The 142,988-nt window shown below is 43.8% G+C and overlaps 6 protein-coding genes across 10 annotated transcripts in view; 5 read left to right on the forward strand and 1 right to left on the reverse strand.

The window, feature by feature from the left end:
• Positions 1-16,421: 16,421 nt before the first annotated feature.
• wwp1 (WW domain containing E3 ubiquitin protein ligase 1) lies at positions 16,422-66,464 on the forward strand. Its single transcript, XM_080020339.1, has 25 exons — positions 16,422-16,533; positions 31,115-31,171; positions 31,547-31,637; positions 32,261-32,396; positions 32,969-33,093; positions 35,586-35,738; positions 36,287-36,362; positions 42,894-43,072; positions 49,671-50,055; positions 50,348-50,443; positions 53,917-54,091; positions 55,550-55,604; positions 55,798-55,882; positions 56,339-56,467; positions 56,957-57,029; positions 57,131-57,202; positions 57,591-57,679; positions 57,769-57,928; positions 59,243-59,376; positions 62,269-62,409; positions 62,866-62,986; positions 63,511-63,615; positions 64,991-65,087; positions 65,221-65,293; positions 65,478-66,464. The coding sequence occupies exons 3-25, from the start codon at positions 31,568-31,570 to the stop codon at positions 65,575-65,577; spliced, it is 2,829 nt and encodes a 942-aa protein (XP_079876465.1). The 5' UTR covers positions 16,422-16,533; positions 31,115-31,171; positions 31,547-31,567; the 3' UTR covers positions 65,578-66,464.
• Positions 66,465-66,654: 190 nt separating this feature from the next.
• On the reverse strand, positions 66,655-73,803 carry rmdn1 (regulator of microtubule dynamics 1). Its single transcript, XM_080020340.1, has 10 exons — positions 73,155-73,803; positions 72,967-73,072; positions 71,948-72,035; positions 71,548-71,707; positions 71,325-71,414; positions 71,153-71,208; positions 70,474-70,561; positions 70,313-70,343; positions 69,514-69,647; positions 66,655-69,087 (listed from the first exon to the last, which is right to left on the reverse strand). Exons 1-10 carry the CDS (start codon positions 73,278-73,280, stop codon positions 69,043-69,045), a joined length of 924 nt encoding a protein of 307 aa, XP_079876466.1. The 5' UTR covers positions 73,281-73,803; the 3' UTR covers positions 66,655-69,042.
• A 944-nt stretch (positions 73,804-74,747) lies between these two features.
• LOC307245225 (copine-3-like) lies at positions 74,748-81,959 on the forward strand. Of its 2 annotated transcripts, none has more exons than XM_080020684.1 (15): positions 74,748-75,106; positions 76,021-76,200; positions 76,808-76,882; positions 77,172-77,243; positions 77,484-77,561; positions 78,293-78,382; positions 79,295-79,393; positions 79,741-79,830; positions 79,917-79,976; positions 80,072-80,205; positions 80,374-80,428; positions 80,926-80,977; positions 81,082-81,215; positions 81,366-81,599; positions 81,836-81,959. In XM_080020684.1, the coding sequence occupies exons 1-15, from the start codon at positions 74,951-74,953 to the stop codon at positions 81,953-81,955; spliced, it is 1,629 nt and encodes a 542-aa protein (XP_079876810.1). In that variant the 5' UTR covers positions 74,748-74,950; the 3' UTR covers positions 81,956-81,959. The 2 variants fall into 2 exon arrangements, with proteins under 2 accessions (XP_079876810.1, XP_079876811.1); XM_080020685.1 differs by having other exon boundaries at positions 74,979-75,099.
• Positions 81,960-83,247: 1,288 nt separating this feature from the next.
• Positions 83,248-100,194, forward strand: LOC307245224 (copine-3-like). 2 transcript variants are annotated; one of them, XM_080020683.1, is made up of 17 exons: positions 83,248-83,303; positions 87,597-87,763; positions 87,915-88,094; positions 88,544-88,618; positions 88,706-88,777; positions 88,865-88,945; positions 91,688-91,777; positions 93,177-93,275; positions 93,485-93,571; positions 93,780-93,839; positions 96,487-96,620; positions 96,712-96,766; positions 96,887-96,938; positions 97,202-97,335; positions 97,443-97,679; positions 97,884-97,998; positions 99,022-99,163. In XM_080020683.1, exons 2-16 carry the CDS (start codon positions 87,599-87,601, stop codon positions 97,992-97,994), a joined length of 1,632 nt encoding a protein of 543 aa, XP_079876809.1. In that variant the 5' UTR covers positions 83,248-83,303; positions 87,597-87,598; the 3' UTR covers positions 97,995-97,998; positions 99,022-99,163. The 2 variants fall into 2 exon arrangements, with proteins under 2 accessions (XP_079876809.1, XP_079876808.1); XM_080020682.1 differs by lacking the exon at positions 97,884-97,998 and having other exon boundaries at positions 99,022-100,194.
• Positions 100,195-100,857: 663 nt separating this feature from the next.
• On the forward strand, positions 100,858-118,434 carry LOC307245226 (copine-3-like). 2 transcript variants are annotated; one of them, XM_080020687.1, is made up of 17 exons: positions 100,858-100,988; positions 101,919-102,130; positions 104,825-105,004; positions 105,842-105,916; positions 106,048-106,119; positions 106,239-106,319; positions 107,194-107,283; positions 108,070-108,168; positions 108,277-108,363; positions 108,498-108,557; positions 108,668-108,801; positions 110,180-110,234; positions 110,373-110,424; positions 111,408-111,541; positions 113,456-113,692; positions 115,664-115,777; positions 117,162-117,302. In XM_080020687.1, the coding sequence occupies exons 2-16, from the start codon at positions 101,999-102,001 to the stop codon at positions 115,772-115,774; spliced, it is 1,599 nt and encodes a 532-aa protein (XP_079876813.1). In that variant the 5' UTR covers positions 100,858-100,988; positions 101,919-101,998; the 3' UTR covers positions 115,775-115,777; positions 117,162-117,302. The 2 variants fall into 2 exon arrangements, with proteins under 2 accessions (XP_079876813.1, XP_079876812.1); XM_080020686.1 differs by lacking the exon at positions 115,664-115,777 and having other exon boundaries at positions 117,162-118,434.
• A 15,494-nt stretch (positions 118,435-133,928) lies between these two features.
• The window catches only part of LOC307244864 (leukocyte elastase inhibitor-like), an 11,156-nt gene continuing 2,096 nt past the window's right edge, over positions 133,929-142,988 (forward strand). Inside the window, exons 1-6 of one of the 2 annotated variants that reach the window (XM_080020225.1) lie at positions 133,929-134,099; positions 135,756-135,937; positions 137,997-138,146; positions 139,399-139,539; positions 139,823-139,940; positions 140,141-140,283. In XM_080020225.1, coding sequence (XP_079876351.1) covers positions 135,761-135,937; positions 137,997-138,146; positions 139,399-139,539; positions 139,823-139,940; positions 140,141-140,283 — 729 coding nt within the window. In that variant the 5' untranslated portion in view covers positions 133,929-134,099; positions 135,756-135,760. The remainder of the gene's footprint in view (positions 134,100-135,755; positions 135,938-137,996; positions 138,147-139,398; positions 139,540-139,822; positions 139,941-140,140; positions 140,284-142,988) is intronic. The other variant, XM_080020226.1, reaches the window with a different exon arrangement.

Raw genomic sequence — 142,988 nt, forward strand, 5'->3', positions numbered from 1 at the left:
GCGAAGGGAAAGAAGGATGCTGCTGTTGCTGCAGCCAGGTGGAACAACAAAGCCGAGGAAAGGTTCGTCAGAGCCAGGCAGGAGTGTGGGGACTCCCCCCGCTCCGGGTGCTTCCGGGGACGGGGGCTGTGTCCCCCCTCGGGGCGGGTCCGGGGGGCTGTGTCCCTCCTCCTTAGAGTGTGCTTACTCCCAAATGGAAAGAGGAAGCTCGTAACATCAAAAGCCCAAAAGATAATAAAGACCCTCTTTCCAGAGAGACTTCTCTACCACTGCATGATTCTCATCTAAGTCTCCTCTCGCCATGTATACTTAGTGTAAGCAATCCGTGTGTTGGTGTCCTTCATGCGGTGGAGCCACTGCAGCGGGGTGTGGTCCAAACAGATGGTGAAAGGGCGTCCCAGGACATAATTGCGGAAGGAGCTGATGACCCACTCCATCACAAAACTCCTCCTTCTTGACAGTGCCGTACCTCCCACTTGGACAGGCTGCGGCTGGGGTAGAGCTGCTCCGCACCCTCCACCTCCAGGGACAAGGGCAAACCCTCGGACAGAAAGGGAGAGAGAAGTTAGGGTTAAAAAGCACCGGCTTCCCACAGAGAACTGATTTCATTTTCACAAACGCCCGCTGGCACTTCCCCGACCACTGGACCGGATCTGGAGCACCCTTTCGAGTTAAATCAGATAAAGGGGCTTGTTAGCTCTGAAAGGTTCGGTACAAACCTCCTATAGAAGCCCCAAGAACTGCTTAACCTCCTTGGCTTTTCTAAATAATACAACTACTTTACCCGTGAGACGATTGCATAACAAAAATGCTTTTTCTTATTTTCTGTCATATATATATTTATAATGTCACAATGTCGGGTGTTCATATTAGACGTAGCCAGAGTGTCAAATTATTGAGGTAAACTAATGTCAAAGTAATCACCGTGGGCAAAACGTTCAGGCTTCTCAACGCTCTGAACGTTCGGTTTTCAGAGGTTGCTGACGTCAGCTCGTCGTCCCTTCGTATGGTCATCTGCGCCATCGGATCCACTGTGCGTTTCCCCAAACCAGAACTATGGAGCATAAGAAAAACCATCACATCATAGAGAAGAAGTACTACGATGGTTGATGGGTACACAGGCGCGCAAATGGTGATATTTATATCCAGTTAAATTGTACCGATGAATGAAATTCATACTGAAGGGCTGACCCTATGTCTCTATTCTCGCCCAACCTTCAACTTCATGGACCATTCAATAGAGAAAAAGCAAAACCAGTATCCCTCATTTATTTTGCGCAAGTCAGAACAAAATTTAAACCCATGCATTTAAAATTGCAATACATCCATGCTCCCCTCCTTCCCCGTGCCACCCACCCCCGCCCCCAATCTCCCCATTCGGATAAATTGGTTTGAATTTTGTTATGTGTCGTGTGAAAAAAAAGTGGGACAAACATGCAAACAAAGATTCATTTTCTTGACTATGAGCTCGAAAAAGTGTGAGACAGGGTTGCTTGCAAAGAGCGGGCAAATGCAGCATCAACTGGGCCATATCTACTGGTTTGCCACTGGATTGAGTGCTCTTGTCAGTATTAAGCCCCTTTCCCACTACGGCACCCACTACAACTGTGAATGGAAGTGTGTGGGAATGGAAGCGTTAACATAGTAGGGGTGGAGCCAAATCCAAATAAGCACAGATAGTGGGTTTTTACAAATATTTTTTTTATTATTATTTTTTTTTTTACGGTAGAAAAAAAAGAACATTCCAAAAAATATATTCCTAAATGTTATTCTTTTGATTTTTAAAGCCACTCAGACCCCAGACGTGTCTCTTACTGTTGGGGTGCGGTGCAACCGTGCGCTGACATCAGGCACAAGCAATTCGCTTGCCCGGTGGCTGCACCACAGCACGGAGCTGGAGGGAGCGAGCGGACAGGGAGAGGGAGAACGGGTGGAGAACGTTCCTTCTCCGGAGGCAGAGGGCGTAGGACAGGTTGAAAATGAGCACACTGATTTAATAACATTGGGTTAGGGTTATTGCGTGTCAGCGGAGGGAACTGAGTCCATCGGGAGGGACGGGGAGACGGGGAGCGAAGCGCTGGTGTGAAAACAAAACCGATTCTGTTGCCTGGTGTCACGTGATATTAGACACATCTTGCACGAGCGTTACGTAATGCACCAGAACAGTCGTCATGTGGGGAACAGACTCCATACAGAACTTCTCCATAAAGGAGGCCAGTGTGGGAATGACTACCTACTACCTTTGCTGGATTATTTTTATCCAGCAATGCTACAAATTCCATGTGGCGAAGGGGCTTTACTCACACTCCTCGCAGATTACTTCTGTAGGAGTTGTCCTTAAAGCAATTCTACATTTTAATACCAGATCACAAGACACCAGGTTTGTTTGGGATCTGAGATCACTGATCTCACGTTAAGACTACCTCAACAACATAGAGAGGATAAAGCTGGGGAGGGTGTAAGGTCATTGGAAAACATCAGGTAGCTTAATGATATAAGAGGTCTAAGAGGTCGCAAAAAGGCTTTGTGCTCTTCAGCGAGCGGGTTGCTGATTAGAACAGGTGGGGTACTGCACCTGAAGTTCCTGTCAAGAATTATTATTTTTTTAATTATTATTGTTATTTTTTTATTTTCTACTCTACTCTAATAATAATAATACAAGGGAGCTAGGTTCTTCTGAGCTGCTCTGCAGCTGCATTGTACACCAGTTACAGGTAATCAGAAGGACTATCAGACAATCAAAAAAATGAAAAAGTTGAACATGTAGATCATTTGAGGGTAGATTTTTTATTTGGGCACAATGAAGGTAAACTCATAATGGTAATGCATTCCGTAACATAACATCCAATCATTTAGCAGACACTTTTGCCGTAATGCGACTTACAATATGTACATACATGTACAGTTATAGTCACACCCAGCTATACATTCTCTAGAAACAAGCAGTACTAGTAGAGTAAAAGAGTTTTATAAAAAAAATTGTATTATCTGAAAGTATGTTAGACCGTAAAGGGTAAAGATGCTCATGGGGTAGACAGGTCGGTGCAAGTGGGGCCCAGTGGTGTCTGAAGGGATGGGTCTTTAGTCTGCGATGGAAGACGGGGAGCGATTAAGCTGTTCTGATACACGGGGGATGGAAATATAAACGTATGAGGTCTGTAAGAGATTTTTCTGTATGATAAAATGGTCTGGCGAGCACATTTACTATTATTTGGGTTGTGGCATCACGAGAATAATCTTTTGAATTCTTGAATGCACACTCTCATTATGAACGTTTGTTTGTTTTTTTTCCATAAAATGCAAAACTGAATAATTATTTAACAATTTTATGAATCTTAAAATAAAAAAATTAAAAACATGAGATCTATGATGGCTGTTGCTGCATAAGGTCTGGTCTGGAGAGCACATTGACATTTATTTATGGTTATAACAGAACTATAGAGACAGTGATTCATTGGTTAAACTGGGGCGATTCTTATGCCCCAAGACTCAACTCAACTCTTCTGACATATTTCCCCAACCCTCTAGTAAATAATTCAGTATTTCTTATAGAGCTCCATGGGCTAGTGTCAGATGCCCTTCACGCCAGTGAAATCTATTGATCCCTGAGTGCAGACTGGCCAGATGTGACCTTACTCTCTACCACCTTAGTGTTTGGCTTCAGCTGTCAGAGACCTTGTTATTCTTTTTTTTGCTATCGCCTGCCAAGGACTTGTTTGTGAATTTGTCTTCAAAATCAATTTTTTTTTATTTTTTTTATTTTTAGCCGGTGAGTTGCTTCACGGATGAGGAATTCTGGTAAAAAAGCGATTCACGAATAACTCTTTATGATTAACCTCGAATTGGTTCATTCACAGATCTGAAAACTATCAGCCCGTAAATACGAGCATGTAACAGGTCCCCGGTGCACATTAAATCAGAGTGCGCTTTGCGATGCGGGGAAAAACATTGCATTATGGGTGCGGCATCTGCAGCTGCTTCATACCTAGGATTGACACTGAGAGAGAGAGAGAGAGAGAGAGAGAGAGAGAGAGAAATCCATAGGAGGCATCATCACCTTATCCTTCATCCATTTGTAGTGATGATGAAGCTGCGATCACTCTGAGGTGAATTAAGCTCCCCGACCTTCTCTCATGAGACGAATAATCTTGATCTCAAGACGGCGCCACGAATGGCAACCACGGCGTGTTGGTGTGCACTTCTTTGTTTGTTTTGAGTCTTTAATTCCGTGGAATTGTGATTCTGCTCAGATTCTTTTTTTTACAACGGACAAGATGCTAAACGTCGATGACTCAACACCATCTGATTAATGTCCCAATTTTATCGCCTCACCCGTGGATTTTAATGGACATTTTGGTCAAAGGTGCCCTGGCCCTTGGCCAAGCAGTGAGGAGGTGACAGAGAGGCAAGTGCGCAGGGGCCCTGGTGTGCTTCAGGGAGGGGGGATTACGCACGCCTCTACCGGCAATACTCCTCCCAAATGTCTAACACGGACCAGGGTAAGTTATAATAATGACAAACCCTGTTTTACAGCAAGAGTCAGACAGCTTTGTTTGTAGAAGGAGAGGGTCTTCAAGAGTGGCAACAGGGATAGGTTTAGACTGGATAAGTACACGTTTGGCGAGGCCATTAGTGCCATGGGCACACCACGCGGCTTTCAAAGTCGTCAGATCGCTGTACTGTTCACACCACACAACTTTCTGTGTTGTGATGGGGAATCTTGCAGTCTTTGTGGTTTGCACACTACATGACTGCTCGGTGACAGTGGATCACGCATTACAAGATCTTTCACCAGGAGGAATGTTTGATGAGTCTGTCGGGTCTCCAAACGCCGGAAATGAAGCAATACCATGCCGGGAAATTATCTATTTTTTGATTATATTCTTGATCACTGTAAAAAACCGAGTAAAAGCAAAATTTAAATAACAAATATGCTGCTACTCTGTGCACTGCTGTGTCTCTGTCTCTCCTCCTCCCACTCCCCATCGCTCCGTGCCTGCTCTCATTGGCTGTAGCTCGTTGCGTCGAGTACGACATTACTCTGAGACGCTGGAACATCAGTTGGCGGCCAATGACTCCTAGTCAGTCTGGAAGGGACAGAGGGAGATCACAAATTATAAAACCAAATCCCCCCCAGCCTCGCAATGACCTCAGAATGGCAAACAAACCTAAATGAGTTCTACTGCAGATTTGACAGCCAATGCAACAGCGCTGACTCGGACCAACACACTCCCTTCCACAACAATCACACCTATTCTTTTCACACATCTTCTTTCCAGCCTGGATGGAAACACTACCCACCTCCACACAATGGTCTCGGAGACCCCGGACCATCAGCACTGGAGCCCCACAAGTCTGTGTGCTCTCTCCTCCACTGTTCTCCCTGGACACCAACCGCTGCACCTCGAGCCACCCTTCTGTCAAACTCCTGAAGCTTGTGGACAACACAACCCTCATTGGATTCATCTCCAATGGGGATGAGTTTGAGCCCACAGAAAGGAAGTTGACCACCTGGCTTCCTGGTGCAGCCAGAACAACATGGAGCTGAACTCTCTGAAAACTGTAGAGATGGTAGCAGACTTTAGGGAGGAGCCCAGCCCCAACTGTCGCCCTGATCATGTACTGTGGAGTCATTCAGATTCCTGGGGACAAAAATCTCGCAGGACCTCAGGTGGGTGGAGAACATCACCTCCACCATCAAGAAGGCCCAGCGGAGGATCCTTCCTGTGGCAGCTGAAGGAATTCAATCTGCCAAGGACAAAGGCGGAGCGCAGCGGCTCGTTCGGTCGGCCGAGAAGGTCATCGGATGGAATCTCTGCCGTCTCTCCTGGACCTGTAGCACTCCAGCACCAAGAAGAGAGCGGCAAAGATCAATGCTGATCCTTCCCATCAACACCTCTTCCAAGACTTCCATCCGGCAAAAGGTTCTGGTCTATAAGGACCAATACCTCACGCCACCTGAACACTTTCTTCCCTGTGGCAGTGGGGCTCACAAACAAGCCCCCTGCCTCTCACTGGATCTGGGACTTCCACCGCCACCCCTCCCCCACCCCTCCCTGTAACACACATACATACACACACACACACACACACACACACACACACACACACACAAGCTCATGCGCACGCACACGCAAACTCACACTCACACACCTACACACACACACACACACACACACACACACACACACACACAGATGTTCCTGCACCAATAACTCCTACCCCCTGTGTAAAATAAACATGTGTACACACACACACACGTAAATCTCTATTAAATTTATTCCAATTATAGTGTACATGCCTCATACCCATTTCACAGCCTACATGTATATCATTTACAGTTCCTAATAACTTAGTGTGTAAATATTTGTTAATTCATATTTTGTTTAATTCTTTGCTCAATATTTTGTTAATTATTTTGTTCATATTGTGTTGCTTTTTTGTCTTTAATGCACTGAACTCACCAAGTCACTTTCCTTGTATGTTGGCGTAATTAGAATCAAAATAATAATTCTGATTCTGATTCGGATAACGCCACTGAATAACGCCATTGAATGCCACGACCTTTGGACATACGTCACTTAATATGAGATGGACACTCGCACTAAACGCACACAAAATGACACTGCGGCAGCTATAAAGCAGGCTTTAATGGGCTTCAATGCTGTCCAAGGGGGCAAAGGTTTATAAGCCTTAAAAAAAAAGAAAAAAGGGGGATACTAACTCACGGCAGGTAGTCCTCAAATAGACGACCATTTTTTGTCGGCACTGGCCTGGTAGTATATGGTCTCTGTGGAAAGGAGGAAATGAAATAAGGAAAATTATGTACGTGAAAGCGCTTTGAAACTATACTATAACATTGCATACCACTGACTAATGACAACCACATTCTCTCTGCAGTGCAATAAGGGGACTAACTGAGTGCAGATGTATGACATGGCAGCAGTCGAGGTTTAGGTACCTCAGACGATGTTCGTGTTTTCTTTATTAAGCTCCACATCGAAAGAAATCTCAACTGTTTTGTGAAAGCCGATATTTAAATTCCAATGGCTCGCAAACCAGTCGAGCTAAATCTGTGAAAGCAAAAATAGTTCGGAAAGTTTAATCTCGGTCGTAATCTTTTCAACTTTGGCCAATATTTATTTTGTACGATTTTATAACAATAACTTTGCCACTGTACTTCAAATGACTGATGCCGATTTATTTGGCTTGGTTGACACCCATGCTGCCATCAACGACCTTTACTTTTATTTAAAATAGAACAAAAATTGGCAATATACAAAAATAATAATAATAAAAATAATTGCTCTATACAATAAAAACAAAACAAAAAATTAACAACAAACAAAGAAAAACAGTAAATATAGACACAGAATCAACATAGTAATATTCTATTTTGTTCTTTTTTCATATTCTGAAAACATTTAGTAAACTTGTGTGCATTAATTAAGCATTGTGATTTTACAATCAATATTTAACAGTATCTTACAATGGTAGAGAAAGGAAAACTACACGGACATACACACACACACACACACAGACACACACACACACACACACACTACCATGGAGACTGCCATTGCTATGGATACATGATGATGTCACAGCAGTGTAGATGAAGTTGGGACGGTCGCTTATCACATTCCATTAACAGCGTATGCACCTTTCATGCACGGTTTGTTCAGAGTGGCGTGGATACGCCTCTCGCGCCATTCCCACGTAGAAAAGTGACTTCTTAATGCTTGACATGTTTTGGCGGCCTTGCACTCGTCAACAGGTATGCTTCATCAAATCTGTGCAAAACAGATTCAAAGAAATTCCAGATCGCCATTGTGAGCTTGCAACTTTGAGAGTCAGTTCATCAGTGAATCTGAGGCATTCAGGGCCTTCAGTTTGAATGGTTAATTTAAGATTTTCACTGAGAAATGCTTCAGTTTAGGTTCTAGGTCGGCCCCGATCCCCAGCACAAGTGATCTGGGCACACACTTGAACACATAATTAAAATAATACATCCTATCAGTCCCCATACAGCAACTGGCTTACACATAACTTATTATGGACACAAAGAGGAAGAAAATTGTTTTTTATCAAGGCCGCTGGCCAGATTGTCTTCTCCTAGGAGGGGGGCACTTCCGTGTTTTTACGATACAATATAGTCAATTAAAATATTTGGTGCTTGCTGGGCACCTGGGAGTGCTTCTGTTCAGAAAGATGAGCCATATTGGCTTCAAGAGAGGTTGGCGGTGAGACGGCCTTGAGAGGTGCTTCAGTCATATAGTGGACCATATAGTGGACAATAATCTCTCACATAGACATGTGCTTCCAAACAGACACATCCTTTTTTTAAACAGTTTGGACAGTTCTGGGTAGGAGTGGGGTAGCTCTCTTAGGAACTGTCCAATCCTCTCCTCTGTTTTTTCCTTCTGCCTCTATAAATTATCTTTGAGGAGAGAGCTGCACTGCATGTCCATGGGCTCTAATTGTAACAATTGCAAATTGAGTCAGCAAACATCCGGACAAATTTCTGTTCTAGCCTTTTTAATGGCAGAAAAATACTCATCCCCATTATATAGTTCCCTTCTCCATGAGGGTCTCACATTTTTGGAAATTACATGTTGGGATTTCCATAATCAAAGTCTGGAGAATGCTTCCTCATTATCAAAAGCCACAGCAACAAGTTGGTTTATGCCCTGCAGTTTCAGAATCAGTGTGTTCAGCTTGTCATATGGGCTGTTTGTTGCTTTTCAGGGGCCCTATGCAAAATGTTGTTTGGGGGCCTATTTTTTAAACTGTAGTGGGGGGATTCCAAACCCTTGAAGGTGGTGGACATGCATTTAACATTTAAATACATCAATCTGGTGCGCTTTAAGAGGAAAAGAGGCTAGATCTGTGAGAAACATTTTATTCTGTCAAATTCAAATCAAACATCTCAAGTTGACACAGGCAATTTAATAGAATAGAATCATAGAAAATGATAATAAATGGGAAACACTGGCAAGAAACTCCTGAAAACTTACAGGACTTACACAATCTGCATTATAACATCTCCCAAGTGTGCATAAAATGTTGCATTTTCATAAAATGTTTATTTTAAATGTGAGGAACACATTTGTGAAGGAATTAATTAAGGCACACATTGCAACTGATAAATACGATATAAAATAAATAAGGCCATTAAGTCATTGCACACATAAATAATGACACCAGCATTCATATAAAAGTGCAAATGATAAAAACACATAATACCAAACCAATAATATATATGTTGTGGTTAAGGTGTAACTATATACATGTAACACTAGACCTTCATGCCTTCAGGCACGTAACATGTAACACAAGGCCTTCAGCCCTTTCATGACCATTTGGGGTCTGTTTCTTATGAGTCTGCAGGCGGAGGCTGGTATACCCGCTGGTGTCTTATGTCTGCATCATCGTCTTCAGAACTTCTGCTTGCTGGCTTTTTTAGAAGCAAAGTCGTCGATGATGTTGTCGTATGACGGCTGCTTGCCAATCTCCTGATTGATGCTGATTATAGCAAGTCTACTGAGACAAGAGACAATTTTGAAAAGCTCCTCTCTGCTGAGGCCACGGTCACAGGGAGAGTGCAGGCAATTTGCAGGTCAATCCACAGATTGGGGTACAGGGTACAGTTCTTTCAGCTGCTTTTTGTGGATGAAGGACAGAAGCTCCAGTGCAGTCATGTCATCCAAAGGCAGGCTTGGCAAGTTGCTGATTTCAAGGCCCAGTTCCTTTCCATCAATGTCTTCTTCATCTCCAGTGCTTAATGTGCTGCAGAGCTCGTCACACTGGTTGGACAATGCCTCACCATTCAATTTTTTTTATGTTAAGCAGCACTCCACATCTGGCTCTCACTTCACCCAGTATTTCAAACCTTTCCTTTAATGGCTCGATGGTGGTGTCCATAACCACATTAAAGAATGAGAGGAAAAGGCAAAGTGTTTCCTTGTGCTAAGCCTCTTCTCTTTAAGCACAGCCTCCACATTCAAATGTGGAAATGGTATGACCCAACCTCCTCTGCAAAAACCTGTGCTTCAACCTTTGTTAGGGCATCTGTGGCTTTGTCCCTGACCTCCAATAGTGCCTCCCTTACTGTATGTTAGGGTCCTGGTACTGCACAGACTCTATGCTGTTGACAAGGACTGACTCCAGGATTTCAGTGTAAGATTCACATGGTCCTTCAGGATTACCCATTTTTGTGGTGCTCCTGAGAACAGGCACATTGCAAAAGTAGCTGATGGCATCTGTGGACCCTTTTGCCACATCAGATGCCGCCAAGTTCAATGTATGTGCCCCACATGGAAGGAAGCTTGTACACCTTTGTTCCTCCCCTTCATATTGGCCCCATTGCCATGAATGTCCTCTGTAATCATCAAAAGGAATATTCAGCTCCTCAAGCCTGTTCAGAGTCAAAGATGATGAACCAAGAGCTGTTGTTTGGGAAGCCACAAGAAATCCTAGAAAGTGTTCCTTGATTCCCGGTGCTTCATCCATTTTGACAGTCCTTATGATGACTGAATACAATCAACAGGTCAGGAGAACAATCCAAAATGACTGTCGGTCAGTAGGTTGTGAAGATGGACCTGGTGCTTTTCGGTCAGTAGGTGGTGAAGATGGACCTGGTGCTTGTCAGTCAGCAGGTGGAGAAGATGGACCTGGTGCTTGTCGGTCAGCGGGCGGTGAAGATGGACCTGGTGCTTGTCAGTCAGCAGGTGGTGAAGATGGACCTGGTGCTTGCCGGTCAGTAGGTGGAGATGATGGCCCTGGTATCTCTTACTAGCAGAGATGTCTGGCTCTGCTTGGGCTGGCACTCCAAAGTATTTCAGAAGTGCCCTGCAGAGAAAAAGTTCCTTCAGTTAATAAACACAATTTATCAAAAGTAAGTACTATTCATATCGTAATACCACTGAAATTCAAAATCTGTCACTTAATAATATCGTCTTATTTACATAATTATACATTACAATATACACTGTGAAGTATACAGCCAATTTCAAAATTTCTAAATTGTCACTTGCCTTTATATCCGCTACACACAGTTAACACAGGGCTAGACTTCTAGCCTAAGGCACACCACTCGAACAGAGCCCACTATCACCCTCTAATGGAGACACTGCAATTCAACCCTTATATGTCAACCCACACAGCACAACACAACACTGCACTCCAGACGCCACCAACTTAAAGAGAGACCTACAGTATTTGACTATCCTGCTAAGCATCGTTGTCCAATCTCCCTGGTGCCGTGCCATTGCCCCGAAGGCCCATTATTCCGAAACCACAACTGTCCAAAAAATTTATTGGACATGGACAACACCCAAACCCTAACCTTAACAATCTCTTACCTTGTCCCTAAACTTAACTATCTCTACCCTTATCCCGAAACTTAACGGTCTCTTACGTTAAACCTAAACGTAACCATCTCTGACCTTAAACCTAAACACAATCATCTCTAACTTTATATCTAAACTTAACCATCTCTAACATTATACCTAAACCTAACCATCTCCAACCTTATACCTAAACGTAACCGTCTCTGACGTTTTACCTAAACACAACCATCACTAACCGTTAAACCTAAACTTAACCATCTCCAACCTTATACCTAAACTTAACCATCTCCAACCTTACACCTACACTTAACCATCTCCAACCTTACACCTACACATAACCATCTCCAACCTTATACCTAAACTTAACCATCTCCAACCTTACACCTACACTTAACCATCTCCAACCTTACACCTACACTTAACCATCTCTAACCTGACATTTTTCAGACTGATGGGGTTTCCGAATAATGGGCTGTCGGAACAATGGGCGGTCCCCACAGGACACCTTCAGAAGTCTTGTGGAGTCCGTGCCTTGACGGGTCAAAGCTGTTTTGGCAGCACGAGGGGGGGTTATACGATATAAGTGGTTATTAGTGGTGATTTTAATGTTGTGGCTGATCGTTGTATACTATACTACGCGAGTGGACAGGGAGAGGGAGAACGAGTGGAGAAAGTTCCTTCTCCGGAGGCAGAGAGTGTAGGACAGGTTGAAAATGATCACACTGATTTAATAACATACGGTTAGGGTTATTGCGTTCGGGGATGGGGGCTCCGTCAGCGGAGAGGAAACCGAGACCGCCCGGGAGGGGCGGGGAGACTGAGAGCGAAACGCCGGTCTAAAAATGAAACCACTTCTGTTGCCTAGTCTCTCGCGCGAGCATTACAAAATGTACCGTAATAGTTGTCATGTGGGAACAGACTCTATTTGGAACTTTTCCGTAAAGGAGGCCAATTTGGGAATGACTCCCTACTGCCTTTGCTGGATATTTTTTATCCAGCAATGTTACAGATTCCATGTGGGAAAAGGACTTTTACTAACTGCCCCACCCTACGGTTAAATCCTGTATTACAGTTAGTAACTGGAACTTCTTCCTCCGTGGCGTGTTTTCCTGTCTGCTTTGCTGCGCTGCATAAATGAATACACGAGCATTGTGAGACACACATTCTGGCTAGCGTCTTTGTTCACCAATATGCAACATGGTGGCTCTGCTGAGTGAATCGCTTATATACTGTACATTTCAGGGCCTGGCTTGTATACCACTGTGAGGCAGTAATTTTGGAGTGTGAGGAGCATGCTCTGGAGGCGCTTTGGCGCACTGAGGAGGACCTTGCTGAAGATGGAAACCAGTAGCTGGTGATCTGTCTCTGCTGTTACATCTCCCCTCCCGTACAAGTAGTAGTGAAATCACTGACAGGCAAAAACGATGCTCAGGCATTCCTTTTCAATTTGTGCATAACTTTGCTCCGTCTGGGATAATGCACGGGAGATGAATGCAACTGGCAGCCCTTCCAGTACCATGCAGAAGCCCAGGTCTGTCTGACTGGAGTTGTTCTGAATGGTGACCGGCTTGGTGACGTCATAGTACCTTGAGACGGGCACCACAGTCACCACGATCTTGGTCTCATGGCTGTGTCATGCTTGGGCAGCCAATGCAGCAGCACATCTTTATCCAGCAGTCTCTTTAGTCGCCCACAGCTTTGAGGCCTTCCGCCGACAGGACTTGGCCAAGGAAGTGGACCTCTCCGTCTCGGAACTGTAGCTTTTCAGGCTAAGCCTCAGTCTCACTTCTCTGCATCTGTCCATCAAAGCGGTGAGGTTTGCATCATGCTCACGGATGGCCTCCTTCTCCGTGTCCCCACAGCCCACCTCTTCAAGTCAGCCTGGAGCTTGTGCTGTTTAATATGATACAGCTACAGCACATCCGATACGCAGAAGGAGTTTCAGCCAGCGCTTTCTGCCCCACGGCATCCAAAATGTTATCATCAGGCTGCTCTCGTCATCGAGGCAGCACTGTAGAAAATTGTCCTGTGCATCCACCAGTGTGAAGATACCTGCCTTTGGTAGCTTGTACGGCACATCATCTAAGATGGGCAGGCTTTGGAGTCAATGCAAAGCCTCAATTTATCTGGCTTCTTTACTATGACCAGATTGCTTATTCAGTCTGTGGGTTATGTGACTGTGATAAAATGTCCATCTTTCTCGTACCTATCCAACTGCGCTTGAACAGCTGCCTTAAGGTCAACCGGGACGTTTCTGGGAGCGCACTGCACTGAGGCCACAGTGCTGGCAAGCTCAAAGTGAACATCGCCTGGCAGAGAGTCCATAGGGCTACTGCACGCACCAGAGTAGAGTTTCAGTTTTGTGAGGCTCGGCTGAAGAGCCGTCCTGGCTGCTAGCCTCATTTTATTGTTGATGCGTATAATTTCCCAGGTTGCTCCAGAGTCTAGGCTGGCATCTCTGGCACCCCTTGTGCAGCGGCAGGTCGACAAACCACTTTTCCCCCTAAGTGTTCACTGCTCCTATGCTCATTTCCATGTAGATCTGGCCCTGATTGCAGTCATCATCTTCTTGGTTCTCCAGAGATGGAGCGTCCATGGCATTTAGCTACCATACATTTTGGCCTCTTTTCATGCACATTTTGGCAAAGTGATTAGTGGTGCCGCATAAGCGGCACAATTTTCCTAAAGCAGGGCACTGGTCTCGTCCATGTGTGTGTTGAGTGCCACAGTATTTGAATTGTCACAGGTTTGCTATTTGACTCAAATGGCCTGCTGGTAGGTCGCCGTATTTGCTGCTGTCCATCCGCCACAATAATGCTTTCACCAGGCCCAGAGCTGTCCAGCGCCATAGCTTTTAGTTTATTGTTAATAGTCTTGGCAGCATGGCAAATCTCAATTGCAGATGTTAATGCGAGCCTAAGCAGGCAGCGTCTCACACCTTCATCTGTTATGCCAAGAAACAGCCTGTTTCTTATGAGTCTGTTAAAGCCTGTATTCATGAGGCTTTAACCTCATGAATACAGGTATACCTCTAGTATAGCCGCTATGTCTTCCTGCTGGGCTTGAGTTTGGCCTAGGTTGTGCGGTTAAATGTGGGGATCTCATTGCCCAGCAGCCTCCTGAGCGTCGCTGCTTGCACATCATCTGCTTTCTCACAGTCTGGTCGCCAGCAGGTAATCCTAAAGCTCTGTGCGAAAACTTGCCCAGTTGCTGCACAAGTCGCCCGTCATCTTCATAGGCTCCAGAGGCGGAATAGTAGACGCCCACTTCTAGCCGCAATGCTCGGGCTAGCTGGCTACCTGCGTGTGGACGGTAAACATAAGACTCGTTCTATCGATACAAATAGACGTGGCCCGCGTTAATGACGGGCTACACTTAGCTCACTTTGGGATCCTAGTCTATCTGATACCATGTTGCATCCCATCAGGATGAAACCACTCCCTGGGGACAGGACAGGCCGATGGAGGAAAGGTGTTTGCCTGCAGCAGACGGCACTGTGGAGGGGACCACGTACCGTCGCAACAGGGCTGATCTCAGACCAGCGGCGACGGCCCCTCCACAGCCGTCAGGCCACCCAGAACGGCCGGGGGATGCAAGTGCGGCAGAGGGGAGGCCTGCGAGCAAGGACAGCACCGAGGAGGTAGACACCAGTCAGTCACCCTCCCACACAGGAGCAGGGCCATGCGGAGTGGGGGGGCTGATTAAGCCCCGGGACAGACTAAAGCTAAACTAAAAAAAGAGAAACGATTGAAAAAGACGGGGCGAAGAGAATTCTTATGACAGTTTTGACGGTCAGGATTTGTGTTGCAGCAGTCGCTGTGTCCTTTAAGGAATAACATTTGAGATCTACCTGTAGGCGGTGGTTCAAAGTAGTGCTCAGGTAAGGCGGTGCATAATTGACACGGAGTTCATCAGAATCACTTCACGTGATGTCTAGGCATTCTCCCTCCAGAGATTTTGACAGGCCCGAGTTCTACTGAGGTGCTCATTTACAACGCCCTTCAATGTTTGATATCTCACCACAGGGAGGGGGGCGCTACAGGCTGCCCTGTTGTAACTGTTGGCTAACTGCCCCACCCTGCGGGTGAATCCTATACTACAGTTAGTAACCGGGAGAGCCGCGGCACTCCTTCTCCCGCGACAGGTTTTCGTGTCGGCTTTGCTGCGCCGCCACGAATGACACGCGATGTGGCGCGTCCGCGTTCACCGGCACGCAACAACTGGTGCGGCGTTCGAGGCCCGTGGGATAAAAGGGGCAGCTACCGCCCTCCGACCTGGAAACCCGGTTGGTGTCAGCTTTCCAAGCAATGGTCGTGGTCAAAATATTCAATTGAAATAAAATCTTCAGTTGTATATTCTAAGAAGTGCTTGCGATGTGGGAGTTGTGTTTTGTGTTCCAACTCCTGTCCTTCTAGCCTGGATTAAAGTCGGATAAACGGTAACCCATGTGACGAAGTCTGTGAAAGAATGAAAGTGTACTTATTATTATTAGTTTATTTATTTATTTATTATTATTATATTATTCATTAATTAACTAATGTATATTGCCGTATGTAAACTTCCTTCCGTATGACGCCCGATTAATTAATTAATGTATTATTATTATTATTATTATTTATTATTATTTATTTTATTATATTAATTTATTTAATTTATTAATTATTCATCATTTTTATGACTTTATTATTTACTTGAAGGATTTCAAGATGACTTGCTTCACTGCTGTTCTTTGATGCATTTTAGAATAATTATAAATAAATATATATACAGAGAGATAGATGGCAATAATAACAATAAAGTTATTTAAGAGAACGGGAAATGTGTGCACTACACGATGAACCGATAAGTTAACTACAACACAGAAAAATATGGCAATATACAATAAAAACCTAGAGATCCGCAAACAACTAACCTCTTCACCAAGAATTCACACAATGTTCTTTTGTCAACCGTCAACAACGGTTGACAAAACCGTTCAAACCGCATTGTCGTGGAACGGCTGTTCAAACAGCGGGAGCAACCGCAAGGCGTTCGAAGCGAGGGGAGGACGCTCCGGCGCAATTTCCCACACGACGTCGAACGCAGCAGGCGAGAGATGGCGGAGCGGCTGTAGCGCAGCGTCCGGCCTCCAGCGAGTTAGCAGGAGTACTGGGAGTCAGCGGAAAGTGGAGCAGCTGGCACGGTAAAATACATGTGTACATACGCCGGGCTACTTTACTTCCCTCCCCTCCCCCCCAGAAACACAAGCTACTTTCATCATTTTTCAGTTGCCTGTAGTTTTCTACAACGGGCTGTCTTAATCATAGCGGACGTGGCTAACTAGCATGCTACACCGTAAGCCCACGGGCCCGTCTGGCGGCGGCATACGTTGCGCGATAAACGCGAGGGAATTTGAGCAGAGGCCAAAAAAGAGCGTTTTGCTGGAACCCAAAGGCCTGCGATACATGTTGCGCAAACAACGCGCAACGGGGTGTCATTAGTTTTCGGTCGAACTTGTGCTAACCCTAACGGCTGGCTAGGCTAGGCTAGACCACGGACTGGGTTGTTTATGTCTGTGCAGTTCCGCACATCCAAGACCCCACCACACCGACAGTGAACAACCGGCTGATGTTTCACTCCATCACGTAGCGTTAGATTGCTTTGGACTTCTAATGCGAATGAACTGACTGGTTGTTGTTGAGCGAATGTGTTTACAGATTTCTATCCTTTAATGTATGTCATTTATATATTTTATATACATTCTACATCCTATTTTCGGGTGTGAGTTGTTGTTAATTGTGTTTATTGTATATTGCCATTTATATATATATATATATATATATATATATATATATAAATATTCTGTAGTCAAGGTTAAGGTTCATTATGATATCGCCAAGTTTTCATTTTTTTTATTTGTTTGCCTGTTTTTTTTTAATGAGCTGCTTTATACACCACAATTTCCCTCTCAGGATGAATTATCTATCTATCTATCTATCTATCTATCTATCTATCTATACTCTAGCCAGACCAAGCTTTTCAGAATATTAACTTATACCCCTTTCCCACAAAGGGAAAAACCCGGGTGTCAGTCCCGGGTCAATTGACCCTGCAATTAGACACAGGCTTTAATGGGCTGGGTCTGGGTCTACCTGCTAATCTTGGCCCCCTTTACCTACGCTGCCGGTGGAAGTTCCAGACACTGGCGTGTAAATAGATTAAAGATTAAAGATTCAAGAGGTTTATTTGTCACATATATATACATACGTTCATACATATATGCAGTGAAATGTCTTTGCAACGCACCCAGAGGTTATGCACAATAGTTACTCAACCGAACATAATTGCCTTATTCCTACCTAGCTAACTAACTGAAACGAACTGATTCCTAAAACGTAATGCAGTTAGTGAATAGAATAATATAAATAAAAATTAAATAATACAAAAAGATAATACAAAGTGGGGGTACAAAATAGAAGGGAATAGAGTTATGTATATGGGACAGGCTATTTGTATATACAGATATCTGCAGTAAAGTGAATGTGAATAAAGTGTGTATGGAGATATACAGTCCAGTAGACAACAGTACGACACAGCAATACAGTAACACCGAACAGCATAGCAATACAGCATAGTGTGCAATAACCCAGAACAGTGATACAGTATGCAGTACTGTATGCTACATACAGTGCAGTGGGGTCTGTGTGAGTGTCTCAGTGCCTTTTGTTAGGACCCCTGGTGAGTTCAGCTTTGACAGTCCTTATGGCTTACGGGAAGAAACTCTGTCTCAGTTTCTCTGTCCTCGCAGTGTGGCTGCAGAGGCGCTTGCCCGACCATAGCAGCTGGAATAAACAATAGAATAGAACAGACAGGAATATCCGTGTAGCATTCGATCATTTCATATCCCATTTAGAGTCCAAGATCAAAATCAGAAGACTTCGAATGACTTTTTTTTCCGCATTGGGGACCATGCAATGTTTTGAGTGTGGGGATCGAACCGTGGGGAGCACAGCGGAGAACCACCACCCTCCCCACCGGGCTCCAGTCACTCTAGCATCGTTACAAGCCGGTTCCCGCTCCCAGCCGCCGAAGGACTGGTATGCGTATCGGCCGGTGTGCACCCGCATGGATACTCCATGTTGTTTCTACTTTAGTGTTGGGTCGTTCATTAACTGATCCGATTCTTTTGGACGGCTCAAAATACTTTTTTTTTGCCAAGTTTTACAGTTTTATGACATTGTTTGTTCTTTATTGGTCACATGACACACCGCACTACAACACATGCATATATATACACACACACGCTTTTTTGGGTGGTGGCCAGTGAAATGTGGCCTTTGCATTTCTCCCAGGTCCTGGCTTGTCCTTCAGAATCAGAATCAGAAATACTTTAATAATCCCAGGGGGAAATTACTTAAATTACTTACTTCCTCCGGGGGGGCAGCCAGAAGCAGTGGGCAGCATTCGTCGACGCGCCCGGGGACCTGGTACCAGGTGTCCATCGCTGGTCAGACGATGGTGATGTGTGCATGTTTTTGGTGGGGGTCCTTACTGATGTTAGGTGGAGAACATGCAAACTCCTATTTGGGTGATAACCCGCCGGAGCACGGTGCCAACAGCGCCCCAGGCAGGAATCGAACCCAGGACCTTCTTGCTGTGAGGCAGCAGTGCAATGCATTCGGGTTTAAAAAAAACCAAAACAAACGCTAATTTCGGTGTGAAACTGTTAAGTTAGACTTGGAAGGATCAGCTGCGACAAGGTGGTATTGGCTTGGGGCCTTTTTGCAAATCTGTAGAGTCTACTCTAATCTCAAACGGCTGTTTTGATTGAACAGAAAATAAACAATGCCCTTTACATCTATAAAATGTTGAATTGAGATGTAAACATGTGCCTGGAAATATACAAACTGTAATTGAATGGTACAATAACCCCCCGCCCTTTTACCATCAGATGCATTAGAGTTGCTTGGAGTGTTGCTATTGCCAAAAGACAACAAGGACATAGAAGAAATGTAAACCCAGGGACCTTACTCAGGCCAGTCGAAGTCCTCCATACATATTGCAATGAATTAGGATCATATCTGACTAATACAGCTTTCCCACTGCGCCAAAAACCTGGTAACGGTTAACATCCAGCATTTTTCATTGGTGGGAAAGGTAACACCTGGGTTTCAGTCCCGGGTCAAATGACCCTTTTTATCGGTTCCGGCTCAGATCGACTCTGATGTAAACACTACACCTGGGCGACCCGCTAATTTCGGCCCCTTTAACGGCGTGATGCGACGTGCATTGAAGTTCCGGACGTTGCCATATAAATAGACAGAAATATCCATGTATCATTCGATCATTTCATATCAAGTTCAAGAGATTATTTGTTCGATAATCAAAATCATGGGGAGCCATGGAATGTTTTCAGTGTGGGGATTGCTCCGTGAAGGTCACGGCGAGAACCCCCACACTCCCCGCCGGACTCCGAGCCACTCTGGCACCGCCCTAAGCCGGTCTCTGAGCTGGAGGAGCTTCTCCGCTTCCCACCAGTAATGATATAAAAACGATCCAATTATTTTAAACGGCTCTTTTGTAGGAGCGAAGGGAACAGAGTCTCGCTGGGTGATGAGCCGTTTATGTTTATTAATTGGCATTTGTCCTGGCAATGGGAAAGGCGTCAATTGCCTATTTAAGCAGGATAAACCGCGGTTAAAAACTCAGGTATACCCGCTAATTTTGGTGTAAAAACAGTATAGGCACTTTATACCCCCCACTCCCATGCTGCTGTAGGAATGTGTTGGAGTCGAGAGGTCAAGGCACAGACTGCGTCGGAGAGCGGAGGCTCTCCCCCTCTCCGCTTAGAGCTGTTGAGTAACCACTGGTGATCGGGTCCCACTTCCCCGCTCTACAGTCCCGTACAGAGACGTTGAGGTGCAGGTGCTCAAAAAACAATAAAAGGCACATGGCAAGCTCCTGTTCAAGGCATTTGGCTGCTCTGGGAAAACGGAGCAGCACGCACACATCGCAGGTGCGCCGAGATTCATGATGTGTTCCTCATAAATATATCTTGCCCAGACAATCTGCTACCCTGATGCCCATTAACACTATAAAAAAAGGGCACCTGATAAGAAGGGCACCATGGGGTCGGTGGGGCAGGTGCTCGGGCACCCCCCCGTCCCTCCCCCGCGTGTACTTGCCGCTCAATATGCAAATCTTGTGATTATGATAAAGCAATATATAATATAATCTCATAGAGAAAGATTTCAATTTATTTGTTTTCCTTTGTTTCTTACTTGTATGGAAAATGTAATGTATTTTTTTGTTTCTCCTCCAGACAGCGGCGCATGCCAGCTCCCGTGCCTGTCTTTTTATTTTAGATCGATTTTTTTTTTTGTTTGTTTCCTGCATATATGAAACAACATTCTCAAACACAACTGAGTTAAAGGACTAACCCATTCCATATTGTTAAAAAAACAAAACAAACTGTGTGTCCCCATTGTCCCGACAGTGGGGATGCACAGGTTTTTTCCTTGTTGCTTTGATACTTAATTTAGCAAAAACTAGATGTTTTTGTGTAAATACTTTAAACAGTAGGATTTAAACAGTAAATCCTGCACTTCTGGAACGGGGAGACCCTGCATTTCACATTACATTACGTTCTATGCACGAGAACCCCACCGCACACATACACGCGCCCCTGATAAAGTCGATATACAGTGATTGGAATTTTGCATGATCGCCCAAGCTTAGTTGGTGCATTGTTTTTACAAAAGGATTGTGATCTGCTGAAATAATTGCTATCAAGCGTTTTGTGCCAGCCTCAAATGTGATCAGAAACGTATTTACTTGGACTGGTACGTCCATCAAGCATCAGTTATTGTGAAGGTGCATGTTACCTTCCATTAAGTTGTGCTTGGTTGTAAACATACCTTGAATTTGGGTTTACACTTTGCAAACATAATAGGTAGGGATGAAATTTGTGTCCCTGAGAATTGTGATCTCAATTAAACTACATCAAGAAAATCATGTTTCTGATTTTATTCTAAATCGTGAGGCCCTACTCGCCTTATAATATCTTATATCTTGCTCTTCTGATGTGAAATAAGTTGCTCAATACCTCTCCATGTCTCACACGTTTGGCTGCTTCATGTCAAATTTCATCCTCTTATGTGAATGCACCCAGGGATTAATAAGAGGCTGAGAGAGGCTGATTATGCCCTGTTGGCACCATGCTCCGGCGGGTTATCTCCCAAATAGGAGCCTTTTCCCCACCAAAAACATGCACACATCACCATCGTTTGACCAGCGATGGACACTTGATACCAGGTCTCCGGGCGCGTCGACGAATGCTGCCCACTGCTCCTGGCTGCCCCCCCAGAGGAAGGACAAGCCAGGATGAGTGAAATGCAGAGGCCACATTTCACGGGCCAACACCCAAAAAAACGTGTGTGTGTATATATGCGTGTGTTGTAGTGTGGTAGGTTTTGCGTAGCTAAAACTTTGTCGGATGGTTAAATGGTCTGTGTGAGACAGGCCCCTGGTGTCACAACAACAAGAGTATTTGTGCCATTTTCAATCCTCTCATGTAGTCTCGTTGCTGTGTTGCCAACCACTTTTCATATGTTAAAGTTAATCTCAGACCATGTATATTGAGTTCCACAAACACTTAATTGGAAGTGTTGTTCCCTTTCATGTCATAAATCTACATGTTATAGATTGGATGTGTGCCCATTAAGACAGTATTAATGAATGGAAATAAATTGGGAATATGGGAAATAAATTGCCCAACCTGTAAATATGCCCGTATATAAAGACGACTGTTGACAAGGCTATATCTTATTGCGTTAAAATGTTGTGCTCTTTAAAATGTATGAGCTCGTTTCTGGACCCCAACGATTACAAAATAGGTTTCTGAAATTATATGATTGTAAAGGCACTTGGTTGAAGGAAAAGAAAAACCCTACCGATTCATTTCATTCTGAGTGTAGATAGAACAAGGCATTTGAACTAACTTTAGGTGGCTAAAGCCAAGCTTATCCCGTACTGCATGCATGCAATAATACATTTCTGCAGACAGACGTGCATCATCTAACTGTTAAACCATAAACTATAGATCAGTGATGTTTTTTTTTTTAGCATTTTTGTAGTAGAGTGGCAAAAAAAAAAAAGGATACGTTCTGCTTTTTGTTTTCATATCAAAGGCCTGACCTAATGAGGCTTGTCCATTTTACAGTCCGTTTCATCAGCAGGCGTCTCAGGCAATCCCTTTTTCACAAGCCAGGACCCTGGAGAGTGCTGGCAGACTTTGGCCATGTTTACACCTAGCATTTTTATGTGTCTTGGGTGATCCGGTCACAAGTGGACAGCTCTAAGTATGTTTGTTCACACCTGGCATGAGAATACGTCTCCACATGCATATCCAGTAACCACATGTGATCGGATCTCACTTCCCTACTCTACATGCAAAAAAACATGTACATCATTTCCCTTTGCAAAGACCAAATGCGAAGATCTTGGCGTGCAGAATCAAAATAATACAGACTGGGTCTATTCCTTGGCGTGATCCAGGCAAACAAAATCGGCCAAGATGTTTGTGCTTGTAATGTATCTATGAGCTTTTTGAAAATTTCAGATGTTGTGGACAAAGCCAGCTTACGTGATTTGGGAACCAAATGCATATGAGAAAAAGAAAGAGAAGAGCCAAGGCTTTCGCCTCTGCTGTGGCTTCTTGTTGTTGTTTGAGTAAATACTTCCACTTACGCAGAGGACGTCAGTTGAGTAGGCGGTCCTTCAGTGTGGCCCAGGACACATTCAAGTACACACTGCTAAAACAATGTGAACATATGCGGCCCTGAGTGATTGGATCGCAATGCGTCCTCAATGTGTCTTGGGCGTGTTGACACCTGTATTTAGAGTCTCCTCCTAGTCTCCTTGTGATCGGATCACCCAAAGCGCATTTTAATGCCAGGTGTAAACAGGGCCTTAGTTCCAGTCCCTTATAAATTGCCCTTCAGTTCTCTGGCTGTCAAATATAAATGCTCCATGAAGGAGGACAGTTAAATGAAGGCTAGCTGCCTCTTCGCTTTGATCATATCAGAAATCAGGACTGTTTTACAGCTTTGGAAATTTCCACACTAGCTTCTTCATCGGCTGCTACCTTAAAATGGCGTAGCATATATTTTCACAGAACTACAATGTGAACCTCTTTTACTGGATTTCTGGATTATTAATTAGAGCTGAAAGTTAGACTCTGCCAAGAGGTTATGAAACAAACTCATCAATATTGGTCTCTGTGCGCACTTGTATTATGGTAAACAGGAAAGTTTTATAAAGCTCACTGTAATTCAAACGTCACCAGTAACCATAGGCTTTCAATGGCACCTTGTAATCCTTCTTCGCGGCAACCCTAACTTGTGCCAAAACACGTCAAGGTGGAGGGAGCTTGGGACTTTTAAAATCTCCAGACCGATGTGGAGGACTGACTTTATGACTGAATTGTTAAATTCTGCTACTAGCGCAAGAAATTAAAGTAGTATACAGTAGCTCTTGGGGATGGGATGGCTGAGAGCAGAGGAGGCGTAGGTTCAGTTTGGGTTTGCGGAGGAGAAATGTTTGCCAATGTAGTTGTAGTTTATATGGCTTCTTTTTGCTCTGGGGGTGGGGGGTGTTATACATGAAAATACATTAAAAATCGTAATTATCAATTACACTTTTTTACCAGTATCTGGTCCAATTCTGTGCTTGTGTAAAAAACTCCACGACCTACAACTTCAATGTTCAAGACCCAACAATTAGTACTCAGTAATGGTGTGGGTGCACCCCTACTTTCAAGCTATTTTAGCAAGGCACTATCCCAAACCACTTTTCTATTTGAAAATGTTGTGCCAGCATGGCTAAAGTGCACAGTTGGATATTGTTTATAGGGGAGTTTTAACAAGGCTGCACTCCACTCATGCGCTTATTTCAGTGTAGGGGTGTCTTTAACTTGGTCAATATTTCAATAGGCACGAAAGAAAGACAAAGGAGTCCTTCTCCTCATAAGCAGCACTTAAGGCTAGTCAGCTGGTAGCCTTTTGCCTCAGGTTTTCTTATCTAAGCTTGTGATTCAAGGACAGAAAGTGTAGGTAGGCGCACGTCAGTCAGTGAGCTGACATGGTGACATCTGACTTTTTGGAACTAATGACATCCAAGGTTTCATCACCTTAAAATACATTCATACATATACTGTATTTTTTTTTTTTTACACATTTCCAAGCATGTGTGCATGTGCTTGTGTGTGTGCGCGCGCACACTGATCAGCCACAATATTAAAACCACCACTTATGACCCCTCGAGGCATGGACTCCACAAGACCCCTGAAGGTGTCCTGTGGTATCTGGCACCAAGACGTTAGCCGCAGACCCTTTAAGTCCTGTAAGTTGCGAGGTGGGGTCCCCAAGGGTCGGCCGTGTTCTTCCAGCACATCCCATAGATGCTCGATCAGATCGGTCCTTAACCCCGGTCATCAACATGATGTAGAAGAAATTGGATTCATCAGACCAGGCCACCTTCCTTATTGCTACATGGTCCAGTTCTGACACGTGCCTATTGTAGGTGCTTTGGCGGTGGACAGGGGTCATGGACACTCTGACTGGTCTGCAGCTACACAGCCCCATAGGCAGCAAGTTGCGATGCAGTGTGGGTACTGACACCTTTCTATCATAGCAGCATTAACTTTTTCAGTAATGTGTGCTACAGTAGCTCTTCCGTGGAATCGTATTAGACGCGCTAGGCTTTTCTCCCCACGCACATTACCATAGGCGCCATTACCCTGTTGCCAGTTCCCCTTCCTTGGACCACTTCTGGTAGGTACTAACCACTGCATACTGGGAACACCCGATAAGACCCGCCGTTTTGGAGATGCTCAGACCCAGTCGTCTAGCCATCACAATTTGGCCCTTGTTAAAGTTGCTCAGATCCTTTCGCGTGCCCATTTGTCCTGTTTCGAACACATCAACTGACCGTTCACTTTTTGCCTAATATATCCCACCCCTTGACAGGTGCCATTGGAACAGATGATCAATGTTATTCACTTCACCTGTCAGTGGTTTTAATGTTGTGGCTGATCGCTGTATTTTGTAGCTGATTGCAATATGAGGAACAGCCGTTTAGCGGTGGCATTGAATTTAGGGTTAAGCAACCATAAGGGCATATTTGCAGCTGTTTCAGCTTTAGCACAAAATGTTGGTTGATTGCAGTGAGTTTGGCCAACTTTTCACATCAAAGATTGACTTTTGTGTTGACTTCACCCTCCCTACAATTTAAATATAAAAGCCTGAAATATTTTTAGGGATTCTTTTATTCATGCCATAATTTTCTTCTGGCTCTTTCAGCATTGACTTCATAAAGGACACGATAGAACGCCACCAGTTAAGTTCTAGGCAAGTGCAATAAGGTTTTAGGTTCAGCTGGATTAGTGGTAGCCTTTTGAAAGGAGCGTTTTATGAAACACGTTATGACATTTACCATACTTTTATTGAAAACAAAGCATGAATAAACTGCATGAATTCTAGTTCACAAAGCTTGCACTTTGTTTTTTTGTCTCCTGACCTGGTCAAAATAAGATTGGATTTGATTAAATCCAATTGTATCTGCAAAAACTCCACAAAATTCATATCAGGGCTGGCTTGATCATGCAGCAATTTCCAACCAAAGACTGCTCGAAATCTTCCCCAAAGCCCTCAAAAATAAGCAGACATTCCAATTTACTCCATCTAACAGTGTTTCAATTAGGCTGTTTTTATTCTTCTAATCCAAATGTCTAATAGAAATCTGTTGCTTTCTGTCTGCTTGGAAAGGTTGGTGACATGAATAGTTACTGAAAAGTTTGTCACTTTCAGCTGGATAAGAATAAACACCATGCAGATATTACCATGTTTGGCAGCTTAAGGCATCAGGGCAGTAAGGTGACAGTAAACAGTGTCTCACTAAAAATATTGGTATCTTTAAATATGCTGCAGTAATGCTGCATTTGTGTTGAACCAAGTATTGATCAGCATTGCCAAGAGTTTGTTCTGCTTTCTTATTTTCATGATTGGAAGTTGATGGTACTCATCTCATTGTTCTTTAAAATTTAATGAGTGTAACCTGTTGCAATGAAACAAAGGAAATTTACCATTTTTTTGTGAAAACAGTGTCTGTTTTTGTTTTATGAAAAATAACAGTGCTTCATGTTGTCACTTAAATGTCTCGTGGAGCTTAGTCATTTTCTTTTTCTAATTGCCTTTGGTTGCATGTTTGTGAGCTGATATAAATGCAACATGATTGTGTTATAGCAGGGAACAAGTTATTTCAAAGGTTATAGACGAACAATATATCTTTGATTGGCGAACCCGATCATAATGGGTTTTTTTTTTATCTCGGAATGTGGAATAGTTATCTTTAAAGTCAATATCTCAATGTGATGTGATAAAGCTTGTGATTTAAGATTTATGGTGTGGCAGCAAGGAGCTTGTCTTAGCATATCTCAAGACTTCCTTCATTCATCTAAATCAGTGGTCTGGAACTCAAATGACCTGGGGGTCACTGGCCAGGTTATCTTCTTCTAGGGAGGCTATGTTGGATGTCAAAGGAAAACTGGCGTATTTTATTTTTTTATTTTTTCCTCCTGTACAGTGAATTGCCTTGTTATCCTGTTAGGAATAGCTCTCTTATTATCTATTTAATTCATATTTTTTTTTAAATTTTGAAAACATTAAGTACATTTGTTCGGATTAATTAAGCATTGTGATTTGAAAAAAATATTTGCGGGCCAGTTTTATCAATAACATCATATATCGCCACATTAAATTTTCTCGTGGGCCAGATTTGGCCCCGCGGCCTGGAGTTTGACGCCCCTGATCTAAATGCTGTTCATAAGAGATCAGAGTCTTAATACTCTGACTTTTAATGCAATTTATTTCATACAATGTTATAGATGCGGTTGGGATCGGAACAGAGCATGTGAGGGGAATATTGTGGGTGTAAATCTTGCGCTGCGCTCACGGGATCGCTCCAGTTATCGTCTTTTCCCCTAAAATGCTTGCTGTTCCACTCTGCCCTCACCATTATCTACTTTTGGCAGCTGTTGATTTTGTGTGTGTGTGTGTGTGTGTGTGTGTGTGTGTGTGTGTGTGTGTGTGTGTGTGTGTGTGTGTGTGTGTGTGTGTGTGTGTGTGTGTGTGTGTGTGTGTGTGTGTGTGTGTGTGTGTGTGAGTGACTCCAGGCCTCGCTGTTGCAGTTAAGAAAAATAGATAAAATCGTCGATGCAGGCCGAGGACGAAAAACACTGTGGAACTGTGTGTAAAATTTTAATTTCATGACTGAAATCAATCAATACAAAACAGTACCTTACATTTATTGGGTATTTAAACGACATCCCTGGGATTGGACCAAATGCTACGACCTGTGGTTCTGTAACTCCCTCCCTCCCTCTCCTCTCACTTAACATCCACTGATACACAGCGCACTGAGCGGTACTTTATTATCCACTGAGGTGTAACGCTGCATTGTGAGGTATTCCCTTTATCTATTCCATTTTATTTTATTTTATTGTATTTTATTTTATTCTATATATTTTTATTTTATTCTATAAGTATTCGACTATCTGTATTACGTTTTAGGAATAAGTTAGTTGGTCTATTAGAAATAAATTTTTCCCTAGGACATATTGTGTGTTATCACTGGGTGCGTTGCATTACATTTCACTGCATATATGTATGAAAGTATGTATATGTATGTAACGAATAAACCTCTTGAACCTTGAACTTAAAATGGGAAGTGGGAGAGTTAGAAGAAAGCACAAAAATGTGACTGTAATGTTAACAAATAAAATGTGAGGTGCATCGATGCATCGAGTGCCAGATATATTTTCAGATTCTGTTCCGGTCAAATTTACATGGCCAGTACACTGCTCGTGTACTGTACTCGTAAAATGCTCCAACACTCAAACCCGAAACCAACAAAACGTAACGTAGTTGCTTAGTTGACGCTCAAAAAAGAGAGCAAAAGAAAAAAAATGTTGGCTGTTTAGAGGCACTTCAAGGAATACAAAGAATATTGGATCAATTATTTATGTATCTATCGCCTGACAATATTCCAAAATTGTGCAGACATGCGTGTCTATCACTGTCACAGCGGAGCGATTGTGATTAAAGGTTTGACTGTTTTTCTTTTTATTTGTGTATGTGTATGTGTATATATACATATATATACATTTTTTTTTTTTTTAGACTTTGTTTTTGACAAGTCAGTCAGTAAAACAAGTCATTGGATTTGACTCAGTTGGTTTAATGCGCGGTGAGGGAAGGAGGACTTCCATTCGACGAAAGTGAGAAGAGTTGGCCATTTATTTTATTTGTTTATTGTTTTGTAATGAGTGCAATTAATTTGCAAAGTTAATAAAATAAATAATATATATAATTGTATATTTGCACTTAAAGTGAAAGACACTTTCGTTTGAAGTTTGAACTGGACATTTCCAGGTTAGTTATACAGTATGTTGGGTCCTACTAAAACTCACTGAGAGTTACAGGCTGAAACTTGGTGACAGTCCCATATTCAATTTTATTGGAATTCGGTGACAGTTTCATGTTCTATTATTGTTCCATAGTTATGCGGAACAATAATAAACGGTGCCAAAATAAGAAAACTCAATATTGTGGTAACTGAAAATCGCAGTGGTAGTCCTTATGTGCAGCTGTCCAATCACATGAGCATGATCAGTTCATGGGATGTATGTGTCTTCGATGTACAGCAAATCGGAATCTGCATGTCAGAATTGGTGCATCTCTATTTGGTAAACATTGGTTTGGTAACTTTACGAGATGATGCATTTCAAGGGGTATAATGAGATTAATTTATTTACTTTATAAAGTCAGCCGTCGTAGCTCGCATGGGCCATGGGGCTTTTCCTTTATCGTAGCAGGGTATCAGACAGCTTATCCTGGGGCTGTGCTGCTGACATGGATAATTGCCTATCTTATTGCAACAGTCTGCCCACATACTATAATTTGGTTCTGGCACATACTGTCCCTATCTTTTAAATTGGGTTTCTTGTAAGCTGCTTGAAAGTTGCCTGCTCCAATTTGGACTTTCTGTGTGTGTGAGTGTGTTTAGGCCTATTGCTGTCAATATTATGTCGTACCAAAGGCTTAGCTCGATACAGGATCAGAAGGAAGTGGATGTGCACCCTCCTCAAGCTGGGGTACTGCCTATTAGCCAGCATTTTGCTTTCTACCACTGTCAAATCGTCTCAAAATTTGTTTCCCACTTCCTGGTTCAGGGTAGGGCAGTAGCTTGTAGTGATTTTCACAGTTTTGAGAGGGACTGTTTGTTTTTCAAATCACAATAAATGAAGGCTATGTGTTTTTTAAATTAAATTTATTCTTATTTTAAGCGTTAAAATTAGGTGCACATGTTCTATTTAGGTACATGTGATTGATTCTCCTTGTTTAGAATCCCATTGCTAAATCCAAAATGACTAAACAATTCACACTGCATGTTTTTCTAATCAGCAGGGGTCTAACTTGTGTGACTTGGATTCAGCATTGGCGCTAAGGTTGTCTCATGCCCAATATTTCTGGTTAGAGGGTGGCCTTCCTGCTTGTGGCAAAGTAGGAGGAACACTGGATTCAAGGGTATTCCCGCTATTCCTTACTGTTCTAAGTTGGCAAAGGCAAAAGGTTATTTGATGCTCTGTTCTAATCAGAGTTTCTGTTGGAAAAAATTGGTGCCAGTCAATGTGTCCTAGAAGATTTCAATGTCATGGACAAATGGGAGGGATTCTGGTCAAATATTATCTGTTTATTGAGCTATAAAACAATTGCTAAGCAGGCTACGGTACATAGAGTGACATCATCAAGGCATGTAGATGTATAATATTATTTACTGATTATTCAAAATAAAACAAGTCCCATCTGTTGCACGCCCCCTTTTTAAAAATTAATAAATATGATGAATATTAGTCCTTGAAATCAAATATTTTCCCATTCGTTAACAATAAGTAACAAGTGCAGCCCCTTTTAATATTTACCTAAAAACTAAATAAATATGACAAATATGTCTAAATAAATAATAAAGTTTGTGGTGTTGTCCGTCTTCGTCGGGACGTCCTGTCGACATATTTTACACAATGAACATTTACCGTCTGCTTTGGGTCGAAAGTTAAATAACCAAAAAAAAGCCAAACTATGGATGTACGTGTCATCATCTTTCTGCTTCTCTTCTGGACGCTGTGCTTTGTCTCCGCACCGTGTGTGTCTACTGTGTTTACAAGCGCAACCTGTCCACGAGGGAGGGGGCGGGGCTTAGTTCTATATCAACAAAAGTGATTGGTCAGAGGTGAGCTTTCAGGTCAGCTTCAGATTGTCCAAACTGATTGGCTTCCCGTTGCAACTTACCGAGCGTGGAAATGAACAGATCTGCAGACTTTTTTTATCCAAATAATTCACTCGGCACTAATTCAAATTGTTCTTGGAGGGAATTATTTTCACCGGACATTATGACCGGAGAGATTTAAATATGTCCGACTTTCCTGTCAAAAACTTATTATAATGCACACTGACTGACATGTGCTTGACTTGAAGAATCTCAGTTGACTGACGGTTTCCAACTGATGATTTGACTCGTCGACTTTCAGGGGGCAGCCCAAGCACCTTCATATTATTTGACTACTTCCATGAGTCAGCATCAGAGTAGAGCCTTGACCGACTGGTTGATTCATTGTGATTTTTCTACCAGCTGACCTGATATTAACAAACGATCCTTTTTTTTTCCAGGGGAACCATGGGACACGGAGTGGGCTGAACTGGAGAGCTGAGCAACAGACACCAAATGTAGGTAGACACAATTCACATGTTGGAAAAAAAACAAATGCTTTGCTATATATTGGCCAGAATATCAAGAGGACTTCAAACACAAGCTTGGGTTACGTCCTCCAGTAATCGGTACATACGAGTCAGCAGTAAAGTCTGGTAATCTTGGTCCTTCATGACAAAACATGCATAAGCATAACAGTGACTCACGGAAACATTATGATTTAAAGCAGCCCCATTTATGCTGCACAGTCGGTGAAGGACAAACTTCAAAGTGCAACAGCACTCTTATCAAGCTGGCATTTCCTCATAGTGACTCATGGTGCTAGTCACCGTCTCAGGCAGCCGATGATACCGCAGCAAGGTTTCCTTATTATGTTTGCCCCCTTTCATCAGTCTTCCACTGTGGTCTGTGACATGGACACGGCCTCATCTAGAGCAGAGTCCAGCCATAACCACGGAGGAACATCACAGCTCCATGCCGTTGGTGAGTCATACCAATACTTGGTCATAGAGGAAAAGAATATTCAACCCTGCCCTTTAGGGAGGGGAAAAAAAACCTAAAATTCTCCCACACGGAGTCCAGATACAGATAGCCGGTCTGATGCTGTGCTTACTGGTCTCACACGTTGCCCATCAGAAGATTTTCTGTTTTCCCTACTGTGTTCGGCATTGCTCATTCATTGTCCAAGTACCAGTTTAAAAACACTAGTTGTAGTACTGATGTAGTGACAAGGTCCAGTGATATGATTATGAAGAAACCTTGAAACCGAACACAAAATCTCAGAGATCCCCAAGCACTATGGCGCCAGCGCCTGGTGATGTCATTTGCAGCGGAAGCTGCCCCGTGCCCCTGCAATTGCGGCAAGCATAAAGCGTGCTTAAGCCTTCTTATCAGCTCCAAACAGCAATGCAAAAATACAATTAAGTTGCAGTCACATTACCCAACGACCAAGCAAGGAGTTGCTAAGAGTACTTTAATATTTCCTGCGGTATGGACACCTGTCTGTGAAACTGTCTGCCAGGATAACTGCGTGGTGATGAAATAATTGAGGGTTGCACATTAGCATTTTGCTTATTCCATCACCTGCCTCTTTCAATCATGTCTAGTTTCCTGTGCCAAACTCAGGAGGAAGAAGAGCCTGTTTGGGTCCATTTATGTGGAGGTGACAGCGGACGGGCAGTCACGCCGCACAGCAAAGTCACACAGCTCCTCCAACCCCAAATGGGACGAGAGGCTCACTCTGTAAGCATCAAACACAATGCTGCATGTGCTAGGGCTGCACGATATATCATTTCAGCACAGTCATCGTAATGTGCTCATGCGCAATTGTCACATCTCATATATAAGTCACATCTTCTATTATATATATATGTGTTTGTGTGTGTGTGTGTGTGTGTGTGTGTGTGTGTGTGTGTGTGTGTGTGTGTGTGTGTGTGTGTGTGTGTGTGTGTGTGTGTGTATATTTATATTTATTTTATATCTATATCGCCACTGCTCCCATTCCAGACAGACCCAAGCCACAGTCTGCTGCTATAAGCACTTTTCAGAATAAAGGTACAAAGTGCTTCACAGTTAAAAGATTAGAAAAAAAAAAAAATCATAATGATTTTAGACTTGGCATAGTTAACAGCAAGATGGCCTTCTCTTGTGATATTTTGCAAGCTTTGTTGTTGTTTTTTTGTGTGTCTTGTGCACCCACCTGCCTTCTGTATCAGACCGTCCTTGGGCTTTGTCAGTTTGAGGTACTTGTTTACTAATACATTTGTGCTCAAAGTTAACTCAAGAGTGTGATTTGTCTTTTCCTGTTCCTTCAGGAATGTATCCCCACAGACGCAGGTGGACTTCAGGGTGTGGAGCCACCATGCCCTCAAGGCAGACACTCTTCTGGGAAAAGCCGCACTAGACCTCCTTCAAGTCTTGGAGCAGCATGACAGAAAATGTATGACTTGGCTGCAACACACAAACACGCACATTCCAACCTTAATAGGATCTAATTGGTAGATCTGATCCAGTCATTTTGTTGATATAGCTCATTATACAGTTTGTACCAGACATGAGGAAATGCACCAGGTTACATTAGGGTTACAATGGTTACACCAGCATGAACAGATTTAGAAGCTGCGAGGAGCAGTAAGTAAAATTCCAAATGTTCGTATGACTTTCAATTGCTTAACTAAATCTTGAATTAAGTCAATATTCGTCCGTAGGTTTTAAGAGTCGATTAAATGTAATCTTGGAGAATAGCCAGAGACGGGCCTACTATAAAATTGTATTCACCCCTGCTGGGGTTTTAGCTCTACAATTAAAATTGTGACATTCCTTACTCAACCTCACGTCAGTCAAAAACATATTCCGTGTTTGTGTCCTCACACATGGAGTTCGCTTGCAGCTCCAGAGCCACAGGTCTGAATCGTGCCAGTTTTATTTTGCTTCCAAAAGTAGATGAAATGTCTTTGAGGGCTTTCACAAACAGTGTTTAGTCCGTTTGAATGGAACGTTGTTATTGGGAACTTCCAACAATGAGTGATTTCCTTCCATGGCGACGTGGGGCAATACTCTTTGGACTCATTTATTTGAGGACAGCTAGTGGACAGCCACGTTCTAACTTTTTAGAATAAAATATTAACACGCAAATAACTGCTCTCATTAGCGCATCTCTCCGCCATCCTCATTTAACCTTGTGCTAACAGGACTCCTACATTACCCACAATGCAATCTCTGAAAGCGACAGCGGCCCCGTCACTATGCAATCTGTCCTGGAATTGTTTGTGGAAAGAGTGCCAGTGCTTTTGATGATAGAAATCATTTGTGTTTCTGTTATTTGAGTTAATTATCAAAACCGTTCAAACTGATTTTATCTGGGTTTATTTTACTGAAGTTATTATTAAAAATATTTAGAAGAAGAATCTTTAATTATCACGCAACACACCACACTACAACACACACACACACACATGCACATACTTTGGGTGGTGGCGTCTGCGGCCTCTGCATTTAACCCATCCTGGCTTGTCCTTCCTCCGGGGGGGCAGCCAGGAGCAGTGGGCAGCATTCGTGGACACGCCCGGGGACCTGGTGACGAGTGTCCATCGCCGGTCAGACGATGATGTGTGCATGTTTTTGGTGGGGGTCCTTACTGACGTTAGGTGGAGGAAACCCCATGTGAGCACGGGGAGAACATGCAAACTCCACACAGAAAGGCTCCTATTTGGGACATAACCCGCCCGGCGCACGGTGCCAACAGTGCCCCAGGCGGGAATTGAACCCAGGACCTTCTTACTGCTGCCTCACAGCAATAATAATGGTTATCCAAATTTTTTGCCCCCTAAAATCGGTATTGTATCAGTGACAAAATGTCCATAACGGTCTGGCCCTAACTTTGATATCACAACCCTTCAAGTCTGATAACTTTTGTCTTGATGCATGCTTGCTATATGTCTTAATTCTCCATGCTTTATGGGATCAAACAAGGTTTTATGAACCCAGTAGAACAAAATAGAAAAATCATCAAAAATCAAAGCGCAGGCTGTTCATGGTCAGTCTTAATTTTGGAAAACAATGCCCGCCAAGCATTGTCAACAAGGGGCTAAATTAATCCTGAGCACAATATGCAGCTTTGGAATTACTGAGCACAAGTCTGCACTCTTAACTGTATGACTAAAGCACTTTGGTCTTGTTTTAATGAAACATATTTCACATTAAATGTTCTGATATTTCCAAATCAAGCTGGAGGGCTAGAATTACTATCAGTGTTTGAGAACTTGGCAAGCCACAACGGGTTGGAACAGCTTTTTGCTGCTTGGCTCACTGTTACTAATCACTAAAAAAAAATCGTTAAATGCTCATTATCCTCCTGGTGTGCAATGTAAACATCTAACATGGTGGAAGTTCAGTCTCTTGTGCTGCTGCGTTTAAGTCATTGCAGTTCTATAAAGTTATGCAACGAGAAGAAGTCTGGACAGAAGCATGAGGCAAATCAGAATGTGGATGAAAAATAAAGTATTGTTGCAGTATAATAAAAGATTTGAAGGAAATCATATTAATATCAAGTAATCAATACCACAATCTTATAGAAAACATCGTCAAATCGTTGCTAAATGCCAAGCAGATGACAAGATTTTTATTTTTGGCCCCGCCCCTAGATGGAACACATTTGTTTCTCAGAAACTGGCTTTTTGTAGAGTGAGCGTGTTTGGAACCCGGCCAGGTGTTTTTTTTTTTATGGCACGCAGTGGCTTGTTTGCTTCTTGCAGCTATAAGTTCCCACGTTGCCTGAGAAATAAGTACATGTCTGTAAATCGAACCGCATGCCCAAGTGATGCCCTAGCACACGTGTCGTGCAGAGTGACTTAAAAGATGAACCATGCCTAATTATCGTTCCTTTAAAGAATCCTTTTGTTTGAATGCGTCCCCACCCCCTTCCCCCGGTAGTGGAGAATGTGAAGGAGGTGCTGAACCTGAGTGTGGAGCACAAGGGAGCTCCGGTAGCCACAGGGGAGCTCGTCGTCTACCTGGACGGCCTGACTGACGCCGACCAGGAGCAGCTGCCACCCCTCACCAACGGCAACGCAACAAATTCCACCAGTAAGCGCTTGCCTTCCCTCCGCATGTATTCATCTGTCGACGTGTATCTACACACTGCCGTGCGCATGTGTACGGATACGCGTGCAGAAATACTCGCAGAAATTAACACATGCATGAAATTGCTTAGACAACTCACAAAGGGGATCTCTGAAACCGGAGCGCGGGCAACTGCAAACGAAACCCGGAAACAAATACCTAAATGAAATGTAACCATATGTAATTGTTCCAGAACATAAACATTACTACGACATCTCTATTCCCTTTGAATGTGTAAAAAAACAAACAAAAAAAACCAAACGGTATTAACTATTTTTAAGTTGGGGGAGAAACGCAGGAACCAAAATGTTAAAACGACCAGTTTTGCCCAGAACAAGCTGATTTGAGGGGAAAAACCTTTTTAATCCATAGTTTATACCACCTGCGATTCCGTTAACGCTATCATAGTTGCACGCGTGTGTGTGTGTGTGTGTGTGTGTGTGTGTGTGTGTGTGTGTGTGTGTTGTGTGTGCGTGTGTGTGTGTGACAGATCTCTATTCTGCCCTCTGCAGAAGTCCAACAGAATGGGGACGCTATTCATGAAAATGGAGCGGAATCATCATCATCTTCCTCGATGGCTGCCAACAGGTAAACTGCAGTTGTTGACATTCTTTATTCAGACAGTCTTCCTCGTGGTTTGAAGTATTCCTGCTTAAGATGCTTCAACTATTCAAAAATCTACTGAAGTTCTTTCTTTTTTAACTTTTATGAACAAATAATAATAACAACATTTATTTGTATAGCACCTTTCTAACACAACATGCAACCCAAAGCGCTTTACATTAAAAGAAGACCATCAAATAGTCACAATAAAAGCCAATCAAAATGCATTGGCAAAGTAGAATAAAATAATGAAGTTAATTTGAAAACAGAGTAAGAATAAGCTCACAAAAGAAAACAAACGAAATTGGATTAAAAGAAAAAAAATCTAAGAAGCAAAATTCATTTAATTGCAATTGCAAAGTGTTGGTGGATTGCACTACCCAGTGCCAGAATTCCATTTAATCAAATAGAGGATTTTTTTTTTTTTAGTTTACCAGTTTGAGAAGTTTTTCTTATAATTCTAATTTGGTGTTGTCATAATATCCTGCGTCTCTTGATGATAATTAGTACCACAATTAGTTAAACTGTGAGTTGGAGGTTTGAAGACCGACCACAGGAAGTGCATCGCCGATCAAGCTTTATACAACGGATTAACAATCTATCAGATCCATCATCAAAAATACTTCTCTGGTGACTCAGTATTCAGAGTATTCTAGGTTCACACAGAAGTCAGTCGGGACAGAAGCCATCTTTCACACCCGTCCATGTTCTCCCCATTCCCCATTCATTTCCTTTCTGTCGCTCCTCCTGATTTATATCTGTTATTATACTATGAATGTGCCTTTCAACCATGTGAACAGACCCCCTGTTGTAAACCCGGAGACAAGGAGACTAATGTACCTTTCCCACATGGAAACATGGAATCCATAACATTTCTGGATAAAACATTTCCAGCAAAGGCACTAGGTAGTCATTCACACATTGGCCTTCTTTAGGGAGAAATTCTGTATGGAGTCTGTTCCGACATTAGATAACTGTTAAGGATACAGTACGTAATGGGTTAGGGTGAGTAGGTTATGTCCAGTGTAGATGCGATCATTTGTACAATCTGTCACAGCGGACATACAATCTGAATCGGTTTTGGTTTTTTTCCTGGCTCTCAGAGACCAGTGCTTCAGTTTCCACCTCCCCTTCTCCCCGCCCCTCCTGGACGGATGTGGTTCCCGCCGCTGACGGAGCGGGGACAGAGCCCTCGGAGGCAATTACCCTAACCAAATTTCATTAAATCAGTGTGATAATTCAGTCGTCCAGTCTTACACTCTCTGCCTCTGGAGAAGGATCTTTCTCCTCCTGTTTTACCTCTTGCTGTCTGCTCGTTCCCTCGCTGGCTCCGTGCTCCGGTGCAGCCGGCGGGCATGCGAAGCGCTTGTGCCCAATGTCACCGCACACGAAGTACTTCATAATTCCCGAACTGATATACGCCATAGAGTGCCCCTCTCCACCCCTAACTCTAAAAGACGTCGAGGGTTTGAGTCGCATTTTTAAGAAACATAAAGACCTGTTTCTGTAGAGACCGGACGTGTTTCAGTTTCTCGTCTTTGTAGCCGGGCCACACCATTCGGATTGGAGGTGCCATTTTTCCGAATGTCTTTTTTCTTTCTCCTGAAAACAAATACGTTTTTAAATATTTGTACGGAATAAATATTCTTAAAAACCAGCTATTTGTGCTTTGCCGGTATTCGGATTTGGCTCCACCGCTACTTGACATGCTTGTGCCGGCAATGTTACTGCTTCCCTTCATACACACCTCCATACACACCAACATCGACACAGCTCCTTTTCCCACATTACGCCAATGTGGAACATTGCCAGTGGATCTACAGCTATCAGTGCAATTGGGAAAGGGGCTAAACAGTCTACGTGCCTCACTGCATGAGGTTGGGGGGTTCGCATCTGCATTGCGGTCGCCTGCTGCTTCAGTGAAGTGGAAAATACTCCACACACAGGAAGACAGTGATAAACGTTTGGATATGCCTTTCTCCCCCTGCCACTTTTTCCTCCATGGTTTGTTCTTGTTTGTGTGCTTTGCTCACAATTATCCTCCTGGGATGGGTTTTTCTGTCATCCTGGCTCCCGCATGTATCTTCCAATTCTTTCTTTCTTTTGTTGTTCTTTTTCTCTCTGTTTCTTTCTGTTTTTTTAATTTCACTCTTCTTTTGCTCTGTACGAGGGATGCAAATTTAAAGGAATTTCCTTTAACAATAGTTGTTAACCTTAACAAACAATCCTTGATAAATGGATAATATAAAAGCTAATGAAGTCACCAGGGGGTGGCAGCTTGGCGTGTGGGGACCTACGCAACGTCGTGCACCGCCGAGATTTTGTGACTTTTCGCGAGGAGTGTTTCTCATTTAAATTCAAGACAAGTTTCGCTGTGCTGGTTCGTGCATACAGGAATATTTACAACACGTCTCTGCGTGAGTTAAAATATTTCCACAATTTGCCCTACTCTGTGATGGAATAAGCCGGATGTTATGTCGCAGATCAAGTCTGGTGCAAATATGGACAACAAGGGGCTAATAAAATTACTAAACATTACTAAAATTCTCATATTTAATAACAGACATTTATTTTTTTCACATGTATTTTTTTGGAGTTATAACCATAGCAACATACTGTATCGCTTATTCCTTTTTGCCGTCCGGATTTTCTTTCCTCCTTCCTGGCCGTTCAGAAACTGCCATTATACCGTTCTCGTCTACCGTGTAATATCTGAACCCACCATTAGTTGTTGAGCCACAATAAACATATAGTTTCCTCCTCGGCATCAAGAAGCTCCCGTTTTCTACATGCAGCCATCTTTGATTGACTGACGTTTTTCCGCAAGCCTCAATTTCCTCCACTACTACTTTTTGCTCCACTGAGCATTTATTTTCTCAACTGCCCCCTGTCATTCCGGTGAGTACTACTACTTCCTGGCTGGGTATTTTTTTTCTCAAAATGCCCTGTGCCCCAAAGGCTCCCATTAATACAATAACAACAAGACTACAGATTGTTCAGTTCTTATTTATAAGACAAAATGCTATAGATTAAATTCTTATTGGCAATGAATCAATAGTTGGTTAATTGCTAACATCCCCACCCTCTGACCTTCTCTTTTTCACACTCTTTCTAACAAATTACCCACTCTTCCAATCTCTATTACATTCGATCCCCTAGTGATTCATCTGTTTACCCATAAACGTTACAGGAAATAGACCGCTCCCATGGAGCGAGCAGCCCCATGTCTCATTTTTTTATTGGCAACATGCCCCTAGCAGTTAGTATGTTTGTCTGTGTCTCTCTGTTTGACACACACCTTTGTTGTGTGTCACTTTGTCCCTTGTGTGTCTCTCTCTTTTTCTCTGTGCTCATCTATTTGTGGCCAATCAGTATCAAGAGTTATCTTACACAATGCTAATGTTACCATGGACATTTTTACAGCACCCACAAAGGTCCCTATCGGCTAGGCTTAGGCGGTTGGACGAATATACCGGCCCATTGTCCATCTGCGGTTGTTGTTTTTTTTTTTGTTTGTTTTATTTTTTGGGGCAATTTTTGGGTTGTTTTTTGTGCTTTTATTTTTGCTAATTTAATGACCTGTAAAGCACAATTAAAAGCGTGCGCGAATAGGAACTATTCCGTGTCACCACTTTAACTACGGCCAATGTTTTTCCCTCTGTCTGGAGAAATCCTCAAAAAGAAGAAATAAGTGACCCACCGTGTACTTTAGGGTAATTTGCTGACTTGATTTTTTTTTTTCTGCATCATTTGAATCCGAGCTTCCAAACAAGGTGTCAAGGTTCATTCATACAGCTCCCAGAATGCAAATGGGGTTGGCGGACAAACAAAGCCTCATGGCTACTTCACATAATGCTGAATGGGCCAATCACGAACAGCTCAACAACACACAACAAATTCTGTTTTTAAGAAAGCTTTTATGTAACAGCAAGAGTATACATGTTTTTCAAATGTGGAATTATTTTGGAGTTTAAAAGTACAGACATGAGTCTCAGAAAATCTGAAATTTGAAAATCTGTCACCAACCTCAACAGAAAATGTGGAAAATGAAGTCCAGTACACGTTGCTAACACTGACTTGGATCTACCGCACTGGTCAGATTAAGGTCTGAAATATGATTCATTTCTTCCGCGACCCGCTTCGCGCAATCCATAACGATACGGAGAAGAATGTTTTCACAGACAAGTGAGACGGAAACACCCCCGTGCTGCACTTTAACCGTCTGTTTACGGAAGTGACTTAGGTGCGCGACGCAAAGGGTTTTTCTTCTCCGCTGTTTCACAACAATGGCTCCGTGTGTGTAAGAGTAGTACGATTTAAAGGTTGAATTCTATCAAACGATTTCACATTGTGACTTCACATCACATGGAATATGAAGGAATGATCTTCACCTGGACGCTCGCTTTAAAGGAAACGATCGATCTGCGTCGTTCAGCATTGTTTAGCAGCTCGGTAAGTGAACTGCGTTTCCCCCATGTAATCTAATAGGAATAGTTAACTCCACGGTTTAACATTTTCTATTTATAAATCAAACTCGGTTTTGAAAATACGTTGAGAGATAAAATAAAAACACAAAGGAACACGAATCTGGAAAAAACAAAAAAAAATACTCACCATGGCATCCCTAGTTGGAAGTCGTTGGAAAAGTATCATTTGCAATGGTTTATGGGGTAAGTAGTTTGTTCACTCCTAATTATGTACACAGTCTTGTACCTTTGTCTTTTATTCAGTTCTCCAATTTGGTTTTGCTCCAAATCAAATGTTTTATGGTCGTGATTCATCTTGTAGTTGGTTAGCTTGGTTCCAGGCTTAAAACTCTTCCTATAAGGATTTTCTGAAACGTCAATGGAGTTAATGAATGGGAAATTCACTTCCGGAAACGGAGCCGTTAAAAAAGTGTGTGTTCACTGTTGAGCTCGATTACATATTCGTCCTAAAATGGACTATGGCTGTGACTGCATACTGCTGACAAAGGGTCTCCTTCAGATGTCCCTATTGCATCACCTTGCCATCCTATTGAGCCCCTTTGTTGTTCAAAAACTACATACATGCACCTGGCCATCGAAATACACACTATTGCTGCCCCTGTAGGGCAGCCACAAACAGGAAGTGTTTTAGAGTTTAATAGGTAATAAAGCCGAACAACATGGGACTTTGGGGTGCCTGCTGCTTTATCATAGACTTTGGGCCTGCAACGACAACCAGCGGTGGAGGTTTACCGTAGTATGATATGTGTTTACATGGACATTTCCCTTATAACCGGATCTTCTCTCGGGCACTGGGAACATCTGCTTCTCTTTCTCATTCTCCGCCTTGAACCAGATGCCCTTTCAATCAGAGCATCAGCCAATCTAATTTTAATGCTCTGTCATTAACTGAGCTAACACATTTTCCTTAGTTTAGTTTGTTGGAGGCAAACTATGAAGTGGCAGAGGATCTCTGGGACCAAGTCTGTTCTACAGACGTGGGCAAATTTGTTGGTACCCTTACAGCTCATTGAAACAATGCTTCATTCCTCCTAAAAAAGGAAATTCAAAGCAATTTTCACATGTATACCTTTGGTATGTCATACAGTAAAGCAAAGAAACTGTGAAAAGAGATATTCTTATAGAGATCCATTATATTCTAAAATGGCCTGGACAGATTTCTTGGTGCCCCTTAGAAAAGATTATAAATAATTGGATTATAGTGATATTTCAAACGAACTGTTTTCCTTAATTGGTATCACACATCTTCAATCTTATAATCAGTCATTCAGCCAATTTAAATGGAGAAAAGTAGTCATTCTGCTGTTTGGTATCGTCGTGTGAACCAGACTGAACATGGACCAGAGAAAGAAAAGGAGAGAGTTGTCTGAGGAGATCAGAAAGAAAATTATAGACAAGCATGTTAAAGGTTTTAAGATCCTCTCCAAGCAGCTTAATGTTCCTGTGACTACAGTTGCAAATATTAAGAAGTTTAAGGTCCATGGGACTGTAGCCAACCTCCCTGGACGCGGCCGCAAGAGGAAAATCAACCCCAGATTGAACAGAAGGATAGTGCAAAAGTCTGATTTCTATTAAATATGAAATAAACAATTATGGATGCCAATTACTTTTGTGAGTTTCAAGTTATTTCAAAGAAAATTGTGGGTTCTTTTTTCGTCTAAGGGTACCAGCAAATTTGTCCAGGCCATTTGAGAATATAATTGATCTCTTTAGCAATAATTTATCTCTTTTCACAGTTGCTTTGCTTTACTCTGACATAATAAAGGCATGCAGGTATACATGAGAAAATCGCTTTTAATTTCATCACTCTTCAGGAGGAATGAAGTATTGTTTCAATGAGTTGTAAGGGTACCAAGAAATTTGTCCACGTCTGTATGTCTTAAGCTTCCACTTTTGTCACAGAGCACAAACTGATTTTTAGGACACTAAATGCAATCATCATTGTGATGCGTATCAGTGTGATCCTTGTCTGAATTGATTCCCCATTGGTTCTTGAACTAACTGGCTGCCATGCATTTCTATCCCGCAGCACAGTGAATGGTACAGACACAGGCCCCAGCTCGGGCTCCTGTTCGGCCCCCACTAGTGAGGACAGCCAGGGAGCCCCTGACTCTTCTATCCCTTCTGCCAGCCCCGTCAATGGAGATGCCACAGCCAACTCCACCCCTGCTCACCAACCCCTGGACGGTGCCACAGCTAACGGGACCGGTGAGCAGGACCTTCAGATGCCCCCTGGTTCTATTTTTTTCTCAGTGATAAAAACATTTCCATAGACAGTAAGCGAATTGATTCCGTTCTGATGCCTAAAATTCTCTGTAAATTTGGAAAGTTTTGAATATGTTTCTGAAGTAAAGGTCCTAAAGCTATAGTTAACATGCTAGGTAGCTCCCCAACTATAAACTTGTACAGGCCATTGTCATGGCAACATTTTTACTCCCACATCATTTAATCCTTTTAAAGTTGCGATTCTGTTATTGGCCAGATCAGATTCTGCTTTTTGTCTTGCACTCAATTACATGAGGTCACCTACAAGCCCATTTATTTCTTGTAAGTGTAAAAACGTTTGGGTTGTGCTACAACCATGGTTTTATGAATGAAGAACGAGTTCTGACTGTGTCTTAAGCGGTCTCCAGACAGCTCCACTGAATAAAGCTGAAAGCCCCTTTAAACCAACCAAAAGTCTAAACATGGCCTTGACAGGTTGTGATAGGGCCACTCGGGCACCCATCTTCAAAGTATATATAGTGTATATAGTGGCCCAGTATATATACTGGGTCACAGCCTGTCATACTTCCTCTGACATATTCAACTCTTGCGCGAGCTGGTCAGTGAGGCCACCGGTAAGAACTCTCATTCTTCATTCGTAAAACCAGAGTTGTAGCACAACGCAAACTATATACCTAATTTCAAATTGTAGTTCTTACTATGCCATATTGTATACCCATCACCATCACTGACCGTGAGATGAGAACCGATGTGTCCTATACAAGTCCCCAAAGGCAGAGCTATAGAACCCAGGGGCCGAGAAGTCCATTCCAACTGGCAGATGTGACCTCAAATCCTAATTCCAGCATATAAGTGTGCAGAGGTAAATTATATCACCCCCCCCCCCAGACCCACCCCAAAACAACTATCGCGATCGTGGCGCCGCCCCTTGCAGCCGCCAGCGCAGACGCGCCGTGTCGACTTCGCACGTTTGAGTATTTTTTTCTGTTTTTTATCACAGTGTCCGCCAAAAAAGCATCGACATGTTGAGAGTGCAAGTCTTTTAATCGTTGTTCTAGTTTATTTTGGCATTCTTGTCCTTTCATTTTCTTGTGAGTGAAGAATTAAATAGTACTACCTCTCCCAACTGGCTTCGCTTTTTCCCCACACTAAGGATAATGATTCAGTTCAATGAAAAACCGCCAACTGCCCGGGAGGGTTCTGGTTGGTTTCATTTATGAGGTTGAAACTAATCGGCCCGTGATCGGAGATTACAATAGGGTGGATTTCAGGATTAGTGATTTTGGAAATTACAGAGTTACATGTAAATAAAGTAAATTCTAGAGAAGCTTTGGTGGGGTGGTGAATAATATGTGTATTATTATGTGGATTATTCCATCACCAACAATCGCCAAGAGCAAGATCACTCAAGTATTGTTTTAAAGTCCGGCGAATGCCATGGCTTGTGATTATTTCTGGTTTGTGAGCGGTCTAAACTTGGATCCAGTACTGTGTTGCAGTCTCCTCCGAATATAATTAATTGAGTCAGAGATTTCTCAAGAGTTTTGAAAATATATTGTGGAAGAAATTTGTGTCATCTTCAAATATTAGCTATGGTTAATTTGATGTTACCTAAATTCTGTTAATCATTATGTAACGCCCTTCTGTGTCTGATATTGTGGTTTTATTCTGATTTGGGATACTTTTATCGATCAAAATAGAAACACCCCTTTTTTTGTATGATGCAGCAAACATCTGATTAACCCATTTAGCTTTGAGTTTGAGGTGCTTGGATGCAGTAAGGTGAGTTTCTTGCATTAGACAAGTTGGGGTCCATCCTGGTGAGGTGACTTTGGATTTTGCTTAGTTTAACTGGTGAGCTCAAACCTCTCACATTCCAACTAACAAACTTAATGGGTGTCATTGAGGTTAGTTAGGGGGTGATGGATGTGGATTTGTAGTTTCCCATGCAGCAGCACAGTGCATCCAAGGCAATGGCTGTACTACTGTGGCCATGTTTTCCTCCATTACATTCCTTTTTACTGTCCTAGTATTGCAGGAAGCTTGTAGGGATACACATGTACACAAACAAATGAGAAATAGACAAAGATAAACATAGAACATTGCAGAGTTAGACATGTAGTGATAGACTGAATAGAGAGTGAGAGTGATGAGTGAAGTAGGGAGAGAGGGATTAGGAAGGTGAGATGATGAGTGAGCAATATTTTCAATCCTGACATAGATAGGGATGCTAATTTCTACATCTCGCATATCATAATTATCAGAATAACCTGTGTGCGGTGGTGGAGTCTCGGAATAACAGACAGTCTATATAAAGTTTGTCAACAACCAACGATACCTGTTTACCCTTCTGCTGGTTCTCATTTAGGATGGGGTACCTTCCATAGGTCATTGATCTCCCGGGGGAATTGGTCGTTCATACTCAGCGTGGTTCCTTTCCGCTCCCGTCCTTTGCTTTTAACCAGCTCCTTGTGCTTGAAGTGTTCAAATTTACCAGTGATGGAGCGGGAACTGTTCCCCACACAGTGTCCCAGGCGATGAACTCGTGGAAGGTGATCTGCTTCACGGTGTCCGTGGGGAGTTTCAGGGCGGTGTGGAGGAAGTCTTTCAACATGTTTTCTGGTGACTCCGTGTTGTGAGAGGCACTTTGCAGAGGTTTTTAGATCCGCGTTGTCTTTTTGCATCTCGCCAACCATGCGGTGCAGGAAATCAACACTCACCTCTACAGTGCTGGAGATTAGATTGTCGGTAGCCGAGTCTGCCTTCTTCCTTTTGGTTTGGATTGTTCCAGTCTTGGTCCTCTTCCATCACATACGCATTATAATAATAATCAATATAATCCTTGTGGTCCTCCACTCTGGTTTCGCGCAATGTTTTTTTTTTTATACATATATATTTCGCAATTCGCTTTACTTGTCTGAGTTGGAGCAGATTGTCTGTGTTTTAGTTTGTGCAGCTGGGTGCCGCCATGTTCGATCTGTACGCAGTTCCGTCTGGCAAGATCAGAGCATGCTCCTGTCTCACCCAAATCCCATTTCAAATTCAGCGACTGCACCCCCAAGTGTAACCGGTGGGTGCCCTGCATGAAAGTGGAAGCCAAAAATGTGACTGCCCGGTAGCTTGCCATCCACTCCATTATGACAGGCCGATATAGTGGCCAGATACACCTTTTGGGTAGACTGTGCCAATCCTTTTACATGCAGGCCTTGGAGGAAACTGAGTATGACCCTCTCCACACACCACACCCCACTGCTCAAAGGCTACCCATTTGGATGTGTAAGGCGCCCCCGTTGACGGGGCTCTAGAGCTTTGAATCATTTCCACCAACCTTTGTTTAACAGCCGGTTCCGCTCAAGCGCCAAGCGATCAGTTTCCACTTGTGGAGAGCGGGATGGAAGATTTCCCTCACTGCCTCCGTCATGATGTCCCACCAAAGCGGGAGCACCCAAGGCGTATCCACGATGAGGTCCGTGAACAAAGTCTGTGTCGGCCACCAAGGTGCCACCAGAACCACTTCCACCCTGTCCTCGCTCACCTTGTCCAGCGCCTGCTGTAACCTGGAATGCCTCAATGTCTTCACACCTGCAGTTTCACCTGCCTGTGTGAGGGTGAAGTAGGGGCAGTGGTGTCGACTGAGTCCGCCAAGGAAATAGTTTTTAGGGTGTTTTTTTGTTTTCCTCATCTTACGTGGCAGTGGCCTAGAAGATGGGCTTGTTAAGGCAACCTCCTCCTCCATGGATTTAAAATAAGTGTCCCCAGTCTCTTCTAAAGGCTGATAATGAGTATCCTCTATTTGGCCATCACTCAGATCAGCATCACAATCTTGAGGGTTTTCTGGTACAAGGGACGGAAAAGTGTGTGGCCTTGCATATATTTGTAAAAAAGAAAGGGGGGGGGGGGGGGGGGGGGGCGGTCGAAATTACAAACCACATACTGTTAGAATACTTGTAATATGTTAGAATACCAACATATTTAAATTTGTTACCATGGAATTTGTAGCATTACCAGTACTAGTATTATTACCACATATTGATTCTAGTAGCTGTTTACTATATTTACAGTACTTTGAAAACATCTCAGTATTGGTGAAAAATCATATTGATATAACTTTTTCATCACTTATACGCTACTCACAAAAATAGGGATATTCGGCTTTTGGGTGAAATTTCAGGATGAACCTAAAATCCACTATAACCTTTACACGTGAACTTAATTTGACCTTCTCTAAACTTTTGAATGCACATGTCCAACTGTTCAATATTTCAGTACTTTTTGCAGAACTTGCTGTTCTCTAACAAGGAGCTGAACGGCAAAATTCACAACAGGTGTTTGATCCATGAATCCACCAATAAATTTCCTGGTTCAATTAGAATTGGTATTTAAACAGTCCTCTTCATCATACTGGTCACATTTTGACATCATGAGACCAAGACGACACCTAACAATTGATCAACAGTACCTCACCATTGCGAGGCTTCAAACAGGATGTTCTCAGAGGGAAGTGGCCACTGAGCTTAGAGTGTCAGAGTGTCATCAGCAGCTTGCAACAGAGATACAGAGAGACTGGAAGAGTCACAGAAAGGCATAGAAGTGGACGTCCTTTGGCCACATCCCACACTGATGAGCGCTTCATTGTGAACAGTGCCCTGCGGAACCGGATGATGATGCCACTCAACTCCAGGCACATTTAAGGGAGGTGAGAGGCACCCAAGTGTCACGTCAGACCATTCAAAACCGTTGACATCAGCGTGGCTGCGTGCTAGACGACCTGCAAGGGTACCTGACCACACCACCAGGCACAGGCATCATCGTCTTGCAGGAGCCAGGGAGCATTTACGCTGGACGAGGGACCAGTGGCCTCAGTGCTGTTCTCTGATGAAAGTCGATTCACGTTGAGCAGAAATGATGGCAGCCAACGATGTTGGAGACGTCAAGGAGAGCGCTATGCATCAGCCACTGTTGTCACCAGATGAGCCTTTGGTGGTGGTGGTGTTACAGTGTGGGCAGGTGTGTCTAGTCAATACAGAACTGCCCTACACTTTGTGAATGGTACAGTCACAAGCCCATACTACCTGAATAACATCATTCATCCAGTCACTGTGCCCCTGCATGACAACACAGGCCTCATTTCATCTTCATGGACGACAATGCTCCAGCTCATGGAGGTCGCATCATTAGGGGACGGCTGCTGGAGACTGGGGCACCTCAAATGGAGTGGCCTGCACTTTCTCCAGACCTGAATCCCATAGAAAACCTATGGGATCAGCTGAGTCGCCGTGTAGAGGCTCGTTACTCTGTACCCCAGAACCTCAATGACCTGAGGGCCGCCCTTCAAGAAGATTGGGGGGCCAGGCCTCAGCAGACAATAAGTCGACTTGTGAACAACATGAGACGTGGTTGTCAAGCTGTAATTGATGCTCAAGGGCACATGACAAGTTATTGAGACATTGACATTTTTTGTTGTGGTACAGCCACCACTGTTGTTTGCTTTTGTTTCAATAAATTGTTTGAGATGAGGAAATCACCATTGCATGCTTCTACTTAAATGCCTTCTCTCATGATATAATATCACTGTAGCGTGAACTTTTTACATTTTCCATCAATTTCACCCGAAAGCCAAACATCCCTAACTTTTTGCGAGTAGTGTATAATGGAATGAAATTTCAGCTTATATATTAACAAAAAATATATTCATAAGTTTTTTGTTTTTTTGTTTTGTTTTGTTTTCATTAATAAAATGGACATTTATAATCTTAGCCTCACTATCTTTATCACCAAATTCCAAAATGTAATGTTTGGTCAAGCATGTTTAAGGCAAAAATCATATTTATACACTTATTTCAGCGTATATATAATGGAACAACATCAAATCTATCATATTGACAACCATAAATGAGGAGTCGTGTTTTTTGTAGCAAACAGTAATTCTAATTACATTGCTTCGCTTCACTAGCTTTGCCATACGATGACAAACAACCCATTTGGCATTCTTTATCAAGTTACATAATTCTGTTCAGCAAGGCCTCTGAAACTATAATAGGTCAGGAAAAATTGCTTACCTCTGAAAATTCCACCAAACATGTCTGCAGTGATTTTTGACTTCTCTTGCCATTAAAGGCCACAGCGACATCTAGTGGATGTTTTTTTGAATGACATACCTAAACTGATTTGGTAGAGATGGCTGAATATGATTGAGTTAAGTTCAACGCTCTACTGTATATTCTATTCTGAAATGTGCTCTACCAAGTAGTCCAGCATAGCAGTCAGAGCTCGAGTTCGAAATGAAGTAAAACCTGTGTCCCATTAAATGAGGTGTCTTTGTTAAAAAAAAACATGAGACATGAGAACATGGACATGATTTAAATTCAAAACACATTATTAAAAATCCTTGGGATTGTGGCATTGATTTTACGGCATAGTTATACTGTATGCAGCCCCCAGATATGTGCGCTTGTAGTTGGAGAAATTGCTATGAAGTTGTGTTTTCCCTTAATGTGCGGGTTCAATTTGTAATTGTCTGATTCTTGACAGCCACAGTGAACAGTGACAGTTGTACCCTTGTCTCTTCCTCCTTCGTTAGAGAGCACCTTGCCCTCTTCTGACGCCCATGAGGTCTGTAGCCAAAGCGCCGTCCTACCGGAAACTGACCCGCAAGTGGCGGTGGACAGCACAACCCCAGGACCCTCCTCCGCCTCCACCACCATTATCCCAGCATCTTCCTCCGCTCCTAACCCTAATGGCAGTGCTGCTCCTCCTCCCCCTGCCTCCACCGCTGATGCTCCGGCCCAGACGCCTGTCGCCACCACCGCCCGCTCGTCCTCCTCTTCCTCCCTGGTGCCGGGCGAGCCAACTGCTACGGGAGGGGGTGCAGATGGCGCTGTTGGGACTGGGGGTGCAGCTACAGATGGTGCAAAGCCCAGGCAGCAGGCGCCCAACGCTGGCTCTTCTGACTCCTTGCCACCGGGGTAAGAAACATCGCTGGTATTAAAATATTAAGTAAAGACATATTCAGATGTTAATTATGTTCTAATCACCGATAAATCAGTCTTAATCTGCGCTGCTCTTTACTGGGTATTGGGGCTGGTTATTGGGAAGGATTTGACGATTAAATTTTGATGTTAAGGGTCAAGAGTTGATTAACAATTGATTCAGTCCCATATTCTGCAACTGTTGTGACAAAAGTCAAGCTACTCTGTTGACCCTCCATCTGATTTGCGTGTCTGTGTGTATCTGGGCATTCACTTGTGATTCTTTTAGGTGGGAGCAGAGGAAAGACCCACATGGGAGAACGTACTACGTAGACCACAACACCAGGACCACCACCTGGGAGAGACCGCAGCCGCTACCACCAGGGTCAGTTAACAGGAAACCCAACAATCTGGGTAAAGGAACTCTGGCCATGATGTTGTCTACACAGCAATGCAGGTCACTGGTTGCCTTCCTAATCTAAATTCTGCATTTTTGGATAAAGCTGATGCACTTATTCAGAGTGAATCACTGATTGAGCGTGGGGCCCTTTGATGAGACTCATTGTGGTTGATAGATTAAAAAAAAAAAAAAAAAAAGACAATGGCTGTCCGCACAACTGACTAGCAAAGTTTCTCTCTTGCCATTAGGCGTTTTCAGACCAAACATATCTGGGGACTCCCTGAGGGGAACTGGGTACTGAGGAGCTCCCCCTAGAACTAAACCTTCAACAGCTTATTTTTCCTTTTTGCATCCGCACTGCTAGTAGGAACTCTGAAGCGACCTCGGCCTATGGGGTTTCAGCATGAGTTCCGTTTAGTATTTCATCCGAAAACTTTCACTTATTTCACCTGAGCAGTCCACCAAAAAAACATTTTGAAAAAAAATTTGAGGCGAGAAATATGCAATCTTTTTGCTGAATTTTCACTCATATTAGATGTACAGTGCGTCATTTAAACGTTTTCTCAGCAATGGCAATACTGCACTCCTGGGGTAAACATCAGTAAACATTTGTAAACGTCAGAAAATAAAATAAAATAAATACATCAAAAATAAATACATACTTCAATAAAAACACAATTGTTTTTAATATTTATTGGTTATTTTTTATTGGCGAGGCGGTGCGCAGCGAGTAGTCCTTGGCCCCGAGGAGCGGCGAGGTCGGGCAGAGAGGGGGCTGTTCTATTTATTTATTTGTTTGTTTGTTTGTTTGTTTGTTTGTTTGTTTGTTTGCTGAAGTGTTAGTGTTTTTGGAAATAGATTGTCTGTAAATGAAGGCAGCTTTACACAGGTTTTTAAATATGGCGGTTGCCGGTGCTGCGTTGGCTCATGTATTCGACCAATCAACGTACACTTACGTCTGTAGAGAAGAGCTGCGATCGTTCCCAGTTCCTGCAGTGCAGACACAATGAAAAAGGTGGGAGTCCTCAACTGTTCTTAGAACTATGAAAAAGTTCCTTCGGTCCAAAAACACCTATAAATAAACTATGAGAGACATGGCGACTTTCCTGGGATACTGACTTTCTCCCAAACTTCAATTGTTGGTTCACGGGGATGGCAAGGCATAAAAAGATAAGATGCTACTTTATACCATATACCCTAATGGGGCTGTGAGTAAATGGTCTATATACGTAAGTAGCCTCGCGTTTTATACACTTATTGGCTGGAAAACATCTCTCAATCTTGTTTTGTGTTCAACAAACGTTTGTTTAAAATATTCAAGTCGGCAAGACAGACATGCTATTACCAAGACAGCCATCTCACGTAATCAATTGATATTTGTATCCTGCTGTAATCCAGTTTTTTGGATCCATTTTTGAAGGAAGACCCTCACCCGCTCCATAATAAAATTACTTATTTGATTTAGGGATATAACGGTATACTGTTTTAGGGTATACCGCGGTAGCAAGCAACCACAGTTCTGAACCGTAAGCCTTTCCCTGTAAAACCGTGCCCACGGTATAAGTTTATGTTGCAAAATTTAAGATATATACTTGAATTCATCCTCACCCTATGTTGCCGCTGCCCGGTAGCAGACGGCCAAATATTGTAGTAATCCATCCAATAAGTAATTTCCCCATTTTGTCTGCATCCAAGTACTCTCGCAAGCACCACATTGGCAAATCAGCGGCAGAACTGTTTGAGGCTAGTATTTCAAGTGGGAACAAGTGTTGACAAAGATGGCGGAGCCCTGACAAGCGCATACAAGATGCTGAGAGCCCCGACAAGCGCCTTATCAGGCTGCGCCGCATCAGCGGCTTTACCATTTGTTTTTCTTTTTTTAATATGAACTATTTATTAATTGAATCTACGGAAAATTATGGGGGGAAAATTTATAAAAATGATATACCGTAAATCGCTGTATTTTGGTAGATACCTTCTGTGATATTTCATACCGTTACATCCCTACTTTGATTCCATTTGACCGGATAATTAGTTAATGACCACACACCATGGAAAGACAGAGCCTGAACCTGAATACCTCCCTATACCAGAATTTGATTTTCAAAACTTGTGATGTTCATCTTATACAAAATTGGTTTGGGCAAAAAAAGATTAAAAAAAATCTGAATTTGATGCAGCGTATCAAAATGTAAAACTTCATCAACAATTGTAATTTTCTTTATTGTCTTGAGGGTCTTTTTTCACACATGCACAAAAGCACACAGGGGGCTTAACTGTGGCCTTGCTTTATAATAATAATAATAATAATGATAATAAAAAACACTGGGTCCAGTTTAGTCATGCTGGGTGCGTTTTAAAGTTTCCCGGGTTCTCCGAAACACAGCAGGATTATCCGACTTTACTTGAACGCAGCACCCCCCCCCCCCCCCCGATCTTACAACTAACATTTGTAAATGTTAGGGGGGGGAATTAACCAGGCTTAACAACCATGTTGGGAATTAGAATTATATTTAATAATTTGCAAATATGTTCAATAATCCATAAAGGATGAATTGAAGAATGTAGGTCCAATAATAAGTCGCCAGAAACGATCACATGAATGTAACTACATGAACAAATACTGAATTATTTGAGAATCTAAACCATGAAAAATAATCACTGATGAAATGATGATTGATGAAATGATGGTAAATCCGAAATGGCACAAACTAATAATGCAGAAATGCATGATAACATGAAAATGTATATCCTTTAGCCTATGATCCTAATGGAAGTGTTAAGCAGGGGACAGAAAATAACGGTAAACTAATCATAACTAAATAAACAAAGAGCGGAATGAGGGCAAGAAGAAGACAAAAGAAAAAGATAAGGTTAAAGAGAGAGATGAGCAAGAAGGTGAGTCTTAATCCAGGCTGAAATGGTCAGAGGATCCCCAGTCAAATTATGAAAAGCCCAAAGTTCCTCAGAATGACGAGTTATATATACTACCTTATATATTCTGGTGATGTGTCACCGTACACGGGGCAACTTTATTATTTACACGTCATGTCATAAAACCCTAACTTTGCACAAAATCATCCTGTCCATAAACCCCCGTCTCTTCTAATTTTACTAATTTGTATTTACTATCCAAAGCATGAGGAAACTAAACTGACACAAGATAAAACCTGAGAACACGACAACCAGTAACCTCCAAAATAAAATAACTATAAATGGTCTTTTAATAACTATAACAATAAAGATGGCATTCTTATGACAACTCATAATGGCATCATGAAGACAGATCCAGGTGCTGCATGTGACCGCAGGGCAGGTCACGGTGCTCAGAGAAGATTACAGCAAAGGACTCATACAATTTGGGGGTTGAATAAGGTTTGGACTCAGAAGCCGACGCGGTGACGCCCCCTGTCCATCTGCTTGCGCGTGACGCTGCCGAACTTGCTTTCTCTCTCCAGCTGGGAACGCCGCGTGGACGACCGGGGCCGGATCTACTACGTGGACCACAACACACGCACCACCACGTGGCAGCGCCCCACCATGGAATCTGTCCGAAACTTTGAGCAGTGGCAGAGCCAGCGCAGCCAGCTGCAGGGAGCTATGCACCAGTTCAACCAGAGATACCTCTACTCCGTAAGGAAGGGGGGGCGGAGAGGGGCGCGGACTATATATGCAACTATATATTTGAATTTATTGCAGTTAATGATCACCTGGTACTATTTCAAGTATTTGATTAAAAAAAAACAAAGGGCATTTCTTTCCTCTTTTTCGGGGGAAGTGGGCTCTGGACGTCAGTCACCTATAATAATCTCAGTAGTTGTGAGCCCTATGGGATTTGAAAGGCAAGGTGCGAGTGAGGTTTTTATACAGCGGCCATATTTGTCTTTACCCCGCAGGAGCGATATACAGATATTTGGAAGGAACGGCAGCACGTAGGCACAGACGCTCAAAGTTTAACGCACTTTGTGTGGCGGCGAAGCACCGCAGTAAAGTGATTTAGAATTCAGTCACTCTAATATCGGAGAAATAAACGGTCTTAAATGAAACGCACATCAACATCTGCTATGGTATCCTCAACATCTGCTATGGTATCCTCAACATCTGCTATGGTATACTGTATGACGGTGAGGGAATGGTTTGGTGGAAGATGCGTTGAATTCCGTTACCCAAAAAAAGCAGGTAATTAATTTAACGTGAGCCAGCGGTAGCTGTTAGTTATAGCTAATATGAGAGAATGCTCCCTGGAGTACGAAGCCCTGAACACATTCGTGGGCTAACGTGCAGTAAATACTTTTGTGGCTTGTTTTGTTGAATGTGATGATGATAGATGATCCGCATGAACTTTATTGAGCCTTTTGAGTTGATTTGCATCGAGTTAAATTGAGAAACCATATCAAAACTTTTGTTGTTTATAGAAAATGGTCAATACTATTACTATGTGTTTTTGGCAGGACTAGTATACAGATGTTAAAAAAGAAGGGGTGGGGGAGGAAGTGTCTGCACAGCTACACAGAAAACTGATTACTGTTGAAGTATTCTCTTCAGGCTTGGCTGCTCCATCTTAGTTTTCTTGAGTACACGCCAAAGCATCAGCTGCATCTTCGCTTAGGCCTTTATCACCTGGTCACATGACGTCTAGAAAGATATGTCGCACTTGTCTGAAGCCTCAATATAATATATTTCTGGCGAGTACCTCTTGTAACACACCAGGAAACATGCCAGTTGACCCCACTGCCCCCCACACTTCCCAGGCGTTTCCCCTAATCTAGTGGCCTTTGTAAAGGTCCCTCTCACCAGTCCTTGATCTGAGCATTGATGTTATCTTCCCTGATGATAATTTGCTTACAGTGTTAATCAAAAGCTGGCGGCAGTGGGAAGGTAGTCACTACCGGTCGGCCACATCGGGAAGTTGACGGAGCCGAAGGCCACGGGGCTCATTTAGATGATTATATACATTTTATTCAATGAAATATCTCTTGAGCATTTATTTTTCCTCGCGGGGAAGCTCTCGGAAATACGTCTTCATTATTGCTGGGTCTCGTCGGTCAGCGGATCTTAATGGACCCGCATGTGTGTGTACCCCGTTTCCAGGCGTCCATGATGTCCGCGGAGAACGACCCTCTGGGCCCGCTGCCTCCCGGTTGGGGTGAGTTCCTTCAGGGAGACCTCCCTGCGAGGATGTTGTCACAGCACTTATTTTCTTCCCTATTTCCTCCTGGCCGTATGTGTATTTCGGAGCATGCCGGCCAAGTCTTCTGTTGGTTGTCACTCAGCACTGGAGGCACAATCTGAATTGGATTTACCCAAAATTACCTCCTGACTGCGTTTCCTCCCACCAGAGAGGCGCGTGGACTCTAATGACCGGGTGTACTTTGTCAACCACAACACCAAGACCACGCAGTGGGAGGACCCCCGCACCCAAGGGTGAGTTCATCTTCTAAACCAGGCCTGTTCAACCGGTGCCTGCGCGTGAAGGTGGTTTTCCAAGGATTTCCAAAGGATCCACATTTGTTCTCAGTCGGGACTCAAACCCAATTTTAAGATTTGAACAATTCTAATATATTCCACAGTTGGCTTTAATTCAGAAATGTTGTGTGTAGCGAGCGATGATCTGATTAGATTTGTTTAATGCGGTACATTGGCAGTACGGGGTTCCTACCCAGGTCCTTGAGGTGCTTAGAGTGCTTGAATTTCGTCCTCAAAAATTTTAAATGTAATCATTGCATATGTTGAACCCATTTATTAAAGATAAGGCAAAAATAATTGTATGCAGTATTTTTTTTAACATCTCTCCATTCTATGTGTGCATGTGTGGAATGGCCATGCCTGTGTGTTGGTTCGTTTCTTGTGTGTGTGTGTCTTTTACACGTGCGCCTTCAGGCTGCCTAACGAGGACCCACTCCCGGAGGGCTGGGAGATTCGGTACACGAGGGAAGGGGTCCGCTACTTTGTCGATCACAACACCCGGACCACCACCTTCAGCGATCCACGCACCGGAAAGTCCTCCGTGTAGGAACACTTGGCTTCACTTCATACGTTTCCACTTGTACCTTGTACGGGCGACCTGCTGGGGATAAAAAGATTGTATCAAGGGCTGTCACGATCATTAAGAAATACAATTAAGTAAATTGTTATACGAATAATTGTGACTAACATTTAAATTGTCTTTGTTTCCATTTCATGCCTTTATCATAATATTAACTTTATAACAGTGTAATAATTTGTCTACCTTTTGCAGAAGAACCATTTATTGACATTGACGATTGCAGCATAAAGATTTGGGTTGACTGTTAATTTTCCTCAACTCCGTTGAAGGAAACTCTTTTTTTATTGTGACATTACAAACATTGGTTTGAATTGCCCTTCAATTTGGATGGAAACTATAAACCGGGGGTAAACTTTCAAATTATGAGCTGTTGAGATGGTTCTGAAAATTTGGGGCAAATGCTCATAATAACACTCTTTGTTTTGACGTTTGAACCTCTTCGTCCTCCTCAGCACCAAGGGGCCTCAGATCGCCTACGAGCGCAGCTTCAGGTGGAAGCTCGCCCATTTCCGCTACCTGTGCCAGGTCATTTGCTTTTTCCACACTCTGTCCTAGATTTACCTGAGCACGTCTCTGTATCAGTGTGGGCTTTGTTTTTCACTGACATCCCGTCCACCTTCCCGCAGTCCAATCCACTTCCCAGCCACGTGAAGATCACCGTGTCCCGACAGACGTTGTTTGAAGACTCTTTCCAGCAAGTAAGTGAGGCGCCCTCCACCCATCCCAACAAATACACACCGTCACGTATTCCATGGAAAAATAACCCCCCCCCCCCCCCCCCCCACACACACACACTATTTTTCAACTGTTATTTGGTGACTTTTTACTATAAAGGGACAGTTGCACTTTGAGGCCATGACATGTGATACCGGGAACTGTGGTTGTGCCACTGCCAGGATCGCTAGAGTTGGCTATGCTACGCGATGTTCACCTTACTGAGCCTGCTTCAGTAGTCCAAGGATGATCAAAATGCGATAAAGAATGCCTCCCTTTTTAATAGAATTATTTATTTTTTCACCCTTGCACCCTTGCAGAAAAAAATGGGTTTGAAGCAGCTTATTTTTCTTTGTTTCTTTATGTGTTCAGATTATGGCCCTAAAGCCTTACGACCTCAGGAGGAGACTGTACGTCATCTTCAGAGGAGAAGAGGGACTAGACTACGGTGGCCTTGCTCGGTAAGACGAGCACAATTTTTGGTATTTTACTTTTTGTTTTCCTGTCTGGTGGCTTCCCTATCCACCTCTCCAATCGACCTTTTTTCCAGGGAATGGTTTTTCCTGCTATCCCATGAGGTGCTGAACCCCATGTACTGTCTGTTTGAGTATGCTGGCAAGAGCAACTACTGTCTGCAGATCAACCCTGCCTCCACCATCAACCCCGACCACCTCTCCTACTTCTGTTTCATCGGGCGCTTCATCGCAATGGCAAGTTTAGACGCCACACACACACACACACACACACACTTACTTACTTGCATGCAAAAGTTTTGGCACTTACACATTGCAAGCACAAGCCAATTAGGGATGGACATTTTCTCCAAAGAACTTGAACAATAATTGTTTATATTTAATGTATATATATTTATAGGAAATGCCTCCTTTTTCTAACACACTGAAGACATTTTAACCAAACTATAGATTGGATACAAGATAGAAGCCTCATAACCTGACCGCTTATGTAAAAATATAATGGCTGAACAGCAAAAAAAAAAACTAAAAAAAGAAACACTTATTGGATGCAGCTGTAAGAGAAAATTTGATCAAAGATTGTTCAAATGGTGGAGAAAGAACCTTAGACAGCTGCAAAATGGATTCAAGCTGAACCTACAGACACAAGGTACAACAGTTTCAATTTGCACCACCCAGCGCAAACTCATTGAAAGGAAAGACCCAGGAAGACCCAACTGCTGAGAGAGAGACACAAGAAATCCCTACTGGAGTTTGCCAGAAGTCACCTAAACAAGCTGAAATTTGGCCAAATTGGGAGAATGCCCTGTGGACAAATGAGACCAAATCAGAGCATTTTTGCAAATCACATCAAGTCTACGTTTACCGGGGGAGGGAATAGAACACTGTCCGACAACAGTCAAACATGGAGGAGGTTCCGTGATGTTTTGGGGTTGCCTTGCTGCCTCTGGCACTTCGGGGGGGGGGGCTTGAATCTGTATGGCATCATGACATCAGGAGCGTTGAAGTTAGTGTCAGAAAGCTGTGTCTGCGTTGAAGTTTGTTGGTTCGACAGGGCAATGACCTGAAACCGTCCTCATAAAGCACCCAGGAATGGTTCCGAACCAAGCCGGACTGTCGGCACCGGCCAGGAATGAGGTCGGATCTACATCTCATGGAACACCTGTGGGGAGATCTGCAAACAGAAGTTGGGACAAGGCAAACTTCAAATCTGGGAGAACTCGAGCGGTTCGCAAAAGAAGAGCTGTAGGAACCTCACTAATTAGGAAGTGATCGCAGTTATTTTCCTCAAATCTTACATCGAGGCTGTCGATAATGTTTGTCAATGCCATTTCTGTTCATCATATGATTCGAAAACAGTTTCTTTACTATTAACAGTGAAATATAGAAGACACGAAGCACTGAATGTTCCGGTGCTTGTTGATGTTTTAATATTACTGAAACGGCTAAAAGTGCGTACATAATAACCTTATTAGTACTTAACCACTGCCCTCCTCAACCTCCCAGCTCCCCAAACAGTAGGATAATATCTCTTCCTCCCTCTCTCCGCAGGCGCTGTTCCACGGAAAGTTCATCGACACAGGCTTCTCCCTGCCTTTCTACAAGCGCATGCTCAACAAGAAGCTCCTCCTGAAGGATCTGGAGTCCATTGACCCGGAGTTCTACAACTCTCTCATTTGGATCAGGTATTCAGCCATCTGGAAATCCCTTAAATAGCCTGGAAGAAAAACTCAAAACTCACTAGAGAACCGGCCATGCATTTGTGATTTAATAGGGGTTAATTTAACTACAACATTGGTTAGACATTTATGCGGCATACGCAGTGTGGGAGGGTTTTGGCCGAATTTGTGTTCAGGCTCCAGGTAGAAACCACAAAATTTTGTGTTCTGCCGTAACAATTTTATACATTGGAAACCATTCGGCACGGACTCTCAACCGTGAAACTGGAATGGTAGGGTGATGGCGTTTCCATCGCATCATTGTCGACCCACCCACCAGTCTTTTGCCCTTCATTAAAGTAGTTAAAAACCACGTGTTGCGAAACGGAAAACTTCAGGGACGGGAGGGCATGTGAATTTGAGGGCACTTTCATACCTGTGATTCGTTTGTTTTGTTCTGAATCAGGGGCTGAACCGACAGAAAGTTGCAATTGCCCCTGGATTCATTTTGTGTTCACACAGCAACATTATACAGTGGACCAAAACTTGTAAACAAACTGCACGCACTATTAAACTTTTCTCTCATTGCTCTGATTTTTCTTTTTTCTTCAAAATGTTGACAGTTGAACGACCTTCCCAGATGTGAACATCCATATATTGGACATTGTTTTGTAGCCATTCTTTGGTTTGTATATCCGTGTTCAGTATATAAACAAGATATTCAATTCGAGCAACACTATGTCTAGGGAAGAATGTTTTATGACATCTAATAAGAAGACGCAGCGAGCGTCAAATTATGCATTGTGCAACTTTCATATTATGCATTGCGGGAGCGAGTTGTTCCGCTTCACAGACCATTGCGTTTTCACTGCAAGCGATCCGGCCCTGAGTACGTTTGGAAATGCACAGAGACCACCTAGGGGGTCTCGGTCCACTTATTTTGTTCCGCCACAGAGTGTGATTGCTGCGTTCTCATATGGTCAAACAAACCGATCTCGGGGAGGAGACAATCCAGGCTCTGATTCAGCTGCTCCAAACGAGCCAAGTGTGAAAGCTGAGTCTCGCATCTGCTTGTGCCGCGGTGTAACTTTCAGTGTTGCTTTTCAGTTGTTGACAAAAAAAGAGTGGAGAAAAATTTCACAAATAAATTGATAAATTGACTGTGTTGAGGGGTTGTATTTGACTATGCCGCTCACATAGAGAGATCGACAGGGCTCTTACCAGGTCCTTGAGGTGCTTGAAGAGCTTTTGAATTTTGTCCTCAGAAATATAAGTACTGGAATTCCTTGAAAATAGCCCTTTTTGTGCTGAAGTGCTTGTAAAGTCCTTGGGGGAAAAAAGCGATAATTGAAAACCTGTGATATTATCCCCCCGGTTTTTCCAGAATGGCTTTTATGACATAGATGATGCCAGGGAAATGTAAATTTCATCCAGCATGGTTGTAAAGGGACACTTATAATAGTAGATGAATATGAGATTAATAATACATTGAACATATATATATATATATATATAAAATAGACAGTGAAACTTAGATTATATTTGAATTAATAAAGGTAATTGTTCCTCTGTTTGTAATGTGGTGCCTGCTGGGCCATAACAACAAATTCATTTTTTTTTTTATGCAGACCTAGAAGTTTCTTTACATGTTTTAGTGAAACAGACTTAGAAGTCTAATGGCCTTTTAAAAATTGTTGGGGTTAGTGTTATAACCCTAACCCTACAAATATATACCGATCAGCCACAATATTAAAACCACCACTAATTACCACTAATATTGTGTAGCTCCCCCTCGTGCTGCCAAAACAGCTCTGACCTGTCGAGGCGTGGACTCCACAAGACCTCTGAAGGTGTTCAAGTTCAAGTTCAAGTCGTGTGGTATCTGGCACCAAGACATTAGCAGCAGATCATTTAAGTCCTGTAAGTTGTGAGGTGGGGCCCCCATGGATCGGGCTTGTTGTTCCAGCACATCCCATAGATGCTCGATCGGACCCTAACCCCGGTCATCCACATGATGTTAAAGAAAAGGTGATTCATCAGACCAGGCCACCTTCTTCCATTGCTCCATGGTCCAGTTCTGATGCTCACGTGCCCATTGTAGGTGCGTTCGGCAGCAGACGGGTCAGCATGGGCACTCTAACCGGTCTGCAGCTACACAGCCCCATACGCAGCAAGCTGTGATGCACTGTGTGTTCTGACACCTTTCTATCATAGCAGCATTAACGTCTTCAGCAATTTGTGCTACAGTAGCTCTTCTGTGGGATCGAACCAGACGGGCTAGCCTAGGCTCCCCACGCGCATCATTGAGCACATGGGCGCCCAGGACCTTATCGCAGGTTCACCGGTTGTCCTTCCTTGGACCACTTTTGGTAGGTACTAACCACAGCGTACCGGAAACACCTCACAAGACCTGTCGTTTTGGAGATGTTCTGACTACAGTCGTCTAGCCATCACAATTTGACCCTTGTAAAAGTCCCTCAGATCCTTACACTTGCCCATTTTTCCTGCTTCCAATGAATCAACTTCAAGAACTGACTGTTCACTTGCTGCATCATATATCCCACCCCTTGACAGATCCTTTGGAATGAGATGTTCAATGTTATTCACTTCACCTGTCAGTGGTTTTAATGTGGTGGCTGATCTAGAATATTGTCCTATATAGTACGTTTGATGCTCCCTACTCTCATTTTAGGATGATTAAAGAATACATCAGTCTTAGAAATGTCCTGCAAACACCTTTGCATACCAAGTGACCGCAGGTTGGGGTCACAAGCCCAATAGCTAGAACAGTCTTTGTTCCAGCTATTGCTTCCACTTTGCGCTCTCCACACCGATGTGTCTGGCTCAAGGGGTGAACTCATACATTTCAATGGCCTGGGTTGAATCCAAGAGATAATAAAAAATGACTTGTTTCCTCAGGGACAACAACATCGAGGAGTGTGGTCTGGAGATGTACTTCTCGGTGGACATGGAGATCCTGGGGAAGATCACGTCCCACGACCTGAAGTCGGACGGCACCAATCTGCTCGTCACCGAGGAGAACAAGGAAGAATATATCAGGTGTGATGTTCAGTAGCGAAGCTCGCGGCCAGAAAAAAAACCAGAAAAACCACGCACCGGAAAGGGGTTGTCTGGGTTTGTCGCGTGCCGGGAAAAGATAAGGTTAAGATAAGGCTGAGCCGTTGCGCTGGAAGGAAACTCCAGCTTGAGTTAAAAAAATTGGAGTGCGTGGCGTTTGCGGAAAACAAAAGTATGGCTTAATTCTGTGATAATACATCCTTCCCAAACTTGATTTGCTCAAGAACGTCCGACCGGATTTGTAGACCGCGGGTTCTTCAACTGGGTTCCATGCCCCCTACGGGTGCTCAGAGGATTTTCACGGCACATTGTGGACGTAACACAAACTCCTTGCGAGACCTTGAAGTGATGATGTGCGTGACGTTGCACAAATGCCGAGCGTTCGTTGAAAAGAGGCTCCAGGGCCTCCGCCGTCTGAGATTTCCGTTTGGTTCGCAGCCTTATGGCGGAGTGGAGGTTTTCCCGCGGGGTCGAAGGTCAGACAAAGGCCTTCCTGGACGGCTTCAATGAAGTGGTTCCTCTCCAGTGGCTGCAGTACTTTGACGAGAAGGAGCTGGAGGTGAGCGCTCCATTTTGGGAGGGCGGGTTCTAGCGCCGATAGATATGTACTTGTTTGCAAGTACATATCTATCTATATCTATCAAGTACATATCTATCTATCAAGTACATATCTATATATATCGCTCAAGTACATATTTATCTGTACCTATCAAGTACATATCTATATCTCTCAAGTATAAATCTATCTATCAAGTACATATCTATCTGAATCTATCAAGTACATATCTCTATCAAGTACATATCTATCTATATCAATCAAGTTCATATTTATCTATATCAAGTACATATCTATATCAAGTATATTATATTTATCAAGTACATATCTATCTAGATCAAGTACATATCTATCAAATGCATATCTGCTTGGATAGGGGAAAAAAGGATGTGTTTTATTTAGAATATTCTGTGTGTGCGCGTGTGTGTGTGTGTGTGTTTGCATGTGTGTGTGTGTTTGTGTGTGTGTGTGTGTGTGTATGTGTGTGTGTGCGTGCGTGCGTGCGTGTCTGTGCGCGCGCTCTCCAGGTGATGCTGTGTGGCATGCAGGAAGTTGACCTGCAGGACTGGCAGAGAAACACTGTGTACCGCCACTACACCAGGAACAGCAAACAAATCATCTGGTTCTGGCAGGTACGACGGAGGCCAATGCCAATTAAATCCCGAGCTGGCTCTGAGCGCTGCTAATTACCGGGCGAGTTGCACTGAGCTGACACAGGAAGCGTCCAGCCACTACTGGACACGCCTCTGACACACAGGGAGAAAACTAGCATTGGACCTTCTGGTCTGAATCTGGGCAAGATGGGGAAAAAAAGCAAATTTCCTTCATCATATTTAAATTTTTAGTTCTATATACTGTACATTGTGTTGGGGGGGATGGGAAACGATGTATAAAAAGCATTCCATCAATCGCAAGAACGCACTCCACTTCAGAAAGGCCTTTACCTTTCAATTTGTATCCATACCGGAGCAACCGCTGAAAAAAGCCATTTGAGCGTTGTGTCTATTGGGCCGTGGTGCCAAAACATCCCATTGTTCCGTCTCCAGGGGGCGCCACAGAAAGTCCTGTGCGGTGCTCAGGGTATTTCGTCCTCAGAAAGTGAAGTACGGGTACTCCTCACTTAAGGACCTACCTGTTTAACGACTGTTCAGACTTACGACCATCTCTGACCAGTCTGTATTGTACGCTGTGTACAATACTGCAGCGTCTCAGCGTCAAGCATCTCATCTCATCACCCTTTATACACTATATATACTGTATATACTGTATATACACTGTATACATCTCATCGCATCACCCTTTATACACCACATACACTGTATACATCCCATCTCATCACTGCTCTGTCTCGTTCCCGCAGTCTGTCAGTGTTCACTACACTAGCGTTTGCAATCGCCATGCCCCCTCACTGTGACATAATACTATATTCACTATATATACTTTATACACTATATATACCAGCGACACCCCCTTACCGTCAAATAACACGGGTCCTCGCTTATCGACCAATTTGCTTCACGACCTGGTGCTAGGAACGGAACTCGGTCGTTAAGTGATCAGTCCCTGCACTGGAATACCTTAAAATAGCCCGTATTTTGGTGTAGTGCTTGAAAAGTGCTTGAAAGAGCGTGATCTTTGAAAACCTCTGATATTCTGGCGTTGTTATTCAAATTGCAACATGTAAACATTTTCCAGAATCGCTTTTATGACATATACTACCAGGGAAATGTACATTTAATCCAGCATGGTTGTAAATAGACACTTATAATTGTAGATGACAATGAGATTGATAAGATATATAGATACAATAATATAAATAATAGACAGTGAGACTAAGATTAAATTATATTTTAATTAATAAAGATCACATTGAAAATGTGTTGCATTTGTTTGGCGGGAAGTACTAAAGTAAAAGAACAGTTAAAGAGGTACGTTGAAAGGCCTCGAAGTTCACGTCGTGACGCCGGGTTGGACCCTACGTGGCGCTGTCTCTGTCTCCCCCCGCAGCTGGTGAAGGAGGTGGACAACGAGGTGCGACTGAGGCTCATGCAGTTTGTCACGGGGACGTGCAGGCTCCCTCTGGGGGGCTTTGCCGAGCTCATGGGTACGTGGCGCGCGCACACACACACACACACACACACACACACACACACTGATCCTGCAGCACATTAAGCCACGTTCTCCTTGGGAGTAAAGGGAGTAAGCAACATACGACTCACGTTGTTTCTCCGGTACAGGCAGCAACGGGCCGCAGAAGTTCTGCATCGAGAAGGTGGGGAAGGAGACCTGGCTCCCTCGCAGCCACACATGGTGAGTGGGAGGCTTCGCTCTCTCCGGAGCGGAGCAGCTTTTCCCGTAGACACAACCCCCCCCCCCCCCCCCCCCCCCCCCGTTCATTCAAAGCAGCCCTGTCGCCGTGCGGCCTGCGGGCGTTGTTGGTTTGCCGTTGTTGTGCACACAGGCTCCTGATCCTCTGCCTTTCTGCTTGCTTTAGCTTCAACCGACTGGACTTACCACCGTACAAAAGCTTTGAGCAGCTCAAAGAGAAGCTGCTCTTCGCCATCGAGGAAACGGAAGGATTCGGCCAAGAGTAGAGTCCGAGAGACTGAAGCCCCCCCCCGCCGCCGCCGCCTCCGCCACCACCACCGCCCCCCCGCCCCCCCGCCGCTGTTCATCCAGCCAAGTAAACAAAAAAAAATGAAGAATTGCACAGATAAATACCAATGTATATAAGCTATTTTCTCATTTTAAAACAAATCTTAAATCACAGGATCATTTCTCACAGCGACCCCGCCCCCCTCGCCCTTATATATCACACTACGCCCCATCATCAAATATGCAAGCCTTTTACCCCCCAAAACCCTTTAAAAACAATACCATCTATCGTTGTCCCCCCCCCCCCTCCTGTGTCCAAGTTGTTTTTTTTTTTTTAGTTTTTTTAGTTTTTTTTAAGGAGACCGAAAGTGTTGTGAAGAGGATTTTATAGCGTAAGAATTAACTTCTTCTACGGCTCTAGTTCTATAGAGCTTTTAAAGGCTGCTTGTAGTTTCAGAAATCAGGTGCCTGATCAGTTTCTTTTTTGTGTAGGCTTTGAGTTTTTTTCGCTCTTTGCTTTGCATACGGAACCACGGTAATGGCCGCGATCGTCGCGGCGCCACAGCGACAACACAAACACAAACTCACCCCTGCACGGAGCGCCGTCCCCGTCCGCGCTCTGTGCTTGGATCAAGACCCGTGTTCTCCAGAGGTCGCCCCTCTGGCCTTTTTGCGGGATGTACGACGGGGTCCTCACCTCCCCGTCTCTCGAACACCTCGCCTCTTCCTGTGATGACCCCGACGCCCGGCCTTAACAGAGAAACACCGACCGCTCCCCTCGTCCGGGACAAAAAAAAAAAAAAGGAAACACGTCCTCGCTAAAGCATCGGACTCACCCTGGATTGCACCGCCCGCGTTAATCCCAGAGCGGAAGAAGTGGAAAGGTTTCTACTAATTGAATGGAGTCTCCAAGACACCAGGGTGTTGAGGTGTGTGTGTGTGTGTGTGTGTGTGTGTGTGTGTGTGTGTGTGTGTGTGTGTGTGTGTGTGTGTGTGTGTGTGTGTGTGTGTGTGTGTGTGTGTGTGTGTGTGTGTGTGTGTGTGTGTGTGTGTGTGTGTGTGTGTGTGTGAGTGTGTGTGTGTGTGTGAGACTCCAGGCCTCGCTGTTGCTGTTAAAAAAAAAAAATAGATAAAATCGTCTATGCAGGCCGAGGACGAAAAACACTGTGGCAACTAGACTGGAAGAAGCGGTGCCATGTATTTATTCAGCAGACGTTAACCCGAGGGCGAACCCCCGCCCCGGCAGTTTTGAAGGACAAAAAAAAGGAATATAAACATTTAGACCGTAGCACCCTGCCTTTTTAATTTTGTCTCTCTCTCTCGCTCCTCTGATGGTCTCGCTGCCGCAGCGATATCTTCGGGGTTTTTTAAAACACAAATATCACCGTGCTCATTTCTCAGGCTCTTTTCAGTCATGCATTATAGACAAATAGACCTGAAAGTCTGTCTAAAAAAAACATTCAGCTATTTGCACATTGCACTGGACAAAATTACCATAGTACTTTGTTTGGAGGCCAACTTGTCGCCTGCACGATGTGTGATTCTGTTTGCATTTGTTTTCCACATTACACATCACTTCTTCAAAAGCAAACCAACGTAAACACAAAGACGACCACTAATACCTACTGTGGCCAAGGGTTTCCATCCAATCATTAAAACAGCTTTCTACCCCCCCCCCCAATATTTCCAATAATACAAGAAATGCAATTAAAGAGCATTTAACAGGATCCCAATGCAAGGCGAGGGAAGGTAGGATTTTGGGCCCTTTTGGAAACACGTACACCACCAATGGAACGGTCTCCTCCACCACCACGCGCAGGGTCCAGAAATGCAGCCGCTCGCTCAGCAAGGTGACTGCGTTTGCTCTTCTCATACCTCAGCTTTTTAGAACCTCTGCATTTACAGTCGACACAACTGATGGTTTCCAATCCAGCTCCTCCCCCGGTCGGTCCAGAGCCTCTGCTGTCGGGCCGGCGGTTCCCTGGCTTTGTTTTTATTGCTTCAGGTTTCAAGTTCTTTCTCATCTAAAATGTGAAGTCTGCAAGTCTGCTTTCCCCCAAAAAGCCTGTGGTGCTTGTCAAAAAAAAAATATATATATAATAATAATAATCTAGGAGTGGGGGGAAAAAAAAAGAATAAAATAGAAATTAAAAAACCTTGCTGTGAGAAGTCAGTGTTCAGTTATCCCCGGCTCCATGTGTTGAGACGGGGTTTTTTTTCCCCCTCCAATCTGCCCAGAGGAGCAGCCTGTGTAATCCAAACACTTTTCGTGGACACATGCGTCGACTCAGTCGTGTGGTTGAACAGGTTTTAACAGAAGAAGGAAAAGAAGAAAAAAAAAAAAAGGAGCATTTACTGCGGTAAAGCTTTTGAAGCTTTAAGTCAGAATCACACGATATACTGTGCTTCCTTTGGATCAAAACAAATCCCTAATCAAAAGAGAAATCGACTATGTGAATATTCATTGTATAGAGAAAATCAAAAAATAAAAAAAATAAAAATCAAGTACTTATATTTAATCACGCAGAGCCGACGCTCCATTGATGAAAATCTACAATGCCTATGTTCTTATCAGAAATGGAGGCGGGTGTTCCGGGTTGCCTGAACCGGAGCCGGGCCGTGCGGCCGTGCGGCGCCCGCAAAAGGTGAATAGCGGAGGAAAAACTCCCGATTTCTCAAACCAAAGTGCAAAACGACTTCCGACTGTGGTTCAGGCAACTTCCCAATGCTCCCCGAAACCAACATATCGCGTGTAGATACACACTGTAAACACCAATGACACTGTACAGAATGCCCCTTTAATGGAGATATGTATAAAAGATTTTTTTTTTTTTTTTAATCCTCCTTTGGCCCATTTCAGCACAGAGAGACGGGGATTTATAAAACAATATGTGAATCGAACCCTCTAATGACCTCCAGATGATTTTATGTTGCGAGATTCACGGGGGAATGAAAGAGCCCTTCTGCTCAGGAGTCAAAAAATGTTTTATTCTGTTCTTGAATCAAAGTAAAACATTTCATTTCCTCTTTATTCTTTCCCTCCCCTGTTATGTTTTGGTTGGATCTTGCCTGTGGAAATGGAACCATATTTAATAAATATATCAGACCATCTTTGCAGACAGTTTGTCGTCTTATATTTTCTTTCTGAGTTTGTCTGGGAGGTGAATAGTCAGTCTGAGATAGAATTGATTGATTGGAATAAATTATAGCGCACAACTACAGAAAGCATCATTTACAACTTCATACATTTCCTTATCCAAAAAGGAAAACATTTTTTTTGCCTCACAATACAATTATCAAGTTTCATAGTTAATCTGCACATAATGACCTCAGTGTCATGCCATAAACTTAATATAGTTAATTTTTTTTTTTTTTTTTTAAGGTGAGTAGATAGATTTAGAATAAATCATTAAAAATAAATCTTTTTTTTTTTGGGTTACATTTTGGTCTGCACTCTGGTCAGTTCAGCTGCCCAGCTTCTTCAACAGCACCAGGGCTTCTTTATGGACCTGTGGCAAAAGAACACATGGATTGGAGTGTCTCCTGCACCAAGCGCTTGTTCTTTCAGATATGTCAAAAAGAAAAAAAATATACATATACACACACACTTGAACTAGATCTGACATTTTTATAGTGTGAGCCAAATACTGTCGTAAGTTGGGCACGTAACATGAGACGCTACAATTAGGACTTTAACTGATACTGTAAAACCAGAGGTTATTTAATCTTTAAATAGTTTTATGTATCTAATCATTGAGTTGAGAAGGCCGATTCAAAGTGCTTCCCGTAAGGCACAAAATAAATGATATCAAAGCAATGAAGAATAAACCCGGGAATAAAAAGCTCACGACAACAAAACCACAGAGTTTCAAGGTCAAAGTTCAATCTAAAAAGCAGCTGCACCAAGTGCTCCCCCCCCCCCCCCCCCCCCCTACCTCTTTGTCTTCCCATGTGAGCGTGGGGTAGTTTTTCGCCTTGGTCAGCCAGAGAACAGCCCTTTCTCTGTCGTTCATGCCGATGTACGTCTTCCCGAGCATGAGCAGGTTCTTGCTATAAAAACTGGGCTGCACTGGGAGGCAGAACACGAGGAGAGTAAATCACCAAAAGGCACCTTGTCGCACAACCGGTCCTACGCTACATAGCCAAAAGTATGTAGACACTCGTAAACGAATCGGTGCATGAGTGCGGCCACGCAATCCTTAGACAAACATCTGCAGTAGAATGAGTCGTGAACCCAGAGCTCAGTGACTTTCAACGCGGCACTGTGTCATAGGGCACCGCCTTTGAAACAAATCAGTTTCACGTCACATTCCTGCGCCGCTAGATCTGCCCCGGCCGACCCTGAGTTCTGCTATTGTGCAGCGCAAACGTGCGGCAGGCGGCACACCACTGCACACCGCCCTCCGGAACAGCGGCGTCGGCACGGGAGCCGCTCGCGGCGAGCCCCGTGAACTGGGTCTCTGCGGCCGAGCCCGGAGGGTCAAGGAGCGTCGGTCGGAGCGGTGTAAAGCGGGCGCCGGAGGACCGGGTCGGAAAGCCTTCCCAGAAGAACGGAGGCCGTTACACCAGCAAAGGGGGCAGCAACTCCGCCTTGATGCCCCTGGTTTTGAAATGAAATGTCGGACGAGCACACGTGGGTGCGGCGGTTCGGGCGTCCGCATACTTTTGGCCACGTGGTGTATTTTAGAATGGCAAACGGGCTAAACGATGCACCAGTGTGTAAGCTCCCCTTACCTTCTTCAGCCTTTAAGAAGAATTCTAAAGCCTGAAAAGGTGCAGAGAACAATCTCATGAACGATATGTTTTTTGCAGTTATAGGCCTGTGATGAAACAAAGTTGGAAAAAGTGGATGCAAACAAACGGGAGGAAACGAGAGAAAGATAAGGCGCCCTCACCTCCTCGTACGTGGCCGTGGGCGGTGTCGCAAAGATTAGGGCGGCCAATTTGGACTGGTACCACGGCAACTCGGCAAAAGCAAAGCACCTAAAAAAAAAAAAAAAAAACGTTGACAGCTCTGCTCGTGAATGGTGACGCGAGACCCGAGCAGATGTTTTATTTTCATTCCTCGACTCGGTCGGGAGGCGCGAGCCACTCCCCGGGGGAGCTGCCGCCAGCCACACAGGCTGAACTGAGACGTGAATCTCGAACAAAAAGACCCAAGAGGACTCGCGACTCCACCGAGAAACGACCCCCGAGAAACCGGGTCACGAATCGAGAGGATCCGCAAAAAAATGTTAAAAAAAAAATTTAAAATAAATGGACCGAGGACGATGCCCTTCATGATGTCAAATGAGGCTCTCTGGCCGCTGAATGTTTTTTACTTCTTTTTGGGCAAACGACGTTCCAACTCAGAGTCCAACTCGAGTTGGACTGGTAGTCTTAAAAATATATATATATATATTTTTTTTAAGTTTAACATTGCTCAGGGAGAAGTTAGTTTGAAGTACTTATAAGGAATCAACCTGGTACAAAACACGCCCCATTGAGGCCAAAAGTACTTCTGGTCCTGAACGAACGCCAGAACCGAGGAGCGAGCTGTGCCGGTCCCCTCCAGCGCTCTCTGTTGAGCCTCACCAGTGACCCAAGATGTGCAGCGAAGTGGCGTCGCCAGGATTCAGCTCCACGGCTCTCTGGGGGGGGAAATAAGATCAGAGGGCGTTTTCAAAGCTCCGACCCCGCAAGGCTGCGTTTCGATTCCTAGGTTCTCGTGATTTTATTATTTTAATCCCCCCCCTTCTTTATTTACCTCGAGGTGTCGCCTGATGACGAACGACTGTGCGATTTTGAATTTGGACCCCTCGTAGTCGCCGACGTCGCTGAGCAACACGGCGTACCACTGCGGGATTCGGACAGAAAAAGCAAATTAAAAATAAATAACACATCTTGAGGAATCTCCCCCAAATCCAAACTTCAATATCCCCGCCCACATGGACCCGCTGACAGCTTCCCCCTCGGGGCGGGGGTCGTACTTTGTGAGCCGCGAAGCAGCCGTCGTCCTTCTCCAGGGCCTTCTTTGCGTAGTCGAAGCCCTCGAGCGTCAGCCTCTTCTTCTGCTCGGCGGCCAGGTCGGGCATGACGGACATGTCGCGGGACACCCGCGCCAGCCGCCAGAGGAACTCCACATTGTCGCTGGGGGGGGGGGAGGACGACAGACACGGGGGTCAGCGGCCGGCGACTCCCGCCGTCCCCCTCTCGGTTTAACCGGAGCGCCGGTGGAGAGCGCTACGGGCCGGACATCCGCGGTTAATGATTAACCCCCTCCCGGCGATTCTATGCGCCGCTTGGCTCCGCGACCGGCCTGGACTGGGTTTTATTTATTAGCGGCGGGAATCCACGGGGACGCACCTGCGATACGAAGGGTGTCCTCACCTGTCTTTGTACTCCTGCAGCAGCTGGTAGAGTTTTTCGATCTCGGCGCAGCTGTACAGGTAGTCCGCCTGCTCCAAGACGTCGTCGACTGGTCGTGCAAACAGAAAAGACGGATTCAGGGACAATGTGGATCCGGGTCCACGTCCCATGTACAAAACCCCAGGCTGATGTGTTTGCTTTCTCCCCCGTCGTCGTTCTCGACAGGGCAGCCTCGTTGCTTTACCTTTAAATGATCCACGTTTGTGGTTGACGGCTGTCAGCCACAAACGTGTATGCCGCGGTGAATTCATTCAAAATAACGGTGAAAATGACCTTGGCGAGGCCGACAGTGCCAAATAATGAGTTCCCTACGAGCCACTCAAAGCAGGAAGGCAGAAATGGTCACATTATTCCCTTATCCAGATTGGATATTCATTAAAAAAACAAACAAAAAACAAAACATTAAGGATTTAAACAGAATATAAAACCAGACAACATACCTATTAATAATTGACGACAGATAGAAAACATTTGGCAAAGCACGCAGTGATGGAAGGAGCAGTCAGTTCCGTTCCCAACCTCAAAAGTTCACATTTGAGCCGCAAACTCTGTGTGATCACAACTTTATTAATTGGCCCAGCGCGTGGAATCGCACCTGCAAATATACAAAAGAAATACGTAGCCCGGCGTGTACAACACACACATTTTTATTGTACTTGTTATTGTTTTATTTGTCATTTTAAATACATTATTTTACCCCACACACACACACACACACACACCATTTGTATTGTACCCGCCGGGCTGTGTTTTTTTTTGGATATTTGACTAATTTTTATTGTACTTGTTGTTCTGTTTTATTTGTCATTTTAAATATAATTTTTACCACACACACACACACACACACACTTTGTGTTGTACCCGCCGGGCTATGTTTTTTTGGATATTTGACTAATTTTTATTGTACTTGTTCCGTTTTATTTGTCATTTTAAATATATTATTTTACTTCACACACACACACACACACACACATCCATACCTTTTTCCAGAGCGTGGACCACGGCTGAACTCTGGACCCCTCGGTAAACCTCGCAGCCCAGATAAGAGAGCGCCGGGAGTCCCAGGAGCAAGGCAGCCCCGCCGCGCTGCGGGTGGAAGCGCACGCAAGTCACACAGTCAAGCAGACGGGCGGAGAGCGAGCGGCGACGCCGGGCGAAGTCGTCTTACCGTGAGCGCGCCGTTGGGTCCGCTCGCCGCCGGCCAGCGGTACCGGCCGCTCGCCCCGCGGCCTTTGCTCCCGGGCGACGACAGTAAGCTCCGCGTTACGAACCGCGCGAGGAGGGTGCCGGTCATGCTGCAGCGGTGTCCAGACGTCACCCGGACGCGCACGTCGGTGTTAAACAACAACCACAACAACAACAACAACAACAACAACAACAACAACAACAAACAAGTAGCCGACGAGGGTCGTTCAACAGCGATACACGCCGGAAACGTTTTGCAGAGCCGCAACGTTACAAATACGGAGTATATTAAAAAAAAAAAGAAACCAACCAAACAAAAACCCCCACACACTCTCTCTCTCTCTCTCTCTATCCCGACACGGAGGCGGCTCGTCGTCGGGGTCTACGGCGCCCGAGCTGGGTTGGACGTTTATATAGTCCCGGCCGAGCGGCGCCGGGTTGCGTTTAACGACGTAACGATCTTGAACGCCTCCCGTCGGTGCGCGCCCCGCGTGGTCCGTCGACAAAAGCGCAAAGGTTCCGCTCCGGGGAACGTTGATTTAAAAAAAAACAAAAACAGTTGGAGGATACGTTTTGTGTCTGAAATGACACCAGTGCTGTTATTATTAATTGTTTGGGGAAAAAAAATTTGATCTACTGAAATATGGGGTTTCCACTTATTACGTGTGTAAAAAAAAAAAAATAATACATAACGCGTTGATCTTTTTGAGACTATAGCACAATAGCCCTTGATCTCTGCAGACACCAAGTTAAACACGGCCTTGCAGTTATCCAGTTAAAATGTATAGAAATATATTTGCATTAGTCGGACATAAATAACATTTAATGTCGTTTAAATTTTCGCTGCAACTGTAATTGTGGAACTTGGTCAGTGGGATATCGTGTGTTTGTACTGTTCTGCATTACTTCCCTGTATTGCTGCTATTACCGTATTACTGGTACAATATGGACTCATAGAACACACGTTGAAATGTATTGTATTCTTTACAACAACAACAACAACAACAACAACAACAAAAAAAACATTTCTCCGTAGTTTTGTCTCGTGTTTCTATGGAGAACGCCCACGTAGCTGTGCGCTGTTGGGAACATTTTAAAATGGGGGGAAAAAAACAGACAAACAAACAAACAAAAAAAAAACTCTCGAAAAAAAAAAATAAACGGCCGGTGGAGCCGCCACAGCGGACTAACGTGGGTTTCGCAGGGTTTCTTAAGGTTTCTTAAGGTTTCGCAGGGTTTCTCAGGGTTTCGCAAGGTTTCGCAGGGTTTCATAGGGTTTCGCAGGGTTTCATAGGGTTTCGCAGGGTTTCATAGGGTTTCGCAGGGTTTCATAGGGTTTCGCAGGGTTTCTCAGGGTTTCATAGGGTTTCGCAGGGTTTCATAGGGTTTCGCAGGGTTTCTCAGGGTTTCATAGGGTTTCGCAGGGTTTCATAGGGTTTCGCAGGGTTTCATCGTGCACTTGGCGCAGCGTACGCGCCGCGCCCGTACGCTGCGCCAACGCGCCTGGTGTAGTTCTGCCGTAACGCCCACAGCGGGAGTGTCGCTAGCTCCGCGCAGGGCTACAGGGCTACAGCGCTACTACTCCTCGAGTTGCGTCCAGTGTCCAGCAAGCGAACGATCCCGGGTGAGATCGGTACCTTCATCGATTGATCAATTGGTTGTGTGCGTGTGTGTGTGTGTGTATGTGTGCGTGTGCGTGAGGGGGGTGGGGGTGAGGGAGGGGGTGGGGTCCCGTCGATCGTCGTCGATCGTTGGTCGCGTTGTCTTCAACAAGCTGCCATGGCCACCGGCGGGGCTCCGGGGCCCGGGGGGGCTCAGTGTGTGACCAGGGTGGAGCTGACGGTGTCCTGCGAGAAGCTCCTGGACATGGACGTCTTCTCCAAGTCCGACCCCCTGTGCGCCCTGTACATAGACTCGGGGAGTGGCTGGTACGAGGTCTGTGAATCAGTCATCTTTCTAGAAGTCGCTGATCACATGAATTGATCACAATTATTTATAGGAAATATCGGGAATATTAATGCATGAGGATATTTAAGTGGTAATCCATACGTTTATTTAGTTAAATAAATGACACATTAATTAATTATTTATTTATTCGTTTGTTTGTTTATTTATTTATTAAATTAAATTATTATCATTATTATTATTTCTATAATAATTTAATCATTGATTAATTTGTATTAATAATACACCAATTAATGAATTAAGTCTGAAATAATTATTATTCAACAATACAACAACAACAATACATATTATTATTATTATTATTATTATTATTATTATTATTTATTATTATTATTTTTATTATTATGGAAACAGCCATTTGATGTATTTGCCTTTTGCATGTTCTCTATATGCTGTTTCCATTTTTGAAGACGGGATCCGCCTTTTAGAAGTGAAAGGCAGCCATAAAGCAACATGGCTAGCTGTGGTCAGTCAACTGTCAATATGCATGAACATTCACCAAGAAAAGAGCAGCCCCCTTGGGTGAAAAAATATACCCACCAACTTTGCTGACCGAGAAAAACAAATGTATTGATCAGAAGAAGGCAAACCTTCAGAAATTTGACCATGTTGGAGAGAAGAGGAGGGTAAACTTGACCATAAAAAAAAAAAACATTGCAGGTTGCAATGCAATTCTGGGACTCGTAGCGTAATTCACCCAACACAGAAGATGTTATGGATTACCACTTTAAATGATGCATTAACACCGCAGTTAGTGCCCTTAATACATATTACAGCTTGCAATATTTGACCGAAGTCAGTGACATAAATCTTCACATTATTCCCATATCAAGCTTGTTATATTCTGATAGATAGATAACTACATGATTTACTTTCTGACAAAGTTTGGTCGCACGGAGATGGTCCTGAATTGCCTCAATCCAAAGTTTGCCAAGAAGTTTGTCATGGACTACTACTTTGAGATGATGCAGAAACTGAAGTTTTGCGTTTATGACATCGACAACGACACCCACAACTTGGATGATGACGATTTCCTGGGAGAGATGGGGTGCAGCTTGGGCCAGGTGATGCTTTTTATTGTTGTTTGTCTCATTCTAAATTATTATGTATACACTGACTATTCATTACATATGCACTTCTACTGAATTACGAGGAGATGGTGCGCTGGATGGGACAACCATTCATGACTCCAGAGAACATGTTTCCACTGCTCCAGAGTCCTACGGCAGTACGCTTTACACCATTTCAGCCGACACTTGACATTGCGCACGTTGATCTTGGGCTTGCGTGCAGCTGCTCGGCCATAGAAACTCAGTTCACGAAGCTCACGGCGAACAGTTCTTGTGCTGGCGTTGCTTCCAGGGGCAGTTTGGAAACTCGGTAGTGAGTGTTGCAACCGAGGACAGTGGATTTTTGCGTGCAACACGCGTCAGCACTCCGGTGGCCCCGTTCTGTGAGCCGTTTCCACTTCACAATAACAGAACTTAACGGTCTTAGGAGATTGCATGGCTCTATTCTTTATTTCACGCACCTGTTAGTAATGGGTGTGGCTGAAATAGCCAAACCCATAAATTAGAAGGGGTGTCCACATACGTTTGGCTTTGTAGTGTATATCCATGTATTAAAAAAAAAAAAGCAAATATACTTTTGTTTTTCCCCCCTGCGCACTAGATTGTGTCATGTCGGACGCTGACACGACCTCTGCTGCTGAAGAACAAGAAGCCGGCTGGATGCGGGACCATTACAGTGAGCTGAGAAATGAACAAATGGAAGCCTGTTGTTAAAAAAAAAAGTCTATTAAGGAGTAGCTTAAAAAGTGGTGAGCTTTTGCCAGCTTCGGGCTACAGACAGGGTCCTGGAAAATCAAGGGACTTACAGTGTTATCATACAAATTTGAACACATCTCTAACATACACCAGGGTGAACACTACGAATTGGACAGTTGAGTAAAGTGTACTTGAAAGTTGCTCGAAACGGGTTGATTTAATCCGAAAGACGTTTGCCTTTTATGACTTTGATCGGTTGTCTTTTAAAGATCTGCGCGGAGGAGATCAAGGACAACCGAGTGGCCGACTTTGAGGTGTCGGCCCGAAAACTGGACAAAAAGGTAGGGAGGTTCTTCGTAAACCGATAAGATCCCAGAGCTTTGTAGTAACTGAGATGTTGTGGTGCAAATGGCGTCAAACCTCGCTGTGCCCTTGTGAAGAACTATGAGGTCCTGCCTCTTCAAGTTCTGGTACACCTTGGTATTCCTCCTTTCTAAATCGAATTGACCAAAGTCTGTATCTGAGATAGGCCTTCAATACCCTCCACAACGTCTTGTTGTTTTTTTTTACATTTATTTTAGTATTTATGGTGGTCTGACCCCTTCCTGGAATTCTACAAAAAGACAGAAACCAGCTGGCAGCTGGCCCACAGGACAGAGGTAAGGAAAGTCAGTCACCGGGTTCAGAGGGTTTCGGGACTTTTATCTGGAGCCGCTGGTGTGTTAAACCCAGGATGTGAACATAAATTTCCCCAATCACGACCAAATATCACCCTTGGGTTAAGGGGCCTGAGTTTAAATATCACAATTACGCCGCAGCGGACGTTATATTGTAATGAGTTAGTACTTGGTTGAAATATTGGTTGAAGGACTGATCTGCGTCATCAAGCTACAAAGTGTGGAAACTGAGAATGAGGAGCATCTTAAATAATGACTTTGTATCTGGACCTTTGTGAAAACCTTATCAATAAGAAATGTACAATAACGAGTAGCACTTCTCTTTCTGCGTCATTCAAACGTCGGTCAAACGCCGACAGACCGTTCCCACTCACCGTGCTCAACAATGGCTATTGTTCTCAGAGCCAGAGTCTGGTATTTCAAGCACTGTTTCAAGTAAATGGCACAGTCGGTAATAATCTAGAAACAGGCGCGGCATGGCCTCCATGTCCACTTTGACGATAAAGAAAATGGATTATCTCGACTAAGACCGGCACCAAGACCAGACAGAAGAAGCTGACTGGTCCTCAATGACCTGAGTCAAAACTAATTCATCTTACGTGAAGTAACGTCTCACAAAGGCATTTTTAAATTCTTCATTCATTTAGGTAGGGTTTAGTTCAGCGTGTGCGTATTACTAAGTACGACCTAACCTCCGCCTGTCTCCCACGTAGGTGGTGAAGAACAACCTGAACCCGAACTGGAGGCCGTTCAGAATCCCCCTGCAGTCCCTCTGCGGTGGAGACCTGGAGCGACGCATAAAAGTACAAAACACACACACACACACACACGCATAAGCCCGTAACCAGCTGCTTTTCCTGTTATTTATGTTATTTATGTTTATTCCCGTTAACATGCCCCCCTGCACTTTATTATTATTTTTTTTTTTGCATCTTAATAACTCAAAGCTAAAGCTCGCTTCACACCTTTAAACGATGAACGACGAGAACGAACCGGAAAGCCTGTTTGTTTCTATAGAGGGTCGGACTCCACGCGCGGAGAAATCTGTGAGGCGCTGCGGCGCCGAAATTTCCGCTTCCGGTCGAGGCTTCAGGGATGCGTTCATATTTGCGTCGATAATCACGCATCATCATTCATTTTATTGGAACTGGGCTCAAAGCGGAGTAAATAAGTCACACGTTTTCAAAATGGTGATTGTTAACGTTTAACGTTTAACGTTTAACGTTGGATATCTTCTCGGACATGTTTTTGGAGGGGAAACCCAGACGCAGTTCATCCGATGGACACTAGGGGGGGGGTGATCCGACTCTCGGATCGGATTACGGACTATATGTGAAGCGGGCTTAAAGCTATTAATCTGAAGGTTGAGTTTGATCAGCTTGTACATCTCGCCCGCTCACGTCGCTCTAATACACTAACAAACTGAATTCATCTGACATTTGCTGTTGCGGATCCAAAGTCCAAACTGGAGGACGGCCGCCGCTGCTCGCCGCCCGGCTGGATGTGCGTGCGTATGCCCCGAATAATTGGCATCGTGATGTGCAGGTGTGCCTCTTCCCTTTCGTCCCTACTTAATTTCTAGCGCCACCGATTGTTTTGTATTGATTTGGTATTTCACGATTACCGCAGTTGAAATGCCTCTGAGTGTGTCCAAGCAGGGATTCGCATTTTTCCTTTTTTTCTTTTGACCCACGCTCCTCGCGCGTCTCCTCCAGGTTGATTGCTACGACCACCACGTCAACGGCTCCCACAGCCTGATCGGAACCTTCGTGACCACGCTGTCGCAGATGCAGACGGGAACACATGTTTCACCGGTTCGTTTTTGTGCATGTGTGTGTGTGTTTGCAGCGTGTGTGTGTGTGTGTGTGTGTGTGTGTGTGTGTGTGTGTGTGTGTGTGTGTGTGTGTGTGTGTGTGTGTGTGTGTGTGTGTGTGTGTGTGTGTGTGTGTGTTTGTTTGCAGTGTGTGTGTGTGTGTGTGTGTTTGCGGTGTGTGTGTGTGTGCATTTGCAGCGTGTGTTTACAGTGCCTGTTGACATGACGGCTTTGTCTATTCGGAAAGTCCTGTTCGACAAGCTTCGCCCTGTTTGTTTTTTGGGTAAGAAAAAACACGAATAACAACCACGTAATAATCGCCCGTCTGTCCGTTCTACCTGTCACCAGGCGGAATTCGAATGCGTCAACAGGAAGAAGTCGGAGGGCAGGAAGCGGGGCTACAGGAACTCCGGCGTGATTTGCGTCAAGAGGTGTCAGGTCTGGTGACCCAAATAAGCGCGCCGGAACGCCCCTGCGTTTCTCGAGCACGAGACGCCTTTAAACGCGACTTTCGCCCCCCTCAGGTGGTGAAGGAGTACACCTTCCTGGATTACATCATGGGGGGCTGTCAGCTCAACTTCACGGTCGGTTTGGTAACGCCAGGCCAGCCGTTATCGGTGTTGTGTATGTAGGCGTTGGTTCACACCACCGTATAACCTCTGTACCTCCTGTAATCCAGATCGCCGTAGACTTCACGGGCTCCAACGGGGACCCCCGGACCCCTCAGTCCCTCCACTACATCAACCCCGACGGCTACAACGAGTACCTGGCGGCCATCTGGGCAGTGGGCAACATCATCCAGGACTATGACAGGTAACCGCGGGGAAAAAAAAAACGCCGGGGATGGAACGGATTGGAACTCCTCGCCAGAAGAGCGTTTTCCTAAACCCACTGCATAGACGAGCTTTGACCGTGTGAGAAAAGTCCTTTACCAATAAAGTTACGGAGGAAGTGACTCATTCTCCTCCCTTTCCTGCTCAGCACCAAAACCTTTCCTGCCTTCGGTTTCGGAGCGATGATTCCTCCCGACTGGAAGGTGTGTATTTTGCTGATATTCAGAATCGGAATGACAATCCGGGTGGGTCCGTTCGGGCAGGAACATTTTCACATTTTGATATACGGGGAATTCAGTCATTCTGTCAGTGGACAGTCAGTGCGTTTCTCCACAATCTCGGAAATTAGCATAAAGAAAGAAAAGCTTGACAGTGGAAAAAGAAAGGGGGGGGGTAAATAAATAAAAAATGAAAAATAAGAAATGAAATAGAGAAATATGCAAAAAATAGATCAATTAGGGAAAAAAATGTAAATAAATAAAAATAACGTATGCCGCAACTGTCAGACTCATTTTCGCCCTCATACTCGACATCCTCATCAGACTAAAAACAAATTTTGACTAATTTGCCTATATAAGAGTATATAGAGTTCACACAGTAGTATACATAAAATGACGTATCAAAAACACAGCATTACTATGTAGATATCTGACCCTTCCTCTCCCTAAATTCACAAGCTGCTTTTCGCGTTTTTCGGTAGGTTTCCCACCAGTTTCCCATCAACTTTGATCCGGTGCATCCATTCTGCCAGGGTAGGTGACGGCAATTCATGCAAATCGCCTTTTCCCGTTGTACTGGTCCACAGTTGGGTGGTTGTTGGATTTTGTGTGCGTGCGTGCGTGCGTGTTTCTTTTAGGCATCGAGGGTGTGGTGTCTGCCTACCAGAAGTGTCTGCCCCAGGTGAAGCTCTACGGTCCCACCAACTTCTCCCCCGTCATCAACCACGTGGCCTGCTTCGCCCGGCAGGCAGTCCAGCAGCGAGCGGCCGCCGTGAGTATAGCCAGGGAGTCGCGGATCTGGAATCCCCTCCCAATGAGCTCAAGGCGTTGTGAAACCACTCGTGGCGCACTTCGTTCGGTCCGCTCGGTCCGGCGCGGTACCAAGTGATGCCCGCGGGGCTGTTGTTCCCTTGATGTACAGCAATACTTTGTGCTGCTCATCCTCACCGACGGAGTGATCACCGACATGGACCAGACGGTCGCCGCCATCGTGGAGGCGTCGCGCCTGCCCATGTCCATCATCATCGTCGGCGTGGGCGGCGAGGACTTTGACGCCATGGAGTTCCTGGACAGCGACGACAAGGTCCTGCGCTCGCCGTGGGGCAGCGCCGCCTTCCGCGACATTGTCCAGTTCGTGCCCTTCCGGAGGTTCAAGGCGAGTGGCCTGTCTGAAGCCTATGGATGAGAAATAAAATGATCAGGGACGCCATCCCCAGTACTGACCAATTGTTATTAATATGTGTGTGTGTGTGTGTGTGTGTGTGTGTGTGTGTGTGTGTGTGTGTGTGTGTGTGTGTGTGTGTGTGTGTGTGTGTGTGTGTGTGTGTGTGTGTGTGTGTGTGTGTGTGTGTGTGTCCATCCCCTCCTTGTCTCCTCGTCTCGCCGCCACAGGCCAACAGCGTGGCTCTCGCCCAGAGTGTTCTGGCCGAGCTGCCCGACCAAGTCTCCTACTTCTTCAACTTCTCCAAACTCAAGCCCCCCAATGAATCCACTCAGGCCGGCCCGCCCTAGGAAGGTGGGATCCAGCCCCGACCCCTGGTTGTCTCCTGCCCCGATTACCAAAACCACAATATTTCTGCTCGGTTTTACGCCTTTTTTGTTTCGAGTCGTCGGATTTCCTCCGTGTTGACTGTTGAATTTGATCCAATTTAACTTGGGACGAGTCGTCAGTCATGCACCATCACACCCTCTAGTCCGTTTCTAGCCCTAGAAGGGAACCACCATCGCTTTCGACCTATATATGAACTTCCTCTTCAGACCACAAACTCTGATTTCATTTTTTTTCTCTCCCTTCAACAGAAAAAGGCCAGTTTGGAGACAGGCGGACTGAGTCCAACGACTTGTTCAACACCGCCGCCGGGCCTCGCATCCCCAAGGGCCCCAGGGCCGAGCTGCAGCCGGTCCCAGAAATTGACAATTCAACAAATCGATTTTTTTAGGTTGCGTCGCATGAGCCGACGTTTCGACCGGTGTTAATTGCATGACCGCACGGACAGCGGATTAAACAAACAAATAGAACAATTAAAAAAAACATTGGCGCCAAGGGGATTTCACCAGTGCCAGAAAAAAAAAATACTTTTTGTTTCTCCCCCCCCCCCCAATTTTCACCCCCCTGTAGTAGTCTTTTTACATTTATTTTAGCTTGCTGTGATTTGGTTGTCATCTGTGAAAATGCACTCAATGCCGCCTGTCTCCAGAAATAACAATTAAAAAAAAAAAAAAGAAAACCTATCACAACTCGTACGCGCTTCGTTCATTTGTAAAATGTTTCACACAAAACGAGTGAGACGTCATGTATTTGTGGATCGAGAAAAAACAATTCACACTATTCATCACAATATTCATCCAGTTCATGGGTGGCCGTCGCCGCACTCCTTTGTTTTCTGCGCCGGTGACGGCGAAACCCGCGAACGATTCTTTTCAAATGAAGTGGAAAAATAACCAGTGAAGTTCTGCATTCATTTCCAATCAATCATGTCGAAAATGACTCAAAGTGTGTGGAAACTATTTATGTGATTCACACGCGGTCGTCTGCCAAAGTAGCACACTTTGACGGGAACTAGGATCCGCGGCTCTCCCGCCTCAATCAATCGTTTAAACCAGAAGCGAAAAGTCGTGTTCGTCTGGCGGAACCGACTCCTCCGACTCCCGGTCGCCTCACCGAAACGAGCGGCTCCCGAGCTTCGAACCGCTTGTCGCTACTCCGTTACCGCCCATCGGGGAGGGCGGGAGGATACGGTGGGTGGGGCGGGGAAAGAACAACCCAAAACAAACGCACCCCGCTGCGCCGTCAGACCACGCCCAGCTCCCGGTTGCAGCCGCGGAAAATAACAAAAAGAAGGATCCCCTCCGCCAGAAGGTAAGAGAATCCGTGAAGTGATCGGTCTCCAAAGCCTCCTTTACGGTCGCCGCGGCCGCAGATAAATGAGCGAGCTCCGCGGGTACAGCGTGTCCGTGCGTGGCGCCGCCTCTGCAAAGATTTGGACTAATTTAATAACTCGGGGCTCTTTCGTAATGTTTTTTTTTTTTTGTTTGTTTTGTTTTTGTTTTTAACGGAGTGAATACGCGGACGACAGCATGAGTACGTTCTTGTTTTGTTTTTTTTTTTTTTTTTTTTTTTAAATGACAACAAATATGATGACATGCGGACAACTGGCACTAAATTGCCATGGCTGCGCCCTAACGTCATTGCGACGGTTGGAAGACCAACGTCAAGTAACGTTGACGACCCGAAGCGACTGTAGTGGTAAAACGTACGTTTGTTTCGTCAAGAAGAAAAGCTCGCGATCGTGCCGACACCTCATAAGAAAACAGCCGTTCGGTGTGTTTTCGTCAGGTCTGGGCCCCTCCTCACGCTCTTCACGTCACTGGTGGCGGGGTCGGCCTGTCCCGGCAAGAACGCGACGTTCCGGCACGTGCAAGAATTGAACGGGACCGCGGATGTGTTGGAATTTAAAACGCACGGCTTTCAATGTCGTTCAATTGTCACCAAATGAAAGCGGCGCCCGGCTTTCGCGTTTTCCCCGAATGGCCTATTAAAGCGCTTCCCAACCTTTTCGCACTCGCGGCCCACTTGGAAATGTCAAAGGTGTTGGCGGCCCACATCCCGCCAGAAGTAATACGGGAGCCAAACAGTGCGTTCTCTTTTTCAAACCATCATATGCATCCTCGTACATACAGTGCAGCAGTGGTAAAACAAAAATAGAGGTGGGTTAAAAATAACCTTGTATCTATGGAACCTTCGCGCAACGTTAGTAACGGTATCTAGTAAGCGCGGTCAATATGAACTCACTTAATGAGAAGGCTGATGTTGCACGGCGGACACCAAATCCTTGATGTGCGGCTTGAGGGACGAAGATCTGGCCCAACATTCAGTTCATTCCTGTATTTCGTCTTCAACGCCTCAAGCGTCGAAAAGCCGATCGCACAGAGATGCGTCGTCTGGGAGAGGCATCGGAAATGGCACAGCTCCGTCGGACAGATCGGGGGATACTCAGAAGCAACGTGAAGCCAAAAGTTTGCCAGGTGCTCCCGTGAGAAAGACAGTTTCAGTGCACTGTCGCAGGAGAGGTCCGCGAGGCCGTGCTTCTCGTTTGCGCTCAGGCCTGCGAGGGTCTGGTCACGGTGGCTGGCGGAGGAGGTTTTTCCATCCAGCTGCACTGCACATCTGGGATGGGGAAGTATTGATCGCAGCTTGATCCTCAAACCGTGCAGGTGCTCTTTGACATGATTGATCACGGTGATGGGAGGCCGCATATCTTCCTTAGTCAAAAAATCTGACAATCTCAAACGAGCCAAAGTTTGACCGGTCCACTCGCCTGGACCACATCTCCATTTTTCTTTAGCCAGCCACTCAAAATCACTGAAGCAATGTGCGTGTTCAAACTACCGTATGCCTCGTGAAAAAACACCCTCACCTCATCAGGCAATTCAAAAAGTTGCATCAGTACCTTCCCCCTTGAGAGCCACAGGACATCGGTGTGTAACAAGCTGCTTATTGTCACTGCCCATCTCGTCACATAAAACGGAAAATAAGGGTGAATGCAGTGGGCGGCTTTTGATGAAGTTGACTCCTCTGACCGCCTCAACTAGAACAGTGTTTGGATCTGCAGCATTTTCTTTACAGCCAGTGCTGCTCTGTACACTGCAGTGGACAAATGCTACGAGTGGCGCCACAGCTTTCACCCGGTTGATGACTCCACTGTGCTGGCCCCAGCATTGCATGGGCCCCGTCTGTGCTCACTCCCACACATTTGGACCAATCAATCCTGTTTGAAACTATGAACGCAGTTAGGATGTCAAAAATGGCCTCAGCGGTTGAACATGTCGGTCCCGCATCTGACTGAGTTGTCAGACAATGAGATGAGGTTGATTGGCTTGCACGCCTTCTCTCCCAACATAACCTCCACGGTTTATTTTGTGGCGAGAATAATTAAATTCTCCCCTGATTGTATGCGGCTGACTAGGCTTGTCTGTGAGTCAAGCGACCCGATAGGACGCTTCCATTGCGTTCTTGGTGCCCATACATGACGTTTCAATGACTTTCTTCTTGCCCCTATTATCGAAAAAATTCAAGTGGCTTGGACAGGTACAGGTAGTGTTTTGTCTCGAGGTGGCGGTGCAGCTTCGTTTGATAAAATCTCGGAACACACCATGCACAGCGGACACGGTTCGTCTTCCGTGCCTGTCCAAAACAATCCCAATGATAAATATTTGGCGCTATACTTTCTTCGAACCTTTCTTTTTGTTTGACAGGCGGGACGGTCCCGCCTGTCCGATGTCCCGCCAGGACTTTGCTTGTGGATGATGTACCAATGGCTTCTTTCCTTTTCAATGTGCCTGATGCTAGCCAACTATCCATTTTGATTATCACCTCAAGGTCAAAAATGTACAGGTGCACGTCGATCGTGGTCTGGCTTGGTTGTAGTACGCCCTACCATAAGTTCCTATCTACCAGTGATGATGCATTTTTGAAGGTTTTAAAGAAAAAATACCATAAAATACAATAAAATCTGTGTTTTGCCCATGATTTAGCGGCTCACTTGCAATATCCTCCAGTGGTCCACGGCTCAAAGGTTGAGTTGCTGGTCTTTTAAATTGAAGGTTTCTCTCCAAGCACAATTTAAATTAGTGCTGGGTCGATTACTTTGATAACAAAGTCTGTAGATCTGTTTGTTTCCATGCTCGGTAAGTTGCAATGGGAAGCCAATCAGTTTGGACGATCTAAAGCTGATCTGAAAGCGCACCGCTGACCACTGCTGACCACCGCTGACCAATCACGTTTGTCGATATATAACTAAGCCCCGCCCCCTCCCTCGTGGACAGGTTGCGCTTGTGAACACAGTAGACACACACGGTGCGGAGACAAAGCACAGCGTCCAGAAGAGAAGCAGAAAGATGATGTATCGTTGACAACAGGGACACACATCCATAGTTTGGATGTATGTGTCCCTGTTGGATCCGTTTTTGGTTATTTAACTTCCGAACCAGAGCAGGCTGTAAATTTTAATTGTGTAAAATATGTCGACGGGACGTACCAACGAAGACTTACAACACCACAAACTTTATTATTTATTTAGACCTACTTGTCATATTTATGACGACGGCTTCCCTGCCTGTGTTTTTATTTTAGATCTATTTATTTTCATGTGTTTCCTGCATGTATTCAACAACATTTCTGTACTGTTACAAAAAAACAACTGTTCTCAAAATACAACTGGGAGAGTCTTGCCGTTGCTTTCCATTGCTGTGGGACTTGATTTAGTATAAACTTGATTTTTTTGTGTAAATACTGTGCTTGTAAATAATAAATCCTGCACTTCTGGCATGGGGAGACCGCATTTGCGACATTACATAACGTTCTATGCGTACGCTGCTCCCCATGAGTAGCGTATCTATGATCTATAATCATAGATAAGTGAACTGGTGTATATTTTGTTATGTGTAGCATGAAAATAGTCGGACAATCGTGCTCCGGGACACAATTCAATACATGCACTTTCGTGGCTATGAGCATGAGACTGGGTTGAAATTAGTGTAGAGGGTTAACCATTGAATAAATAAATATTGCACTGTTCTCAGACAATCCTCAGACATACCTGTCATCTGCATGTATGTCCGAGGATTAAGAAAAAGGCTTCTTGTTTTTTTCGTTATTCAAATTGTTACGTAATAAAGATTTTCCAGAAACACTTTTATAATTGTAAATTTAATCCAGCATGATTGTAAATAGACACTTATAATAGTAGACAAACATAATATTAATAATAGATATATACTGTAAATATTATAGATATTCAAATACAAATAATGTCCATATATTGAATTAAATTTTAAGGTCACATTGAAAATGGATTATATTTGTTTTGAAAGTCCTTGAAGAAAAATGTTGTGCTTAAAAAGTACTTGAAAGTCCTAGAATGTCATTTTGTGATGCCAGAAAGAACCCTGTAGGATCCTCTGACAAAGTGAGAGTCCGCTCCAGTCCAGGATCCGGTCCATTTTGCCACTCCAACCTCCCTCCCTCCCTCCCTCCCTCCCTCCCTTCCCCCATGCATTGCGACGCCGGAGAACTGTGTAGAAAAATGAAATTAAAAAGAAGAGGATTGCGCTACACTTGTATGTGAATTGTGATGCAGAATTCCTTCCACAGAGATGGCCGCTAGTGCGGTTCCAGTGGCTCCGCCCGGGGCTTCGCAGTGTGTCTCCAGGGTGGTGCTGAGCGTGTCCTGCCAAAACCTCCTGGACATGGACGTCTTCTCCAAGTCCGACCCCCTGTGTGTTCTTTACATGAGCACCTCGGGCTCCCACTGGTATGAGGTCTGTGGGGCGAAAAATAAAACGCCAACTCTCTCCTCTACGTACGATTTGCTTCCTGACAAACATGTCGGGACTCTGCGCCGGTGATAAACTGAGCGACATAACTCATGGACGAAGTAAGTCTCTAAAGTCTGATAAAACCCGTTTCCAGGTCGGCCGCACGGAAAGAATAGACAACTGCCTCGACCCAAAGTTCGCCAAAACCTTTCTCATCGACTACTACTTCGAGATGGTTCAGAAGTTGAGGTTTGCGGTGTACGACATCGACAACGAGACCTACGACCTCGGAGACGACGACTTCCTGGGGGAACTGGAATGCACCCTGGGGCAGGTGAGGGGCGCGGGGGGGATTTGACCATGTACAGACCAGGAGTTACAAACCACTTCCTGCCAGCGGGTGACGCTATAACTATAACTCAACATTGACACTGTAAGTGTTTTCAAGTTAGGACTGTAATCAAACATGGGAAGTTTGGGGCAGATTTGACCATGTTACAAACCATTTCCTGTTTAGTGGGGAGACATGGAAATTGGATGCCATGTCGTTCGAAGAAAACACTTAACTTTTCATGGTTAAGGTCTTTTACATACGCTGACCCAAGTTTGTGGTGGATTTTATTGACCTCTGAGGAGGAGTTTGTTAAAGTACGACCAGACCCATAGAATATATACATTTTCACCACTTCTAAAGCATGCGCAAAGTTCAAATCTTCATATTATTTTCTATGTAATTTTAAAAATGTAAGTCAATAATTGAATTCAACTTTTTTCGTTGACTAGATCGTATCCTCCAGAGTTCTGACTCGACCGCTTTTAAAGAAAAGCAAGGCACCCGCGGGGAAAGGGACCATCACTGTGAGTTGCATTGTGATTTTTGCTCCCTCCACTTTTCATTTCAGGATTTATTAATTTGTCTTGATGCTTTTTCTCCCATTTCCTAAGGTTGTCGCTGAGGAGAAAACCGACAACAGAGTGGTGCACTTTGAAGTGGCAGCGCGCAAACTGGACAAAAAGGTACATCACCAAATGCTCATAGAAAATTCATTAAAAAAAAATGTTTTAATTGTTTTTTATTAAAAAATGTTTTTTTTTTTTTTTAAGGATTTCTTTGGCCTGTCTGACCCCTTCCTGGAATTCTACAAGCGGACGGAAACCGGGTGGCAGCTGGCCCACAGAACCGAGGCAAGGAAAATACTCTACTCGCGGTTTCCCAGACAGGGTTTAATCAAAATTAGGATTAATCCAGAATTTAAAAATGCCTTTCTGAGACGTTATTTAATTTACGATTCATTCCTTCTACACTAGGAAGTCCTAGGCTAAGGTAATGAAGGACTAATCCAGCTCTCACTGGAGGCCCACTTTCACGGTTCACTTAGACCTAGACCTTAGCTCTAATATTCCTTCTGTGAATCAGACTTTTTAAACCAAGACTAGGGCAAGTCTGAGAGTGTTTTAAACCAAGTGACATAAGGCCATTTTCAGTTAGCCCAGATTAAAAGTGTGATTTTGTCTGAAATGAGATTTAATCTGTCTGTGATACCACTCCCTTCTATCTATCTATCTATCTATCTATCTATCTATCTATCTATCTATCTATCTATCTATCTATTCCCTCAGGCTCTGGGGTCATACACTCCCCCTCAATAAATCCTTGAAGGTGTTGCCATTTCACATGCTACGCACGGCGGTCGTACTGCCGGCCCTCTCCCCAAGCGACTGGTTTATTTCTAGATTCCGATCGGTCCCCATCACCGAAAAGTCCTACTGTTCGCCTTCAGAGGTCAGGCTTTACAATTCCCATTGGGTTATCCTTAGCCCGAGGGTCCTCACAAGGTGTGTGGGAGTGGCCTTGTCGCCCATAGAGAGCCGCTGGGTAAGGGTACCTCCCTACTTCAACGACTGGTTAATCGGTGCCCTCTCTTGGGGGTGTTCAGAGACGTAACTTTTGCCTGCCCATATGGCCTGTCTGGCCCTAACGGTCAACATGGAGAAAAGCTCCATTACACCCAGCAAGAGGGTAATCTTCAAAGGCATCCTCCTGGACTCTCAGGCGATAACGGCCACACCATCTCAGCATCTCAGAGGCCATACTCTGTCTCCTCCTAAACTTGCTGAGGGGCACCTCATTGCCTTTAGGTCTCTTCTTGAGAATGATGCTGGGGGCAGCAGCAGCACTCGTACCCTTGGGTCTCCTCTCGCTACGCCCCTTCCAGATCTGGTTGAATAGCCTTCAGCTGGACCCCAGGCGGCACAGGGCCAGAGGGGTGAAGGTGACAGAAGAGTGCCTTGCAGCCATGGAGGAGAAGGGCCTATCTGTTGGCAAGCATCATTTTTGGCTCGATCCCCTCTCGTCGGGAGGTGATCACCAAGGATGTGTCAAGGTCAGGCTGGGGACCTGTCTAGCAGCACAGGGATGTCGGCGATGTGTGGGATGGCTCTCAGAGGTTAGAGCACATCAATGTCCTTGAGCAGTGTTTTGGGCTCTTAAACGCTTCTATCCCTGTCTGATGGGCAGGCATGCCTTCGTCAGGACAGACAATACCTCTACAGTCTTCCAGATGAACCCGCAAGGTTGTACAAGATCCGACAACTCCCTTCGGGTTTCGCTGCAGCTCCTGACGTGGGCCTAATCTTGCTTGTTGAGCCTCAGGGCAATGAGCCAGAACTTCGAAGGGCAGTGTCGAAGCCTTCCCAGGAGAGTGGACCTCCTCTCACAATTGGGAGGTGAGATCTGGCACCCAAACCAAGGACAGCTGCAGTTGTGGGTTTGGCCTCTGATGGGCTGGAACCGCCTGTGACCAGGCTGTGGTCCGAACCATCGTAAACCCCAGAGCATCATCAACCATGTCACTCTGTACGCAATGGTGGATATTTTCCAACTGGTGCGCCTCAAAGAGGAGGATCCAGAGTGTTGATGCAAAACCCGGTTTGGTGCCCAGAACTACGCTTCCTGCAGTCCCTGCTGGAATGTAAGAGGTCACACTCCACCTTAAAGGTCTATGCAGCGGCCATCTCTGCACAGCATGTTAAGGTGGACAACCATCGAGGAGGGTCACATGGGTTTGTCACAAAGGAGCCCGACCATTTTAGCCTATGAGAGCCATGAGGGTGCCACCAGGGGGACTTGCCCCTGGTGCTAGGGGCACTCTCGCTGCCTCCCTTTGAGCCACTCGAAGGTGCTGAGTTGAAGTGGCTGTCAGCCAAGACGGCTTTCCTTTTAGCAGTGTCATCAGCCAAACGTGTTGGCGAACTCCATGCACTGTCTGTTAGCGAAACCTGTGTACGCTGGAACTCAGACGGGTCAGAAGTTACCCTGTGGCCCAACCCATCATTCCTCCCAAAGAGACTCTCCCCCTTCCACATGAATCAGTCATTGAGTTGGCTGCTTTTAACCAACCACAGAACGGAGGCGACAAGCAGGCGAGACTTGTCCAGTTAGAGCACTTGGAGCTTATGTTTGCGCAACGGCAGACATTTGCAGGACAGACCAATTATTTATTTGTTATGGTGGATGTAAGAAGCCTTCTACACTATCTAAGCAGAGACCGTCTCATTGGATTGTGGATGCAATATCCCAGGCGTACAGGACTTAGGGCTGTGCTCCTCCCGCCTCCCATCAACATATGTAACTACGGTTCTATTAATTCTGGATGACCGTCAGAGTTCTCTGTCACACGGAACCATGGCGCGAAGTTTCCATAGGAACAGTGCCCCGGTTCCCATGGCACCTGGGTTCACATGTAACTTGTTTCACACAGGACGGTTGTGAAACACTCCCTCTGGGGGTCATCTAGAATTCATAGAACTGTATGTATGTAATGTTTATTTTCATATGTTTATTATTAATGTTATTATTATTATTATTATAGTCATTATTATTTATTTGTTAACACTGGCTCTCTCCTTATCTTCCTTGTTGAGCAGGTGGTGATGTACAACCTGAGCCCCACGTGGAAACCCTTCAGCGTTCCCCTGCAGTCCCTCTGTGGGGGTGACGTGGAGAGGTCTATCAAGGTGCACCACACACATTATCACGTGGATTGCACATTTTTGTCGAAGTCGGCTTTCTGTTGGTTGTCGCATTTGCTCGTTTCCATTCATCTCCTTTTCTTCCTAATGTTAAAATACCCGCTTTCTCACCTTTTATGTTCGCCTTATGTTCGACACAGGTTTAAATGGAGGTATTGGCATTAGTTTGATGTGTGGTTTTTTTCTTCTTTGTTGTTTTTCTTTCACCTTTCTGCCAAACTTAAAGCATGCTTGTCAGGGAGGGACGCTCCCCCAATCGACAGCGTGAGTTGACCACCCCTGGTGTGTGTGTGTGTCTGTGTGTGTGTGTGTGCGTGCGTGTGTGCGTGCGTGCGCGTATCCATCACGTAAAGGGTGTGTAGCAAGGGGAGCTTTGGACTCGTAGAGACGTCTCTTACCTTCAGACGTCCCGTCTCCTCCTTGCTCCATCTCAACCCTGTTTGTATCCCAATACCAAAATGGTCTAAACTCTCTCCAGTTTTGGGCCAGTCAGTTAGACACCGCCAGGATACACAGGGGTGGAGGGGTGAGTTCCTTTTAAGTTAAAACAACAAAAAGAAAACTGGAAAATTCACCCCCTCCCCTTCCCTACGATCAGAACACTGTGTATCCTGTGCCAACACAGGGTTAATGAGGCCTTTCCCCATTTCCAGTTGCTGAGTAGGTGTGTGTTTGAGTGTAAAACCTTGCGCATTGTACTCGTAAGAAGTTTCTGAAGAGCTTTTCTTCTCCAAGGCATGCTTTCCCCTCCATACTTAAGGTTGCTTCACATTGATCGGTATCGGCATCTGACAGTCGGCCGTCTGATGAACTGCGTCTGAATTTCGCATCATAAAATACGTTAAATAGGAGAGCTGGTTTTTGTCAGTACAACAGTTTGTAGTTTCCTCAGCTGGACATTTAACATGTTCAATGAATGAGAGTTTAAAACTGCCTCCACATAGTGCTGCCTCCACATAGTCCCCCCCCACACACACACACAATGAACTTATATAAAAAGAGTTTTATTGATAGTGGTGGATGTGATGACATCCAAGGTTAATGTTAATAATGTCCTTATTTTAAAATACCTGAGATGCTTACTTAGTTCTAAGCCCAGTTCCAAAACAACTTGACACTTCCGGTCATATTGTCAGAGCCAGACTCGTCGCATGAGTTGAAAGTTTTGAACGCATCATGGATGAATCCGACTCGCCATCAGAATGCATGGACTTCCGGTTTGTTCTTCTCGTTTTGTAATATTCGGTGTGAAGCAGGCTTAGTATTGAGTCATTGTTGAGTACAGTCATTGCTGTAGCCAAAACTGGAGTTGAAATGCATGTGATAAAATCCTCAACTAAGCCTTTAAAATCTTTTTTGGGTTGTTTTTACGCTGGCCTGGTAGGTGGAGTGTTATGACTACAACTCCAGCGGATCCCACGACTACATCGGCACCTTCGAGACCAATCTTGCTCAAATACTGGAGGCATCGAACACATATGCCGTGAGATATATGTCTATATTTATCCATGTCTACAGGGTATAGCCTGTGTGTGTGTCCATAACTCTATAAGTCAGTCCGTGTGTGTTACTTTTGTCTGTATAATTAATAAATGGGAGTTATTGACCAATTTCAATAACTCAAACTCCATAAATTCCATTACAATTATACTCGATAAGGAAACATATGATGTTTTTCAATTTCCTCCTCAGGCGGAGTTTGAATGCATTAACAAGAAGAAGAAGGAGAAGAAGAAGGCATATAAAAACTCTGGTGTAATCATTATTAAGCGATGCGAGGTACTATACGCATATTCTTAATTTCCGTAGACTCCATGTGAAGGACCAGTGCTTTAAAAGTGGTTAAAGCACTTTTTTATTTATAGCGCTACTCATTGGGGATACAATATTGTGATTTTGAGTCAACTAAGTCAGTCCTTTGGCATTAACGTTAACGTTTCGGTTGAACTGGACACTTGTGTTTCTAATTACCTATGTGTATTTGCAGGTAGTGAAAGAGTACACCTTCTTGGATTACATCATGGGAGGCTGTCAGCTCAACTTCACTGTAAGTTTATTCACTTGTGCAGGAGTAGGTTGTAAAAAAACAAATGGGAAAAAAATGTAAATTTGTAAATGGGATGAAAAAATGGAATACAAATGGAGTGCTTATAAGTACGCCGTTTATATTCGACACAACCAGAATGGAATGGACAGTAACACAAATGTACATATTGTATGTTTAAAAAAAATGTATGTATAGATATGTACATACAGATATAAGTGTCATGTTTTCGAAATATAAAAAGAAACAAAGCATATTGTGGGAGTCTCTGCCGACAGGTTAGGGTTTAGGGAGTTGAGATGGAGTCTTTCTGGCAGTGGTCGCTAACATGGTGAGTGTTTTTAGTGTCACCTTAAACAAAAAAGGTACGCTGGCCACAAGTATCAATAACAAATGCTGATTATTCTAATTATGAGGTTGATAATGATCATCTCGGGCGCGGGCGGAATAGCGTTCCGCTGCTGACGAGCCCGTGCACCGACCCCCACTGCAAGACAGACAAAGAATTCTCCCTGCCTAACCAATCAGGGCGCTGATGGGGCCGATTCGAGGCAACTTGGCGACCACGGGAAAGGGAACTGTGCCTTCATCCGCAGCCGGTGCTTGACTACACCCCTTTGTTCATCACACACACATTTATGTATATAATATATATATTATACGCTCAACGAATCTGTGCATCTCACGGAAAATGGAAGTTGAAGTTGGGGGGGGGGGGGGATTGAAGTGTGTGTGTGTGTGTGTGTGTGTGTGTGTGTGTGTGTGTGTGTGTGTGTGTGTGTGTGTGTGTGTGTGTGTGTGTGTGTGTGTGTGTGTGTGTGTGTGTGTGTGGCTCGACATTATCAGTTGCCCAGTTTCCCCGGGCAACTAGATATTGCGCCATTGGTCAACCATCTCATGTGGTCTGGTTGCCCTATTGTGAACCACTTTTCATATGTAAAAAAATAAATAAATAAGCACAGTATTCCCTCTGTTTTGAAACAAAAAATGTCCTAATCAAAACCTTTTAACATAGTTCAAAATCGACCCCAAAAATCCCCAAAAACGTGAAATCTAAGCAAAGATTAATTTCTTCATTATTATTACATTAATTTCTCTCCATTACAGTTTTTTCTTGGTTGTTTGGTTGCACATTTGACCCAACAGAATTCACTTCTTCAAAACAATTAACGCACAGGCCAAAACTTTCACACGTTGGCCCAAATGACAATTAAATTTTTTCCAAAATGCACCAAAACATTAAATACATGACACAAAATCTATGACCTGCATCAAAACATATTCTGGAACTTGTGAAAACTAATGAAAAGCTATTGCAATCAATCACTACACAATGGCCCAATAAATATTAACTACTGTACACCTATCAACATACCCCAACATAGTTAACACCTTTGTACATGTCTGCACAGTTTGTTGATACAATAATTATAGTATGTACCATAAAAGGCCAGTAAACTATTAGTAAAATATTAGTGTGGCTGTATTCTTTTCTCCGGAAAATGATTTCACCAAAGACGAGCAGAAAGAACGTCACTCAAGAGCATGAATGTCCAGAAAGAAAAGGCTTTATTGTACGTTTCCAATTTCAGAAACCTTTACAAAGACCTTTATCCTTCACAAACTCAGATGAAATCAGATGAACAGAACACAAATAAAACCCAGCGAGTCAACAATTCACTGCGAAAACAAAGCAGTGCCAAAAAGTGGAAAAACAAATCTTGAGTATATTTCAATACAGTTACTGTGGAAATGTAGTAAATCGCTGTCTAGTTCGGAACTTGAATTCAACAGTTTTGAAGAGCACGTAAACAGCTGCAAGATGGGCCGTGGATACAGAGTTTTGCTGGTGGTTGAGTTTGAGTGAAAATAAGAAAGTTGTGCTCATTTAATGCATTTTGTGTCAAAGCAATGAAATGATCCCCAGTTTAGTCCACACAAACTGCTGCTGCTGCTGACTGAAAAGGTGAACTCTGTGTTGAGAAATGCATGTAATTGTAAAAAAACAAACAAAAAAAAAACCTAATACACTTCCCCTTTCTTGACATCACTCTCTAAACCCCGAAATAAGGCCAGGATCAATATCACTCAGCTATGAAATGATTAAAATTCGGCAGCCGTTTTCCGTTGTCCCGGGCAACTGTGACGTCCCGAGAGGCTGGGGGCTCCTGGTGTCGTCTTCGTGGTGTGGGTGAAACGGAAAACTGGATCATCATCAATTGTGGATAACAAAAAGAAAAAGGCATAACTCAATGGTTAAAATAAGTCACTTGTCTTACGTGTTAAACCTGAATGAGGAAGCTAAAGAGTGGCATCTCTCTCCTTCATCCAAACACTCTCCCCCTCCATGCTCTCATTAGGCCTTATATTGTGCCCACCCCCAGTCCTGTGTTCCCTCCCGTCTGGCTGCTTGTGGCGATTATAGTCTTCTTTTGGAGACCATCTTGATCCGTAGTCCCGCAGCCAGCAGGAGGGAATGTAGCATCCCTTTTATCACCGAGCCTTTCATGATATCGCACAACCAAAAGCTGATAGATGCACGGTCGGCAACGTGGCAACCACTTCCAAAGGTTTAGTGAGCAAGGCTTTGGGGTTTAAAGCAATATTCGTTTTGAGCGCTATGACTTCCTTGTGTGCCGGCTCTGTGCAGATTGCCATAGACTTCACGGGTTCCAACGGGGACCCCAAGTCCCCCCGGTCCCTTCACTACATCAACCCTCAGGGCTACAACGAGTACCTGGCGGCCATCTGGGCCGTGGGCACCATCATCCAGGACTACGACAGGTAGACCATGCTCTCAAGAAATCGGTTGTTGATGGGCGGTTGCCTCGTCTCTCGTCTCTTTGACTCTCTCTCCCTCAATCCCTCCCTCCAGTGACAAGATGTTTCCGGCCTTTGGTTTCGGAGCCCAGGTCCCTCCCACATGGCAGGTAAAAACCCCTTTCCACGGTGTAGTTTGGTTTTGGCCAAGTACGGGGGATCTAAAAGTTGGGCTATTCCCCCTCATGTGCTGTGCAAAATCAACACGTCAGGTTTGTTTGTGTTTCCAGGTTTCTCATGAGTTTCCCATCAATTTCAACCCCTCAAATCCGTTTTGCGCAGGTACGTTTGAGCCCATAACAGCCGTGCGTTTTTCTATTCCCAATTTTATTACTAGAACCAAGGGAGTATCCCTTTAAACTAACAATAACATTTGCAGCGCTTACAAGTTGAAATAACAGTTATTTTTACGTGACAGACTATCAACATTGTCAATATGTACTCCACCAGGTTTATTCTGCTTGCTCTTTTTTCCCCCTATTTGCATGTTTGTCTGTGTGTGTGTCTATGTGTGTGTGTTTTGTGTGTGTGTGTGCGTGTTTTAGGCATCGAGGGCGTGGTGTCGGCCTACCAGAACTGTATTCCCCAGGTGAAGCTCTACGGTCCCACCAACTTCTCCCCTGTCATCAACCACGTGGCCTGCTTTGCTAAGCAGGCCATGGAGCAGAGCACAGCCTCTGTGAGTAGCTGGGCGAGTGGAGATCATTTTGAACAGCAGACCCCATGATGTATATCAGTGTGCCGCCAAGTTACAGTCTAACATTTCCGCCGTGCTTCTGTCCGCAGCAATACTTTGTGCTGCTCATCATCACCGATGGCGTGATCACGGACATGGACCAGACGCGCAGCGCCATCGTCAACGCCTCCCGTCTGCCCATGTCCATCATCATTGTCGGGGTGGGCGGCGCAAACTTTGACTCTATGGAGTTCCTGGACGGGGACAACGGCATTCTGCGCTCGGCCGTGGGCGAGGCGGCCATGAGGGACATTGTGCAGTTCGTGCCCTTCAGACAGTTCCAGAACGTAAGCGCTAGAATTTTGCCACTTGCTAGTCCGCAGCTTCACACTCTCTCATTAGACTGAAAGCCACTGATCTCTTGAGCACAAACTTAGCATCTCTGGTTTATAATGTTCTCATTGCCTGCCCGTTGCAATCTCACCAGGTGGCATTTTGTTTTGAGGTGAACGTAACATGCTTTTTTTCGATGTGTACACGTCTTATTTCAGGCGGGTACAGCGGCCCTTGCCCAAAGTGTACTGGCAGAGTTGCCTGACCAAGTGGCCTCCTTCTTCAATAAGTTCAAGCTGCTGCCCCCTAATGAGCCCTGCCCTTCCTAGAAATGTAGGAGCACCGGGACGGCGCCCTGAGTCCTCCTTCCATTTGCCTGTGCACTGTAAATAAGGCTGCTGCATGTCTTGTAATGTACAGTAGTATACCAAAACAGCACTTTCATCCTTCCTTTAGCAGTCAACCACATGCTTTTAACATTCTTTAAAGGGGGCCTATCATGCTCCTTTTTATACAAGTTAATACATGTCTCTGAGGTGCCCAAAACATGTCTTTGAAGTTTATTTCCGAAAATACCTTGAATATGAATTCAAGAATTCTAACATGCCTCTAATAACCCTCTTGTTCTAAAACGGGCTGTTTAAGTGGGAGGAGCCACCCTCCCGAGGTCTGTGAGGCAATGGGGTTTGAGCTTGGCTTCCGGCTTTGGTTGTATTCACTCTGTAACTTTCACTTATTTCACTTTTCTGAACAAATTTGAGGCAAAAAAATAAGAAATACAGTTGCTGAATCTTCAGAATCACAAGGCCTAATTTAAAAGTTAGTTCTGACTTTCGTCGCCATGCTTCACGGTGGTGGGAGACGTGGGAACCTTTTGTTTCACATACAGGGTTGAAAAACAAAATAAAACAAATAGATAGGTCTACGATAGATTGTAGAAACGCACAGCGGATCGGATGGAGCAGGTGACCATATAGGAAGCCTGAGCGTTTTGCTCACTGTGATTACTTTACCTCATTATTTGACGCTTTGGCCACATCTAATATGAACATCCGACAACGCGACATCATATACGTGACAGAAAATAAGGAAAAGTATAATAGGTCCCCTTTTAAAAACATGGCTAGGCTTTTTTGTTGCTTGTGTGAATGAACTTGACAATCCTCACCACTCAAATCGCTCTCACCTCCTGCTCCCCCATCAACCTTTTTTTTTTTTTTTTTTTTGTTTGTCTTGTTTTGTTTGAGCCATCCGTTGAATTTTGGCATGTCCTATGCCCTCACCCCACTCTTCCTTCCTTCTCTCTCTCTCTCTCTCCCTCTCTCTCTCTCTCTCTCCCTCCCTCTCTCTCTTCAGGCTCCTCCAGAAGCACTGGCGCAGAGTGTCTTGGCCGAGGTTCCCGGGCAGGTCGTAGGCTTTTTCCGCACCATGAGGTTGACGCCTCCCAACGGCACCGCGGGCCTCCCGGACAGCTCGCCTTCGGCGCCGGCAACCTAGGGCGTGCTAGATCATAATCATGAAAATAATGAGGAGAATAACAGTCTTTACTAACAGTACAGGTCTTTTAAAAAATATATATAAAGCTCTTAAAACACGAAAACACAGTCGAAAGATACCGCGACTAACTAAAGAGGTAACGTGACTAACAATGCACAAAACGAACTAAAGGACTCAGACTCAATAACCGCAGTTGGATTTTAGTATGCGCTTGGCTTGCATCTTTTATGTAATGCAACAACTTGTAAGTAAATCACACATAACCACACATTTGATTCCATTGACGCTAAACTCTGGACATTAAACAATGTTTACAACGTTTTATAACGAACAACCAGTACTTTTTAACAGGTAAACAAAGTCCTGTGCGTGACGAAAGCTATATGCTTGTTTTTTGTAACTGCACACATTAAATGGTCATTCTTTGTGTTAATTGATCTCGTACAAGTGTTTTCTACTTCTACAAACTGTATTTGTTAAAGTTTTAATTGTATATATGTTATTTGGAACTTTAGTTAACAAAATATTTAGTTACTAAATATCTACAAATCCTGAAATTTCTGATATGGCAGCCTTATGTGAAAATACGCCTATACTTTGGGATTGATTACTTCATCTCGCAAAATACAATGTCGCACTTATTTCAAAAGGGGACGTATTAATGCAAATAACCTCAGTGCATTAAAAATACGTCTGTCACAGTTTACTGACGAAATATGCTTCATTCCTCTACTAATCACTTCTCTTTCATATTTAATGTCATATTGATACATTAGAAACAATTAGTCTGTAGAACATGATTACTGTTCCGCACTTTATTTTACATTCAATCATTTCAATCATTGATCAGTATTATAATGGCCAGTTTTTTTTCCATGCTCTTTTGTCTTTTATTTTGGGGACAAATGAAACCCAAACATTGTCTTTTGACTGGCCAGCTGTTCTATTAATTTGTCTTATTCTCTGTTGTGATTGACTCTTGAATTCAGGGAACGCATGTATGTAAGTTACTAAATAAACAGGTCTTCAGCACTTTTTGGGGCCAGACAATTCTGTTTTTATTATTTAGATGCTTGCAAAGTGATGGAGGCTATGGAGGCAGGATTCATAGGACAACTATTTGAAAGTACGTTTTATAAAAAATATATATTTTCTAGTCATGAAGAGAATTTGATGTAGGGCATACATTCCTGTGCCAGGAATGTTAATGTGACTATTATATAATTATTGTTTTATTATTATTATTATTAATAATAATAATAATAATAATAATAATAATCAAGTAATAATAAATATTTGTTTTTATTAATAATAATAATAATAATAAAAACAATAATTATATAATAATAACATAATAACATCCCTGACAGGAACAATAACAATTTGAATTATAAGTAGTATTATGAATTCTTATTAATATTCTTATTAAGATCCACATCTGTCAACGCGTTACATCAACGCACATTCTTCCCGGGTCCGGATCAGATGTGTGTGTGTGTATATATATATATATATATATATATATATATATATATATGTATGTATAGATGGGTGAGAGGTAGTTACTAACAATAATACTTCTTATTATCCCCCCTGTCAGAGGTGCAGCATATTAAGGCCTTGACAAAGTTCAAATACCGGGCCGTCCTCTAGACATAATCGAGCGCCCCTTAGCGTCACCGCCCCGCTCAACTCGCCCTTCCCAACACACACACACACACACACGGAACGAAGCCGAGCGCCGTCGCTTGAGCAACGGACTTAAAGCCACAACTGCCCCCGAGTTCCGGGCTCGCCCCTCGGTAAACGCGACCTACCACATCACGGTAAGCACGGGCGTCGTTTTCAAACTTTTTTTTTTTTTTAAATAATCATAATAATTATTATTTTTTTTAATCCCCACCCTGGTACAAACCGCTTCTTTGCTCTTTTGGTTGGCGTTGCGAGCTAATAGACGTTGCCTGCCGCCGCCCTATGTTTACAACCCGACTCCCGAGTCTCCCCCTCAGCGTGTTCCCTCCGTTACTCAGGAGCCCGCGGTGAACTGGCGTGGACGCTGCGTGCACCGTGTACCGGAAACCTTATCTTATCGACTACTGGGAAAAACTAAACAAGTTTAACAACATATCTGTCATATTCTAACTAAATCGGGGGAGGTAGGATATATAGCCCTGGCATACATTTCCTCCCCTTCGTACTGCAGCCCGTGTTTACGATATAGGTGATTCAAATACGCCATTGAGCTTGTCCGAAATCTAGTGTCTCCGGCTTCTCCCAACATTGTCGGTCCAAGTTGACATTTTCCGAGTGGCATTTCTCCCGTTCGACGTGAGCGCAGCGTCGCAGCAAAGCCTAATCCAATTTGCAGGCTGCCACTAGTCGGCTGGTTTTCGCCAGCCGAGCCGCCCACTGCGCAGGGATGGTACTTGCTGTGGGGCCTGTTGGCAGTTGTCAGAGCTAGTCAAACATTGTCGAATGCGTTGCATTTAAGATGGCAGCTACACACACACACACACACTCAAAATAAAATAGATGCAAAATATGTGCTGAACCTGTAAACATGTTACTTCCCATTATTGTCTCCACTTAATTAACACTAACCATTTACTTGACACTTGAACACATTGGCATAACTAATCAAAATCATACGTAACTAAAGTACATGTATGTCATTAACTACTTAAGTGAGACACAAGTGGTTTCGTCATGCTGCTTTGACTGCAGCGTATGAGCTCAACCTTTTATTTCCACCGCAGCGGTCAAACCCGGCCTCGCGTGGTCCGCTGTGTTGGTCTCTGTGGTCCTGTCCCAGCTCTCGCGCCTTCCTCCCTCAGCCATGGCCGCCCAGTGCGTGACCAAGGTGGAGCTGACCGTCTCCTGCGACAATCTGCTGGACAAAGACATCGGCTCCAAGTCGGATCCTCTGTGCGTGCTGCTGATGAGCAGCTCCGAGTCCAAGTGGTACGAGGTCAGTAGGACACCGGGGTCTGGACCAAAGCAAGTCCGGTCGTGGGCATTGGGGCAGCAGAGCCTCTTGGTCTCAGACAGTGTTTCTCAAATGGGGGTACTCTTACCCCTGGGGGTGCTTTGGGGTACCCTGAAAATGGAAAAGAATGTGTTTAAAATTGATTGGTTGTGTGTATAAAATGTAAAAAAACAAACAAAAAAAAACACCTATGACGCACATACAGTCCCTCATTTATGTTCATTTTATTTGTTATTTTTCTCCCAATACCAGTGAAGGGGGTACTCAGCTGAAAAAGAAAGATCTTAAAAAAAATGTGTCTAAAACATGTAAAGTAGCTCTTGTATTGCAAGATCAAATTTGCAAAGCGGATTCTAAGTCATCTTATTCATCACTTCCAGCCAGAGTAGGGTTCATGGGAACAAGCTCAAGTTTCACACCGAAAGTGAGAACTGTGGGCAGTGGAGAAAGTTTTGACTCTTTCTTTTTGAGATTCGGTTCCTGACGACTCACTCAGTAAAGAGAGTTGCTCGGTTTTCCAAGAACAAAACATCCCAGTTATATGTGGGCCCAACACAACAACGGGAATCGGCCTTCCCCGTCGGTTGGGTTAACCCCCCCGGCCCCGGTAGGAAAGCTGAGCAAAGATATGGAGTTTGGGCTGAGGAGTCAGTCGCGTGAAGCAAGGAGAGTCAGGAGGTGTATTTCATATCAGGGTTAGAGGAGATTACAATGTAAAAGAAAGTAAAAAGAAAGGCCATTGTAGCTTCTGCCAAGGCTGGAGAGGAGTGCTGCTGTAGCAGACCATCCACAGACTTTGTTAATGTGTCAGTGGAACGGCCCTATTAGCTGAGGCCCAGTGCGTGCTGTCAACAGCTGAATCTTTTGTTTTCAACCTGAACGGAAAAACTGTTGCCTGGCGAAGTTCCACTTCTCGCAGTTTGTTCTCCACACGGTTCTATAGAAATGCAATCCATCCAAACAATATCTTGGAAGTGAAGAATAATTGCAATAGTAACTGTACACTTATATATATATATATATATATATATATACACACAATGCCCAAAAAGATAATGATAATGTCAAAAAATACATTATCCTATCCTTGTGTCATTTCTACATATCATGTATGTGTGCTCCAAATATAGTGACACAAATAATGGAAATAATGAAAAACGTATTCCTTCTTACAGAATTATCATAATTATTATTATGATTATTATTATGACGATGATTATTATGATTATTATTATTATTAGGGTGGGCTGGATCCCCTATTGTTATTGCTCGAGAAAAGTCTCTGAATTTTTAAAGCTAAATCTATATGAAGGAGAAGAACGGAAGAAGCTACGAATTACGGTTTATTTGTCACATGACACACCGCACTACAACACATGCATATATATACACACACACATGCACTTGCTTTTGCGTGGTGGCCAGTGAAATGTGGCCTCTGCTATGTCCTGTAGATATGCAGGCAGTACACGGTGTACACTTTTTTGCTCTGTGGTGGTTAGAGATTACAAAGTGGGCGTGTGTGTATCTTCAAGTTCAAGAGATTATTTGTCACATACATATACATACGGTCATACATATATGCAGTGAAATGTCATGATACCCAGTGATTACACACAGTAAGCTCTAAAAATACTAAAATGTGCGTAATCGACACAAGGTGGTCGTGTACATTTTACCCGGTAGATGTCTGGAGATCGGTTAGATTTATATTGTATCTCCATGGTCCCCATAACTTTGCCGGATAAATAAAACATACAAAAAAATACAGTCCACAAAAACTGGTGACCAGGTCCAGCCCACTCGATATAAAAGTGAGTGATGGGTTCAAGATCCAGCGAGGCGTCAGAAAAATGGAAGCCGTGATATGCTAATTACTCACAGAAATACCACAATGTATTTCATGGAAACGTAACTTATTGAAAATGTAATTCAAGGAAAAAAATCACCACTAAAATTACTGGGTGACACAGTGCCTGCAGTGCGTCACCCAGGAACAATCATAATTCTTAAAACACCGTTCTTCAGGAATATTTCAGCTGAACTCCAGAAGAGAAACATGCAGACCAATGTTTGTAACTTTTGTAACTTGTGATGTTTCACGGAAACAAAAACTGTAATAAGTACCTAAACAGGAATAAACTGGACCCTGAATATTGCTGCTTGCAGCTATATTTATTATTATTATTATTATTATTATTATTATTATTATTATTATTATTATTGGACAGTTCCAGCTCCTCTTTGGCATTACAGATCCATGGCATGTCCAAGAGACGTCATACCCCAAAGTAGTTTGAAGTGAATTGACAATGTAAATGTTAAAACTCTCTGTAGATTATGAATCAATTATTTTGAATTATTAAATGATGTATGTTATTAAATTATGTGTGTATTAAACTATGTATGAATGTATGTTGAAGGCTATCAGAAGTGGAAAATCGCCGTTCAGAAAGTAAAATTCCACTCCGGGATTTTGAGTCAACCGTGCAGATTTACTAATTAGCATTAAGCCAGGGCTCCCACTGGTGGACTGGATCAGTGCGGGGCTGGAGCATAAACATGGCAAAAACATAAGACTCTAGAGCATCGAGGACACGCGGCGGATTCTAGGATTGTTATATCGGCACCTTTGTCGCTTGTTGTCATGCGTTTTATGTTAAAATGCCTCAACAGTTGGCGCGCACGGAGAAAGTCCAGAATTGCCTGAGCCCCAAATTCTCCAAGAAGTTAACCCTCGACTACTACTTTGAGATGGTTCAGAAACTGAAGTTTGGAATTTATGACATCGACAATAAGACCGTCGACCTGAGCGATGACGACTTCCTGGGAGAGCTGGAGTGCACCTTGGGCCAGGTGAGGCGCTACTCGCAATCTTCTCTTTTGGTGAATACCGCGGTAGAATGTCCACCGGGAGTGCAAACCTCACGACGCAATACCTCTTTCATTCTTAGAAAACAGCGTTTCAGTAAGTGGTGAAATTGGATGGATATTTGATCCATTTCGACAGTAATACTGTTACAATACTGTTATTAGCGTTTCTGTACATGTAGCGTGGTGAAATTCCATTTTTAATCTGAACAGAAAACTGAAATTATAATCTGAACAAGCCAGAAAAAATTTAGAGATGAATTTACTGCGCGAGAATTGTGTGGGATTATTTGGCAAATTGTCGACAATAAAACATTTAAAAACTGAATATTTTTGATGGTCATCCCATCACGTCGAGAATTTTCCCAGATTACATTTTTTTTTCCTTGTTTTCAGAAGTAAAATCTCACCCAACTGACGGATAATGTAAAGCATTTTTATTTTATTTATATTTTTATTTTACATATCACAAACGCCCCACGGCTCTCGGCCAGCTGTGAGCCGGGTAAAATAAAATCAAGGCGAACCTTGTCGGATCGTCACTCCATGCGCTCGAGCTGTGAAATACCTGTGAAATAAGAGCGGTTGAGATCCTTGTCAACAGGAGCTGTGTTGTAACGTCCATTTCCTCCGCAAAGTGAAATCAGAGACCACGTGTCGGCTCTGTGGGCCGGCTTCGGAGTGCCGCGCTCTCGTGGCGAGGGTGCACCGGGTGCGGCTCGGGAAGGCAGGACGCATTACTGCTGCGGGTGTCTCTTTACAAAAATAAATTAATACCAGGGAGGGGGAAAAAAAGGAGAGATGATCCTGTGTCTTTCCTAGGTGGTCTCCAGCAGGAAGCTGACTCGGCCGCTGGTCTTGAAGAACAAGAGGCCGGCAGGAAAAGGCACCATCACCGTGAGTTGGGAGTGCCACAAAATGACCTACGCCCCTGCCGGCGACTGACGGAGTCGGAGCGCAGATAAAGATAGCGGCGAGTTTATCGTAGTATATATCTGACCGATTTGTTTTCGCCGCTCTTCCTGTAGATCATGGCCGAAGAGATAAAGGACAACCGGGTGGTGAATTTCGAGGCGGAGGCCAGAAAACTGGACAACAAGGTACGGGGGCCGCCGCCGACCGCGTCTGTGCCAAAGGGTTTCATCTGAACCCTTGTGGATTCTAGTCAAACAAAAATGTTTATGTTTTTTTTCCTCCTTGATTCTTCCTTTTTGCTTAGGATTTATTTGGGAAGTCCGACCCTTACCTGGAGTTCTACAAGCAGACGGAAACCGGATGGCAGCTGGCCCACAGAACAGAGGCATGGAGGCAGTGGGACTAAGGGAGGAGTATATGAAATCCATATACTCCACTCTACCGTAATACCGACCTCTATATCAAAATATCTAGTATTGGTGAAAGATGGATAGATTGATATACTTTATTCATCCCGAAGGGAAATTGCACTGGCAGCATCAGCTTATATAACAAAATAGATAACAATAACAATAATAATAATAATTATAATAATAATAATAATAAAGCAATGGAATTAAATGAAAGAAGAAAATGGCAATATGTGGAAATATACACTAAAACCTAACAGTTAACTGTACACAATAAAATATGACAATATACACGAAACCTAATTTAAAACAACAAAATATACAACCAAAAAAAGTCAGAAAAACTTTCACAAAATTAATGCAAACATTTAAACAAAAACAATATTAAAAAAAATTCAACAAACCTCTGCTTTGCGCCCCTCGCCGCTGCCTCCTTATTGCGTCGGCTCTGGTCGGCCGCGAACCAATGAGCAGAGCCAGCATACAAAAAAAACCCCAAAACAATAAATGAGTAAAAAAATAAAAATACAAGGAAAAAAGTACGGCGCGGCTGAGACAGGCGGCAGAGCCGGCGCTGGAAGTACATGAGGATGAACTGGTGAATATCAGCCGTAGTTGGAGCCATTTCGGTGAAATAACATCTGTGTAAACCCAGCGTTTCCACCGCAGCCGCTTCCATCGCCTCGCCTCCATTAGTGCAGAGGTAGAGCCAACACGGTTCAGAAAGGGAGGAAAGTGTGAAGCCCTTTGAGACTGTGCAGCAATTTAAAGGCGGTGTGAAATAAACCGCTGGTGGTGGTGTGTTTTTTGGTATTTAAATTTTTCTTTTTTTTTTTTTTTTTCTCCAAGGTGGTGAAGAACAACCTGAACCCCACGTGGAAGCCGTTCCGAATCCCGCTGCACTCTCTCTGCGGCGGGGACGAGGAGAAACCTATAAAGGTACGCGCCCGAGACCTTTCAGCACAAGCTGCGATCGAGGCCGTCGACGGTATATGTACTAAAAAAAAAAAAGAAAAAATCCTCCGTCTCCGTGGCGTTATTTTTCGACCGCAAATCTATCGATTTCTTTTTGTTTTAATTTATTTTTTTGTTACTCTGCCGGTTGATTTTTACCGTTCGGTACTTTTCCTCCCAAGTCCGCCCTGCGCTTGTGCCTCGTATTAACCCAAATAATAAGAGCGGACCCCGAGCGCAAAAGACGACCGGGATGTGATGAGTGCCGGTTTGTTTCTCAAGCCTTCTTTGTTTTCAACCTCAAGCAAGCACCAGAGAGCCGCCCCCAGCGTCGCTGGACAAGTGAGTTTACCCAGGGCCACACGGTGCTTTTAAATTTATTTTGATTTTTTTGGGCTTTCCAGCTAACGGGTGAGGCGTGAGTGTGTGTTTTGACGAGAAGATGAAGTAGACACTAGGTCCATTTCATCAGACACAAATCTCTCATCGACCTCTGTTTCCTCTCTGTCGACACCGCTCTCCGTCTCGCCTCGTCTTCGTGCACAAGTGTGTTTTTGACTTTGTCCCCCATTTGCATGCGTTCTCATGGACCCTCTCAAAGTGTCGTCGTTCTCTGCAACCCCCCTCACTTGGATGGACTTGGCGTGAAGCTTTGCGTATGGATGCACACGAGGGAAGGGCGGGTTTGCCGGGCGGATCATTCAAATGATTCTTCCATTTTTGTTTATTTATCCCCCCCCCCCCCCCCCCCCATTTCCAACCTTCTCCCAGGTGGAGTGCTACGACTACGATAATGACGGCTCGCACGACCTCATCGGGTCCTTTGAGACCACGCTCACGCAGCTGCAGCGAGGCTCGCGAACCTCTCCGGTGTGTGTGTGTGTGTGTGCGTGCGTGCGTGAGTGTGCGCGCGCGATCGTTGCATTTTTTTTGTTTCGACACCAACCCCTCTGCTTGTTGACATTTCCCCCTGCGCAGGCAGAATTTGAATGCATCAACAGCAAGAAAAAGCAGAAGAAGAAGGGCTACAAAAATTCCGGCGTGCTGAGCGTGAAGCTGTGCCAGGTGAAGGAGCAGCCTTGATTTTCATGTGGTTGTACTGCGTGAATAAACGTTGTTTGTTTGTTTATTTTTATCTTTTGACGTTGCGTACTCTCCGTCATTATCTATACGCCAATGGATATGTCGCGATCTTCAAGGTGGTGAAGGAGTACACGTTCTTGGATTACATCATGGGAGGCTGTCAGCTCAACTTCACTGTGAGTTCCACGTCCAGCGCTCGTCTCTCAGCGACCCTGTGCACCTCGCGGAAAACGGAAATTGAAAGTGTGTGTGTGTGTGTGTGTGTCCGTGTTTGTGTGTGTGTCAGGTGGCCGTGGACTTCACGGGCTCCAACGGAGACCCCAAGTCCCCTCACTCCCTGCACTACATCAGTCCGCAGGGCGTCAACGAGTACCTCACGGCCATCTGGTCAGTGGGGAACGTCATCCAGGACTACGACAGGTAACCAACCCCGCCCGGGTCCTCAGACCCTTATCCCCTCCTTGCTCCTGCCATGCAACCGTACGCCAATGGGTCGGTTTTTGTTTTTTTTTGATCACTACCAACTCCGCTTCAATCGATTTATTTAAATCCCTGTGATTTTATTTTTTATTTTTTTAATGCTACACTAGAGTGACTTTTTGCTGCATTTACGCTTTCTCAACATTCAATTCCGGTTCCGTCAACGTTCACATCTCACTGTCGGTAGGACTTTGATTGGCCGGGTGTTTCGCGTTCAGTGCGGCTACCAATGGCGATAGTACAATACACTGAACTTAATCAACTTTATTGTAGTGGTACTCAACCCGACAGACCCCTGTCTCAGTCGGACGGTTGGAAGGGGTCTTGCTGATGGGGGAACGGTTTCTCCCAGAGAGAGACGCACTGAGTCGAAGCGGAGTTCAGAGCGGAGTTTTTTTATCTTTCAATCATATTTTTATTTTCAAAATCTGAATGTCAGTTGTCACCTTTGGATAAAATAGGCACACGTTCTGAACGTGTCCTCATTTGTCGAGTCCGAGTGAGTCTTTATTATCATAACCCACCGAAGACAGCGCGATCGATGCGGGTAGAAGTGTTGTCGGCTTTGATTTAGAGGGATCATGTGGCGCTTGTATATTTCTAGGAAAGGAAGATTACTTTATACATTTTAGAAAAACATAAAAAACTGGCGATTATGACGTTTTGTTTTTTTTTGTTTTGTTTTTTGTGTGTGTGTCGATGACCCTCGATAAGAAATTAAATAACCGGCCAAGCCCTTAACGTACAGAGTGCATTAATAGTTCTCTTTGGGTTGTTTTCTTTTGGGGAAGGAATGCAATGGTTTGGGCGAGTTTATAAAGATCTTTTAGATGACTCTGGTAGCGGGGAGGGATCTTTGGCGCCATCTGCAGGTGGGGAGAGCCAGCACCGGCGACCGAAAGTGGACGCAGGTGTCTTTTGCCGGGGCGGGGTCGAGACGGACCAGAAGGCAGGTGGCACAGAAAACCAGACTGTGCTGGGCGTTTATTTCAACACACAAATAACAGGGCCTTTTTAGACCAACCGGAAACTTTGTGTTTGTGGACACGTGCCCGCTACGTCGCCGCACAGGGATGGAGCTCGGTCCAGAACGGTGCCTTTCAAGGACCGAGAGAACGCGGTTGGAAATGAAAAGGCGTTCATTGAGGATCTCTGGATCTCCCCAGGTCTCCATTGTCCTGTCCTCTCTAACCCTAACACACCAGAGTTCAAGAGGAAATACGCAAATTGGTTTATTTGCTTATCAAAAATTTAAAATAGGGATGTAGGTTTGCGTTTAAAGAAAGTGAGTGATAAGCGCCTCCTCCTCTCTCTGCAGTGACAAGATGTTCCCGGCCTTTGGCTTTGGGGCCCAGATCCCTCCCGCGTGGCAGGTAAACCCGCACGGGCACACACAGGACTGCAAATCTTTATAAGTGTTCATCCAGTTTGTCCTGCAGTGCGAACAAAATAGTTGACAAATGAATAGCTTTTTTCTTTTTTGTTGTCTTTCCGCTTAATGCATGCCACAGGTATCACATGAGTTTCCTCTCAACTTCAACCCCGCAAATCCATTTTGTGCAGGTAAAGTTTACATGATAAGGGCTGCGGGGGGTGGTGGGGGGTGTATTCCAGAAATAAACTACTTCTGGAATGTATATATTTGTTATATTTTACCCATGTGCAGAATCGGAATGAGTTTATTCCGCCAAGTGCATTTTCATACAGGATCGGATTGGTGCACTTCTCTACAGATAATAAGCATTATGAAAACAGTTTATTAGTCTTAAAATTTCAATTAAATTACATTTAAAATTAAATAGAAAAAGCCAAATATACAAGATTTGTATAATTCTATGCACAGAATAAGTTGGTATAGGCATAAATGATCAATTATTACTATGTACTATGCACTTAGGTTTTTTTGTGTAATTCCACTGGGGCAACTGTAGTTGCACAGGTTTGAAATATAAGGCTGTTGTTTAAGATTAGATAGAAGTACCTGCAAATTACAAATTACCTGCATGAGTAAAAATCTTGTTTGACATACTTTACACCGGGAATGTGCTTAATAACGTCATTAAACCTTTTATAAGGACAAATTTTTCCCCACTGTGGCTTTGGTCAGATTTTCCTCTTAAACCCTGTACACAGGACCGGTTGTGGCCACATGGCTCCGCATTAAATCGCATGTGTAGATTATGTTTGCTCTGGTGACCTTTCATAAACATGTCACGGGTCTATTCTGGGTCTAGGCCGAAGCACCAAGCTCCAAGTGCTCTGCAGAGACTCCGAGTACCTCCATCAGGGTTTTCTATGAAAGTACACACCGTGACCCCAGCAGACCTGCGCTCACTTAACAGCGATTAAATAAATGTTACAGAGTCAGTTTGCTTATTTACGTGGACGCTATTAAAAAAATAAATTAAATTAAAAAACCCTTTGATCGATTGGCCTTCAGGGAAGAAAGCCGGCTTTCCCGAAAACCCCTCAGGTTCTCCTCCATGTCCGTTTATGCGTTTGAAGAGTCCCACGCGTGTGTTTGCGCCTCTCTTCCCCGCGTCCAGGGATCGAAGGCGTGGTGGAAGCCTACAGGGTGTGTCTTCCCCAGGTGAAGCTCTACGGCCCCACCAACTTCTCTCCCGTCATCAACCACGTGGCCTGCTTCGCCAAACAGGCCCTCCAGCAAACCACCGCTTCGGTGAGTGTGTCAGGCCCGTCAGCCTCCTGGGGCCCCGGGGCCTACTTGGTTTTAACATTGTCCACGCACAGTGTACATTAACATTTATGTATCCTATGTGTAGAACAAGCAAACACACACACACACACACACACACACACACCTTACAACTGGGTTACATTCTATCATTATATAATACAGGGGTTATTGTTTTGGGGTTGTTTTCCACATCACTTGTTACATGTCTGGTTGTAATTCAGAAATTACAGATTTATCAGATGCTCTCTCTCTCTCTCTCTCTCTCTCCCTCTCCCTCTCCCTCTCCCTCTCCCTCTCCCTCTCCCTCCCTCTCCCTCTCCCTCTCCAAACTGTCCACCTTTCATTAAACTGTGTGTCCTGTCATTATAACATCATTTCGATTGTTATTATTTACGGATGTTTTTTTGGGGGGGGTTTTTCCACTGAGTATATTGCTCTTACTATACTACACTCAACCGTTCTTCACGGGTCGGAGGGTTCCTTCTTGAGCCCCCTTAATGTTATGTTTTATGTTTTATGTTATGTTTCTTTTTTTTCCTCCCCCTTCCTACTTCTTCGACTTCCTCCTTCTGGCCAAGCCCCCCAGAATGGCAATTATTGGGATTCTTGGTATTATTACATTAACGACTCCCATCAATCAGGCCGTATGCCCCTCTCTCCCAAAGTTATCCAACGATGGCCACCTACAGAATATGTGTGCACAGCCGGCTACATCCTGACCACGTCCTCCCCAGCGGGTTCACCCCATTCAACATGAGTTCCAGTGGAACTCTCTTGCAGAGAGTTCCACTGGAACTCTCTGCAAGAGCATCAGAGAAAATGTCAATCCAGACTTCCTCTCTAATCTCCTTCTCAAGTTCCCCTCTCCATTTCTGTCTAGCGAGAGCTGTGTTATCTCGCTTCATGGCTGACATGGTCCTATATGTACGTGTTAGTTTTTGGTTTCCCAAAATGTCGGTTACATTCCTAGTTGACTTTTCTCATTAAGACCTTATTCAAGATTGAAGATTCAAGAGGTTTATTCGTCACATACATATACATACTTTCATACATATATGCAGTGAAATGTCAATGCAAGGCACCCAGTGATTACACACAATATGTTCTAGACTGAACACAGTAGCTACCTAAGAATTTCTACTTGACTAACTAACTGGTTCCTAAAACGTAATGCAGTAAGTCGAATACTATAGAATAAAATATATAGAATAAAATAAGAACTCAAGGGTAATGCAGGGTGGGGGTACAGAATAGATAAAGGGAATAGGCTTATGTACTGTATATTGGATAGACTTATGTATATGGGATATGGTATTTAGGTATTTACAGATATTTGCATTAAAGTGGCATGTGAATAAAGTGAGGTAGTGTATATAGTGTGTGTCTAATATCCTGTTGGAGGACGGTTGAACCACGGACGGTTGTAGCTTTGGTTTAGTTTATTTTCTTCCATTTATTTTTTCGTTTGATTTGGTCGGTTTTGCCAAGCCATGTGAATCACATTGTCCTTTCGTGTCGGGGCTGTTGAAGGTTCGGATCAAAAGACGCGGGAAAACTGAACGACGCTTGTGGAGGAAGACAGGGCCTGTGTGAGCCCCTCCTTAAAATAGTGTGGGGCCATTGTGCCAGCAGGTGGAAGTGTAGGGCAGGCATACAATTGGAAAAAGATATTCAATTGGGTACAACTTTCATCTGAGGTTGGGAAGTCTTTGAATAGCCCTTGAGCAGCAGAACTGTAAATTTGGGGGAACAAAAAAACAACCAAAAAAAAAAAACTTGCGTCCACCCTTTAGGAGCCAATACCCGAACAACCTTGATCGCGGTGAGCAGAAGCTATGGAGAGATGCAATGCTTTTATAAATAGAGTTGTTTGTATTGTCTCTTATCTCCCCGCAGCAATACTTTGTGCTGCTCATCATCACCGATGGCGTGATCACCGACATGGACCAGACGCGCAACGCCATCGTCAACGCCTCCCGTCTGCCCATGTCCATCATCATCATCGGGGTGGGGGAGGCGGACTTCAGCGCCATGGAGTTCCTGGACGGGGACGACGGGCGTCTGCGCTCCCAGACCGGCGAGTCGGCCATGAGGGACATAGTCCAGTTCGTGCCCTTCCGGCAGTTCCAGAACGTAAGAGAAACTTGTGCTTTTCCCGCATGTAGCCGGTTGGTTTGAGGTTTTGCATTTAAAGGAGGCCGTCAGTTTTGGTTATACTTTGCACACATTTCCATCAGCATGCCTTTTTCACGCTTTGTTAATCTGCTTCTGCTTTGATTTAAAAATGTGATTACGCTCCAATTAGAAACCCAAAGCCGCATCGATCTTTGACCCTTTGACCTGGCGCAAGTTCAGTGTGTCCCAACCTTTTTTCTTCCACAACACGTTATGTTTTATAATAATAAAATTAATTTTTAATTAATAATAAATAAATATATTTTTAATAATAGTTTGTAACTATTGTGCATAATCTCCGGGTGCGTTGCAAAGACATTTCACTGCATATATGTATGAAAGTATGTATATGTATGTGACAAATAAACCTTTTGAATATTGAATCTTATATATCAAACATGTTACATCCAAAGGCACCATTGTTAAAATAGTCACTAGGACTCGGGATTGTCCGACCCATGTGGGGCTCCAGGCGCGCCTGGGCTTCCTCCGCTCTCTCCCGGGCCACTGTGCTCTCCGGCCGGGCAGCAGGGATGAGGCCCCATTATTCATTGTATTTATTTATCACTTTTGTTTACATATCTTCTGTTTTATTTATTCAGTGTTTAAAGTATAGCCATGAGAATACACTTAAAACTGTAAATTGAGCATTATTAATGTTATAATTATTGAATATATAGCATGAGCATTATCGACGTCGATCAATATTAAAAAAAAACATAACGTGATAACATTTTTGGCTATATCGTCCAGCCCCCAATACTTTCCCTTTCTCTGTCCATTTTCACCAGTCGTGTTGTGAATATTGAAAAGCGATAACCATTTTTTTCCAATGGCAGAACATGTTCATTGATACGTCAACAAACAGTGGGGAGCTGGTAATGGAATGATACTCGCTGCGTAGCTGTTACGGCTGCTTACATAAATAAATAAACAGAGCAGCAAGAAAAAAATCGGGGAAAGTCAAACCAATATAACGAACGTCGTCGCCGGCGACGTTCGTTGTCGTGACTTCCTGGCGCTTGATTACAGCTTTGATTGCGGAAACGCAAGCGGGCCGATCGGCACGGTAGCACTTCGGCCTCGGCGCAATCGTGGAAATAAGGCTATTGACTGTCTATTTAACCGCTAAAACATGTGCAACTGTGCTTACTATCACGGCCGACTAACAGTCAGTGATGATTCATTCGTAGCGAACACATGTTTTTTGGCGGACGCTTTTGTCCAAAGTGACTGACACCAACGCAGCCACCAGGAGCGGTTAGGGGCTAAGTGTCTTACTCAAGAACACTTGCAACATGCTACTGGGAGGACCCGGGGATTGAACCGGCGGCGAACTTCCGACTATTAGACGGCCCGATCTACCTCCTGAGCTGCGGCCCTCCTTGTAACTCGGGTGTTGGGAGTCACTCTAGCAAAAGAGTCAATCTTGGACTCAAACTAAAAAAGAATACTGAGGACTTAATGAGAGTCCAAGGCAAAAAAAAAAAAGAAAAATGTTTTTAAAGGCCAAAGCGTTTGGCATAATTCATATTGAATGGGACAGACAGTTAGTTTCATTCAGTCGGTGTAACGCGCAAAGAGTCAGATAAGGGAACGTCTCTTTTTTACAGAATGACTCGTCAGGAACCGTAGAGTCGAACCCTTCATCACTACGTGTAATCGTCACTCTCAGAGTGGGACTTGCTCTGAACACAGAGCGGCTATTCTGGCCGGAGCTGCCGTACAACATTATTTATCTCTGCCTTGCAATTTTGAACACAAGAGCTAATTTCCCTCTACTATTTTTTTTTCTTCTTTTTTTTTTAAAGTGGAATTTGACCAAAAATAAATAAATGAGCGGCACACCTGGCGAGCTTTCAAGGCACAGTGGTTGAAAAGCACTGCGCTAGTTCACCTCTGTGCCCTGTGTTATCCATCTCGTTTCAGGCTCCCAGCCAGGCTCTTTCCCAGAGCGTATTGGCCGAGTTACCGCAGCAAGTGGCTACCTTCTTCAGCTTATTTAAACTGAAGCCTCCCCAAGAGCCCAATTCTTCATAGGGGGTACCCTGTATTTTTTAAATTCCTTACTTCCTCCCTAACCTACATGAATGAATGTGGGACTTGACCCTTGCATGTATCACTGAATGCAGCGCATGCAGCTTCATAATCAGCTCTCCAGGTTCTTACCAGGTCCTTGATATGCGGAATAGATACACTGATATCAAACAAAGACGTTGAGACTAACATTATATTATATTTTAATGAAATTGATTATATTTGTTTTGCGTGAAGCCCTTGAAATTTGAAAAAATTGTGCCTGAAAAGTGCTTGGAAGTCCATGAACCTCATTTTGTAACGGCAGAATGAACCCCGTCTCTCCAACTTTCCCCATGGAGCGAGAAAGGAGTGGGTCAAGTCCTGTTGTACTCTGATCGCTTTGAGGCGTCACAGCAAGTCACGATCACCAGAGTCCAATTGAAAATATCCACCCACTCATTTCCAGCAATGTGGTTGATATAGATTCACGATTCTTGACAATTTACAGTATTAGAGTATTAGAATAAAAAGTGAAGTAAAAATGACATTGTCAAATGTATATTAATAGCCGAAAAACATGAAAAAAATATAGAGCAGAATTAATCATATATATATATATATATATATATATATATATATATATATATATATATATATAAAATTATACAAAATGTGTATATACTACTATGCACAGGATAAATTATTGCTATAGGGTATAACTTATAAATATGAATGATAACTATGTGCTTACTAACTTATTACATTAGATACAGTGTTATACTTCAGTGTTTCCCACACTTTGTTCGGCCACAGCGCACTTTTTACGATGAAATAGTCCCACGGCACTATACCACAATCCTGCCCACTGACAACATCACAAACATGTAGATATTGTGCTTATCATAAATATGGCCGTAAATTTGGCTAACAGTTCTCCTTCTCAGTGTGAAACAGGATTTTGTCCCGATGAACATAGAGCTGGTATTCTGGCCGGAACTGGTGAATTCAATTGCAATTTCGATTGGATTTTGATTCATTTTAATTCATTTTATTTTAGGTAGCTATGCAGGCCTGTAAGTAACTGGGCGTTGTCATTGTGCTGCCGTGTTGGCAAACTGCAGCTCACGCGACGGGAGTGATGCGTATGTGTGCGTAGTTGTTTCATATCCATTGTTGCCGCTGCCTTTTAAAATGCCATTAATCTCACTCTTCATCACTTTCCTGCTCGTTCAAGTCACGCTCATAAGTGATGAAAACAATAAGTCGACTGCTACATGCTCTTTACCTTTGGATGTTTATTTATTTTTTAATAACTTTGGTGACAACCGCTCACTCCGATCGTTTTGTTTTTTTTGTTTTTTTTGGGGGGGGGGGGGGGTTCTCTTCCTTTTCTCTGCCTCCTCCTCAGGCTCCCCGAGAAGCCCTTGCGCAGAGCGTGCTGGCGGAAGTGCCGGCACAGGTGGTGGCATTTTTCAATGCCATGAAGCTGAGCCCCTCCAACGCCAACGCTCCTCCAGCCCCCGCGGCGGCCCTCTGACACCACACCCAGAGGAACGACGGGCACCGGAACCCAAAAAGCCACCCCCGAGGAACCCCATCCTCCCCACCCGAGGACCAGGAGATCAGCCCTCAACTGTATTTTCCGAAGAGGCTGCCTACCAGACGTCTCTCTCTCTCTCTCTCTCTCTCGAGCAAATCAAAAGTTGCATTCCATTTCAGGTGTGCTCCATTCTCAGTTAGGCGTTTTGGCTAATTGGATTATAGAATCACTTGGTGTGTGTGTGTGTGTGTGTGTGTGTGTGTGTGTGTGTGTGTGTGTGTGTGTGTGTGTGTGTGTGTGTGTGTGTGTGTGTGTGTGTGTGTGTGTGTGTGTGTGTGTGTGTGTGTGTGTGTGTGTGCGCGCGCGCCGTTTTGGACATGAACATCCTCGTTTGATGCGGCTTTACGCAGAGCCACATCAGTTTACGACTCTACTAATGATGTACATATTTGCACATATACCACCACATCAGGTTCTTACCCAAATAGTTGGCTCTCAGTTATGTATATTCTATAGTTTAACATCGCTTTGTTATTCCATTGCTTTATTATGTACCTTTTTTTTTCTCTCTTTTGCGCACGCTGGCTAGCCTATCAAACGCTATGCATTGCAAAGATGTCAGTCACACAATATTTGGTGCAAAGTGCCAAGATCTATTATATGAACGATTTCTGAGAGGGTGTTATCAAATAACAAATTGTTGAGTGTATTATCAAAGTACCACTAGGCCAATAACTCCAGTTCTCTCTTTTAAACTTCCCCAGATATTAAACATATGTTAGTAAAATAGTATTTGTCAGTATTATTCATCTAACTACAATTAGTTTAGTGTTTCCTGGAAGAGTGTGACTGGACCGTCTCTGTCATGACTCATGGTAGAACGTTTTAAATAGGTGTGCGACGGTGTGAGAACACATTTGCGCATTATTGCTGGTCAACCTCGCGTGACACTGCAGTGCTTATAATACGATATCACCTTCTGGAAAGCGGTCCTGCCGGTTCTGCTGTTCTAATATGACCTAGAAATTAAAACATTGAAATGTTATTTTTACTGGATGTGTTTTTCTTCAGTGTGAGGCGCTTTGTGAGAAGCTTGGGTCCTCGATTAAAGAACACGTAGTAACTGTTTGTATTATATTTAGTAACTGTTTAAGGAACTTTCAGTACACGGCTCCTGGCCACAGGCGATCACTGGTCTGAATTCAGATAATAGTCCACGACGTACTTTGCATATGTTCCAATACCTTTAGTAGTTCGTACCTTGAGCACTTTTTGTGCTTGTTTGCTGTACGGCTTGCGTCCCTTCGGGTGTTAAAGGTCCCACGACGACCCTACACCCCATGCTACCAGATGGAAGGAATGAGGAAAAAATATATAATAGGAATAAAAACAAAAATCTTAAAATGTAAAACAAAAACCTATTATTTTTATAATTATTATTATTATTGTTATTATAATTGTTATTGTGTTATTGTTACAATAATAATAATATTCCTTGAATTTTCCACAGATCTCAAGATCTTATATCAAGTGGATCTTCTACAGTTAGAACAGAAATGCTAACGCTATAAATTAGATGTTGCTGAAGTTTGCGGCCGCCTTGTGGAACAGCAGTGCATACAAATTAAAGAAGCCTGAGTGTCGCAGAGACCCCACCCTCACACTAGGATCAAACTGTTTTGTTTGAACGGAGGGAAAAGTGAAATGAATCAATGACGCTTCACTGTATGATTTAAAGTGTAACAGGACTTAGTTGTTTTATGAAGGCCCTCCTCCCAGATCCCTCGTCAGTTATGTGGCCGTTCTTTTATCATTATTTTTTTTTTGGAGACATCAAATTAAAATAAGATTATGAAGCTCTCTCAACCATGAAATAAACTCGGATTCATCACAACCAGTGTAAAGCGTGACCATGTCAACATTAAATCGGTTGCAATTAAGGATTTGAAATAAATAGAGCAGTGAGCAAGCGGACAGTCCTCTATGGGAAGTCGTGGTTTCTATTTTTATTTTTTGTTGTGTTTTGTTTATTAATTGGAGTGGCATTGTTTCAAAAGTTTCATTTTTTCAGAGCTTTCGAACCCATAAATAACATTTGATTTAAGTATCAGGCCTTTGCGCAGAATCGGAATCTGAATCAGAATCATCTTTATTGCCAATTAAGGTTACATGTACAAGGAATTTGTCTTGGGGTGTGTGTGTGTGTGTGTGTGTGTGTGTGTGTGTGTGTGAGTGAGTGAGTGTGTGAGAGAGAGAGAGAGGGAGGGAGTCAGTCAGTGGTCAGTCATACCGAAATATGATGACTGAGAGCTAAAATACTAAAAAATTACACAATTAATAGACAAAACACTGTTTGAAGATCATCGCCCGACCCGGCCCCGAGCCTCGAGCGCCCATCCATGTAGCTGAGTGTGCTCAGCGCAGGGCACCCTGATGTTAGCCCCCTACCTGTTGACGCCAGCAAGCCGCCAGATATATGGGCCCTTCAATACCCCCGGCACCCGGGGCACCCGTCACAGAGAAGCCGTGCAGCGGGAGCAATGTCCGACAGCTGCCCCCTGCACCCCAACACACCCACAAAAGCAAGCGGTCCCCCAGGGCCCACGGAGGGCCCACCCTGCACTGCCAGCTCCCAGCACACCAGAAACCACCAGGCGAAAGCCGCCAGGACTCGAGCCCAGCTGGCAGGGGGCCCACCCGTCCGTCCCCCCGGGCCGGTCATGTATGTTTGTGTGTGAAGTGTCCAACGGTGAGTTTACAGGACTTATCCCAATTGGTGGGGATGGTAGCTCAGGAGGTAGAGCTGGTCGTCTAGTAATCTAAAGGTTGCTGGTTCGATCCCATGATCCTGCTCCTCCTGCTAGCATGCTGTAGTGTCCTTGAGCAAGACACTTAACCCCTAATTGCTCCTGATGGCTGCGTCCGTCGGTGTTTGAATAATTGTAAGTCGCTTTGGATAAAAGCGTCTGCTAAATGCAATGTAAAATGCAATGTTCCGCTGTATAAGGTCAGCACTATGTCGTGGTACCTCCAAGCAGCGGAAAGGGCCCTGAAGCTGCATAGACACCCCTCGGCCGCAGGAAAGCCCCAAGCAGCCACAGAAGACCTCCGGTCCCCCAGAGAAGCCGGAAGCCCGCACACCCGGCTCTGTGGAGCACAACCCAGTCCCAGGGACAGACCGCAGGCCGGGAGCCAGGCCCCGCGCCGACCCACCGGTACCCGGGGCACCCGCCACAGAGAAGCTGTGCAGTGGTAGAAATTTCCAACAGCCACTCCCCACACACACAAAAGCAAGCAAGCAAGCAACACACAGTGTGTGTGTGGGACATGAACATCCTCGTTTGATGCGGCTTTACGCAGAGCCGCATCAGTTTACGACTCTACTAATGATGTACATATTTGCACATATACCACCACATCAGGTTCTTACCCAAATAGTTGGCTCTCAGTTGTGTATATTCGGTAGTTTAATATAGCTTTGTTATTGCATTGCTTTATTTTGTACCTTTTCTTTCTCTTTTTTGCGCACGCGGGTGAGGTGTCTTGGAATGAGTGGAGTCCCAAGACAGTAGAAACAGAAACAGAAACAGTCTTTATTCGTCACGCAACACACCACACTACTATGCACATGCTTTTTTTGATGATGGCTGGTGAAATGGATCCTCTGCTTTTGACCCACCCTGGCTTGTCCTTCCTCCGGGGGCACAGCCAGGAGCAGTGGGCAGCATACGTGGACGCGCCCGGGGACCAGGTGATAAATGTTCATCGCTGGTCAGACGATGGGTGCATGTTTTTGAGGGGGGTCCTTACTGACGTGAGGTGGAGGAAACCCCATGTGAGCACGGGGAGAACATGCAAACTCCACACAGAAAGGCTCCTATTTGGGAGATAACCCAAATAGTACCCATTGTATAAGATAATTATTAACAGACGGTGCCCGGGGTCTCAAGAAAGAGGGAGAGAGAGAGAGAGAGCATTGTCAGGGGTCCCGGTGATAAGGGAGGTGAAAATGTGAATGGTGACCTATGTAGGGGAATCAGATGGTCAATGTTGTCTCTGGCAAAGCATAAAAGCACCTGCCCGAGTTTCATTCAACAGAGAATCCATCCGGCTCGGTTCTCTCCTAGACGTCCATGGGAAGTCTAGTCTGATGCTGTTCTTTTGTAATAAATCTATTATTTTACTCAAGTCAGCATCAGCGGTCACTCCTCCTTCAAATTACACATCAAATTCATCAAGAAACTACACTGGCCAGCCTATCGAAAACCCTATGCATTGCAAAGATGTCAGTCACACAACATTTGGTGCAAAGTGCCAAGATCTATTATATGAACGATTTCTGAGAGGGTGTTATCAAATAACAAATTGTTGAGTGTATTATCAAAGTACCACTAGGCCAATTACTGCAGTTCTCTCTTTTAAACTTCCCCAGATATTAAACATATGTTAGTATAATAGTATTTGTCAGTATTATTAATCTAACTACAATTAGTTTAGTGTTTCCTGGAAGAGTGTAACTGGACCGCCTCTGTCATGACTCATGGTAGAACGTTTTAAATAGGTGTGCGACGGTGTGAGAACACATTTGCGCATTATTGCTGGTCAACCTCGCGCGACACTGCAGTGCTTATAATACGATATCACCTTCTGGAAAGCGGTCCTGCCGGTTCTGCTGTTCTAATATGACCTAGAAATTAAAACATTGAAATGTTATTTTTACTGGATGTGTTTTTCTTCAGTGTGAGGCGCTTTGTGAGAAGCTTGGGGCATTGATTAAAGAACACGTAGTAACTGTTTGTATTATATTTAGTAACTGTTTAAGGAACTTTCAGTACACGGCTCCTGGCCACAGGCGATCACTGGTCTGAATTCAGATAATAGTCCACGACGTACTTTGCATATGTTCCAATACCTTTAGTAGTTCGTACCTTGAGCACTTTTTGTGCTTGTTTGCTGTACGGCTTGCGTCCCTTCGGGTGTTAAAGGTCCCACGACGACCCTACACCCCATGCTACCAGATGGAAGGAATGAGGAAAAAATATATAATAGGAATAATAACAAAAATTTTAAAATGTAAAACAAAAACCTATTGTTATTTTAATGATTATTATTATTATTGTTATTATTATAATTGTTATTGTGTTATTGTTACAATAATAATAATAATAATAATAATAATAATAATAATATTCCTTGAATTTTCCACAGATCTCAAGATCTTATATCAAGTGGATCTTCTACAGTTAGAACAGAAACGCTAACGCTATAAATTAGATGTTGCTGAAGTTTGCGGCCGCCTTGTGGAACAGCAGTGCATGCAAATTAAAGAAGCCTGAGTGTCGCAGAGACCCCACCCTCACACTAGGATCAAACTGTTTTGTTTGAACGGAGGGAAAAGTGAAATGAATCAATGACGCTTCACTGTATGATTTAAAGTGTAACAGGACTTAGTTGTTTTATGAAGGCCCTCCTCCCAGATCCCTCGTCAGTTATGTGGCCGTTCTTTTATCATTATTTTTTTTTTGGAGACATCAAATTAAAATAAGATTATGAAGCTCTCTCAACCATGAAATAAACTCGGATTCATCACAACCAGTGTAAAGCGTGACCATGTCAACATTAAATCGGTTGCAATTAAGGATTTGAAATAAATAGAGCACTGAGCAAGCGGACAGTCCTCTATGGGAAGTCGTGGTTTCTATTTTTATTTTTTGTTGTGTTTTGTTTATTAATTGGAGTGGCATTGTTTCAAAAGTTTCATTTTTTCAGAGCTTTCGAACCCATATTTCGAACATTTGATTTAAGTATCAGGCTTTTGCGCAGAATCTGAATCTGAATCAGAATCATCTCTATTGCCAAGTAAGGTTACATGTACAATTAATTTGTCTTGGGGGGTGTGTGTGTGATGTGAGTGTGAGAGAGAGAGAGAGGGAGTAAGTCAGTCATTGGTCAGTCAGACTGAAATATGATGACTGAGAGCTAAAATACAAACTTAATAGACAAAACAATGGTGAAAGATCATCGCCCCACCCGGCCGCGAGCCTTGAGCGCCCATCCATGTAGCCGAGTGTCCTCAGCAAGGGCACCCTGATGTTAGCCTCCTACCTGCCGACGCCAGCAGATATATGGGCCCTTCAATACCCCCGGCACCCGGGGCACCCGTCACAGAGAAGCCGTGCAGCGGGAGCAAGGTCCGACAGCTGCCCCCTGCACCCCAACACACCCACAAAAGCAAGCGGTCCCCCAGGGCCCACGGAGGGCCCACCCTGCCCTGCCAGCTCGCAGCACACCAGAAACCACCAGGCGAAAGCCGCCAGGACTCGAGCCCAGCTGGCAGGGGGCCCACCCGTCCGTCCCCCCGGGCCGGTCAGGCCCCCACAGCAACCCACCAGCGACCGCCACCCTGGAAAACACCCGTGCTCAATGTGTGCTGTTGGCAATTGCAGTTAAAATTGCGGGGTGTGGGGGTGTCAAGTCCTCCAAGCAAGTCGAACCAGAATAAGTCGCACCCCTCCTGTCCCGCAGACCCTGGTCTGGTGGAGTGTTGTTCATGGCGTATGTGCTTTAGGCTCATATGAATGGGATTGAAATTCCTGGGAAGGACGAGAAGCGCGTCGGGTAAGGAGCGTAAAGGCAAGATCGCAGCCGCCCACCAAATCCCCACCTACATAGTTCACACGCCACCCGTCCCAGAAGCCCGAGGCCTCATTATGAGTTTTGGCTCTGGGGAAGATAGGCGAAGCGCAACCAGATCAACGCAGGGGTGCAGCAGGCCGGGGAGCGGCCGCGCAGATTTTTATCTTTTAAATTACGATTTTTAAACGCCTTTTTATTCATTTCAAATGACTTTTTTAATAATTGTATAATAACTCCATTTATTTATTTCATGGCACAATTATTTCTTAATTGCACATTTCCAACCCTTAAATGCAAATGAACGGAGCGCGCTTATCGAACAGATCCAAAGTTAGCGGAGAGAGGGGGCGGTGGAGCGACTGGGAGTGGCGGCCCGGAGCTGCTTCTGATTTCCCACTAAGTTCGCTTGTACGACCGCACCCTGTTCATCACTTCTAACAGCTGCTCCAGCACAGAGCAAGGGCCAACTCACTTTGGAGCGAGGCCCTTCGTTCTGTCCGGAAGGTCGACCCACACCTGGGTCCCAGCTGGGTGTGAAGTCCGTTCCCAGGCAGCAAGTCGTATAAAACTTAAAAAACTATTTATTTATTGTACTCATTTATATATTTATATTTAAATGTATAGCCTCATTTATTTATTTCAGGATTTATTTCATAGGTATATTGATTTATTTGTGTGTGTGTGTGGGGGGGGGAGTCAGTCAGTGGTCAGTCATACTCTAATATGATGACTAAGAGCTGAAATACTTAAAAAAATTAAAAATTAAAAAATACACACTAAATACACAAAACACTGGTTAAAGATCATCGCACAGGAAATAAATCCTGAAAATTTCTGCACAGTGAACAGAAACCCAACCATCCAGGTTTTAGACCAGATCGCACAGGTATAGGTGGTTTATAGTCATCTAGAAAAAAAACATTTTAAACAGCAGTGTACCGTTTCTGAATCATGTGTAAATCAGGAGATGCATGCCAAATACTGTAGTCAAAACATTGAACTATCTGTCATGCACCTCCCGGTTCACAGCATTAAAACCTGTTTATGAGGACACAAATATATGAGGATCATGATCTGATTATGAGACTCAGGACAGGACACTAATTATTAATTGATTGAAGAGTTAAATCATTGTTTTTGTTTGTCAAACTTCTTTGGCACAGTTGCCTCGCCGTAGAAAGATGACAGGGGTTCTACCAGAGAGAACATCCCAGTCTTTCCTCGATGGCTTGAGCACATTTGTCCCAACAGAAGAATTTTTTCTAAACAATGAACGCACAGGCCAAAACTTTAACACAAATGCTAATTAGTTTACACTATATACACTAAGTCTTCACCCACTGCCCATTAAATGTTCACATCTTCAGAACCATGGCATTTCACCGTAGCATACAAAGGCCTGTTCTTTGCAGGTTTCCAGAACCGTGTGCTACTCATCTCTCACAGTATCTGATAAAAGGAGTGTAGATACATGAGTCTGTGGAAATGTGGACAAAATGGGAGTGTTGGCGATGAGGCAGGGTTTCTGTGAGAATTCTCTTGTTCGAGGCTCTGCTCCCAGTCAGCGCTTTGCCAAAGCTCACTGTTAGATCCTTAACCTGTACTGGAAGCCAACGTTTAAGGGACACATGTCAATTTTTATATATATATACACACATATATTATTTTCTTATTTTCTTGTGTTTACACCAGAAAAGATGAAGGACCTGCTCACTCCAGGCATTTTGGACAGCTTCACCAGGCTGGTGCTGGTCAATGCCATCTACTTCAAAGGCAACTGGGACAAGCAGTTCAAGGAGAGCGACACTGTCGACGCTGTGTTTAGACTCAAGGTAAGAAACACTGCATGGAGACAAAATGGTCGTCATGGGAAACAAAACGTTCCAGCACAAAACAACATACAAGATAGAGAAAAGGTCATCTTAAGTTCAGTGCAACAATATAATAATATGACTTACGTGTATGGTTTAGTTCATACTTTCCATCAGCCAAGACAAGGATCTTGGGAGTGGTCGCATTTCAAGGATACGCAACATTTCTGACATACTTGTAAATTCTTCTTGTGTGTCGTCACTATCTATTGAGGATGTGTTTCCTTAGAAACACAAGTCTACAGGTTTCTTACCAGGTCCCTGAGGTGCTTTAAATTCATCCTCATAATTGAAGTACTGGAATACCTTGAACATAGCCCCTTTTGTTCTGAAGCGCTTGAAAAAGTCTTTGGAAAAAAAACTAAGGATAATTGAAAACCTGTGATATTCTCCCTGGTTTGGTGATTCAAATTGTAACCTAATACAAATGTTCCAGAATCACTTTTATGACAGTTTATGCCAGGGAAATTTAATCCAGCATAGTTGGAAATAGACACTTATTTGACAATGAGATTAGATACACTGATCAGCCAAACATTAATACTACTGACAGGTGAAGTAAGTTACTGGCGAAGTAAATAACATTGCTCATCTCGTTCCAATGGCATCTGTCAAGGGCTGGGATATATTAGGCAGCAAGTGAACAGTCAGTTCTAAAAGTTGATGTGTTTGAAGCAGGAAAAATGGGCAAGCGGAAGGATCTGAGCGACTTTCACAAGGGCCAAATTATGATGGCTAGACGACTGCAGTCAGAGCATATCCGGTATGCAGTGGTTAGTACCTGCCAAAAGTGGTCAAAGGAAGGACAACCAGCGACAGGGTCATGGGCGCCAATGGGCTCATTGATGGACGTGGGGAGGGAAGGCTAGCCCGTCTGGTTCCATCCCACAGAAGAGCTGCTGGAGCACAAATTACTGAAATTACTTAATGCTGCTATGATAGAAAGGTGTCAGAACACACGGTGCATCGCAGGTGCATAGCAGCCAATGACACAGAAGTATTCTTTGCAGCATGACTCTGCCACCTCCTTGCTGACGTGGCAGTCTTGTTGGGACATGGTTTTCATCCAACAACCATCCAGTACTCCATCCATCTGCACCATCCAGGGTTGCACGGCACTCATCAGTAAACAAGACTGTTTGAAAATGAGTCTTCATGTATTTCTGGGCCCACTGCAACCGTTTCTGCTTGTGAGCATTGGTTAGGGGGGGCCCAATAGTAGGTTTATGCACAACTGCAGCCTCTGGAAGATCCTACACCTTGAGGTTGGTGGGACTCCAGAGGCACCAGCAGCTTCAAATACCTGTTTGCTGCTTTGTAACAGCATTTTAGCAGCTGGTCTCTTAATCCCATGAATCTGCCTGGCAGAAACCTTTCTCATTACGCCTTTATCTGCACCAACCCGTCTGTGCTCTGAATCAGCCACAAATCTCTTCACAGTACGATGACCAAGCTTAAGTTTTTGTGAAATATCTAATGTTTTCATACCCTGTCCAAGGCATTGCACTATTTGAGGCTTTTCGGCAGCAGAGATCATTTTAATTGGGCTCACATGACAAACTAATTATCACAGGTGTCTGAGATTGATTTCAGTGAACCAAGGAGCCCTGAGACACAATACCATCCATGAGTTTAATTGGAAAACAAAAAATTTAATGTTTAGGACACTTAAATCCAATTTTTATAATAATTTGGAACGCGGTGTATAAGATCTTTCACGAGGAGGAATCCCTGACGAGTCTGTCGGGTCTCCAAACTATGTTTTGTCACGAAAACACACGAGGAGTGACACCGGAAATGATGCAATACCATGTGTTGGATAGTATTATTTATATTTTATTAGATCCTTGATCACCGTAAACAAACAAATAAAAGCAGAATTTAAATAACAAATGTATATGACAAACATAGAGAAGAAAAGTAAAATTGGTATGTTGTGTGTTTCTGGCTGCTGGTCCGTACCGTGCCGTCTCCCCGTCACTGCTTCTCGACCCCCAATCCCCCACCCCTCCTATTCCATGTCTGCTCTAATTGGCTGTAGCTTGTTGCATCACTCCCGAGTCGATCCCGACACAACCAGATATTAAACCTGCTTGATATTTCGCTAGCGTTTGCAAGCACTGGACAAGCAGTTGGAGCGCGTTGTGAGCAGTTCACACCACACGCTCATCGCTCACGAGAGCACGCTGTGATTTACCTCCTATTTGGGGTTTTGCTCTGCGATCTCCCAAAACGTGATGGTGAGTGGGAAATCAGGCTAAAATCACATAGTCTGAACTCACCATTATAGGACTTAAAGGGTCTGCTGCTAACGTCTTGGTGCCAGATACCACAGGACACCTTCGGAGGTCTTGTGGAGTCCATGCCTCGACAGGTCAAAGCTGTTTTGGCGGCACAAGGGGGAGCTGCACAATATTAGTGCTTATTAGTGGTGGTTTTAATATTGTGGCTGATCGGTGTAATTCATTATATACAGTATATAATACATGTACTAATATAAATAATACACAATGACATCAAGATTATTATATTTTAATTAATAAAAATCACGAAGGCATGAATGGCATGAAGTCCTTGAAAATGAAAAAATTGTGCTTCAAAAAAAGTACTTGAAATCCCTTAATTTCATTTTTTCTTTCCGAATGAACCCTGAGTCCAACAAAAATAAAACTGCAATGACAAATATGAGAATGAAAAGTTACACACAAGAGTTACTTCATTGTAGCTACAAACACACCCTTTTATGCTGGAGTGTTGCATCAGAAAGCAAATGGCTCACGGTCATGCCTGAGTGCGCCACCGTGTTGTGAAACTTCAGTTTTTTATCTATCATGCTTTTTTTGTACTCATAAAAGTGTGAGCAGTTCCGAAGTTTCTCAGTTATTAGGTATGGCAATCAGACTTTGCTTAATCCGAGGTGAAATGTTGCAGCATGCTTCTGGTTTCCACATCAAAGTGTGCAGAAGTTCATGATGAGAGATGGGAAGAATTTTGACCTGTCACCTGCACTGTCAGTAGCTCTATTGTGGTGCAATAAGCAGAAGCGGTTTCATAAAAGACAACACTTATTGTTTAACTGTTTTGCTGCTATCTTGAATTATATTTGTATTTGTATTGAATTTATTTGTATATACCGTACATATTGATGAACATTATCTTTAACTCGTATTTGCATCAAACTTATTTTCTTTTCCACCTCAACTTATAGAAATCTTTTTCCGTTCAGTATCTGTGCGAGCGTTGAGTAGCCATGGCTTAAAGGTTTACCTCGATAAAGGACTTTATCACCACATGACATATTATAGCAGCTGGAGCTCCATTTATTGAAGTTAATGCCATACACTGCTCTGTTTTTTGTTGACTTCAGAATGAGACTAAACCAGTGAGGATGATGTACCAGAAAAGTAAATTCCCCCTCGCCTTCATCCCAGAGGCCAAGGAACTCAGTAAGATATACTGTGTTCATGCTCTGTCTTTACGTTTAGTCATGGATTTCTCTTTTTGAATCATGATTTCCCTCATGCTGCAACCTTTGGTTTTATCTATCCCACTAACTGTGCCTTAAAGGCACTAGATGCTGCCTACATTATATAGATCCTATGCGTGCACCCTGAAAGAACATGTTACTAAGGAATATGACAAAAATATTGAAAAAGAAAATATGTTCTTGTCAGTCTGACAGAGCTTTCTAATGCTGAAATGCTACGGTTAGTCATTTGAATAGAAGCTATATTTTACTTCATATTACTGTTTCTGTACTTTGCTCTCTAGAGAGAAAATAGCAAAATGTAAGTAAACACAGTTGTGTCTGAACACAATTTTCAAGTTTCCTTATCCCATTATGCTTGGAATTAAATAGTGTGGATGTTGTTTTGATGTGTTCCTTTTTAATTCAAATATTGTGTATATTTGGGGATAAATATATATACATATATATATTATACACATATACACATACACACATATACTGTATATATATATATATACATACACACACACACACACACACACACACACACACACACACACACACACACACACATACATACATACATACATACATACATACATATATATATATATACATATATATACACACACACACACACACACACACACACACACACACACCCTAATATTCAATTATGATCGATTGTAGACGTAGCATAGGTAAATGGAATATATATTAAAAAATAAATGTCAAAAGTATTATATAAGAAAGGGCCATCTGTGATGTTTATATGTATATTGAGTGAGCATTGTTAATATGTAGGTAGTATTACACTGTACATTGGTTGGCAGATGGCAACAAAACAATACCACAGCCCAGAGATTTGCGATTAGGCTACCAGCTATTTGTATTTTATATCAATGTTCATTATGCTTATACAGGTATGTCACCATCTTGTGGTGGAAGATAAATTAACATTTTATCAAATCTTATTTCCAAAAAAAGAATACACCAAACTACTATGTCTTGTTTAATCCTTACAATGAAATAACCGATGAGACAGGCAGTATTAGATTTTATTGAAAATATGACGATACATGGCATAGCGTTATCAAGAATAACATCTCATTTTACATTTTTAAGAGACTCATTTTACATTTTTAGACTTTGGGGTGAGACTGAGACTTTGGGGTGAAATGTTTCTCTTGATTCAAAGATAATGCAACTCCTCCAGGTTGCTTGATTATCTAGATTATCATATATAAGGGAAAAAAAACATTTTTCCATGATGAAGATGGGTCCTCTAAGGGCTACAAAGCTGCTGAGAACACCAGTGCTCTTAGCGAGTAGGAAAAGAAAGAATGTCACTCAACAGCATGAATGTCAGAAACAAAAGGCTTGATTTCACAGGCCAAAAAATCACTAAGAAAACAAAGAAAAAAGAAAAACAAATTCTTCACACACCACATTCACACCACGGTCTGTTGGTTCCTGTCGATCTGGCGACATGTTTTCGATGACGTTGCACTGGATGTCTTCCCTCAGGATGCAGCGAGGGAAGCATCTCTGAAACCCTATTCCTCTTTGAACCCCTCTATGTCTTTGAACCCCTATTCCTCTTTGAACCCCTCTTCTTCCTTGAACCCCTCTACCTCTTCAAACCCCGTAGTATAATTGTGTAACTGACGATAGAACTTGATTTGATTTGAATATTTTAGAGGGTTCAGAATTCACCCACCACGGTCTCATTCTCACAGGTATTTTAGTATACATGTTTTTCTTGTTCATCATTGCATTCAAAGGTGTGTGGATAAGTTTGATTGGTTTGTGAATGCACAACAACACCTGGGGACAGCCAGTCTGTTTGGGACTATGGCACTGAAAGCTGAACTATAGTTGTTGAAGAGCAATCTCACATAGGACCCCTTCCGGGCATCCAGGTGCGTGAGCATGGTGTGCAGTACCTGGGAGGCCGCATAGTCCGTGGGTCTGTTCGACCGGTACTCAAACTGCAGTGAGTCCAAGGTGCGGGGGAGGGAGGTGCAGATGTAATCCTAAATCAGCCTCTCGAAGCACTTCATGACCACCTAGGTGAGGGCCACTGGACGGTAGGGTAGTCATTCGGGCAGGCAGGAGAGGCGATCTTCGGGACAGGAATGACTGTGGACCTCGTGAAGCAGGACGGGACCACCGACTCGGCGAGGCGTTGACTGTCCTAGTGAACCCCGGGGCTAGCCTGCTAGCACAGGTCTCCAGTACTCGCCCAGAGATGCCATCTGAGCCTGCAGCTTTCCTGGTGTTCACACCCATCAAAGCCCTCCTGACGCCATGCTCAGACACAGAGTGCGCGCTCATCCCCAGCAGTGTAACTCCAATTAGCCAGCGAGCTAGTGGTGTTGTTGCCAGCCTCAAACCGCGCAAAAAAGGAGTTCACTTCGTTGGCTGAGGAGGAGCTGCTGTTGTAATAGTTTGTAATAGTCTGCAGCCCCTGCCACAAGCGTCTGGTGTCCAGTTGTTCCATCTGTCGCTCCACTCTCTCCCTGTACGTCCATTTAGTGTCCTCACCGCCCTCCGAAGATTGTACGACGCCACTTTGCAATTGTCCATAAACAAGACCGTCGTTGTAAGCGGCCGTGCGAGCATTCAGAGTGCCGCGGACGGATTTATCGACCCACGGTTTCTGGTTCGGGAATATCCGAACTTTCACTGTGGGAACAAGGCTGTCCGCTAACATGGCTATGAAGCGCACAGTTACTTCCGTAAATTCGCTGACGTCACTGGAACTTGATTGAAACATGTCCCAGTCTACGTCAGTAAGGGCGTCCTGAAACACGGCCTCTGATTGGTCCCACCACCCCGTCACGTCCCTCTTCACTACCGGTTCACGCGCAATGCACGGCTTGTAAACAGAACGATGGCTGCGTTGTCCGATTTCCCCGAAATCAGGGAGCGAGACGGTCTTGTATCCGTTTTTATACGGTGCATAACAGTGGTCCAAAGTTCTATCTCCTCTGGTGGCACAGGTGATGTGTTGATGGAATTGAGGAAGAACTTTTTTAAGGTTCGCCTTGTTAAAGTCCTCAGTCACCACCACAGCCGCGTCAGATGTTTGTTCTGAAGTCTGCACAACACATCATACAGGTCCAATAGTGCTGTGTCTGTATCGGCTTGGAGGGGGGAATATAAACGGCTGTAAGGATGACCGTGCTGAATTCCTGGGGGAGTTCCTTGATGTTGTTGGAGTTACGCCAGCGGCTGTTTATCAAGAGGCAGACGCCTCCACCCTTGGATTTCCCCGACTCTTCCGACCTGTCGCGCGGAACATGGAGAAGGACTCGGCTGGACGAATGCCTTATCCGGCACCAGTGGGTTCAGGCATGTCTCCGTCAGGCAGAGGACGCAACAGTTTCTCTTATCCCATTGGAATGTAACCCTCGCTCGAAGGTCATCCATCTTGTTCTCCAGGGACTGGACATCGACATGAATGATGCTTGGCAGAGGTGGACGGTAAAGGTTGCGTCCTCATTCTGATCCAAATGCCGCCTCGTTTAGCACGGTGCCGTGGAACAGCAGCTCCATTGTTGCTGTTGCTGTTATAGTTGTTGCTGTTGAGAGCGTTGGTGCGTTAAATCTCCAGGGGCCACTCTAGATCCGCAGATAAAAAGTCCCAAAGTTGATCTTCCAGGGAAATTTTTATATTCACAAGTGCATCGCGGCCGTAGAAGATCACTGCCAATATAAAGTTATTTTAACTTTATATTGGCCCATTTTTAAGAGTCAGTTGACTTTTAAATATCATTTACATTTACATTTAGTCATTTGGCAGACGCTTTTATCCAAAGCGACTTACAAGGGAGAATAACATTCAGCTACATTGCGACAGAGATTAGTGTAACAACAACATTGGTGTAACAATAAATACTGCAAGGTGGTGCTAAGTAATTGTAGATTAGGACAGGAGGTACTCACTGAAGAGCTGGGTCTTCAGGTGCTTCTTAAAGACAGAGAGGGAGGTCCCCGCTCTGGTCATTTTTGGCAGCTCGTTCCACCAACGTGGAACTACAAATGAGAATAGCCTGGATTGCCGTGGCAACAAATATATTTTTAACAAATCTATTGTAAATAAATCTATATATTTTACATCTATATATATAGATATTTTTTTTATATGTTTAAGATCAATGAAGATAAAATAAGTTAAACCTTTTTCGATCCCCTGGGGGAAACTCAGGTGTCACAGCAATGAAAATGAAACACAATGAGGTACAGGTAAGAAAGAGTAAGAGCCAGAACGAACCAACATAATGAGAATAAAAATATAAATAAGAAAAAATGAACACAAAAATAAGATTAAAACACGGGGCTGCTGGCCCGAGATGTCTGCACTGGATCCCAAGACACTGGATGAGTGAACATATGCACAGCCCGTCAATCATCGCTGTCTATAATCAAATATAATCTACATAAATATACACACGGCGAATATTAAAGAATACATGAATGAATAAGTACAATGGGTCCACACGGGTCCTTTGGGGGTTCACTATTTCACTTCAACCACGAAAACAAACCCACGTCGCAACGCGAACCTCTGTAACTTCCTTTCGACCGCGGACGTGCCTCTTGCGGACGTCCGCCATTTTGTCTGCATCTCGATACCTCCGGAGCCGGAGAGCTGTGGCTCGCCGTGGACCGGCGCAGGGGAACGTTGAAGTGCACTTTGACAGGCTGGGCGTGCCGGGCGTGCCCCTACTCTGATTCAACAACATAGAAATGGACACGATATAAAGAGAACGTGTCTGTGACCATCCCACTGCTCTTCGCCTGCCGACCACGCCAGCCACACCGGTAAGTAAAGGCTTTTAAAACCACCATGATTATCATTACACATCCGTCTGTCTATCTGTCTATCTGTCTGTCTATCTATCTAGCTGAACGGCAATGCTATTTTTATCTATGTACAGTATTTTGGGTTATCTTCATTTATCTGTATCTATAGTTTTTCAACAGCAATGGTTAAAATGTCTATTTACTTTTTTTAGGTCGCGTGTGTGTGTGTGTGTGTGTGTGTGTGTGTGTGTGTGTGTGTGTGCGTGCTTGCGTGCGTGTTGGAGCTGTTGGCGATATTGACAAAATTACAAACAATAAAATTATTATTAATAATAATAATAATAATAATAATAATAATGAAAATATTTTTCACAAATATTGAAATTTGGTCGTTTGACATTATTTGGGGGATGACTATTACAATACAAACAACTTCATGAATCCCACTAGGAGCAATTTGTTTGGAGCATCTTGTCGTATACCAATACACAGCAACAAACAAACAAACTTGATGAACACAATAAAAGAATCAGATGAAACACTCACCAACAATGACAGTGGTAAAAAAAAAACAACAACCTACAAAGCATTAAGCAGTCAAATTGCATAGGGAAATAAAAATTTAGAATAGCGGTTAGTTTTATGAGCAAATAAACAACATAACAACGCCCTGATGGCAACAGAGAAAATTCACTTGCAGGGCAAGACAAATTTATTTGTATCGCACATTTCAACAACAAGTGCTTTATATAAAACACCAAAAGCATCAAGCCACAGTGTAAAGAAACACATTATAAAAGGACATAGAATGCATAAAGTTAAATGATAGAATACATTGAATGCATAAAAGGTGCAGCGCAAGGAAGGAATCAAAGAAACCTTGTTTTACTCTTTGTTAACAATTATTTCTCCTCATCCCAGAATCGTTTTTTTTTTTTTTTTTAACCTTGTCGAAGCGATATCCTTGCCCCGGAGAATAGTCCAGAAGAAGCCAAAATACTTGCTGCTTCCTGGAGGATTTGTTGGTTGGGAAATTATTTCAGATCTCTTTGTTTTACTCCGGTGATCCTAGAACAGGTTTTAACATCGCTGTCTCTGTCTTTTACTGTGAGGCTGTGAAACCAGCAGATTAAAAAAAATAGATAAAACTCGGGACACTCTCACTAAAAGATTGATTAAAAACGACAGAGGATGACAGGACTGTCAGAAAAGGAATTTATTTGCGGCAAAGAATAATTCTCTGTTGCCCCTGCTTCACAGAAGCCTCAGTGTTCACGTCAAATTTAAGGTGGCCATCAAAAATAGTACCCAAGTATTTGTATGATGTAAACATTTCCACACTTCCATTATGTATGATGCATTCTTTGGCTGCATCTCTGGTACGTCTAAAATCAATACTCCGTAATACACCATAACATGTTTGGGTACGATAAGTTGTTTATTGTTACTATTGGTGTTTTCAGAAGAGACACTTATAAGAGCAGCCACTACAACCAGGAAAAGACAGCATTTGACTATATTGCAATATTACAATAACAAAAAATTCCAATAACCAAAAATAAATCAATAACCATATTTTAACATGTAACCGATATTGTAATGATAAAAATCCCAGCAATAGTGTGCGTGTGTGTCTAACATGACTAACTGTGTATCTCGTGCCTTCGCTCTCAGATAAAATGGCATCACCATCCCCGCTGGCTGAGGCCAACACCACTTTCTGCCTGAATTTGTTCAAGGAGTTAACTGGAGAGAGCACGACTGGCAATGTCTTCTGCTCTCCTCTCAGCATCTCCTCGGCCCTGGCCATGGTTCTTCTAGGGGCCAGGGGCAACACTGCCACTCAGATGTCGGAGGTAAATGCAACCGATTTTTTTCCATTTCTACATATGAGAAATAGGGCTGGGCTGGTTATTTCATAATCAGGAACCCCCCCGAGATGAGATGATAATGCAGATCGATTCGGTTATTGGGTGATGATCGGATTGGGAGCTAAAATGTCATGACCAGCCCAGCCTTAAAGAGAAGTGAACAAAGACCAGGAAAAACCTCTGTGGTGCCACCCTTTTGGGTGTTTGAGAATGTAACTGTTTCGCAGCGTGTTGAAACACGCTTGTTGGAGGTCTTGCAAAATGTTCTGGTTCTGCATGGCGATGTGTTGTCTTGCCCTCTCAGGAGGTGTGTATTTGGCTCAGATTGAACGTTTTGAGCCAGAGATTCACATAACATGGAATTTGTGCACCCAACCCAGAATGTATAGTTATTATTATTGTTATGATGGCTTCAAGTAAAACGTACTGATGTTAACGGTTCTGGATCACTTTTCTTCAAGACAAATTCATCTCTAGAAGTGGAAGTCTCGGGAAGGTGAGAGTTGGCACGGCAGGAAAGCTGACTGTACCTGTAACAGCAAACTCTGACTGTGCGACTTGCACGGGTTGCGTTCTCCACCATCAGCATGAATGGCTTCATGGTGTTCTGTTCTCTGACGCAAATCTCAACACTTTTTCATAGGGGAGCAATGTTCTGTTGTGTTACCATAGCGACACAGTGTATGTGTAGAAGGTAATAAACGCTCACTGTGGGAAATGGTAAAGCACTCAATTCACTATATCAACACTCAGTTTACAGTATGCTGTAGAACAGTGATTTTCAACCCGTGGTCCAGGGGGGTATTGCAAATAGGCAGCCGATATTGTCTTTTATAAAAATAATATTTGTAAAGTATGTATTTGTTGATTTGTTTTGTATTTAATTATAATATTTAGATATTACATATTCATAATAATATATTTTTTAATTTAATGGTATTTTTATTTAAATTTATTTGGAAAAAACAAACAAACAAAAACATTTTGGTGGGATGTGGGCTGTAAACACTTTCAAGTTTTTAAGTGGACTGTGAATCATAAACGGTTGGGAACCACTGCTGTAGGTAAATGCCTTGTTTGTTTGTTTTTATCCAATTTACCTTTTTTTTACATCCCCATTGACACTGAAGCTTGATCCTTAATTTTGCTTTGAATCCAACCCAACGGCCCACTGTTGAAAAGGTCTGGTCTCTGCTGGGTTGTAGAACCGTTTACTGACTAGAATATTGCATCAGATCATCTTTTAAGTCTGCACCGCAATCAACTGAAGAATTCCTCACACAAATGCTAATTAGTTTACACTATATACACTAAGTCTTCACCCACTGCCCATTAAGTGTTCACATCTTCAGAACCATGGCATTGCACCGTAGCATACAAAGGCCTGTTCTTTGCAGGTTTTCAGAGCCGTTTGCCACTCATCTCTCACAGTATCTGATAAAAGGAGTGTAGATACATGAGTCTGTGGAAATGTGGACAAAAGGGGAGTGTTGGCGATGAGGCAGGGTTTCTGTGAGAATTCTCTTGTTCTAGGCTCTGCTCCCAGTCAGCGCTTTGCCAAAGCTCACTGGTAGATCCTTAATCTGTACTGTAAGCCAACGTTTAGGGGACACATGTCAGTTTATATATATATATATATATATATATATATATATTTTACTTAGATACATTATTCATATTTCCCTGGAGGGAAATTGCAGCATCAGCAAAAGTTTAAATAATAATAAAGCAATGGACTAAATAAATAAAAGGGCAAAAGTGGAAATATATAATTAAAACAGTTGACTGTACCCAATAAAATATTATAATATACACTAAAGTCATTGATAAACAACAAAATATATCACCTCAAAAATAACCTCGAAAAATAGAAAGAAAGTGACTCTAATAAATCTAACTGGAAAAATGTGGTCATATACAATAAAACCAGTATGCAAAACCAGAAAGCCATCCAACTCACTACATTTTTTACATCTACAACTCAGAGCCTGTTAACTGTATAAGTGATCCCCATGATGAGACGTGCTGCCACCTCCACCTCTAGGTTCTCTGCTTCTTAGAAGCAGAGAAGCCGAAGCAGGGAGAAGCTGAGCAGCAGCAGCAGCAGCAGCAGCAGCAGCGGCAGCAGCAGCAGCAGCAGCAGCAGCAGGTCCAGACCAGCCAGCTACCATTGTTTCTGCAGAAGAAGAAGGCGGTAACAACAAAAAATCATAAAACAAATGACCGACTAACCAATGAGGAAGGTCATTTCTCTATGACTTCCCCACCCTTGTATACTTCTTGCTACTAACTAGTGTGTGTGTGAGTGGTGTCACAGGTGAAGGGTCCAAGGTGTATGGGTGTAAGGTGGAGTGTTATACAGGGTTCCTACCAGGACCATGAGGTGCTTGACTTTCATCCTCAGAAACTGAACTACTGGAATACCTTGAAAATAGCCCCTTTGCGCAAAAGTGCTTGAAATGTCCTCGAACCTCCCCTTGCGATAATTGAAAACCTGTGATATTCCACCTGGTTTTGTGATTCATATGAAAACCTAATACAATTGTTCCAGAATTTCTTTTATGACATGACTATGCCAGGGAAATGTTAATTTAATCCAGCGTGGTTGGAAATAGAGATGAGTCAATTACAATTAGAGATGAATGTGTGTCGGTGGAACAAGCTCAGGAGCAGATGGACCGCACGTCATGACAAGTGCTCTTCTCGTGTGTGTGTGTGTGTGTGTGTGTGTCTTTTTACCTGTTGCTCGTTGGACCAATCAACGAGCAACAGGTATACAGCCACACTGATTCTGGCCCCAATTAACTAGACCCAGGACAGGTGTAGCTGCTCAAACCACACCATCCCTACACCACAAGATTATATTATATTTTAATTAATAAAGATCACATTGAAAATTGCTTATTTGTTTTGCGCAAAGTCACTTGAAATTGAACAATTAGAACAAGTACTTGAAATTCCTTGAATTTAATTGCAATGTAATTGTAATGTCAGAATGAACCCTGCCCATAGGAGTTTAAAAGTTCAAGGCTGAAAGTATTTACTGCTGGTGTTTTCTTCCTCATCAGTGTCTTGGTTTCCTGCAACAGTTTTTTCTCTGATAAGGAGCAACAGGATGCTACTCTGTGCTCTCCAAACATTGACAACACCGGACACATTCAAAATGTATTGGGGAAAAGCTATGACCTTACCTAAAGTACAATAACTTTACCATTTCTCTCATATTCCTCACTTTTTCCTCCTTCAAATGGTTCCATGGAGATATTTTTGGACGACTTGTTAATATCAACACTGTTTTCCTATCTCACTCTTGTTTTGCCCGTTCTAGTTTCTTTCAGCCTATATTTACTTTGCATGTTATGGTGGTGGTGTAAAGCGGACGAACAGCCTGTCTGTGTGAATGTTAAATAAACGAATCTGTCTAAATAAACTAACCCCGTCCACAGTCGCTGCAGCTCCACAAAGCCCCGGGTGACGTCCACCTGGGCTTCTCAGAACTGATGAGTGAGCTGAACAAGCCGGGAGTGCTGTACTCCCTCAGCCTGGCCAACAGGCTCTATGGAGAGCAGACTTTCCAGTTTGATGAGGTGGGTGTGTCTGGCAGCGTGTTTGTTGCACTGCTGTGGGTATCGCGTGGGTAGTGGGAGCGCTCGCACAAAGGCAGGCATAGCAGGAATCTCTCTGCTGCGCACAGTGAGGATGGGTCAGCGGGGGGGCAGTGTCCAAAGCAAAATTACCTTTCCAAATGTGATGTGATTTTTTTCTCCCATTCTTGGCGAATTGGCAATAGTTTAAAAGGAAATGATTGAATAAAGATACCGATTCACCCTAGTGTGCTTGGATTTTAGCAATGCTGATTTATGATTCCAGGACTTCTTGGGAGGAACCAGGAAGCACTACAAGGCAGAGCTGGAGACCGTGGATTTCATAAAAAACGCAGAGACGGCCAGAGTGCAGATTAACAAATGGGTTGAGAATCAGACGCAAGGTGAAGCACACTCACAGACGTACACAGAAAAAAAATTAAGATCCCCAAGCTTAGCCCCCCCCCGTAGTTAGACTTGGAGTTGAGGTGTTAAAGCTGCTTAAAAAGACTCCAACGGGTTGAAGAGCTGAAGGGGTTTTTCCTCTGCTCTTTGTGTACTGAACAGAACCCTAATGTTGCTTATTTTCTTGTGTTTACACCAGAAAAAATCAAGGACCTGCTCACTCCAGGCATTTTGGACAGCTTCACCAGGCTGGTGCTGGTCAATGCCATCTACTTCAAAGGCAACTGGGACAAGCAGTTCAAGGAGAGCGACACTGTCGACGCTGTGTTTAGACTCAACAAGGTAAGAAACACTGCATGGAGACAAAATGGTCGTCATGGGAAACAAAAATGACAGTCAGTATAATTTTCAAGTCATCAACCGTTAGGGTATAATTTAAATGTTATTGAAAAAACCTCCCAATAATGACAGTATTTTTTTCAAAAATAAAATACTCTAAATGCACTCTTCCAAATTATTATGCACAACAGAGTTTTAAAGCATTTTATATGTTGTAAAGAACTGAAAATGGTCAGTTGTTGAATTTGCAGCATTAGGAGGTCATATTTACTGAAATCAAAAGCTATTTCAATCAAAAACATCTTAACAGGCCAAGTTACATGTTAACATAGGACCCTTCTTTGATATCACCTTCAGAATTCTTGCATCCATTGAACTTGTGAGTTTTTGGAGAGTTTCTGCTTGAATTTCTTTGCAGGAAGTCAGAATGGCCTCCCAGAGCTGCTGTTTGACGCAAACTGCCTCCCACCCTCATAGATCTTTTGCTTGAGGACTCTCCAAAGGTTCTCAATAGGGTTGAGGTCAGGGGAGGATGGGGGCCACACCATGAGTTTCTCTCCTTTTATGCCCATAGCAGCCAATGACGCAGAGGTATTCTTTGCAGCATGAGATGGTGCATTGTCATGCATGAAGATGATTTTTCTACGGAAGGCACGGTTCTTCTTTTTGTACCATGGAAGAAAGTGGTCAGTCACAAACTCTCTAGACTTTACCGAGGTCATTTTCACACCTTCAGGGACCCTAAAGGGGCCCACCAGTTCTCTCCCCATCTCTCTTCCCGGCCGAAAACATGACTCTGCCACCTCCTTGCTGACGTGGCAGCCTTGTTGGGACATGGTGGCCATCCAACAACCATCCACTACTCCATCCATCTGCACCATCCAGGGTTGCACGGCACTCATCAGTAAACAAGACTGTTTGAAAATGAGTCTTCATGTATTTCTGGGCCCACTGCAACCGTTTCTGCTTGTGAGCATTGGTTAGGGGCGGCCAAATAGTAGGTTTATGCACAACTGCAGCCTCTGGAAGATCCTACACCTTGAGGTTGGTGGGACTCCAGAGGCACCAGCAGCTTCAAATACCTGTTTGCTGCTTTGTAACGGCATTTTAGCAGCTGCTCTCTTAATCCCATGAATCTGCCTGGCAGAAACCTTTCTCATTACGCCTTTATCTGCACCAACCTCTCTGTGCTCTGAATCAGCCACAAATCTCTTCACAGTACGATGACCAAGCTTAAGTTTTCGTGAAATATCTAATGTTTTCATACCTTGTACAAGGCATTGCACTATTTGAGGCTTTTCGGCAGCAGAGAGATCCTTTTTCTTTCCCATATTGCTTGAAACCTGTTGCCTGCTTAATAATGTGGAACATCCTTCTTAAGTAGTTTTCTTTTAATTGGGCTCACATGGCAAACTAATCATCACAGGTGTCTGGGATTGATTTCAGTGATCCAAGGAGCCCTGAGAGACAATACCATCCTTGAGTTTAATTGAAAAACAAAAAATTGAATGTTTAGGACACTTAAATCCAATTTGCATAATAATTTGGAACGCAGTGTATAAGATCTTTCACGAGGAGGAATCCCTGACGAGTCTGTCGGGTCTCCAAACTATGTTTTGTCACGAAAACACACGAGGAGTGACACCGGAAATGATGCAATACCATGCATGGGATAGTATTATTTATATTTTATTAGATTCTTGATCACCGTAAACAAACAAAAAAGCAGAATTTAAATAACAAATGTATATGACAAACATAGAGAAGAAAAGTAAAATTGGTATGTTGTGTGTTTCTGGCTGCTGGTCCGTGCCGTGCCGTCTCCCCGTCACTGCTTCTCGACCCCCAATCCCCCACCCCTCCTATTCCATGTCTGCTCAAATTGGCTGTAGCTTGTTGCATCACTCCCGAGTCGATCCCGACACAACCAGATATTAAACCTGCTTAATATTTCGCTAGCGTTTGCGAGCGCTGGACAAGCAGTTGGAGCGCGTTGTGAGCAGTTCACACCACACGCTCATCGCTCACGAGAGCACGCTGTGATTTACCTCCTATTTGGGGTTTTGCTCTGCGATCTGCCAAAACGTGATGGTGAGTGGGAAATCAGGCTAAAATCACATAGTCTGAACTCACCATTATAGGACTTAAAGGGTCTGCTGCTAACGTCTTGGTGCCAGATACCACAGGACACCTTCGGAGGTCTTGTGGAGTCCATGCCTCGACAGGTCAAAGCTGTTTTGGCGGCACAAGGGGGAGCTGCACAATATTAGTGCTTATTAGTGGTGGTTTTAATATTGTGGCTGATCGGTGTAATTCATTATATACAGTATATAATACATGTACTAATATAAATAATACACAATGACATCAAGATTATTATATTTTAATTAATAAAAATCACGAAGGCATGAATGGCATGAAGTCCTTGAAAATGAAAAAATTGTGCTTCAAAAAAAGTACTTGAAATCTCTTAATTTCATTTTTTACTTTCAGAATGAACCCTGAGTCCAACAAAAATAAAACTGCAATGACAAATATGAGAATGAAAAGTTACACACAAGAGTTACTTCATTGTAGCTACAAACACACCCTTTTATGCTGGAGTGTTGCATCAGAAAGCAAATGGCTCACGGTCATGCCTGAGTGCGCCACCGTGTTGTGAAACTTCAGATTTTCATCTATCATGCTTTTTTTGTACTCATAAAAGT

Source organism: Zeus faber (assembly GCF_960531495.2).
Source record: "Zeus faber genome assembly, chromosome: 19".
In the NCBI taxonomy this organism is placed as follows: Eukaryota; Metazoa; Chordata; class Actinopteri; order Zeiformes; family Zeidae; genus Zeus; species Zeus faber.

What these genes read in the sequence shown, in the direction of transcription:
- rmdn1 (XM_080020340.1), bottom strand. Translation starts at nt 73,280, where the DNA reads ATGACCGGCACCCTCCTCGCGCGGTTCGTAACGCGGAGCTTACTGTCG. An exon ending in CTTCTTAAAGGCTGAAGAAG is followed by an intron (nt 69,648 to 70,312) that starts GTAAGGGGAGCT and finishes TCTGCCTCCCAG; the next exon opens with TGCAGCCCAGTTTTTATAGC. An exon ending in TCACATGGGAAGACAAAGAG is followed by an intron (nt 69,088 to 69,513) that starts GTAGGGGGGGGG and finishes CTTTTGCCACAG; the next exon opens with GTCCATAAAGAAGCCCTGGT.
- LOC307245224 (XM_080020682.1), top strand. Translation starts at nt 87,599, where the DNA reads ATGGCCGCTAGTGCGGTTCCAGTGGCTCCGCCCGGGGCTTCGCAGTGT. An exon ending in TGGAATGCACCCTGGGGCAG is followed by an intron (nt 88,095 to 88,543) that starts GTGAGGGGCGCG and finishes TTCGTTGACTAG; the next exon opens with ATCGTATCCTCCAGAGTTCT. An exon ending in CTCAAATCCGTTTTGCGCAG is followed by an intron (nt 96,939 to 97,201) that starts GTACGTTTGAGC and finishes TGCGTGTTTTAG; the next exon opens with GCATCGAGGGCGTGGTGTCG.
- LOC307245225 (XM_080020684.1), top strand. Translation starts at nt 74,951, where the DNA reads ATGGCCACCGGCGGGGCTCCGGGGCCCGGGGGGGCTCAGTGTGTGACC. An exon ending in TGGGGTGCAGCTTGGGCCAG is followed by an intron (nt 76,201 to 76,807) that starts GTGATGCTTTTT and finishes CCTGCGCACTAG; the next exon opens with ATTGTGTCATGTCGGACGCT. An exon ending in GCTGTCAGCTCAACTTCACG is followed by an intron (nt 79,977 to 80,071) that starts GTCGGTTTGGTA and finishes CCTGTAATCCAG; the next exon opens with ATCGCCGTAGACTTCACGGG.
- wwp1 (XM_080020339.1), top strand. Translation starts at nt 31,568, where the DNA reads ATGGACACGGCCTCATCTAGAGCAGAGTCCAGCCATAACCACGGAGGA. An exon ending in ATCACAGCTCCATGCCGTTG is followed by an intron (nt 31,638 to 32,260) that starts GTGAGTCATACC and finishes AATCATGTCTAG; the next exon opens with TTTCCTGTGCCAAACTCAGG. An exon ending in TGGGACGAGAGGCTCACTCT is followed by an intron (nt 32,397 to 32,968) that starts GTAAGCATCAAA and finishes CTGTTCCTTCAG; the next exon opens with GAATGTATCCCCACAGACGC.
- LOC307245226 (XM_080020686.1), top strand. Translation starts at nt 101,999, where the DNA reads ATGGCCGCCCAGTGCGTGACCAAGGTGGAGCTGACCGTCTCCTGCGAC. An exon ending in ACGAGGAGAAACCTATAAAG is followed by an intron (nt 107,284 to 108,069) that starts GTACGCGCCCGA and finishes ACCTTCTCCCAG; the next exon opens with GTGGAGTGCTACGACTACGA. An exon ending in GTCATCCAGGACTACGACAG is followed by an intron (nt 108,802 to 110,179) that starts GTAACCAACCCC and finishes CTCTCTCTGCAG; the next exon opens with TGACAAGATGTTCCCGGCCT.